The 144179-nt window shown below is 44.2% G+C and overlaps 1 protein-coding gene and 1 long non-coding RNA gene across 14 annotated transcripts; one reads left to right on the forward strand and one right to left on the reverse strand.

Annotated features, from left to right (window-relative positions):
- Positions 1 to 26661: 26661 nt before the first annotated feature.
- SLC22A15 (solute carrier family 22 member 15) lies at positions 26662 to 98053 on the reverse strand. 13 transcript variants are annotated; one of them, XM_084835408.1, is made up of 13 exons: positions 96071 to 98053; positions 77620 to 77832; positions 76314 to 76446; positions 74851 to 74949; positions 72359 to 72488; positions 68482 to 68697; positions 66182 to 66322; positions 64813 to 64898; positions 61314 to 61434; positions 45723 to 45795; positions 42157 to 42258; positions 38662 to 38850; positions 26662 to 37270 (listed from the first exon to the last, which is right to left on the reverse strand). In XM_084835408.1, the coding sequence occupies exons 1-13, from the start codon at positions 96155 to 96157 to the stop codon at positions 37187 to 37189; spliced, it is 1674 nt and encodes a 557-aa protein (XP_084691534.1). In that variant the 5' UTR covers positions 96158 to 98053; the 3' UTR covers positions 26662 to 37186. The 13 variants fall into 13 exon arrangements, 7 of the variants coding, with proteins under 7 accessions (XP_084691534.1, XP_084691537.1, XP_084691538.1 ...); XR_014787930.1 differs by lacking the exon at positions 42157 to 42258 and adding an exon at positions 45362 to 45462 and having other exon boundaries at positions 26663 to 37270; positions 74851 to 75015; XM_084835407.1 differs by having other exon boundaries at positions 26663 to 37270; positions 74851 to 75015.
- Positions 95897 to 99924, forward strand: LOC146353006 (uncharacterized). The gene is made up of 3 exons (XR_014787931.1): positions 95897 to 96823; positions 99119 to 99235; positions 99557 to 99924. It is a non-coding gene; the product is annotated as an uncharacterized LOC146353006 (long non-coding RNA).
- The last annotated feature ends 44255 nt before the right edge of the window (positions 99925 to 144179 follow it).

Consider the following 144179-nt stretch of genomic DNA (forward strand, 5'->3'; position numbering starts at 1 on the left):
CAGGGATAAAGCTGTATGGATTATGAATCTCCAGTGAAACATTTCCACATGCACGTGCCCACATGATCCCACTAAGAGATCCAGTCATGAGCTTTGAAATTTTTACTTTGGAAATGGCACCTCATGAACACACAAGAAATTCAGCTGTGTCTCCTCAGGGCCACTTTCATCTTTCTTTTTTCATATGTTCCAAAACCAACTGCTGGTATTAAAAAGAGGTGCCAACTGAGCTCTGGTACTAATTAAGCCTCATTACTAGATAATGCAGCAAAAATTGATGCCGCTTGCACTCCCTGTAGTTGAGGAAAAGGGACGTGATGTATATTTTTGGTGAATAAACAGTTTAAAGGGGTGGCAAAGACTGTTATTAGGCTTTAATCCCTGCTATACGGAATGTTAATGTAGGAGATTGGAAGCTGAAGGAGTGAATGGGGTAGTGGGAAATATTTGAGGGAGCAGCTACCCCTCATTACCCTCTGAGGTCAGCTCTGCAAGAATTATCTTTGGGGGGAAGGTGACAAGGTAATTCATACAAGGAGCAGCAAGGGTAGTGGGCGCTTCCCCCTCCCACAATATTTCCCACTATTCACTCCCTCAGCATTCAGTCACCTATATTATATTCCATATAGGAGGGGTTAAAGCTTTGCCCTCTTACATTGCTCCCCCAAACTTGTTTTTCTTCCTGACATCACCTCATGCCTCCAGAGAAGGCAAAACCATTTTTAAGGGAGGGTGGGCTTGCTCCTCTGCCAATAAAACGTTTCCCCCCTTCAATTTGGGATTAATTTTAGAGCCTGGCTTTGGAGGACCAGCGGTCTCTGTCACAGGCAGAGCATTGCTTCTAGCAGGGAGAGAAGGAGGTCTCAGGGAAAAGAGGCAGAAATTATGACAGGTGATAAGCCTCCTCCAAATGTTTCCTGCCCAACACGTGCAAAGCCCTGAGGTGAGGAATGACCTCAGGTCCAGGACAGGGCTTGTTGGCACCAAAAAATAAAAGCACCCCTTACCTGATGCACAGGTATTGCTTCTCCCTTCCAAGCTGCAGCGGCGGCCCTGAAAGCCCAGCAAGGCAAAGAGCAAAAGGTAGCGCTGCGTGGCATGAAGAGCGGGGCCCTCCTGGCAGAGCTGTTCGGCAGCAAGAAGGGAGGGAGGGAAGGAAGAAGGGAGAGTGCTGGTGGCACAAGTCGCCTTCTGGTCCCATTCCCTTTTTTTAAATTATTTTTATTTTATTTTTATAAATGAAATAAACAATACCAACAACATAAAATCTTCAGTTTCCAACACTACAGTATTCTGAGGAAGAAAAAGGGAGGATAGCAAAAGAAGGAAAAAAGAAAGAAAAGAAAATTCTATCTAAACTTCAATAAAAGCAAACCAAATATCCAAATATAAATCCAACTGCAGATTATACCTATACAGCACTCTTCCAAACATTGCTGGTATTATTAAATCACTGCACCATAAACGGTGAACCTTATCTTTCAGTGTCATAACCTCAGGCTTATAGCAAAGGAAATGCAGCAAACAATCCATTTCCATTGGCCATATATTACCATTCAATTAATGTATATTAATAAACATTAAAGGCTTAACCAGCAAAGAATAGTAATAATCATAATCCCATAATGTTGATAATAATACTAATAAGAAAAAGAATTTTTTTTAAAATAAAAATAAAAAACAAAAGCAAACCATTTGTATATTTTAAGTAATATCATATCTGAAAATATATTTATGTGTGTACACACACATGTACACACAAAGAGGAATTTTATTCTCCCGGTCCCATTCCTGAGAGGGTGCTGAGTGCTCGGCAGCAGGGAAGGGGAGGAGACGGCTGGAAGAGCCTGGCCCACAGCGGTAGGCTGGGAGTGGGAGGGACCTGGCTGAGACCTGGCTCTAAAAAAAGTCCCAGGTCTTCATCCCGGTGAGACCCACCACCACTGCACCCCTGGTTATATGTCTAATTCCGTTCTTTTTCAGGAATGTCTGAAACTGTTCAGCCACAAATTGTGGTCCATTGTCACTCACTAGTTGTTCAGGAACACCAGTTCTTGTAAATAGTTCCCTCAATACATCTATGGTATGTGTGGCCATTGTTGAAATCACTGGAACACCTCTGGCCACTTGGAACATGCATCCACCACACCTAAAAAGGCTGTGCCCAGAAATGGACTTGCAAAGTCTATGTGAATCTTTTGCCAGGGCAAGGCAGGCCATTCTCATGGGTGAAGTATTTATTTATTTATTTGATTTATTAGCTGCCCATCTGGCTGGCTACCTGGCCACTCTAGGCAGCATACAATACTAATAACAACATGAAATAGAATGAATTTACATAATCAACTGAACAAAACAACATAACAAAAAAACACTGCTCTAAAAAAAAACCCTAACCCATCCCAGATGCCCACCTGAACAGCCAGGTTTTTAAAGCCTGGCGGAAGCTCATCAAAGGGCTTGTTTTTATCATCTTTTGGACATGCTGACAACCTGAACAACTCATTGCCAGCTGTTCAATTTGTTGGGTCTATTCCTGGCTACAAAACAAAACTACGAACTAATGCCTTCATCTTTACTACTACTATATGTCCAACATGTAGCTCCTCCAACACTCGAGCTCTCTCACCTTGGACAGAATGATGACTGAATGATTGGACAGCCCCCACATTAGACAACCACTGTCAAGTGTAAGTTCATCACGGCATTGATAGAACTCCATGAACTGCAATTTCTGCTGTGCATTCCAGCCATTTCGGGTTGCCATGTAGACTTGAGACAGTGTTGAGTCTCTCCTAGTTTCTCATTGTAACATCATTGTATAATGGGAAGTCTTCTCTTCAGGTATTAAAGCCTCCAGCCTGCTGGAAGACCAGGGGGAAGGCTGCTGCAGAAAAGGTGTGGTGTCATTGGCTGGGCTTTGAGAGTGTTTGTCTGCCCCACCCTTCTCTTCAGGTATTAAAGCCTCCAGTATGAGCCAAAGGGCGAGAGCCAAAGGGCTCTCAGCCTGAGGCTCTCAGCCGTGGGCAAGAAGCCATGAAATAGGAGTTGCTATCCTGGGAGAAGAGCAGAATTGGAAGAGAGTCTGGAGTAGAAAGTGGCTACCAACACACAGAGCCACAGTTGTGCAGAGAACAAGAGGAATACTCATTTTAGTACTACTGATATATGACTCTCTGACAAGAGTCCCAGAAGTGAAAGGACTCAGCTGCCAGGTTCAGTTTGAAGATATAACCAAGTATTGTTGGTTATTGTTGAAATGTGGTTAGGCTTTTATTTATTATTTCAAAATTATTTTAAAATATATTTTAGGGTCTAGTTTTCTGTCAGGTTTATGGATTTGTGTGCTTTTAATAACTGACAGAATCAAATAACAGTGTTTGGTGTCATTGGTGCTATTGCTTGGTAGCACAGAATAGCGGAGTTAGCTAATAGACATGGTCACTACTAGGAGTAAAACCCACTAAGGATGTAACAAACAGTTCAATGAGGTCTTATGTTTCCACTTTTGGTGGGAGAAAGGTGAATACAGACAGGACCAAACGGAGGAACGGGAAGGAAAGAAATGATATTGGCATAGGAGGCAATAATCAAGGAGACCAATTAAAGGAAAATGTATTAGATGTGCCCATACATCTAAAATGTATTAGATGGAAGCAATTAAGGAATCAACATCTGTTGCCTTAAGTATAAACAATGAAATAGTGCGGGAAGTTAATTTGTGTTTTGAGGACAGAAAAGATGGGAGGCATTCTGAACCAATGAGTACCCACCAGATGAAGTAATACTCAGAATTCTGTATCAGTACTCGCCCTGAACAAAGGACTAAGAAGGTTTAATAGACGCATATGGCAGAATCCCCCTGCTTGATAAATTAGCAATAATTGGTGGACTCAATTCCCTTCAGGCTAGATTAAGTAAACTCTGTGAGACAGAGTATTCAAACACTGAGAGCCTTGATCCGTATTATGACAAACCAGATCTTGGAAATATGAAAGGGATATACTTAAATAAAGACAATTGATATGAGTCCATTAATAAATAAATCTAAAATGGGCGATATTCGGAACTACTTTAAAAAGAAAATGGAAAGAAACATAAGTTCTATGATCAATGGTAATCATCCCATATCCCAAATGAGCAGAAAGAAAGGCAATGTATTTTGACTAGTGGATAAACCAGTTAGACTTCTCTCATGGAACGTAGCAGAGTGGCTAAATAAGGTTCAGGATAGAGATTTCCTCACTTATTTACAGTCATATGAGTTTTTTTTGCAAGAAATGTGGGTCAAAGATGGAAGTACAGTTAATTTACAGGGATTTACTTCTTATTCTTTACCAGGACTTAAAGCTGTAAATTTGGGAGATCTAGTGGAGGACTGGTTTAAGACTGGGAAAGGAGTACGGCAGGGTTGTATACTCTCACCCTACCTATTCAACCTGTACACAGAACACATCATGCGATGTGCTGGGCTTGATGAAGCCAAGGCTGGAGTTAAAATCACTGGAAGAAACATTAACAATCTCAGATATGCAGATGATACCACTTTGATGGCTGAAAGCGAGGAGGAGCTGAGGAACCTCATGACGAAGGTGAAAGAAGAAAGTGCAAAAGCTGGGTTGCAGTTAAACCTCAAAAAAACCAAGATGATGGCAACCAGCTTGATTGATAACTGGCAAATAGAGGGAGAAAACGTGGAGGCAGTGACAGACTTTGTCTTTCTAGGCGCAAAGATTACTGCAGACGCTGACTGCAGCCAGGAAATCAGAAGACGTTTACTTCTTGGGAGGACAGCAATGACAAATCTTGATAAAATAGTGAAGAGCAGAGACATCACACTGACAACAAAGGTCCGCATAGTTAAAGCAATGGTATTCCCTGTAGTGACCTATGGCTGCAAGAGCTGGACCATAAGGAAGGCTGAGCGAAGGAAGATAGATGCTTTTGAACTGTGGTGCTGGAGGAAAATTCTGAGAGTGCCTTGGACTGCCAGAAGATCAAACCAGTCCATACTCCAGGAAATCAAGCCAAACTGCTCACTTGAAGGAATGATATTAAACGCAAAACTGAAGTACTTTGGCCACATAATGAGAAGACAGGATACCCTGGAGAAGATGCTGATGCTAGGGAAAGTGGAAGGCAAAAGGAAGAGGGGCCAACCAAGGGCAAGGTAGATGGATGATATTCTGGAGGTGACGGACTCGACCTTGGGAGAACTGGGGGTGGCAACAGCCAACAGGAAGCTCCGGCATGGGCTGGTCCATGAAGTCACGAAGAGTCGGAAGCGACTGACCGAATAAACAACAACAAAAGTGGAGGACTGGCAGTGTTAGTTTCAACATCTCTTAACACTATCATTAATCAATGCCCATTTTTAAGCACCCCCAGTTTTTTAGTACTGGCCATTTTCAACACCTTCTTGAGAACTGTTTACTGTATCTGTGCATATATCCCTCCAGTTAAGTCTCGTGTAGAAGACTTTCTTACTGGGAAAGGCTCGACCAAATATTGGAGGAAATAGATTCCTTATCCCCCAACCCTTGGGTCATCTTACGTGGTGACCTTAATGTGCGCTTTGGTTCTGCCGCTCCAGATAATACAGTTTTTTTCTGGATTAAGTCTGGAGGATGAACCAGAAATTTGCCAGAGAGCAGCAATGGACACTACTTCTAATCGTGCAGGGAAGTATGTGAACTCATAATAAAGCACAATCTTTTGTTATGCAACAGACATGGATTAGGGGACCAGGAAGGCTACTTTACATTTATTTCTCCTAGCGGGTACACTAGTACTACTGATGTCTAACAATGTTCCAATAAATTGAGACATGTTTAAAATAATTCCAAGAGCTGACAGTGACCACTTCCCTCTCAAACTGTCATTAGCACAACTTGTCCCTCCCACTTCTCCTAAATCATTAGATGAAATAGAGTACCTGATACTCAGTAATAGGAGGCTAAAATGGAATGGATAGGTCCAGGAAAAAATTACTAAGATTTTGGACTCCCCTGATTTTGCCACACTAAGGGAGAAAATCTTATTACAAACAAGGAACATTACTGGTGCTTATGAGAGTTTAATCATACAAATACGAGCTTTAATGACTACAACTAGTATGATTAAAAGGAGGAGGTTTAAGAGTCAGACATGGTTTGATGAGGACTGTCGTTTGAGCAAGAAAAGACTAGCCAGGGAACTCAGGAAATTGAAGTTAAGGAGAGATGAGAAAAGCCTTGCCCCTCAAATACATATAGCTCAACTCCGGTATGACTATAAAACTCTCCTTAAAGAAAAGAAACAAAGATATTATGAGTCACAGTGGAAAGAATTGTCCCTGTTACAATTATTGATCAAAAACTTTCACTATTAATGTAGGTGGATAGAACTCAAGTGGGACTAAGACAGCTTCTTGCAAAGTTAGGCTCATACTGTAAGGTAAATGCTCTGTCCATAAATTATACTAAGACACAGGTTGTTGTGTTTGGGAAGCATCCTAAAAAGCATGTGTGGCATTTGGATGAATATATTATAAAACAAGTGAAAACACCCGTGGGTGCAGCCCATATCGCAAAAACAGGGATCCGAGGCACAGATTCCCTTGATTTCATATGCTTTTTACAGAGCAAATCCCCCAAACCACCATGCAATCACAGAGCACATCTGCCTCCAAGGACTGAACTAGAAAAATCATGGATTTGCCACTCGTGGGTGCAGCCACAGTGAAAAAACAGGGATCTTTGGCAGGTATCATCATGATTTCATATGATTTTTGTAGAGCAAATCCCCCAAACCACCATCAGATCACAGAGCACATTTGCCTCCATGGACTGGACCAGAAAATTCATGCACTCGTGGGCACAGCCATGGCAAAAAACAGGGATCCAAGGCAGGGATCCCCATGTTTTTTTACAAGAAACATACCCCCAAACACCATCATATCACAGAGCACATCTGCCCCCATAGACTGAACCAGAAAAATCATGGATTCGCCATTCATGGACGCAGCGACAGCACAAAAACAGGGATCCAAGGCAGAGATTCTCTTGACTTTATACATATGACTTTTACAGCACAAATCCCCCAAACCACTATCATATCACACAGCACATCTGCCTTCACGGACTGGACCAGAAAAATCACAGATCTGCCACTCATGGGGGCAGCCACGGTGCCAAAACAAGGGTCTGAGGCAGGGATCCCCAGGAATCCTCATGATTTTTACAAGGAACATACCCCCAAACCACCATCCAATCACAGAGCACATCTGCCGCCATGGACTGAACCAGAAAAATCATGGCACCACCACTAATGGGTGCAGCCATGGTGCAAAAACCGGGATCTGAGGCAGGGATCCTCTTGATTTCATATGATTTTTATAAAGCAAATCCTCCAAACCACCATCCAATCACACAGCACATCTTCCTCTGTAGACTGAACCAGAAAAAAAGGCCCCACCTTTTCTATCGTATAAGCCATATTGGACTTGGTGAGACTTACTTCTGGCAACATTCATAGAATCAGACTACAGTAAAAGCAGTATGATGGCAGCCCTTTTCTTTTTTAGGGTCAATGGTAATGAGTATGGGTTTGTAGTTTAACATGTAAAAGTTGAAAGATTGTATTGATTATGGGAACAAAAATGTTCTGAAATCATTTATTCCATGTTGTTATAACAGACACATTTCAATTAATGATTTGATTAACATTAATATATAACTGCAGCCAACTAACTCATTCGGCAAACCAATTATTTTCTGGCTATGAAATGGGCTCAGATATCCTGTGGGATAATCAGACTTTAACTGTGCATTCTTGTTAATGTTTTCTCTGAAGTAAACGACACTGCATTCTATGAATGGCTTTGATCCCAGGGAAGTGTGTATAGGATTGTGCTGTGTCGTTGATTTCAACATAAGAGATATTGCTTTATTCTCCAATTGAAACTGACCTGACAGTTGCCATTCTGCACCAAAGGAGTTTCAAACAGACCAACAGGAAACTGTAGCAGCCATATCGGGGGTCAGACTAAGTAGCCTCATGCAGTCTCATGCTTCATGTTCTTGCTGAGCTCTTTCTCCCTTGAATATATTATTGTAAGCTGACGAGACACAGGAATTCCTTATCTTGTCAAAGGTCATACAATTGTATATCTTGTTCTCTGCTGTTCTCTTCTGTTCTCTCCTTATCATGGCTACCCTATAACCCAGTTCTTGTATTATAAACAATGGTGCTAGGAAAAGAAGTGTTGAGGACTGCAACCCCACACGGGAGGGGAAGGAGGAGCCGTTTCCTATGTGTCACAATATCTATAAAAACAATGTGCTAATGTAAATCGGGGTTTCTGGCTCTTTGGAAATGATTCCAGCCTTAAGCCTGCGTGTTAAATAAAGAATCTCTTTTTCCTTCACTCCGTGGTCTCTCTGACTCTGAGTTCTGCAACATAAATGGTGCCGTGACTCGGATGTGGCAGGCTCTGAGCCAGACAGGTGGCATTTGCCTGCTCTTAATCGCCGCACCGGGAAGACGAGCTCGGCGCATGCCTCCCTTTCTTGGCGCCACCGACCTTTTTGTCGGGTAAATGGGAGAAAGCCTGCGCTGGGACCGCCTGAACGGCAGCGAGTGGCAAGAGAACCTTGAGAAGCGGAGGAAGGAACTTGAGCCCTGCCTGTATCGCAGCTGCAATTGAGTTGAAACCCACATTGGAAGCCTTCAGGAGAAAGGCAAGTATATGGAGTAAAAGAGGGCCCCGCCTTTAGGGAGAAAGGCCACTGGGCAGAAAAAAAGAGGGCCCCGCCTTATAAAGAAGGTCAGTGTACGTATATGAAAAGAACCTACTCCTTGCGGGTAGAAGGGGGGCCTGATCACACCCCCGAGTGGGCGCCAGTACCCAGCACGCCAGTACTCAGTAGGAAACTGAGGAAGCTGGGGAAGCCACTTTCCGCTCTGGTGAAAAGTGGGAAAAGTGGGTGGCAGGGACATATGAATGAAGTGATGAAATTGATGATTGTGTGAGTGGCTACTGCGGTTTCTGACGCATACCGTTGACCGTCCGGGTGCCCAGGCCAGTAGCAAAGTGCGTGGTATGTAAAATCCTCTTGTGTCGGCCAGTGAGACCCCTTACTCACTGACCAATCCCCATTCCCTAATTGTGTCTGTCTTCAATTTAAGAGGGAGGCTATGGGTGGTGGGGGAAGCAAACCTTGCACCCCCTTGGGATGTATGCTAGCAAATTTTAAGAAAGGTTTTAGTAGAGATTATGGGGACCCCCCCATGAATCCTCAACGGTTGCAGACTTTGTATGAAATAAAGTGGCCGTCTTTTGGTGTAGGATACTACTAAAGGCTCTTTGGAGCCCAGCAAAATCAGCCATGTATATGCCATTGTGGTTGGGAGACCTGGGCACCCCGACCAATTTCCCTACATAAACTCATGGGATTCCATAGTCCGCGCTTCTCCTCCATGGCTAAAGAAATGCCTAGAATCCCAGGCAAAAGTTTTGGTGCTCAGAAAAGAAAAATTGGCCAAGAAATTACAACCAGTGTTAGAAGCCCCGTGTGAAGATCTGGCAGAGCTAACGGCGTTTCCACCTGCTTATGCCCTGCTTCCACCACGGGCCCATGTTACTGTAAGACCGCCCCGTCGAGATCCAGATCCTGTGGCTCCTGAGCCCCTGCCATCCCCCCTGCAGAGGCATTGCCCATCGCTTTGACTTAGAACTGTCGCCATCAGTTTCAAGCCCCACCGGCAGTAATTCGCCGATTTCAGCTACGGTCCTCAACTCCCAGATATTGTCTGCCGAGACTTTCATCTCTACGGGATCGGGAGGTTCCCCTCTTACAGCTCAATCAGCATTAATAAAAGAAACTGAAGAATTGAAGTGTGGGGCAGAAGATTTAATAAAATCGGAGGTGACCCTTAAAAAGATGTGTTCTCACAAAAAAGGGGAGGCGAGCTCGTCTACTGCTCAAGACTTGCACCCCCTTGAGATGTATGTCAAACAAAGAAGGAAAAGGGTTTTTTTTTTTTAAAAGATTCAGAATAGAGAGAAAACAGTAAAAAGCTCAAGGTCAAGCTGAGAGAAAAAAAAGAACAAGATCTGAGGCTGTTAATTAGAAAAATGTTGCAGGACAGTCTGGCTTTTAACAAAACGTGGGAGCGTGAAAGTGTAAGGCCAAAGAAGTAGCTGTTAGCCTAGCGTGCCGAGAGGGGGGGGGGCAGGAAAATTGCCCACAACGTTCTGAGTTGTGCAACATCATCACCTCGCCTAATTGAGATAAAGTCCCTAAGAAATGGAAACTGAAAATGAAGACCCAGAAGATGAAGGCAAAATAGAAAATAAAGGTGAAGAATCAGCCCCCAGAGCACAGGCTAGACCCCTCTTCGAGTGAAAAGTGTGCCATAAGACTGTCCCAAAGCAAAATGAAGCGGAAAGACCACGTTGAAGATCTCTGTCAAGGTAACCGTGTTTAGCTTTGAACTGTGTTAGAATTGCATAGAGCCTGTAGCTACTGGCCATCGGCTATATGATTTCTGAAGAGCGTAACCATTAAGCTTTTGCCGTGGGATTCCCTGCAATGAAGAAATCTCACTGATTTAAGTGTCCAATGTTGGACTGCCTAAGTGTGTGCGCTAAAGTGACCAAGAAACCAGACAGCATGTTCCTGGCCAAGCCAAAATCACGCTACTACCATGCTCCTGGAAGCTGCAATAAACTGTGTAAGCTGGGAGACCCAACCTGATTGAGAAGAAGATATTGGAGCAACTGTCTTAAAAAACAATGAGATCTGTGTAGCTGGCTGGCTGACGCTGTCAGTGATGTTACAACTTTAAATTAAGACTGTTTTCCTGTTTGAGACCCCAGCGAAGAAAGCTGACCTGAGTTATTTGTTGCCCATGCCAAAGCAAAGATTTAGCTGCCCTGTACCTCATCGTGTCCTGTTTTAAGCTTGGGATTTACAAATACAAACAAACTGAGAAGCTTGCTTTTGAAGTCCTGCAAATCACCCCACCGCCTCCCCAAAGAAGATTAATGGCTGCCTGAAAAAAATGCAAGTATGAAGCGATGCCCATCAACCCCCAGCGTCCTGAGTTTTGGCACTTTGCTTTCGTGTACCAGGTTAGAAGAGAGAAAAAAGAGTAACTTTTTAAAATGTTTGTGAGAACCTGACAGAAGTAGAATAAAATTTACAGAGGAGTTGCCCAGGTTAAAGCGTCACGGCTAGAGAGCTGAGCTGTGCCGCTCTGTTTAGACAGAGGCCTTGCTAAAAAGTTATGGCCCTTGTCTGTCAGAAGGGGTGTAGGGCCACACTTCCCCTTTTTAAACTGATGCAAAAGTGGAGAGCCTTTGCTGGAAACATCTCATCTTCTCTGTTTGCCTCCATCATCATCTGGGCTTTTTAGAGACACTCTGCACATGGACTAAAATTTTAAATTGTCGAAGACTAGCCATGGACAGTGCTGTGAAGCTTTTGATAAACTTGAACTTTCATCGCTGTGGACCGTGTGTCTGTGTTTGTAGTCAGCTCAGTGTACAACAAGCTAAGTTTGATCTATGACTTTTAGATTTCCTTCTGCTAGAACTCATGCAGCATAGAGTTGCCGATGCAAAAATGGTGACATAGAACTCTTTGCCTGTGTGGGTATGCCCGTCCCTTGATTTTAATGGGCCCTGAGCATGCCAGAAGAGCAGTATAATTGCTGGATCTGCTCCATCATGCCTTACTGTGCTAGAAGTGCTTTCCATTCATTGTGTTAAATTGCAGGAAAAAGTTTGTTGTGTATATTTTATGATTTCTTAAATATCATAAAATATATGTGATATTTGCAGATTAGTGTTAGTTGCAACTCCAAATGATACTGAGTGTGTGGTTCCCAATGGATGACAAGGAGAAAAGACAAAGGCAAGTCGAGAAAGACAGAAGCAAGTAGAAAAGAGGGAATAGAGAAAGTAGCAGACAGAGAAGGGGAAAAAAAAGAAGAAAGAAAAGGCAAGAGGCAAAGAAAAAAAACATTTGTAGAGAAGAAGCGTGGCCATAGTTGCCCCCAGGGTAAATTAAAAGCAGCTGATTGTGCCTGGAGCTTATTACCTGGGATAAAGTAGCCACAATAATGTAATAGTTCTTTAAGATGAAAAAAATGTAACTAGAAAGAGAAGAACAGCCTATCCCAAATGTGTGTCATTGGGACTAGTGTAGGGCAGAAAGGTTTAAGTAAGTGGGTTTAACATGAAAAAGACAAATAAAGAGACAAGGCTGGTGCATGGAGCAGAAAGTTTTATGTAAAAAGTTATAGTAACTTATCAAAATATTTGATTTTAACCATTTGTGCATGAAGAAGCCATAAGCTATGCCATGCAGGGCCACCCACGACGGACAGGTCATGGTGGAGAGTTCTGACAAAATGTGGTACACTGGAGAAGGAAATGGCAACCCACTCCAGTATTCTTGCCAAGAAAACCCCATGGATCGTATCACAAGGCTAAAAGATATGATGCCGGAAGATGAGCCCCTCAGGTCGGAAGGTGTCCAATATACTACTGGGGAAGAGCAGAGGGAATTTCCAAGTAGCGCCAGAAAGAGTGAAGCGGCTGGGTCTGGTGGTGAAAAGAAAGTCCGATGCTGTAAAGAACAATATTGTTTAGGAACCTGGAATGTCAGATCAATTAATCAAGGTAAGCTGGAGGTGGTCAGACATGAGATGGCAAGATTGAACATGGACTTCTTGGGAATCAGCGAACTAAAATGGACAAGCATGGGCGAATTTAATTCAGGTGACCATTATATCTACTACTGTGGGCAAGAATCCCTTAGAAGAAATGGAGTAGCATTCATAGTCAACAAAAGGGTGGGAAAAGCAGTACTGGGGTACAATCTCAAAAATGATAGAATGATCTCAGTACAAATCCAAGGCAAACCATTCAACATCACAGTAATTCAAGTCTATGCCCCAACCACTGAGGCCGAAGAAGCTGAGGTTGATCGGTTCTATGAAGACCTACAACACCTTGTAGAACTAACACGAAAAAAAGATGTCCTCTTCATCATAGGGGATTGGAATGCTAAAGTAGGAAGTGAAGAAATCACCGGGATAACAGGCAAGCATGGCCTTGGTGTACAAAATGAAGCAGGACAAAGGCTAATAGAGTTTTGCCAAGAGAACACGCTGATCATAGCAAACACTCTTTTCCAACAGCACAAGAGGTGACTCTACACATGGACATCACCAGATGATCAGTATCGAAATCAGATTGAGTATGTCCTTTGCAGCCAAAGATGGAGAAGCTCTATACAGTCAGTAAAAACAAGACCTGGAGCTGACTGTGGCTCAGATCATGAGCTTCTTATTGCAAAATTTCGGCTTAAAGTGAAGAATGTAGGGAAAACCACTAAACCATTCAGGTATGACCTAAATCATATCCCTTATGAATACACAGTGGAGGTGAGGAATAGATTTCAGGGATTAGACCTGATAGACAGAGTGCCTGAGGAACTATGGATGGAGGTCCGTAACATTGTTCAGGAGGCAGCAACTCAATCCATCCCAAAGAAAAAGAAATGCAAGAAAGCCAAGTGGCTGTCTGATGAGGCTTTACAAGTAGCTCACGAAAGAAGGGCAGCGAAAAGCAAGGGAGAAAGGGGAAGATATACCCAACTGAATGCAGATTTCCAGAGAATAGCTAGGTGAGACAAGAAGGCCTTCTTAAATGAACAATGCAAAGAAATCGAAGAAAACAACAGAATGGGAAAGACTAGAGTTCTCTTCAAGAACATCGGAGATCTCAAGGGAACGTTTTGTGCAAAGACGGGCATGATAAAGGACAAAGAAGGCAGGGACCTAACAGAAGCAGATGAGATTAAGAAGAGGTGGCAAGAATACACAGAAGAACTATACAGGAAAGATCTTAATGTCCCTGATAACCATGATAGTGCGATCACTGAACTTGAGCCGGACATCCTAGAGAGTGAAGTCAAGTGGGCCTTAGGAAGCATTACTAACAACAAAGCTAGCAGAGATGACAGTATTCCAGCTGAGCTATTTAAGATCCTAAAAGATGATGCTGTTAAAGTGCTGCACTCAATATGCCAACAAATTTGGAACACTCAACAATGGCCACAAGACTGGAAAAGGTCAGTTTACATTCCAATTCCAAAGAAGGGCAATGCCAAAGAGAAGGGGAAGAAATGGAAGCCGTGACAGATTTTATTTTCTTGGGCTCCAAGATCACGACAGACAGTGATTGTGGCCATGAAAGTAAAAGACGCTTGCTCCTTGGGAGGAAAGCTATAGCAAACATAGACAGCATAGTAAGAAGCAGAGACATCACCTTGCCGACAAAGGTTCGTATAATCAAAGCTATGGTTTTCCCAGTAGCAACGTATGGCTGTGAGAGCTGGACTATAAGGAAGGCCGAACGCCGAAGAATCGATGCTTTCGAACTGTGGTGCTGGAGAAGACTCTTACGAGTCCCCTGGACTGCAAGGAGGTCAAATCAGTCAATCCTAAAGGAAATCAACCCTGAGTGCTCATTGGAAGGACAGATACTGAAGCTGAAGCTCAAATATTTTGGCCACCTAATGTGAAGAGAAAAGTAACTGGAAAAGACCCTGATGCTGGGAAAGATTGGAGGCAAAAGGAGAAGGGGATGGCAGAGGATGAGATGGCTAGATAGCATCACCGATGCAATGAATATGGACTTGAGCACGCTCCGGGAGAGAGTGCAGGACAGGAAGGCCTGGCGTGCTATGGTCCATGGTGTCACGAAGAGTCGGACACGACTGAACGACTGAACAACAACAACAAAGGATCCTCTCTAAAGCTCTGTTAATGAGGCTTGTTTATTGCATAATAAAAGACTCATGAGGAAGCACCCAGTGTTTTTAAGTTGCCACAATATTTTGGTTTTGATACAGATCTAGTCCTATTGAGAGTAGACCTATTGTAGTCAATGGGTAGTATCCAATGTCAGTCCTATATAGAATAGATCCTATATAGGCTAGATCCATTGAAATTCAGGGGACTGAAGTCCCAATAATTTCAATTGGTCTGGTCTACACAGGACTAACATTGGATACTAATCAATGTGAATTAAGTTAGTAATAATGACTAATTTATGTCCCATTAATCTACTTTATGTACTACTAAAGGTGCTTCCACATAGTGCTTTTATTCTGCAATCTCCCTCCGTCAAATACATAATATAAGCCGGGTTGGGGGGAGGGGTCCAGATGGCAACATCTTCCTCCCATGTTATCCCACCATTTCTTCTGTCTTTTTTCTTACCACAACAACAATCGGAGAGGGAGGAAAAGATGTAACAGATGCAGAACGTTTTGGTAGTGCTAGGAGCCCTCCACCTGGAAGCACCCGTAGTCAGAATCCAACCCAGACGGATCACTGTATTGGTCTGTTGCAGCAAAAGCAACATAAAAGTTGGATTGAACTTCAGTTTATTTGTCCTCCTTATGTCCATTATCATGGCCAGGCACTGATTCAGCACATCCACTTCCCCACCTGGATCAGATGAGAAAGAGAGATAGAGCTATGTGTCATTTGCATACTGATGACACTGCACTCTAAATCTCCTAATGACCTCACTTAGCGGTTCCAATGTAGATGTTAAGTAGCATTTGGGACAAGATGGATCCTTGTTGCGCCCCAAAGCATGCTAAGGAGTTTAGCAGACACCCCCCAGCACCACCTTCTGTAAATGGGCATCCAAGTATGAATGGCATTATTGCAAAGCTTTACCACCCACATGCAACTCAAACCACCTCTCCTGAAGGATGTCATGGTTGATGATATTGCAAGCCACTGCGAGGTCCAGGAGAATCAACTGGGTTGCACCCCCCTTGTCTCTCTCCCAGCAAAGCTCATCCCATAGGGTGACCACTGCATTTTCTGTGCCAAAACAAGGCCTAAACACTGATTGAAGGTGGATCTAGAAAATCAATTTCATCCAAGGGATGGGATTTGATCTGCCACCACCCTCTCAAAATGAGCCAGTCATCCCCCCCCTTCTGGATATAATAATCCACAAAGAGTGCTTGGGCTAACTTAAACAAGCACCATGTCATAAGGTGCTTGTTTAAGTTAGGTGCTTGGGTCATTAGGTGCTTGGGTCATAAAAACTGAAAATCCTCTGACAATAGACAGTGCCCTGGATACCTTCAGGGACTGAACTTCCTAAACGGTGGTGTCTAAGGGCAGAAACCAATGCTGCCGATCCGTTAATGGAGCTGGCTACTGATTCTGGTTTGCATATAGCCAGTCCCACCAATTCCGTTGCCCAAGCAGCCCTTACCACTGCAGACCAGCAATTTAGCGCTTCCGGGGGTAAGTCCCCAAACAAGCAGAAATGCTCATTTCTGGAAGGGTGCCAGTCATTGGGTCTGATCCACTGATCTACCCTCTTCCAGAAATGAGTGTTTCCTCTCATTTTGGGTTGACCCCAGAAGTAGTGGCCACTTGTGGAACAATATTGGTGGGGCTGGCCTCACACACAAGGGCTGCGTTGGATTCTGCCCCAGTCATGTAGAAATTTGAAAATGCAGTATGCCAACAATTGATTTTTTTTCTTCTCGCTTTCATATTGTGGTTGAACTAGAAGCCATCCAGTTATCTTGATGGACAGCTCCCAGACTACTCTCAGGAGCCAATTTTCTGGAGCAAATTGCTTCTGTATTTTTTAAGTTGCATTGGTTCCTGGTATATTTCCATGCCAAATTCAAAACGCTGGTCTTGATCTTTGACGCATTACCATCCCCAACCAATATTATGTGAAGGACCATGTGTCTCCATGTGATCAAACCCGCCTGTTTAAAATCTGGAGGGAGGATTCCACTTCACATTCTGCCACTGACTGAGTTTAGTTTCACTGGTAGAACGGACAGGACCATCTCTGTGTTGGCAACAAAGCTTTGAAAATGTTTCCTCTCATTCCACCTTCTGAGAAATGGTAAAGAGCATCCTTCTTCACCAGGCTTTTAATGATAACTGAAACTAAGGTTTTATCTTCCTGAATCTATATATTTGCTCTCTTTACAGACATTGGTGCTATTTTGTATATTATTATACAATAATTGGTTCTGTTTTGTATATTATTGTATTTTATAATTGTTGATGCTGTATTACTAATTTATGTTGTGTTCCTGACCAGCCACTTAGCAGGAAAAGAGCAGAGAAATAAAATAACATACTTTTAGTTAGGGATGTTGGCAAAATTTGCAATGGACTCAAATGAGTTCAGATTTCTATTTATCTGACCTGCGGATTCTGCTGCGAACTGGCTTCTTCTGCACAGATTCTGTGGACTTCCAAACCATTCTTTTACTGTTAGGGATGTCAGAGAATTTTGCCACGAATCTCGGGGAGGCCAAATGCCAGCACATTCGGCCCCCTGAAATCGGTGGTGAAACGGTCTGCCCCCCCGCCCCCCCCCCGGGACGGGACTTACCTTGGGCGGATCTTCCTAGCGGCGGCGGCGGCCGGTCTTCTGACCGGCTGCCGCCACCATTTCCAGTTAAACAAAAACACATGATAGGCTACGTAAAGATTTACGTAGCCTATCACGGCTAGATTTTTAAAAAACACCGTGATAGGCTACGTAAATGTTTACATAGCCTATCACGGCTGATTTAAAAGAAAAAAAAACCACGCGTATGCAAATGGCAGCACCCATGGGCGCCGCCATTTGCGTTCCTTATTTTACACGTCTTAGTCTACGTAAACATTTCTGTAGACTAAGATGGCGAAAATAAGGGGAACGTAAACAGCGTAGCGTCTACGCTGTTTGCGTTCCCCTTATTTTCGCCGTCTTAGTCTACGTAAATGTTTACGTAGACTAAGACGTGCCAAAATAAGGAACGCAAATGGCGGCGCCCATGGGCGTCGCCATTTGCATATGCACGTTTGTTTGTTTTTCTTTTAAATCAGTTTTTCTTTTAAATAAACATTTACGTAGCCTATCACAGCTGACTGCAGGGACGCAAACGGCGGCGGCTATGGCCGCCGCCGTTTGCGTCCCTGCTAGCCAGCGGCCGGATGTCCAGCCGCTGGCGGAGCTGGCCGGCGGCTCCGCAGAATCCCTGTGGAGCGGAGCCGGCCGGCCGGCCAGAATTTCGGGGGGAGGGATGGAGCGCCTCCCCGCCACCTCGAATCAATTTCGTTAAAAGGTAAGTGACTTTCGTACATCCCTATTTACTTTGGGGGGAGATTTGCATCACTGCTCATTTGTGCTAATGCGTACTTGCAATAATGTGTTAATGCACACTAGTGCTCATGAGCATTAGTGAGAATGTGCATTTGCATAAGTGGAAGATAATTCTCGTAGAAAGTAATCCACTTCTGTCAATTCAGTGGCCAACGGAATTAAAGACACTTGACAAACACAGACAGTATTCTCCTTAGACTATGGTTGACAATGGATGGGAATTTTCTAGACAGAAAAAACATGTTCTCTCTTAAAAAATGGATGTCAGGAAGTTTCTTAGCCTTAGGCATATCTTCCGTCAAGTCCCCTGTTAACAATTGCATATTGCTGTTTTATTCTTTTAATTCGGGGGGGGGGGGGCTTCTAGCCTTTTCTCCCGGCTCGTTCACTTGAGGTGCACTGTAGTAGATATTTTGCTTTATCTAGGTTTTAATTTGGGTCAGACAACTGACCATCTGTCATTCAATTGTGGTCAGATATTCCTCAAAAATAAGAATGCCTCTGTGCTGGAGACAGTTCACTTCTTTTTCGTTTCATTACAGCATCAGTTGTTAGTAAAAGCAGGAAGGCCGCTTGCCTCCTAGTCCTGCAGCAGTCAGGGCCAAGCCAGGTCACACACCAAAGCTTCTCCTGTTGGCCACCTGCTAGAACTGCAGACATCTCCAAACAGAAACACGAGCAGTCAGCAGCAGCAAAGACCCACTGGTTACTAGCAAGTCCCATGACACCATCCTCCTAGTAGCCAGGGAGTTCCCACCATGTGATCCAGAACTTAATAGCTACCACAATTTTGCCTTATGTCTTTTTTTTTTATTATAAACTGAAGGCTGAACCTGGTGGTGTTGCAGGATAACTGCTAAAGAACTGTTCAGATTTACAGAAAACTTACCCAACACTAACAGTTAAAATAATGTATTGCAATTTTCAATGAGTTAATATTGTTTAACAAAAAGTTAACTTTTTGTAACTGGCATAACAATCAAAACTGTTAAAGTATCTGTTTTGTTCTGTTTGATCATTATTGACAGATATTTGATTGGACAGCTTTTTATTTATCAAATGCCCAATCTTAGGCTTAAACTGTCAAACAAACTGATCGGTTTAGGAGGTAGTCAACCGACTCCTCTTTGCTAAAGGACATTCAGCAACTAGGTAGGGCCTGCACAGTTTACAAGTCCCATCAACCTAAACACAGCCCATCAGCTATCTATTATGGCCTGATATTCAACAAACCCCCCACCCCTCCGTTTTTACAGTCCCAGGCAGGCAGTAAAAACAGGATGCTTATCAAGTTCCTCCTAGTGGGCTACCGTACATGGCTGGCAGGGTGTGTTAAACTTGTTGAATCACAAGTTGTGCAGGTCTGAAATAGGCCTTAACTTTTGCTGGTTCAAATATTCAGGAATATTTGCTGGTTCAAATATTCCTGAATACTTTACAGGAAAAAGCTCCTGCTTAAAAGTATAAAGCATAACCCCCAAAATAACATATATCAGGGGCGTTGCTAGGTTCTTAAAAGATCTGGGGCACAGGCCCATAACACAGTTTTGCATACACACACACACACGAATCTAAGCGCGCGTTTAATATGTGTGTGTGTGCGTGTGTGGTGTGTGTATAGATTACATACATACATATGAAGTGTGCACTGACCCCCCCACCCCACTTCAACTCAGACCCCCATTCAGCATTTTGGAAAACATCCCACTTCTGCTCTGGCCAATTTGTAGTCGGACCATTTCAGCTCAGCACCAAACCTGAGTCAAGGTTTGGAAAAACAAGTCTTTAAAAAAAAAAAAGCTTCCTTTTGACTACCATGGGAAATTAGAAAAAAAGCTGTTAACGTTTTTCTCTTGGTCAGAATTGGATGATCATTTCAGGCATAGTAGCCCCCTAGAAGGGGGTTACACCTGCCCACTGTCAGAAAAATAGGTGCAGGGTTTATATTTTGATTTTCTTTTAAAGGGAATAGCATTTTTATTCCTTGGAAGAATTGGATAAAATTTTCAGGATTCATTGCCCCATCAGAGGATATCATGTCTGCCAAATTTCAGAATGATAGCCACAAGGGTTTTTGTGCAAGGGTGGCCTTGACATTGTGAGGTCTCCAAAAGTGGACATACTTATCTTCCTATTTTCCTTGAGGACCATTGTTCTGAAAATTACAGACAGCCTGCAGTTGTCCCTAAGTAAGAAACCAGCAAAGTTTCAGAAGGACAGGTGCAGCAGTTCATGTGGAAGGGGAGTTCTCCAATTTGGGGGCGGAAGTGATTTGCTTTCCCTTCCATTCACCCCTACCCCAATAGTTTTTGGGTAAATTTGTATGGAAATGCAAAGGTCATTAGAGATGTCTCCTAGGCAAGAAACCTGCAAAGTTTCTGAATGATATTGTTGCTGTTCAGTCGTTCAGTCGTGTCCGACACTTTGTGACCCCATGGACCATAGCACGCCAGGCCTTCCTGTCCTGCGCTCTCTCCCAGAGTGTGCTCAAGTTCATATTCATTGCATCGGTGATGCTATCTAGCCATCTCATCCTCTGCCATCCCCTTCTCCTTTTGCCTTCAATCTTTCCCAGCATCACAGTCTTTTCCAGTGACTTTTCTCTTCGCATTAGGTGGCCAAAATATTTGAGCTTCGGCATCAGTATCTGTCCTTCCAATAAGCACTCGGACTTGATTTCCTTTAGGATTGACTGATTTGACCTCCTTGCAGTCCAGGGGACTCGTAAGAGTCTTCTCCAGCACCACAGTTCGAAAGCATCAATTCTTCAGCGCTCAGCCTTCCTTATAGTCCAGCTCTCACAGCCATACATTGCTACTGGGAAAACCATAGCTTTGATTATACGAACCTTTGTCAGCAAGGTAATGTCTCTGCTTCTTACTATGCTGTCTAGGTTTGCCATAGCTTTCCTCCCAAGGAGCAAGCGTCTTTTAATTTCATGGCTACAGTCACCGTCTGCGGTGATCTTGGAGCCCAAGAAAATAAAATCTGTCACTGCTTCCATTTCTTTCCCTTCTATATGCCAGGAAGTGATGGGGCCAGATGCCATGATCTTAGTTTTTTAATGTTGAGTTTCAAACCAGCTTTTGCACTCTCCACTTTCACCCTCAACAAGAGGCTCTTTAGAGCCGCTTCGCTTTCTGCCATTATGGTGGTATCGTCTGCGTATCTGAGGTTGTTGATAATTCTCCCGGAAATCTTAATTCCGACCTGTGATTCAGTCAACCTGGCGTTTCTCATGATGTATTCTGCATATAAATTAAATAAGCAGGGCGACAATATACAGCCTTGTCGTACTCCTTTCCCAATTCTGAACCAATCGGTTGTTCCATGTCTGGTTCTTACTGTTGCTTCTTGACCCTCATACAGGTTTCTCAGGAGACAGGTAAGGTGGTCTGGTACCCCCATCTCTTTAAGAATTTGCCACAGTTTGTTGTGATCCACACAATCAAAGGCTTTAGCATAGTCAATGAAGCAGAAATAGACATTTTTCTGGAATTCTCTTGCTTTCTCCATGATCCAGCGAATGTTGGTGATTTGATCTCTAGTTCCTCTGCCTCTTCGAAACCCAGCTTGTACTTCCGGTAGTTCTCGGTTCGCATACTGCTGAAGCCTAGCTTGTAGGATTTTGAGCATCACCTTGCTGGCACGTGAAATGAGCGCAATTGTACGGTAGTTTGAACACTCATTGGCATTGCCCTTCTTTGGAATTGGAATGTAAACTGACCTTTTCCAGTCTTGTGGCCATTGTTGAGTGTTCCAAATTTGTTGGCAGTGCAGCACTGTAACAGCATCACCTTTTAGGATCTTAAATAGCTCAGCTGGAATACTATAATCTCCGCTAGCTTTGTTGTTAGTAATGCTTCCTAACACCCACTTGACTTCACTCTCTAGGATGTCCGGCTCAAGTTCAGTGACCGCACTATCATGGCTATCAGGGACATTAAGATCTTTCCTGTATAGTTCTTCTGTGTATTCTTGCCACCTCTTCTTAATCTCATCTGCTTCTGTTAGGTCCCTGCCTTCTTTGTCCTTTATCATGCCCGTCTTTGCACAAAACGTTCCCTTGAGATCTCCGATGTTCTTGAAGAGATCTCTAGTCTTTCCCATTCTATTGTTTTCTTCGATTTCTTTGCATTGTTCATTTAAGAAGGCCTTCTTGTCTCTCCTTGCTATTCTCTGGAAATCTGCATTCAGTTGGGTATATCTTCCCCTTTCTCCCTTGCTTTTCGCTTCCCTTCTTTCCTCAGCTACTTGTAAAGCCTCATCAGACAGCCACTTGGCTTTCTTGCATTTCTATTTCTTTGGGATTTATTGAGTTGCTGCCTCCTGAACAATGTTACGGACCTCCGTCCATCGTTCCTCAGGCACTCTGTCTATCAGGTCTAATCCCTTAAATCTATTCCCCACCTCCACTGTATATTCATAAGGGATATGATTTAGGTCATACCTGAATGGTTTAGTGGTTTTCCCTACTTCCTTCAATTCTACGCTCAGTTCAGTTCTACGTTCAGTTCAGTTCTATGTTCTGAAGGATATACATACATGCAAATTTAGAATTACTAGTATTTATTTACATTTCACCAAGGTTAGCAGGAGGTAGGAAGGTGCTACTGCACTCATGTCCTGCTTGTGGGTTTCCTATGGGCATCTGGTTGGCCACTGTGTGAACAGAATGCTGGACTAGATGGACCTTGGTCTGATGAAGCACAGCTCTTCCTATGTGCATAAATATAGAGTGCCTCTGAGCATGTGCAGAATGTTTTTCTTTCACCACTGAGCACTTAGATTCTCCCCCTACCAGTTCTATCCCACTCCATGCAACCATCCCTCCTCAGCCTACCATCCTCCAGCAACTCTTCATGAAAACAGATGTCTTGTTTTGTGCAACTCCTCTCTACCTCCTCCTTGTTATGCACAAGCTCTCATTGTAGCATCCTCTCCATAACTTCATTTGTGCCAAAACTTCACCAGGATTCTAGTTTTCAAAACTAGGGCTAAGTTATGGAGAAACTCTGAGCATGTACTAAGCACCTTTCTCATTAAACATAATGGGGCTTCTGAGTGGTCATGCATAGGATTGCATAAATTAGCAATATTTATCTCCCCTCCACTTAAAAAACAACCGCCAAACTCCTATTTTTTTAATTAAAGCTTTCTGTTCAGAGGAACACAGGAAGCTGCCTTGTACTGAGTCAGACCCGGGGCCCATCTAGCGCAGAATTGTTGACCCTGACTGGCAGCAATGGCTCTCCAGTGTTTCAGGCAGGATTCTATTATAGCCCTACCTGGAGATGCTGGGGATTGAACCTGGGACCTTCTGCCACTGAGCTACAGCCCTTCCTATTGCTGGATAATGGCAACTGACAAACAAAACAGCCCCAGATTTGTTTCTCTGTGACCATGTGAACCCACTCTTCTCAAAGACTTGAGTGAGGAGGAGAAAAGCTTGTCTGTTCATATAAAGTCAAATACAGTTCAGAACTTCTCTTGCCAGCCAAAGAGAATTCTCTTTAAGAATCCCTAAGATATGCTCTGGGTGGAATAAAGAAGAGAAAGTAAGAAAGAACAGGATAGGGGAGGGAAGGGAAGAAGAAAAGAATGGTGATTGGAAACATGCACGGGGGTGGGTGGGTTGGGGAATTCCCTAAGCCAAGTGGCTCCTTTCAGAGAGGTTCAGAGGAATTCCTTCAGAGGAATTTAGGAGGCTGTGCAGGGTTTGCAAGGATTGCACGTACTTAAATGAACTTTAAGAGGTGAGGTGGCTGAGGGCTTTTTCTAGCTTTTTTAAAACTGTGTTTGTTGTTTATTCGGTCAGTTGCCTCCGACTCTTCGTGACCTCATGGACCAGCCCACACCAGAGCTTCCTGTCGGCCGTTGCCACCCCCATCTCCCCCAAGTCGAGTCCGTCACCTCCAGAATATCATCCATCCATCTTGCCCTTGGTCGGCCCTTCCTCCTTTTGCCCTCCAATTTCCCTAGCATCAGCATCTTCTCCAGGGTATCCTGTCTTCTCATTATATGGCCAAAGTACTTAATTTTTCCCTTTAATATCATTCCCTCAAGTGAGCAGTCTGGCTTGATTTCCTGGAGTATGGACTGGTTTGATCTTCTAGCAGTCCAAGGCACTCTCAGAATTTTCCTCCAGCACCACAGTTCAAAAGCATCTATCTTCCTTCGCTCAGCCTTCCTTATGGTCCAGCTCTCGCAGCCATAGGTTACTACGGGGAATACCATTGCTTTAACTATGCAGACCTTTGTTGTCAGTGTGATGTCTCTGCTCTTCACTATTTTATCAAGATTTGTCATTGCTGTCCTCCCAAGAAGTAAACGTCTTCTGATTTCCTGGCTGCAGTCAGCGTCTGCAGTAATCTTTGCACCTAGAAAGACAAAGTCTGTCACTGCCTCCACGTTTTCTCCCTCTATTTGCCAGTTATCAATCAAGCTGGTTGCCATCATCTTGGTTTTTTTGAGGTTTAACTGCAACCCAGCTTTTGCACTTTCTTCTTTCACCTTTGTCATGAGGTTCCTCAGCTCCTCCTCGCTTTCAGCCATCAAAGTGGTATCATCTGCATATCTGAGATTGTTAATGTTTCTTCCAGTGATTTTAACTCCAGCCTTGGCTTCATCAAGCCCAGCACGTCGCATGATGTGTTCTGCGTATAGGTTGAATAGGTAGGGTGAGAGTATACAACCCTGCCGTACTCCTTTTCCAATCTTAAACCAGTCCGTTGTTCCGTGGTCTGTTCTTACCGTTGCTACTTGGTCATTATACAGATTCCTCAGGAGGCAGACAAGATGACTTGGTATCCCTATACCACCAAGAACTCGCCACAATTTGTTATGATCCACACAGTCAAAGGCTTTAGAATAGTCAATAAAACAGAAATAGAAGTTTTTCTGAAACTCCCTGGCTTTCTCCATTATCCAGCGGATATTGGCAATTTGGTCTCTAGTTCCTCTGCCTTTTCTAAACCCAGCTTGTACATCTGGCAATTCTCGTTCCATGAATTGCTGGAGTCTAGCTTGCAAGATCTTGAGCATTACCTTACTGGCATGTGAAATAAGTGCCACTGTTGGATAGTTTGAACATTCTTTGGTGCTTCCCTTTTTTGGTATGGGGATATAGGTTGATTTTTTCCAATCTGTTGGCCATTCTTGTGTTTTCCAAATTTGCTGGCATATGGCATGCATCACCTTGACAGCATCATCTTGCAAGATTTTAAACAGTTCAGCTGGGATACCATCATCTCCTGCTGCCTTGTTATTAGCAATGCTTCTTAAGGCCCATTCAACCTCACTCTTCAGGATGTCTGGACTAGCTCACTGACCACACCGTCAAATCTATCCGCGATATTATTATCCTTCCTATACAGATCTTCTGTATATTCTTACCACCTTTTCTTGATCTCTTCTGCTTCTGTTACATCCTTGCAATCTTTGTTTTTGATCATACCCATTTTTGCCTGGAATTTACCTCCGATGTTTCTAATTTTCTGGAAGAGGCCTCTTGTCCTTCCTATTCTATTATCTTCTTCCGCTTCCGTGCATTGCTTGTTTAAAAATAATTCCTTATCTCTTCTGGCTAACCTCTGGAATTTTGCATTTAATTGGGCATATCTCCCCCTATCACTGTTGCCTTTTGCTTTCCTTCTTTCTTGGGCTGCTTCCAGTGTCTCAGCAGACAGCCATCTTACCTTCTTGGGTTTTTTTTTGGGGGGGGACATTTTTTGTTGCCGCCTCCTGAACAATGTTGCGAACTTCTGTCCATAGTTCTTCCTGGACCCTATCTACTAAATCTAGTCCCTTAAATCTATTCTTCACCTCCACTGCATATTCATTAGGAATATTAGTGAGCTGATCTAACTGATCTGTGGGTCTTCCCTATTCTCTTTAGTCTGATTCTAAATTGTGCAATAAGAAGTTCATGATCTGAACTACAATCAGCTCCAGGTCTTGTTTTTACCAACTGCATAGAAGTCCGCCACCTTTGGCTACAAAGGATGTAGTCAATCTGATTTTGGTGTCGACCGTCTGGTGAAGTCCATATATAAAGTCGTCTCTTAGGTTGTTGGAAGAGAGTGTTTGTTATGCACAATGAGTTGTCTTGGCAAAATTCTATCAGCCTATGTCCTGCTTCATTTTGTTCTCCCAGACCATGCTTGCCTGTAATTCCAGGTGTCGTTTGACTACCCACCTTAGCATTCCAGTCTCCTGTAATGAAAATAACATATTTTTTGGCGTACTATCCAGTAGGTGCTGCAGATCCTCATAGAACTGATCTACTTCTGCTTCTTCACCATCTATGGTTGGGGCGTATATTTGGATCACTGTGATGTTAAATGGCTTACCCTGAATTCGAATTGAGATCATTCTGTCATTTTTTGAATTGTATCCAAGCACTGCTTTAGCCACTTTATTATTAATTATGAAGGCTACTCCATTTCTTCTGTGGTCCTCTTGTCCACAGTAGTAGATCTGGTGGTCATTTGATGCGAAGTGGCCCATTCCAGTCCATTTCAGTTCACTGACACCCAAAATGTCTACATTTAATCTTGACATCTCCCCAGTAACCACATCCAATTTGCCCTGGCTCATAGATCTTACATTCCAGGTTCCTATGGTGTGTTGATCTTTAGAACAAATCGTCGTCGTTCACCACCAGCACCATCGGCTGCTAGCCATCCTTTCGGCTTTGAGCTAGCTGCATCATCACATCTGGGGCTAGTTGAACTTATCCTCTGTTCCTCCCCAGTAGCATTTTGACCATCTTCTGACCTGGGAGTCCCATCTTCCGATGGTATACCGACATATCTCTGGTTGTACTGATCCATTTAGTTTTCACGGCAAGAATACTGGGGTGCGTTGCCGTTTCCTTCCCCAGGGATTGTATTTAGACTGACCTCTCTGCCATGACCTTCCGATCTTGGGTGTCCCTTCACGGTTTAGCTCATGATGTCATTGAGGTGCTTAAGCTCCAGCACCATGACAAGGTAACGATCTCCTTTTTAAAAGCCCCAGCAGTTTCTCAATCATGACGCCACATAGTCCTAACCCTCCCTTTGGGATTATTTGAGTCCTACAGCTATTTAGGAGAAATTAAAGTGGAGAGGGAGAAAGATGTTTGTGGAGGCTGATTGGATCCTTTGCTGTATTGAAGCTACTAAACTTCTGCAGAAGCGAAAGGTTGCACTTCGGGGCTGTAAAATCAGATGCTGTGTGAAATACCAGTATTTCACATGGAGCTCTTTCTTCCCTTCCTTCTCCCTCTTCCAAATTTCATTGCAGGCAAGCTCCCAACAGTGGGCATGTAAGAGCAGAAAAGTAGGGGGGAGAGGTTTTTTGCACCTCAAAAAAATCCTACACCAGAGATTAGGGATAGTAACCTCCTGATGATCACCTTCTAAACACCTTCTGATTAGGATCTCTAATCCCCTGGGTGATTTGACAGTTTTTACTTTTTGTTTTAGACCTTGAGAAAAGGAAACTTTATGCATGGCTAGCGCAAAAGCCACTGGACCTGTCTGAAATTTGGTAGGTTCAGTCAGCTCTATAGCGCCTGCTAGGTTCCCAAATTCCATGAATTTATGTAGAAGCACAAAAAAATTACATATCTTTACTTTGACTGATTTTCTTGGAAAAAGCAAATTTTACCTGTGGCTAGTACAAAAGCCACTACACCTGTCTGAACTTTGGCAGGCTCAGTCATCTCTATAAGGGCTGCCAGGCCCCCAAATTCCATGCATTTATGTGGAAGGACAATTTATATATATATATAAAGCTCTTTGCTTTGACACATTTTCTTGAAAAAAGCACTTTACCTGTGACTAGCACAAAAGTCACTGGGCATAACTGCCTGAAATTTGGCAGGTTCCATCAGCTCCATGGGGGCTGCCAGATTTCCAAATTCCGTACACTAATGTGGAAGAACAAAGAAATTATAGCTCTTTGCTTTGACACATTTTCTTGAAAAAAGCAAATTTTACCTGTGGCTAGCACAAAAGTCACTAGGCCTACCTGTCTGAAATTTGGCAGGCTCAGTGAGCCCTAGGGGGGCTTCCAGGTCCCCAAATTCCATGCAGGTATATGGGAGCACAAACAAATTATAGCTCTTTGCTTTGACAGATTTTCTTGAAAATAGCAAATTTTACCTGTGTCTAGCACAAAAGCCACTGGACCTAACTGCCTGAAATTTGGCTTATTCAATCAGCTCCATGGAGGCTACCAAGCCTCTAAATTGCATGTATTTATCCTACAAACTAAAAAGGTTATGGCCATTTTTGTTTTCCAATGCAAGTCAATGGGAAAATGTTTTTAAAAATGGCATTAGGACAGCTCCAAAGATCTGGGGCCTGTGCTCAGATGGGCCCTCTCCTAACAATGCCCCTGACATATATAATATACCTATTGTCTCAACAGGACTTTCATTAATGCTGACAAATAATAATTGAGAGCATATATAGCAATTGCACTAATGGTGGAATTACACATTTAACCAGCAAACATGTATTTCCCAAATATGAATAGGTATGCGTGCTAACCATTCCCACCCCACAAAATTGCCCCTTGTAAATGCCCCTTCACCAGCCATTTCTCTTCACTGCCAGGGAGCTGTTGGTTAGCTCTTAGAGAATTGAGCAAGCATCAGTTCTCTACTGCAAATGCCCCACCCACGGGAACTCCACGTTCACTCTGAAATTAGTAGTTCTGTCATAAGTGTGTGGCAGCCACTCTTACAGGACTGCATTTAAAATGCAGCTGGTTTGCCCCTCTACCACAGGAGTAATCCGCTGAGGGCTTCATGTTGGCAGTGTGCAGGGCCAAAGCCAGCAGTGCACAGTGCCAGAACAAAAAGTGGGTGGGTCACCCCATCTCTCTTTCTGCACCCCCTTTCCTGTCTCTCACTGTTCCTTCCCATGCATGCAGACAGCTTTTTAAAATTAGGCTGAAGGTCATATGAAGTTAGGCCTAGGTTGCCCACCCCTGCTCTACCACAATATGGGATGTAACACAGGTGCCTGAAGCCAGCCCTTACACTCTATTATTGAACTCATTTACTCTAGTTTTAAATTGAAATAATCATACGATCCTGCCCAGCAATGTTGCGGTTCTTGGAAAAATTATCTGCAAAACTGCCATTTTGCCGTCTTACATTGGCTCTTTACTTGGCATATAACGTGGGGATCAGAGCCTTGCTTGTGTCCTGCTCTCCTGTGTCAAGCCCACCACAGCAGCTGCCCTGGAGATACAAGTACAGATGCATCTCAAGATATTCTCATATGGCTTTCAACAGCCATGGTTACGTCCTTCAGATAAACTGAATTTCTCCTTTTAATCAGAGTGGAACACCCTCCAGTTCTTACACCCTCATGGCAGAGGTGAGATTTGAACCAGGGACTTCCTATATGTAACTCAGATATCAATTCCCAGCTTGATAAAACAAATTGACCACTGTTCACACCAGTTTTTTAATTTAGTTTTGCTTTATACATTTGCTGTAGTAACATTGCCCTTCTACAGCTTCTCAGCTAAAGGCATACAACACTCTGAAGAAAAGCACTTTCCACCCCTTCCATGTTACAGTAAAATTAAATAGTGTAACACTACTATGCAAATATCCTTATTCAGATTCTGCAGACAGAACATTACAAACGGTCCCACGTAGCAATTTCACGTTACTCTCAAATAGTGGAAAGTATAGAATATTCCACCTTGCAACAGAGATGTCAGTAAGAGGTGGGGGAGAGAGGCAAAAGGTATATTATGAACTTTCTTGTGTCCCTATGAATTTCTGGGGGCATTTCACATAAAATAGCTGTATGACAGCAGGGATGTCTCCACCAGCGATTCACTCTGAGCTGGCTGTGTGTTGAGGTCGTTAGGGATACATGACATTGTGGCCATCCAGCAGCTACCCTGGAGGGAGGTTATCATGGAAAAACCGTATTTCCTGAGACTGCCTATAGTCTGATTCTTTTCCTCAAGTCGAGTTCTCCCTGGTATAGCTGCTGTGTGTCCCAGCCCCCGCATCTAGCTCGGGTATGCTAGCCTTGCCCAGGGGTGTGCCTTTCACCATGACCTCAGTCAAGGGGTGTTTCCTGTGTTCCCCATCCCTGCACAAACCAATTACTCAGAAGTAACTCCCATTGTGTTCAATGAGGCTTGTCCCCTGATTACCCACACCAGAATTTACAGAGATCCCCCTCAATTGAAATGGCACAGTTTAAAGCACATTCCCTAAATGTTCTGAAGCGCGATTTTGAGGCTCTGATTCTCTGTTATTCAGTTTGCCTTAGGAAGTAACTTCTTCACAGCTTCATTATAGATATCCTGTGCAGTATCAGTTTGGTTAGAAAGGGGGCTGGTTTCCCATCCCTGTGTTCTCCCCTGCCCCTTTCCCAGCACAAGCATATGTGTGTCTACTCAGAAGTAACACCCATTGTGTTCAATGAGGCTTGGGGCTCATTGGGAGGCATGTCTTACAAATGCGCACAAAGGGAAGTAACTACTTTGCACCTTCCTTAAGGAGCTGGGGTGGGGGAGCCTCTCTTATTGGTTGAGCAGCCCCTGCCACTCAGATGACATTCATTCCAACCCCGCCTCTCCAGAGCTCTGCGGGACCAAAAGCAGCTTCTACAAAAATGCGAGTGAGCCATTTCTCCCTTCTCCTTCCATTATCTTGGAGACAGGGCCATACATACATACATACGTATGTATGTATCTCGGAGGGGAAATGGTGGAATCTTGAGTTATACATGTTCTGCATTAAAGTGTACTGATGCGTTATGCTTTTGTATTAAGCAGTACATCTTTGCTGTACAAAATACATTAAAAATAACTGGACACAATGAAGCGAAGACATCTGACAGGGCTGTAACATCTACATTACAGGTAATAATTTCCTTGTCACAGAACCCTAGGAACTTTGATTCTGAAAGGGAGGCTTGGCATATCCTAACAGAATGTTCAGCACCTTGAAATGACAGTTCTATGGATTGCTTGAGGAAAGTCAGGATAATGAACTAATGTAGCATACTAATTTGGTATTTTACAGTAGGTATTAACATACTTGTTTGCATACTGGAAAGAATGCCAATAAGCAGACCAATGAAGAGACTGGGAAGCAAAGTAGGAACTGATGCTGCAAGAGTTTCTGGTAGAAGCTGTGTCTACTTGATGAATTAAAATAGCCATATGAAAACACTTATGATTATATTTTAGGGTGTTATTAATTGTGCACAGTTATCTTCATCATTTCCCTAAAGTATTTAAAAACTGGTGCACACCAACCAATTCCTAGCTCTACTTTCAAAAGCAGTTTTAGTCCTTCATTCCCCCACCACCCGCCTAGCTAATTCAGGATCTTGCTAGCAGCAATTTACAACATATCTGGGGAAAGATATTGATTTACACGGACAGTTCTAGCTTCCCCAGCCCTCTGGGATGATGCCACTTCAAACAGAACTGCTTTCAAGCTTGTCATTCCTTGCAGGGATGGGAATAAATATCTCCTCTCAAAGAAATCACTCCTTGTTATGGCAGCAGGCAGATGGATAGATAGCATAAAACCGGGTAGGCAATGTTGCAGATGACCTTGTTTTTATTGAGAGGTTTTGGATATGGGAAGATAGGAAAAGGCACAGAGCAAATCCAACACACATTACACGAAGTGTGCAAATCAAAGGCAGTTTACAGCTCTTAAATTGGCAATATCTTACCCAATGCAGGCAAATGCCTGAAATGCTCAGGCTGCAAACCTAAGCACATTTATTTGGAAGCTAGGTCCTACACAAGTAAAATGATCCTAAACATGTTTACTTAGATGTGTAAGATGATCAACATACAGTGTTCAGTAAAGTTCCCAGTAGGGTCAGTGTTTCCCCTAGGTAGATTTCTGTTTTGATTCTACTGTATAATGTTCTTCTCTAGAAGTGAAGCCAGAAGATGCGTATAAGTCTTTTCATGTTGGAGAGATACTATTTTTCACAGAGCAGAAGCTGGTTTGAAAGCAAGATTGCTGCTACCTTCACACCACTTCCACCTCTAGGAAACAAATTTTTCAGGGTATGTCAAAAAATGGTCTAACAGAAGTGAATAGTGGAACACAGAGTGTCTACAGCCCACAGGAAACAAAGCCTCTCTCAAACCACTTTCAGTTGCCTACTAGTGTCAACAATTATACACTTAGATCCAAACTAACAACAGATTTAATCAGGCCAATGTAGGGATGAGGGAGAGGAACAGAACAAAGCATATCTGACCCAACAGCACAATCATCTCTGGCACAAACACCTTAAAACCAGCATGTAAATCCAGCACATAGAAAGAAGTGAAAGCTTCCCATTATAGAACAGGATGGTGCTCATGAGTACATTTGATAGCAAGAGGCCCTTTCACATGTGTGTTAGAAGTGTATATTCCCATGTATGTTCCCTGAATCCTGCATTAATAAATTGACAAAAGCACTCTCAGCTTAAGGTGTCTGCAGAGAAGAACTGGTTTCTTTTTTTTTAATTTGAGGATCGTGAAATGGCTCTGAGCCAATTCAATGCAAGCCATGGGACATCATCACTTGCTGATCTCTATTCATTTGATATTATTTGGAGGAGGGAATCCTGCACTCAGAAATACTGGACTTCTGTGATTCAAAATGCCAAACTGGAAGATTATATAGTTATACATACAGAGACAGAGAAGAATTTCAAGTTTTATGTCCAACTTTGCCACAAGCTAAGGAAGAATAGATGGGCTAATGAAAAGCGGCATTGAAAGGAAATAGTTCTGCAAAGGCAAGATGGCAGAACTGATGAATAAGTGATGTAGTTTCATCCCTAGAAAAATGAATTCCCATTCAGGAAAAAAAGGAAGGAAGGGGATGGTGAGAGAGAGAAGGAAGGGTGGCAGAGAGAAAGGGTTGGCCCTGCTCAGTTTTGGTTCTTGCTGTGCACAGCACTGGCTTCAGCCCCACCAACTGCTGACATGTGGTCAACAGACTATCCCCTATGGAATGCAGCCCTTAACAGAAAGACAAGGTTCCCCACTTCTGCTGTATGGCTTTTAAGCACACTCTGAGTGTTTTAAGAACACTCAGCAAACCTTTAGAATTTTATCCGCAAGAATGAAAGGTATACATTTAAGAACAATAAAGCCTGGGATACTCAAGGTTCTGCACAAGCTGCTGGATTTAGAGGCCATATTCTGCAACCTGGACACATAAATGCCTGCACTCCCTTTATATTACACAAATGTGAGGAGGCTGAGGGAAGGAAGACCCAGAGAGAGACTGACTGGATGCAGTGGAAGGTGCAGTCAGGAGGACGTAAGGACTATAGTGGCTAGGTGTGCACCCTCATTCTTTCAGCTCCCTATTCAAAGCCCTTAATTTTGTGCCCTTGGAATACTCTGATTAGGAACTCTCTTTAAGAGCTTCTGAGGGTGGTTTCAAACTTATACCATGACGGCCATTTAAGCTCAGCTAAAGTACAGTAACAGCCAGTAATCTGTACCTGTGACCACTTAGCTAGGCAAACACTATCACACACCAGCAAAAGATTTTAAATCTGTGAAGTGGGGAACATAGTAATGATCCCCCAATCGTGGGGCCAAAACCAAAATCAAATTTATATATATGTTCATTTGAAGCAGCCAGAAGTTCCTAAATGAACTTGCCGTTTAGCTTGTACCAGACATACACAACTAAATACACATTTATCAGATTAAAGCACACATTCCAGGCATTGGTTCTAACCCATTTAATCTTCACCTGCAACTTGCAATTCAAAGGCCAGCTATCTGGCTCCAGATTTCACTACTATTTAAGCTGTATGTACATTAATTTTTCATTATTTATGAAAAATGGTACATCATCTTCTAAATCTTTGCACTCATCTCTTTGGCTATGTACTGTCTCTAACGTAACAAGTAATTTCAGAGACAATAAAGTGATTATGAGAAAAATCAATTATCCCATTTCTCCTAAAGGTGCCCTGATGAGGACACCTTCATAAGCACAATACTAGATAGTGGGACAGCTGTCATCAGAACTTCTTTACAACAAACACCATTTGGTGGGTCTCTATATCAGTTTTGTGTGCCCATCCCAACCAATGCAATTTTCATATATATAAAAATGCACACACTGGCAACACTTTACCTATATTAGAGCTTATGAAATCCTAAACACTGTTCAACACCTTAATTACAGTTTCATTCTTGAAGCAACAGAAACTATTACAATCAAGAGTAAAATCAAAGTTCATTTTCTTACATTACATCTGACGAGTTGGAATAGTTATCTAAAAATTGTTAGATTAGGAAAAGGCACAGGTAAATAGGCTTAGGGCATAGTCTATCCTGGAGTAGAGGCAAGGAGATGAAAGAGAAGGAGCTCCTAAGAAGTCCTTTTACTTCATTACTCTGAAATGATGGCTTTCACAAAGAGGAAGTGCTCTTCCCCAGAAAGGCAGTTGAGCACATACCTGTATTCTGCAGAAATTTGCTCCTACTAGAAATATCTTAGTTTTCTGGGCTTCTCCCTTAGTGCAACCAAAATCTATACACAGAGGCTTGCCTCTCCCCTTTTACTGAGACATTTCATCCTGGTCTTCCAGGCAGGGCATTCCACTTTTAATATGCCAACTCACAACTGATCCCACCCACATTTAGTGTATCTGCTGTCAGAAACAGTGATGTCTATGAAGCAATTATTTAAACAAGTATTCTGTAGCAACACAGACAGTTTCTTCAAGTAATAAATGAAGCAAGGAGGGCTACTCCAGTAATCATGATTTACCAATTTTAAAAGGTTTTATGCATTTTAACATGTTTTAGGGTCCCAAGGGCTTCTTCCAGTTTATTCTACCAGGTGTGGGAAGTTCACAAGATTACTTGTGTGAGAACCCCAAGCAGAAAACCCCATTAGCATCTGGACTAGTATTTTTCCTTCACTTTAGTTTCAAAGAAATAGCCTTACAGCACAATCCTATACATGTTTACTCAGATATGTCCCACTGATTTCAGTGGGATTCTCTTCCTAGTATATTTGCAAACCAGGCAAATTTTCTGCCCATGAAATTCGTGTAACCTCAGCCCACCCCTCATAACTGCATGTCTTAGCAAGAGTAAATACTGGGGTTTTTTCCGCATCAGTCAGGAAAATGTCATTTTCCTGTAACCAAAATGGGAGCTGGGGGAAACATGTATGGATCCCCTGCAACAACTTAAGTTAATAGATGAAACAACCTATCATCTGGAAAGTCCCTGTCTAGGAACACCTTCAGACACAAAACATAGTAGAAAAAAAAGTCCTCAGTCTAGATTAAAAAAAAAAAAAAAAAGGTTCTGGGAAGATTGGTATATAGACTCTAGCAATAAAGCTCCACTTTAACCCAGACATTATTTAGCCTTGTAGAAACTTGGCAGTACACATAGCATCCATGGATCCTACTTCTGTTTTAGCTTTAATAGTCTTGTACAAGTCATGGACCAGCTATTGGCAGTCAGAAGAGACTTCCTAGACCATGTCTACCAACCACCTGCCTCAAGGTAGGATACGAGGCACATCAATAAGCCAGATGATATTTCCCAGCAGGATAGCTAGCTGTTACACAGATTTTGTATCCATTAAATGTAGAGCTTAATTTAAAAACAGAAGTTATAACAGAAGACTTCAATAATTTGACAGGCAACAACTACACCCAGGTGTGTATGGTATATAACTAGATGTAATCTTGACCCTGGTAAAAGAACCCGTTAAACATCACCACCTTGAGAACAGTAGGAGGCCTATTAATTGACAGACTGTGCATCACCACTGTTCCATGCACTGCCATCACAGATGTGCTTGTGGAGCTGAAAAAGTTTTCAGGAGCTCCCATCTCTGGTCTCAACTCCCTTCTCTCTCCAACTTATAATACAAAGTGAGTGTGTTGGAGTGTGCACATTTAAGTAGCATACAGGGGACTGTACCACACGGATTACTGTGCTACTAAAAATCCTCCATTCTAAAGGGGAAGAAGACATACCTGATGCTACTTGCAGCCATACAGTTTTGGAAAAACAAAACATTTTGTGTAAACATGAGACTGACAGTCCTTCAACAGCAAAGTAGCAAGTGAACACAGGTAGCTTGAACCCAACTTAACAACATTTGTTATACTTCCATGCAAATTAACCAGTAAGACACTACTGCATCTACCTTTTTTGTAAGGCAAAGGTAACCCAAAGCAGAACAGGTTATCCCATCTTGATGAAGCTACTACCCAAGGTATGTGTGATAATATGACACAGAAAATACAGAGTAGTACTATCCAACAGTGGGAACAGAGTAGGTTAATAGAAATCATGGCTCTTGTTTTAAGGTAGTACTTCTGGTAAGAATTAAAATGAATTTTTAAAAATGGACTTATGAATCCACTACTCTTATGATTCAGCTGTCTTTTAAGTCAATCGGTCTGTCTTATGGGTCTCTACTCTCTGCAGTGTTACTGCATCCTATAGAATCATGCTTTCTCCACTGGTTCTGCACAACCCCAAGATTAAAATTCCACACAACGCAGAACCAGCAGGAACTGCATTCACAGCACAAATGTCACACCTTGCAGTATTTCACAACATTTGTTCCTATCAAATTGTTAATAATGCCTATCCACAAGCTCCGCCAGGATAAAATAAAATCTAAGTTGAACCAATAGGCCACTCCAAATTTACCAATAAAAACCACATTTGAAGGAAAAACTGTGGCTTGCAAGTTCCTTATTTTCCCCAGAATCAGGAACAGTCTTCATCTGCCAGAGCAGTCACAAATGCCATCCCACTGCAACAGTTCTGAATCATGTCCTACTTTTCTAAAAAAGCAGGCATATTAGTGTGTTTCTACAGTCCATTGGTTGTTCCTGGCTTTAAAAAAAAAATTGAACAGTTTAAAGTTGACTGGATAATTCAAAGAGGACGTTATATTTAACTGAAGTGTTTCATCCATCATTTGATCATTTGAGTCTCTTCATCAGCATCATAGAATTCTTCATCATCACTTCCACTCTCAGCTGAACTATCTTGGTCAGACTAAAAGAAAAATGAGATTCTGATGAGAGAGATATCCCTCAGCAAGTTTTGGATACAATTTTTACAATAATTTATCTCAGCATTACAGAACTTTTCACCAAGTAGAAGACAAAGGTGGCCTTTGGCAGGCATCTTCCAGCCTTAGCCCTCCACCAGCAATATGGCAATAATAACAAGATCTAGATTACAAGGCTGTAGTAAGGATTCCTGAAATAATGTATGTGGACTGCTTTTAAAATTCTGTAAAGAGCTGCAAAAATGTCACTACTATTATGAGAAATAAAACAATCTGGCCAAGCTACAGTAAGCTTACATTTGTGATGTGATTGTATTTGGGACATACATTTGCAGCATGTTTGGAGTTAACCCTCCTGACACGACCCTGTAAGTTCAAGGATAAGAAGCCACTGCCCTTTACAGTTCATAAAACAGAGCAGGCAAGTGTCTGGATTTCACATTAGTCAATTCCTGCCCCCATTCCCACCCGCAGCCTCTTTTCTGCCCTCTTCGTAATCACTATATACACTTCAGCCTAGGAAGGTAGGCACTCAACCTATTCAGTGCCAGTGGCTTCCCTCTCCCTACCAACATCTCTATGGCTATTATCTCCAATGAGGTGGCAGCTAACCCTGCTGCCGCTCACCATCAGTGACATGGGAAACTGGGCTCACTCTCCTTGTTCCTGGTTGGTGGGAAGGCAGAAGGGGAGGGGCAGTGTATGCAATGTCTGCTATTGGAAGGGGGCCTGTCCAGAATCAGACTGGGAGGCTTCACTGAGACACAAAAGAGCAGCCAGCCTGATGCAACAGTGTTTCTACGTGACGGTGGCTGCCTTTAGCAGATTGCATCTTCTGTTGCTGAGGGTCCCCTGGTATTTTCCCTCAACCCAAGATTATTTTTCGGGGGGGGGGGCACAAAAGTGAAGGGAGCATGTTTCTAAAGAAAAAAGGAAGCATGCCCCCGTGTAAAGCTGAAAGCCTGAGAGAAACCCTGCCAATCTGCTCGGGAGGTAGTCATGTTGATCTAGGAGCCAATAACTCCTACTGCACTGAAATTTCATCAGACAGGCTTGATGAATAGCCTATGAATCCTATCTATCAATAGGATTGATGGGAGGGAGTTGCTGGATGTCAAGGAGGTTTTCCTGCCACTGACTGGGAAAGCTGAGGTGTGTGTGTTAAGGTCAGACTACCTAAAGATTTAGGAGATAACTTTGCCTAGGCATCATTTTGACAAACACTTCCTCAGAGTACTTGCAAAACCATGACAAGATCTTTAAATCTCCTTGGGGGCCATCATCAGATGCTGGCACCATACAACCCTACTGGAGACAGGACTTCCTATTCAACTCATAGGTGTTATCACAAGAGGGGGTTAGAAAATGCACATACCTGTGAGCCTTCTAATGTCTGCAGTGCCATGGCTTCATCCCCCAACCTCCGATACGAGCAAACCTGCAGGTCAGATATTGTCTCCAGCAATGGGCTGTTCAAGGTTTCTGGCAATAATAGACTCAGAATGCCAGATAACAAACTTGCCACTCCAAACACAATATATGGTAAATACCATTGCAAAGATTTCTGTAAAAATTAAGAACAGATGTAGCAAACAAATCTTCAACCTTGGTTGCAATGTTTTTGCACATGCAACTCTTTTCCAGATGTTCTACACTGACAAAACACATATTGGCTCAGTTACAGACTGGGGATGTCATGAAACCGCCACACAAAATAGTATAAAAATATATGTGATGCTTGCACTGATCCACTCAAGCTGTATCTTCAACATGTGAATTGTTCTAAACTTACGCATGAGCAGATAAAAAATATGAGTACTGCAAGCACACATTTGCAAAAACAGAATTAAGTTGCCAGGAAAGAGGGACAATATGGAAGGGAGAGGAGAGGAGATTGGGAAAGGCTAGGCTGAGACATCTATCTTTTGTCCGAGCCAAGATGGGGAAGAACAGAGCAGCTCACAGAGCTACAAATGCTATGACTGCATTATGGCATCCCTTCTGACTTTCATCTTCCCAAGCAGCATCACAAAACTAGCATTTGCTATGGGGCAGAGGATGAGATGGCTAGATAGCATCACGGATGCAATGAATATGAACTTGAGCACGCTCCGGGAGAGAGCGCAGGACAGGAAGGCCTGGCGTGCTATGGTCCATGGGGTCACGAAGAGTCGGACACGACTGAACGACTGAACAACATGGACTAACATTCTCCTCAGAACTAGTAAAGAAGTCTGGTTTGAGTTGCTCCACTCTCAAGGTGTGCTACCTTTTGGGTAAGTGTGCTACAAGTCCAGTCTGAAGTCTGAGACAGTGCCACTCTAGTACATGTGGAACCCCACAGTATAACATGGATTATGCTATCACAAGATTAGATCTAATGGGCTTCAAGAAGTACTCTGAAGAGACGGTCATGTTTATACTGAGGTCCCACATGGCTGCCCACTTAAGCAATCTTAAATGCACTTCTGGGTGACTCAGAGCGACGGCATCCCAGCTCCACACAGCGTGTGCACCAACAATCACTTGCTCAGATCCTCACTAATTTCAGCTGACACAACTCCAGGTTCTGATGGTACACCAGACAATGAAACCCCTGTCAGGATCCTCTGGGAGGTACATGGTTCTTCCATCAGACTGAAGTCCAAAGGAAGCTCATCATGATCACTTCTGCCCTACTGCTTACAGTAGGAGTGCTCCAACCACAAGGACAGATTGCAGGCCTGGGGCCATGCATCTGTTCCTTCTACTTCTTACAGAACATGCTCAATGAATCACTGAATCTTGTAGCTACATTTGGAAAAAACAGGTGTGTCTTCACAGGTCTGCACCTGCAAGTGATTCAATGAAACAACTTATCACAGAGAGCCCTCTTTGCTGGGTCCAGTTCTTTGTTAGCTTAGTCAGTCTGCTGCTGTATTTAGCAGGCCCTGGACATGTTCTGTCAACACAGACAGCAGGTGTACCTCTGCTCACTCAGCTGAGCTGCCTCCAAATCTCAAGACTTGTTCCCTGTGCAGTCTGATCACACACAGAAAGCCCCTTCCTGGCTTCAGGATTTGTGCAGGCTGCTGCTGGATGTGCAGCTTCAGCAAACCGCCATTGTAGCAGCACTTGCAATAAGTGTGAAATATGCAGAAAAGGGAACAGTTGACCCAAGTAGTTTTGGTGCCTGAATCAAACAATCCAAATGGTACCCCCCCCCCCAGTTGTTGTTTTTTAAAACCATCCCAAATCTACTTCCTGCTGTTGTTGCATCATTCCAGCTCATGGAAAGGCCAACAATGGAAAAGGGCAACAACAATCTACAGGACACACAGCTCCCACAACACCAGCTTCCTTTCTACTTCCCAGCCCTGGTGCATGCTCTCCCACCCCCTGAAGCAGAACACACACGCTGCTATCGACCCACCCTACCCCGCTGCATTGTGCCCGCTGCACCTCCCACCCCAGCCTCTTTATTGCTGCATGAGTCAGAGGGCCAGCAGGTTTCTGTAAAGCCACAGCAGCCAGAGGAAGCAGCCAGTGGGGCTCTTCAGAGAGCCAGCCAGGCCAAAATGTCTTGCTCCGAGGTGGTCCTTCCTGAGAGCCAGGTATGGGAGGCGATCTCCTGGGACAACCGTCCCATGATTCCTGGCTCTTAGGAAAGACCCCCTCAGAGCCAGTAAGAATTTCAGCCTGTCTGTCTGAAGAGCCAGCCAAGGAAGAGCTGGCCACTTCCTCGGCCAATGTGGCTCTCCAGAGAGCCTGCCTGCCTTCTGGCTAGTGCTGCGAGCCACCTGTTCTCTGTTTGCCTCTCCAGAAAGCCTGCCTGCCCTCTGGCTCATGCTGAGAAGATTCTCATCATGACCCAGAGGCAGGTGGTTGAGAGCAGCTGCCCGTCCTCTGTTTCACTTATTTTTTGAAAAAGAGGGCAGGCAGCTGCTCCAGAGAGCCCTGCCAGCAGCTCTCTCACTTTGCCACAGTGGGAGAGTGGGACCAGTGGGGCTCTTCAGAGCAACTGCAAGCATCACATAGTGAATGGCTGCTCCAGACAGCCCCGCAAGCCTCACTGCAACAAATGCTACAGTGGGAGAGCAGCAGACAAGGAGCAACCACCGGAGGAGGCAGTGTTCTCTTCTGGCAGAGGTGGGGGGAAGCAGTGCAGTCCACCGCTCCTCCCGCTCTACCTCCTGAGGCGGGGTAGAGATGTAAAATCACCAGAAATTTTGAAGCCATGGGGGAAAAAAATTCTGGGGTTTTGTTGTTGTTGTTGTGTTTTTTCGGGGGGCAGAAATTCTGGGAAAAATAGAAAAATAATCAGTATTTATTTTTTTAGTGCGCTTTACAGCTCTAAAGGCACTTTGTTTCCTTAGGACAGTCTTCCCCAACCTGGTGCCCTCTAGATATTTTGGAATTCAGCTCCTATCAGCCTTAGGCAGCATGGCCAATGGTCAGGCATGCTGGGCAATGTAGTCCAAAACAACTGGAAGGCACCAGGTTGGGAACGGCCAACTTAGGAACATAGAGACTTTATGATCCTAAAGTTGTATTATGTATAACTTGGTTTGCTCATAAAATTATCATTATATTTTAAAAGCTTTTAAAAATAAACTCAGTAAATCTGTAACTATTGTCTGAATAAACTATACTTCTAAATGTAATGCACTAAACATGATAATTTTATGAGTAAACCAAGTTATTCATAACAAATTTTAGGTTCCTATTTTATCTCTGCTCCAGCAAAGGAGATCGTTACCTTGTCATGGTGCTGGAGCTTGAACACCTCAATGACGCCATGAGCTAAACTGTGAAGGGAACCCAAGATGGGAAGGTCATGGCAGAGAGGTCAGACTAAATACGATCCCTGGGGAAGGAAACGGCAACCCACCTCAGTATTCTTGCCGTGAAAACTAAATGGATCAGTACAACCAGAGATATGTTGGTATACCATCAGAAGATGGGACTCCCAGGTCAGAAGATGGTCAAAATGCTACTGGGGAGGAACAGAGGATAAGTTCAACTAGCTCCAGATGTGATGACGCAGCTAGCTCAAAACTGAAAGGACAGCTAGTGGCCAATGGTGCTGGTGGTGAATGACGAATCCGATGTTCTAAAGATCAACACACCATAGGAACCTGGAATGTAAGATCTATGAGCCAGGGCAAATTGGATGTGGTTATTGGGGAGATGTCAAGATTAAATATAGACATTTTGGGTGTCGGTGAACTGAAATGGACTGGAATGGGCCACTTCACATCAGATGACCACCAGATCTATTACTGTGGACAAGAGAACCACAGAAGAAATGGAGTAGCCTTCATAATTAATAATAAAGCGGCTAAAGCAGTGCTTGGATACAATCCAAAAAACGATAGAATGGTCTTAAATAAAGCCAGACTGCTCACTTGAGGGAATGATATTAAAGGCAACACTGAAATACTTTGGCCACATAATGGACAGGATACCCTGGAGAAGATGCTGATGCTAGGGAAAGTGGAAGGCAAAAGGAAGAGGGGCTGACCAAGGGCAATATGGATGGATGATATTCTGGAGGTGACGGACTCGACCCTGGGGGAGCTGGGGGTGGCAACAGCTGACAGGAAGCTCTGGCGTGGGCTGGTCCATGAAGTCATGAAGAATCGGAAGCGACTGAATGAATAAACAACAACAATTTTATCTCTGACCAGAGGAAACTTCAGCAAGTCGTCCCTGAAACATCTGAATCTTCCTAGAAGCCTGAAGAAGCAGGAAGAACTGGAGGCAGAGGAAGACTGGTGTAAAGCATCTGTTACTGTTTGTAAGGAAGTTTAGGGAAATTCCTGCTTGTGGGGTGGAGCTTAGGGAAATCTGAACGAAAATCTATTGAGATTTTATTTAGCTGGGAAAGTCTCAGTTTAGAAATAGTAAAAAACCATATTTAATTTAAGGAGGTTTAAGCAATCTCAACCTATTATTTGAAGAATGAAATTTTATTCAGTTTTGTAAATAATTTCTTTTAACAAACATCTTTTTTGTTCATTTTGGAAGGCTGTCTCTAGCGGTGGCATCAATCCCATGCCTACGCCATGGGAACCAGGCTACTGAGTTTCTTTTAGGTAGAGGGGGTTTATTCTAGTGGTACCAATTAAAAGGTTTTATAGGTGAGGCAGCATTCCCTAGTGGTTAAGTCAAATTGAAAACTTTATTAAAAACTGTGGAGGTTTGTTCTATATATCCAGGCCTCAAAGTTAATTTTTTAAAAAGAAATATAGGTGGGATAACCCACATGCTGTTCCGTCACATCTGGTGGCAGTGGTGAGATAACCTACAGTGTTTTTTCACATGTAGGGTTTAGCTTAGAACTACATTAATTGACTGCTACAGCATCTAACCAGAACAAGCCCAGAAACATAGGACTCAGTAGAACAAAACCCAAACCATCAAGAATGCACATTTTCTTCCATATTATGATATGGTGACTCTACCCACATGTTGGGAAACTGAGCATGGCTTGGAGCATCCCTAAATGTCTATCAGTAAAAGATACATTAGGTCAATAATTTTAATAACGAATGGAAGAAATAACTATGCTGGGAATCTTACAGAGAGAATTAAAAATTTTTTTTCCTCATTTCTTCATTATTTCCAGACATTCTCAGCATTCATTATTTCCAGACATTCATTATTTCCAGACATTCTTTATTTGTATAAAAGACTTTTTAATCAGTAGTTTTTAGAAATCATCTGGCGGGGAGTAAAGACTGGGTAACAATATATAAACACCTTGTCTTAAATTATAAAAGAAAGCAGTTCATAATCCAAACCTGTTCAATTTTTCCATTTTTTTGAAAAAAGACAAAAACGGACCTTGGAAAAAAATGAGGGAAATTTTCCCCCTAATTTTTCCATTTTTTTCCTGGGCCTTCACAGTGGGGGATTCACCCCACCTCATGGGAGGGCTGGCTCTGCCACTTCATGTTCCTTTCAGGGATGATCCACCTTTGCTCTGTAACCATCCTGTGAATATACAGCAGGAACTCTGGGGCAGCTATTCAACAGAGGCATTGGACTGCCTGATGTACCTATCTGCCTGATTGTTGAAGGGTAAAAAGGAAGGGATGCAATTGGTGAAGGAAGCCTCTATGACTGGTGCCAACCTGCCAAGAGATCCTGCTTGCTAGGAGGCAGGAGCTAAACTGAGCAGACATTTCACTTCCATCTGGCTGGTCCTGCCTCCTACGGGCAGAAGTATGCAATGAACACTGTCTTCTGCTGTGAGCACAGTTGCAATTTCTCTCCCCCATGTTCCTTCCCCGTCTCCCTCCTAGGTGCCATGCAACATTTAAACTCACTCAGCTGAGATAAAATGCTCACCAAGGATTTACTCATGATGAATGCAGACAGTAAGATCAGATCCTAGTAGGAGGGGCTAATTGCTCAAAGCAGCTGATGCTGTTTGTTGGACATGCATATTCTGTGGGCATGTAATAAACCATGGCCTGGACTGTGTGTGGCAGGTAAAAAGATGGCCCTGCCTTTTGGGTAGAGCAGCTTTGCAGATATCATGGGAGTACAGCTACCATAATCCCTGAACACAGGCCGCACTGGCTGAGGCTGATGGGAATTGTAGTCCAAAACATCTGAAGGAGACCGGGTAGGGGAAGACAAGGGTAAAGGGTTGACCACAATGACCTTTTGGTCTCTTCCAACTGCATAATTCTACAGAAGTGAGCAGGAAGGTGTCCAAGGAAGGCAGTAGAAGAGCCCAAGCAGTAGCCATATTATGGAACGTCCACAGCTCAGTCAGATAACACAAGCTTTGCGTATAGAAGACTCCAGGTTCGATCCCCAGCATCTCCAGTTAGAAAGTTCTTAGGTGGAAGAGCCAGGAAAGACCTTTGAGGAGAGCTGCTGCCAGGCAGAGAATACTTGGCTACATGAACCAGTGGCCTGAATCATTACAAGGCAGCTTCATATGTACATTTATTTTAAGCGATCATACCAGCCCCAGATGGTCAGTCCACTGAATGACCAATTTATCTGCATGCTTAGGCAGCTCATATGTTCTCTCTCCTTATGCTCTCTCACACACACCTATTCTCAAACATACTCACTGTAGCCTTATCATGGGCTGGAGGAGCCTAGGCCTCTTCCAAGCTGCATCAGCTGGCAAAAGTCCAATGTATGCATACCACCTCTTCTACCTGAAGCATGCCTATATTGGACAAAGTCAGGTATACAGAGTCTGCTGTGGCAAACTTCAGAGCAAGCTCTCACACCTGGCCAATCCCACCCACAACCCACACTCTTTACTCCATTAAGAAAAATAACTGTATCTAAGAAAAGTGCTAAAAAAGACATTAGCAGCACTTTTTCTTTTATAAAGTAACAGTATTATGCTAATCCATGACACAATGTACAGTATTCACTTTATCTTGAAGTATTGTGGGGTAGAAAAGAAAAATTGAGACAAACCAGAGATGGAACAAAAGGAGCCATGATCCCGCCAACTCGGGAGAACATAGAGCAGGTTCCCATTCCAACATTCCTGTGAAAAAATAAAACACAGCAGTTGAATTTTATCTGAAGAAATTTTCCTTAACTCATTTGGGCTTAGAGCTTCCAGGTTCTATGTATACCTAAATACAGGAAAGTTTATGCACACCTCATTTTAATTGCCTTCCATCATGAAGGGATGTTCTAAAAAAAATCCCATTTCAGCTGTGATTGTGTTCTTGTCTGTTGGAACAGGTTGAAATAGCGGAAATGCAGGTTGCTTACTTGCAACTGTAGTTCTTCTTTGTGGTCATCTGTGCATTCACGCATATGGGCTCTGCGCCTGCGCTGAGCCTCATTTGGGAAAACTTCTAAAGCTGAGGAATGTTTTGGCAGGAATCCCCCTACGCACACACTGCGCATGTCCCAGCAGGTTCCTGCCTATTCCCTCAGTTTCTTGAGACCACCTAGTGTGGCCTCGAATCTGAGGGAAAAAATCACACCTTGGTACCAACATTAAATTCGGCACTGACAGCAAAGTGGGGATGGTGGGTAGGCTGTGTGAATTCACAGATGACCACGAAGACGAACTACAGTTACAGGTAGAAACCTGCATTTCTTCTTCATGGTTTCTGTGCATCACACATATGGGCGATTAATAAGCTCACTTACCAGTGGTGGGTAGGTGACTCACGACAAGACTGATAATGGCATGGCTTGCCCAAAAGCACAGTCAGAGTGTGCCTTGACCTCCAGTTTGTAACGTTTTACAAATGTTGAAGTTTTTGACCACGTCACTGCTTTACACAAGCCCAACAATGGCACACCTCTGCCAAAGGCAGCAGATGTGGCAACTCCTCTCATGGAATGCACCCAGATAGATGCCACAAGCCTGACAGGTCAAAGGCTAAGCCAATAGTTTGCACAATCCAGGAGGCCAGCCTTTGGGAAGAAACAGGGAGACCCTTTTTAGGACCACCGTAGCAAATGAAAAGTTGTTGTGTCTTACAGAAAGATCCCCTTCATGGATCACTGCCTTGTTGTGGCGAAGGGGCTTGCGTAACTCAGTGAAGCCATAAGCTATGCCGTGCAGGGCCACCCAAGACGGACAGGTCATGGCAGAGAGTTCTGACAAAATGTGGTCCACTGGAGAAGGAAATGGCAACCCACTCCAGTATTCTTGCCAAGAAAACCCCATGGAACATATCACAAGGCTAAAAGAGATGACGCCGGAAGATGAGCCCCTCAGGTCGGAAGGTATCCAATATACTACTGGGGAAGAGCAGAGGGTATTTCCAAGTAGCGCCAGAAAGAGTGAAGCGGCTGGGCCAAAGCCGAAAGGACACTCAGCTGTGGATGTGTCTGGTGGTGAAAAGAAAATCCGATGCTGTAAAGAACAATATTGTTTAGGAACCTGGAATGTCAGATCAATGAATCAAGGTAAGCTGGAGGTGGTCAAACATGAGATGGCGAGACTGAACATCGACATCTTGGGAATCAGCGAAATAAAATGGACAGGCATGGGGGAATTTAACTCAGGGGACCATCGTATCTACTACTTTGGGCAAGAATCCCTTAGAAGAAATGGAGTAGCACTCATAGTCAACAAAAGGGTGGGAAAAGCAGTACTGGGGTACAATCTTAAAAACGATAGAATGATCTCAGTACGAATCCAAGGCAAACCATTCAACATCACAGTAATTCAAGTCCCCAACCACTGCCGAAGAAGCTGAGGTTGATCGGTTCTATGAAGACCTACAACACCTTGTAGAACTAACACCAAAAAAAGATGTCCTCTTCATCATAGGGGATTGGAATGCTAAAGTAGGAAGTGAAGAAATCACCGGGATAACAGGCAAGCATGGCCTTGGTGTACAAAATGAAGCAGGACAAAGGCTAATAGAGTTTTGCCAAGAGAACACGCTGGTCATAGCAAACACTCTTTTCCAACAGCACAAGAGGTGACTCTACACATGGACATCACCAGATGATCAGTATCGAAATCAGATTGATTATGTCCTTTGCAGCCAAAGATGGAGAAGCTCTATACAGTCAGTAAAAACAAGACCTGGAGCTGACTGTGGCTCAGATCATGAGCTTCTTATTGCAAAATTTCGGCTTAAAGTGAAGAATGTAGGGAAAACCACTAAACCATTCAGGTATGACCTAAATCATATCCCTTATGAATATACAATGGAGGTGAGGAATAGATTTCAGGGATTAGACCTGATAGACATAGTGCCTGAGGAACTATGGATGGAGGTCCGTAACATTGTTCAGGAGGCAGCAACTCAATCCATCCCAAAGAAAAAGAAATGCAAGAAAGCCAAGTGGCTGTCTGATGAGGCTTTACAAGTAGCTCATGAAAGAAGGGCAGCGAAAAGCAAGGGAGAAAGGGGAAGATATATCCAACTGAATGCAGAGTTCCAGAGAATAGCAAGGAGAGACAAGAAGGCCTTCTTAAATGAACAATGCAAAGAAATTGAAGAAAACAACAGAATGGGAAAGACTAGAGATCTCTTCAAGAACATCGGAGATCTCAAGGGAACGTTTTGTGCAAAGACGGGCATGATAAAGGACAAAGAAGGCAGGGACCTAACAGAAGCAGATGAGATTAAGAAGAGGGGGAAAGAATACACAGAAGAACTCTATAGGAAAGATCTTAATGTCCCTGATAGCCATGATAGTGCGGTCACTGAACTTGAGCCGGACATCCTCAAGAGTGAAGTCAAGTGGGCCCTAGGAAGCATTACTAACAACAAAGCTAGCGGAGATGACAGTATTCCAGCTGAGCTATTTAAAATCCTAAAAGATAATGCTGTTAAAGTGCTGCATTCAATATGCCAACAAATTTGGAACACTCAACAATGGCCGCAAGACTGGAAAAGGTCAGTTTACATTCCAATTCCAAAGAAGGGCAACGCCAAAGAGTGTTCAAACTACCGTACAATTGCGCTCATTTCACATGCCAGCAAGGTGATGCTCAAATTCCTACAAGGATCATACTGCTTCAGCAGTATGCGAACCGAGAACTACCGGAAGTACAAGCTGGGTTTCAAAGAGGCAGAGGAACTAGAGATCAAATCGCCAACATTTGCTGGATCATGGAGAAAGCAAGAGAATTCCAGAAAAACGTCTATTTCTGCTTCATTGACTACGCTAAAGCCTTTGATTGTGTGGATCACAACAAACTCTGGCAAATTCTGAAAGTGATGGGAGTACCAGACCACCTTACCTGTCTCCTGAGAAACCTGTACGAGGGTCAAGAAGCAACAGTAAGAACCAGACGTGGAACAACCGAGTGGTTCAAAATTGGGAAAGGAGTACGACAAGGCTGCATATTGTCACCCTGCTTATTTAACTTATATGCAGAGTACATCATGAGAAACGCCGGGTTGGATGAATCACAGGTCAGAATTAAGATTGCCGGGAGAATTATCAACAACCTCAGATATGCAGACGATACCACCCTAATGGCAGAAAGCGAAGAGGATCTCAAGAGCCTCTTGTTGAGGGTGAAAGAGGAGAGTGCAAAAGCTGGTTTGAAACTCAACATTAAAAAACTAAGATCATGGCATCTGGCCCCATCACTTCCTGGCATATAGAAGGGGAAGAAATGGAAGCAGTGACAGATTTTACTTTCTTGGGCTCCAAGATCACCGCAGACGGTGACTGTAGCCATGAAATTAAAAGACGCTTGCTCCTTGGGAGGAAAGCTATGGCAAACCTAGACAGCATAGTAAGAAGCAGAGACATCACCTTGCCGACAAAGGTCCGTCTAATCAAAGCTATGGTTTTCCCAGTAGTAATGTATGGCTGTGAGAGCTGGACTATAAGGAAGGCTGAGTGCCGAAGAATTGATGCTTTCGAACTGTGGTGCTGGAGAAGACTCTTACGAGTCAGTCTGTTTCCCGCCTCCCAGCTGAGCAGAGCAGAGCAGAGCAAGCTGCTCCAGCTGGTCCAGGGACTACAGAAGCAGGCAAGCTCCCAGAGAGCGAGTGAACAGAGCGAGCGGACAGGGGGAGCAAACAGGAGTTGGCCAGGGGAGTTCGGCAGGGGAGGTCAAGGGGAGGCCCCTAACATTTTTTTAAAAATTATTTTTATTTTTTATTTTAACTAACTTTTTTCCATTTATTTGTCTTGTAACACACACTTCCACACCAGTGGGACTCTGCTTTTAATCTCTACTGAGTAGAGGAGCAGGCACAGGCTAGTCTAGAACAATCACAAAGCTAGACACAAAAAGGGAAAAGAGGCTATGGAAGGACAAGACTCTCCAGTGGTGGTGACCTGCAAGGTGTGTGCAATGTTTGTTTTCTTGCCTGAGAACAACATGGCCTACACCTGCAACAAGTGCCAGTTGATCACGCTGCTGGAGGAAAAAGTAAGTGGACTGGAGCGGCGACTGTCGACCCTCAGAGGAATAAGAGAACACGAAGAGTTCTTGGACAGAATGGCGGAACTACAGCAGCAAAGGGCAGACCAGAAGCTTGAAGAGCGACAGCAAGATGAGGCAGTGGGAAATGCTGAGGTGAAGAAAAATGGAATAGAGGATACTCCTTGGAAAAGGGTGACAGTTAGGAGAAGAAGAACTAGACGCCACTCTGCACCAGTGGAAGCAGTGGAGCTGTGGAACCGATTCCAGGTACTTGCGGATGAGACTGGAGGCCAGCTTGCAGAGGAAGAATCACAGGGGAACCTGCATGAGAGTGAACAAGATGCTGAAGGTCAGTCAAACAGAGGCGATGAAACCCAGGCCTACAACAAGAAGAAGAGAAGAGTGGTAGTAGTGGGAGACTCCTTGCTGCGTGGGATCGAGACCCAAGTATGTCGCAAAGACCCATGGACTCGCCAGGTATGTTGTCTCCCGGGAGGACAGATAGACGTGACTGAAAGGTTGCCTGCACTCATAAAGCCCACTGACAGGTATCCCTTTCTTCTCATCCATGTGGGAACAAATGATACCGCCAAGCGGAGCTACGAAGAGATCACGTCAGACTTTGAAGCTTTGGGAAGGAAACTCAAGAACTTTGGGGCCCAGATAGTTTTCTCATCCATCCTTCCAGTAGTTAGAAGAGGGATAGAAAGGGAACGAAAAATACTCCAGGTGAATGACTGGCTACGAAGGTGGTGCCGACGACAGAGATTTGGATTCTGAGACCACAGGCTATACTTCCTGGAAGATGGGCTGTTGGCTAGGGATGGGTTGCACCTCACAAAGGATGGGAAGAATGTGTTTGGCCACAGCATGAAGAACTTCATCAGGAGGGCTTTAAACTGAATCCTACGGGGAAGAGAGATGTAATGTTGGGGGTAACAATGGACGTAGGCGCATGCACTGCAATGGAGAGAACAGCTCTGATAGCGCCCAATAATAGTTTTCAGACACATGTAGGAAGAAAGCCAGACTATGAAGCACATGGTCTTCGATGTCTATATACTAATGCCCAGAGTATGGGAAACAAACAGAACGAACTTGAACTCTTAATTCAAGAGGGAAATTATGACCTGATAGGTATAACTGAGACTTGGTGGGATGACTCTCATGACTGGAATACAGCAATTGAAGGAGATAACTTGTTCAAAAAGAACAGGAGGAACAGAAAGGGAGGTGGGGTTGCACTGTATGTGAAAAATACATATCTCTGCACAGAAATACAGGAGGAGGAGCTTGGTAGCCCCATCAAGAGCATCTGGGTTGAAATAAATGGAGCAAAGAATAAACGGAACCTGGTGGTCGGAGACTACTAACGGCCACCCAATCAAGGAGAAGACAAGGATGAAACTTTTGAAAAGCAAATAGCCAATGTTTTAAGGAAGCATGATGTAGTAGTAATGGGGGACTTCAATTTCCCCGATATTTGTTGGGAGACAAATTCTGCAAAACATGGCCCCTCCAGGAAATTCCTGACTTGTGTGGTGGATAACTTCCTCCTACAGAAAGTAGAGGAAGGAACTAGAGGATCGGCTATCCTTGACTTGATCCTAACCAACAGAGATGACTTAGTGGATAAAGTAGCAGTTACAGGAACTCTGGGGGAAAGCGACCATGTTGTACTTGAGTTCTTGGTTCTAAGGGAAGCAAAAGCCGAGTGTAGTCAAACGCGTACCCTGGATTTTAGGAAAGCTGATTTTCATAAACTCAGAACAATGATCAGTAAGGTCCCATGGCAAGCGATGCTAGCGAGAAAAGGAGTCCAAGATGGGTGGGAGCTTTTAAAAAAGGAAATTCTCAAGGCACAATCACAAGCAATTCCAACAAGAAGAAAAGGTGGAAGACAACAGAAGAAGCCAATGTGGCTTCACAAAAAGCTTAGGGATGACCTGAAAACAAAAAAGGACACATATAGGAAGTGGAAAGAAGGCCAAGTAACAAAGGAAGAGTACAGGCAGATAGCACAGAATTGCAGGGATGGTGCCAGGAAGGCTAAAGCTGAGAATGAGCTGAGGTTAGCAAGGGATGTTAAAAACAACAAAAAGGCTTTCTTCAGCTACGTGCATAGTAAAAGGCAGAGGAAAGAAATGGTGGTTCAGCTATTAAATAAGGATGGCAAAACGATAACAGATGACAAAGAAAAGGCAGAGGTGCTCAATTCCTACTTTGGCTCAGTCTTCTCCCAAAAGAGGGTCTATGACCCCCCTGGCAAAGGCGAAGTACAGGCTGAAGGGGCAGGATTGCAGCTTGAGATCGACAGGCATATGGTCAAGGAACACCTCATTACTTTGAATGAGTTCAAATCTCCAGGGCCAGATGAACTGCATCCTAGAGTCATAAAAGAACTGGCAGAAGAACTCTCAGAACTGCTGTCTATTCTCTTTGAGAAATCATGGAGGACAGGGGAAGTGCCAGATGACTGGAGGAGGGCTAACGTTGTCCCTATCTTCAAAAAGGGTAAAAAGGAGGAACCTGGGAACTACAGACCAGTCAGTCTGACATCAATCCCTGGGAAAATTCTGGAGCAGATCATAAAGCAATCCATCTGGAAGCACCTTGACAACAATGCAGTGATTACTCGAAGCCAACATGGATTTGTCAAAAACAAGTCCTGCCAGACAAATCTGATCTCATTTTTTGATCAAGTAACCTCCCTTGTAGACTGTGGGAATGCTGTAGACATCATATACCTCGACTTCAGCAAAGCTTTCGACAAAGTGCCCCATTATATCCTGATGAGAAAACTAGCTCAAAGTGGGCTAGATGAAACAACGGTCCGGTGGATCCACAGTTGGCTACAGAATCGGACTCAAAGAGTGCTTATCAATGGGACCTTCTCAAACTGGGGAGAGGTCACGAGTGGGGTACCGCAGGGCTCGGTCCTGGGCCCAGTGCTCTTCAATATTTTTATTAATGACTTGGAGGAGGAGTTGCAGGGAATGCTGATCAAATTTGCAGATGACACAAAATTGGGCGGGATAGCTAATACTTTGGAAGACAGAAACAAAATTCAAAGTGATCTGGATAGACTGGAGCGCTGGGCAGAAAACAACAGAATGACATTTAATAGGGACAAATGCCAAGTTCTGCACCTAGGAAAAAGAAACCAAATGCACAGTTACAAGATGGGGGATACGTGGCTCAACCACACTACAAGCGAGAAAGATCTTGGAATTGTTGTCGATCACAAGCTGAATATGAGCCAACAATGTGATGTGGCTGCAAAAAAGCCAAATGCTCTTTTGGGCTGCATTAATAGAAGCATCACTTCCAAATCCTGGGAAGTACTAGTTCCCATCTACTCAGCACTGGTTAGGCCTCATCTGGAGTACTGTGTCCAGTTCTGGGCACCACACTTTAAGAAGGATGCAGACAAACTGGAGAGGGTTCAGAGGAGGGCAACAAAGATGATCAGGGGACTGGAAACAAAGCCCTGTGAAGAGAGACTGAAAGAACTGGGCATGTTTAGCCTTGAGAAGAGAAGACTGAGGGGAGATATGATAGCACTCTTCAAGTACTTGAAAGGTTGTCACTGAGAAGAAGGCCAGGATCTCTTCTTGATCATCCCAGAGTGCAGGACACGGAATAATGGGCTCAAGTTACAGGAAGCCAGATTCCGGCTGAACATCAGGAAAAACTTCCTGAATGTTAGAGCAATAGGACAATGGAACCAATTACCTGGGGAGGTGGTGGGCTCTCCCACACTGGAGGCCTTCAAGACGAGGCTGGACAGCCATTTGTCAGGGATGCTCTTACTTGGATTCCTGAACTGAGCAGGGGGTTGGACTCGATGGCCTTGTAGGCCCCTTCCAACCCTACTATTCTATGAATCTATGAATCTATTCTATGAATCTATGAGTCCCCTGGACTGCAAGGAGGTCAAATCAGTCAATCCTAAAGGAAATCGACCCTGAGTGCTCATTGGAAGGACAGATACTGAAGCTGAAGCTCAAATATTTTGGCCACCTAATGCGAAGAGAAAACTCTCTGGAAAAGACCCTGATGCTGGGAAAGATTGAAGGCAAAAGGAGAAGGGGACGACAGAGGATGAGATGGCTAGATAGCATCACCAATGCAATGAATATGAACTTGAGCACACTCCGGGAGAGAGCGCAGGACAGGAAGGCCTGGCGTGCTATGGTCCATGGGGTCACGAAGAGTTGGACACGACTGAACGACTGAACAACAACAACAACAGAAAGATGCCAACCTCAACTTATAAAAAGCTAGTGCCCTCTTTACATCAAGGGCATGGAACTTCCTTTCCAGGTCAGAAGATGGATCTGGGAAAAATGTCAGCAGTGAAGTGGATTGGTTGACATAGAAATCAGAGACCACCTTTGGTAAGAAATCAATGTCTAGTCTCAGGTCAACCTTGTCCTTATGAAAGATCATGTAGGGATGATCCACACACAAGGCACAAATTTCGCTAACCCATCTAGAGAATGAGATGGCAGCCAAAAAGGCCACTTTCTACAATAACAGCTGAAGATTCGTAGTGGCCAGAGGTTCAAAGGGCTTGGAAAGAAGGGCGTGCAAAGCAACAGATAGACTCCAACTGAGGTGCTAGAGTTCTTACTGGAAGTGCCAAGTTCTTCAGACCCCGCAGAAACTGATCAGGAGTGTGAGTGAAGAGAAAAAAACTTGAAAGTTTTAAACAAGTCATGCAAAAATGAAAGAACTTTTTCAATAGATCCCTGAAGAGGATCAAAACCAGGGAGAGTTGCAAACTTTGAAAATGACGACCACTTAGCAGCATAGGACCAACACACAGCCAGCTTCCTAGCCGCATCCAAAGCTGCCTGAGCTTCTTTCTGATGAGAATAAAAAAACAGTACTTACTGTCAAATCCTCCAGGCTGTTAGTTTCAGCGTGTTAAGATCAAGGTGCTGGATCTCACCACAGTCCCAAGGGATTAGATCTGAAGACTGTGGAAGATGCAGGAACTGCCTTTTGGACAGACGCGGCAGGGTTTCGGCCACCAAGGAGCGATAAAAATGCAGTCCGTCCCATCACGTGCCAATTTTTGGAGCATCCTCGAAAGAAGGGGAAATGGGGGGGAATAGGTAAAACAGTTCCCCATGCCAGTGTAGTTGAAAAGCATCACCCAATGATGACTGACCAATCCCCAGTCTTGTGCAGAATCTCTTGCATATCGCATTCAATAGGGTCATGAACAAGTCCGTCGTGGGCCAACCCCATTTCAGAAAGAGACGATGTAGGATGGAGGTAGACATCTGCCATTCATGGGATGACTTGTATGACTGACTCAGAGTGTCTGCCAAAACACTGTCTTCTCCGGCAATGTGAAGAGCACTCAAAAGAATGAACTGTTGGATCGCCCACTAGAACAATGTTCTCCTTTGGAGGACATGTTTAACTTTGCTGAACAAGTCAGCAGAATGGCCCATGAGTGCATGGGCCGTGTCCTGCACTCTGGGATGATCGAGAAAAGTCCAAGAGCAGTGAAAGAATACATTCTTCTCCCCAAAAGATCCAATCTTCTACCCTCCTTGTCAATGGGCAAAGCATGAACCTTTTGTGACCAACCCTGTGCCAACTCCACGATGATGGAATTTGGTCATGGTTGTAGATATAAAAATGCTGCGTCCTTTTCCTGTATGCGGTAGAGCGATTCGAACTGCTTAGACATCGGTGCCATCGAAGACAGGGCCTTCCATGATTACTGCACCGTTTGGAGGAGGGTTGGGAGGAAGGGAACCGCTACTGGTTTCGACGATTCGGTATGAACTGCATCAAAAATCGGGTCCTGAATTTGCTGGTCCAGTTGCTGTACTTTGATACCCAACGAATGGGCCATTCTGCTGACTTGTTCAGCAAAGTTAAACATGTCCTCCAAAGGAGAAGCTCCTTCCTGCAGTCCCGCTACATCATCCAGAGAGGGAACAGAAAGTGGAACGGAGGAGTATGAAGAAGAATTGGGCTAGTAATCATCAGCTGAATCATGATGCAAAGGTGGTCAAGGAGCCAGGACCAGAAGAAGGACCGGTTGCCCCACCAAGGAAGGAGGCAACTGCATCGGCTTGGCTGCTAGTGACTGGCTCCATAACAAGGATGAAGATTGAAGCGGCACAGGTGGAGGGGGAACAAACTCATTGGTTGCAGGAGGATGAGCGATAGATGCCGACAGCTGTGGATGGTACTGAGGTGAGGCCGCGCCTGAGTATCTTGTACAATCATAGTAATACTCTCGATCCTGAGAACAAGGCCAGTCCTCACAAACATAGTGCCATGGTGATGGGTAAGACCACTCTGAACCTCTATCCCAAGGAGACCTAGACCTCTCTGTATGCTGGTATTCTTGACAACGATCACCATACAGAGACCTGAACGACTCAGGGGGAAGGGAGCAGTGCTCGCAATCCTGAGGAGAAGGCAATGGTGCCGAGGAGTCTCATTTGCTACTGCAGATGGCAAATGACAATCTCTCAATGGGAAGAGTTCCCAAGAAACCGGTCACAGAGGGGACAACTCTAAGATCTCACCTTCCGATGCCATAGAAATTGGCTCGATCAGAGGAATGGCCAGTACCGACAAAAGGACAGGAATAGGTGAGGGAGTGTTGGGACCTTATCACCAACCTTCTTTTCTTTTGTTTCTTAAGGCTATCAGATCCCAACTTTGGAACCTAAGCCTTTTTTGAAATTTTTCTCGTGGCTGAGAGTGCTAAAGAGTGCCCCAGGGTCGAAGGGTCATGCTGCTCAGCGGAACCTGAGGGACAAGGAGGAGATGGCTTTGATAAAGGCACAACAGCTGCTCCCTTTTCCTTTACATGAGAGTTGGAATAATTCTTCAGATCTGTGACCAACAAAGCCCTCCTCCGCAGCTCTGCTTTGAGCCTGTCTGAGCTATTCTTTTGTACATGTTTCGTGAAGGACTGGCACAAAGAACACACATCGGGTAGATGGCTCTCAACCAAACAAAAAAGGCAAAGGGAGTAAGGATCGGGGGGGGCAACTAACTCCCACGTTTGGCACAATTGCAGAATGGGGTCTTTGTGGCCACATGAGGTCCACAGCCGCGGTAAAACAACCAAGGACAAACAACAGTCAGTGAATTATTTTTTTAGACAAAGACAACGACAAAAAGGGGGGGGGGAGAGAAAACCCAGAGAAAAGAATGAAAAGACCTCCGCACCAGTGTAAAACAATGAAAAAAAAGTTCTGCACACACAGCGGAAGCTCGCGAAGAGGGTACTGCTAGGTGGTTGATAAAGAACTGAGGGAATAGGCAGGAACCTGCTGGGACATGCGCAGTGGGGTCAGGGGGAGGGTTCCCGCCAAAACATTCCTCAGCTTTAGAAGTCTTCCTGAACAAGGCTCAGTGGAGGCGCAGAGCCCATATGTGCGATGCACAAAGACAACGAAGAAGAACATGTTTTCTTGGAAAGTTTCTTTTAATAATGATATTAATGTCCATTTTATAACTGTTACTTATTTCGCTGCCTGGAAGGACAGTTGGATTTTATGCTTGTTATTTGTTGGCAGGCGTAAATAAGAAATAGAACTGGCCAAATATTTTGCTGCGGCTATTAAGGCAAGATCACAATTATTATCATTATTAATTAACAGAGCAATCCCTGGACAGCGTCTTGGGGAGAGAGGATTTTTCAGTTTCCCAGCTCCGAACTTGTAGACAGCGCTATGAGCTCGTAGCCAGGAAACCGTGCTCCCCCCCGCCTCATAGCCAGGGCAGAGAGAACCACAGTGGCTGCCCCTCCGAGCTTGTCCATGCTCGTAACACACTCGTAAGGCAAAAAGGGGGTGTTCCCAGGGGAGGGGAGGAAACAGTGGAAGCTGTTTTAGACAGCTTTCAATGCGGTCTCTAGCACCGTTCCTGTCCCCTTCCTGAAGCTGCACTTAGATGGGTGTCTAAGGCAAAGTGCAGGGCAGCCAGAACACGGAGGGAACTCTCTCCTACTTGCTTCAGCCGCCCTGCATTGGATAGGTGGTCGCCTCTGACTTCAGAGGAAGTTGGAGGCGACTATCTATCTCAACAGGTTGCGCCCTAAATGTATGTGTCGCTTCCCACTGCAAAAAGCAGCCTTGAAGCAACTTACAAATATTCATGGCTGATAGAAACTGATAGAAACAGTTTATTCAATAAATAGAAACATTTATTGGGAGATAAATGGTATGGTCACTGTTTATAATGTAAGATTGATTTTAATTTTATGTTTAAAAACTATGTTTAGTTTTTAAGTAATTTTTTTAGGATTAATTATATTATATATTCTGTTTCATTTATCCTATCTGTCTTAATCTATCCCGGTTTTATTGTTTCGCTCTGATAACTCATTATGTATTAATATGTGGAAAGGTCTATGGACTAAAGAAACACATTTGGTTGCTTCCTTCTAAGTCCAGAAGGGTGTCTGGGGACTGCTGAAAATATTTATCTAGCAGAAGTACCAATACCTAGCAATGAAGAATGTTTTTATCTGCATAGGGTTACCTTTATCCTCACAATTATCCTTTTAGGTAAGTTATGCTGAGACTGGCCCAAGATCATCCAGTGAGCTTCAAACCCAGGTCTCCCCAAATCCAACACACTATCCATTATACCACACTGGTTGTCTCTAAGGTAGCAAGAGGTTTGATATTTTTGGTTGATGGATACATAACAAAAGTTGTTTATTATGTTCTTACCAATATTTCTATTGTAGCTGGATTTGGACTGAGTATGAAATAACTAACTGATGTGGCATTTCTGCATGGACTGTGAGAAGACTGTATAAATACAGGAAAATAAAATTCAAGTGAATTTAAAATAGGGCTGTGCACGGGCCCTCCACTTCACTTTGGAAGCCACTTTGGACCCTCCTAATCAGCGCTGCTTCAACTCAGGCTGATTCAGACCCCCTCCACTTTGACTTAGTTTCGGACCTGAAGTGAGATTCAGATATCCAGACCATTCGGTTTGGGCATTTTCCCATTGACTTGCGTGCGAAAACACAAATGGCCATAACCTTTTCAGATTCCATGATAAATACATAAAACTCGGGGGCCTCTCTGCTGACATGGAGGTGATCCCACCTGCCAAATATCAGACAGTTTGTCCCAGGAGTCTTTGTGCTATGTGCAGATGAACTTTTGAGGTTTTCCACAAAAACTATCAAAGCAAAAAGCTATACCTCTCAGTGCCACGCCGCCCCCTGCCTGCTCGGCTGTCTATGTCCGTGTTTCCATGACAACAGAAGGAGACGCTAATGGAGGAGTACTGGATTTTAATTTAAAAGGAATCAGCTTTGCTGCAAAGTGGTGCGGGGAACCACAAGCAGGTTCTCGGCACCAATAAAAATCGCTTCACAGACTTCCTGGTGGGGGTTGGAGTGAATGTCATCTGACCGGCAGGGGCTGCTCCGCCAATAAGAGAGTCTCCCCCTGTTTCTCCTTTCCCTGAAAGCCCAGGTACACCTGCATTTTGGGAGCAAGCCTCATTGACCACAATGGCAGTTACTTCCGAGTAGACAGACATATGCTTGTGCTGGGAAAGAGAGCAGTAAACACAAAGGGGACTGGGTAAAATGAGGATCCAAAAAATAAAAAAGGGATCCTCCTGATTTCATATGATTTTTAAAGGGGAGACCCACAAAACAACCATCCAATCACAAAGCACATCTACCTCCACGGACTGAAGCAGAAAAATCATGGATCTGCCACTCGTGGATGCAGCCACGGTGGAAAAAATTGGATTTGAGGCAGAGATCCTTAGGGATCCTCATGATTTTTACAAGAAAGACACCCCCAAACACTGTCATATCACAGAGCACATCTATGCCCATGGATTGAGTCAAGAGACGCAATTCAATATGGATCCTCCGAATTTTTACATTGGGTCCCCCCCGCCCAACCCCCTCAGAGAACTCATTTTTGTCCAAGTATGCAGACTGAGAATCCCAGATCTGCTGCTTCACCTCAAATCATGTGAAAAATCATATGAAATCAAGAGGATCCCTGCCTCAGATCCCTGTTTTTGCTCCATGGCTGTGCCCACGAGTGGCGGATCCGTGATTTTTCTGCTTCAGGCTATGGAGGAAGATGTGCTCTGTGATTGGATGGTGGTTTGGGGAGTCTCCCCTTTAAAAATCATATGAAATCATGAGGATCCCTTTTTGAGTTCATGGATCCTTGTTTTACTTTCTTCCAACACAAAGACGGAAACCAGCCCGCATTTTAACCCTCAGGATCTCTATAATGAAGGGGCGCTGTGCCTTGTCAATTGAAGGGGTAAATCGCTGGTGGAAACACCCCCGAGGACTGCTAGCCATCTCTTGTTCACGAGGAGGAGACAGCTAGCGAGCAGCAGGGATGTGCGCCTCACCTCCTCCGATTCGCAGTGCTTTTGCGTATAAGTCTATGTGCACATAGACTTCCAATCGCCATGTTTTTTAAGAACATGGCGATTGCGGCAGAGGCGGAGGAACCAGCGAGTGGAGGAGGGGCTGGGGGGGCTTTCTCACTACTCATATCCCATCAGAATGATCTCTGTCTCTGAAACGCAGCTGTTTTTCTCATTATTCAGTCTTCCCCCCTCCTCTACCACTGTCTCTGATTGGAGCTTTCTGAGTTACGTTCAGCCCTGATTTGGCAACTAGAGTTTCTATTCACCAAAGCTCCCTCCCCCCCCCAACCCTTTGCTGAACTTTCTGAAGTTGATGGTTTTGGCGCCAGGCTGTCTGGGTTGCTCAGAACGAATCACAGAGTCAGACAAAGGGCTTTGTATACAAGCTGCTTCGCTCTGTGGTGCTTCGCTGCTATTCTGCTCCACCTTGTACCACACGTAGGCACCTCTGAAACAGCCCGCTTCGACTCATTATTTGGGCTTCGGACCAAAGCAGTGCACAGCCCTAATTTAAAATATTGCACATTTCTTATGAGAACTGCATTCTTTGGCTAAGCAGGGATTTTCATGTTTAAATGTTGTACTTCAGGAGGAGCAGAAGTCAAATTCCCATCTGCAAGCTATTCAAGAAGAGTAAATCCATGGAGATTTACTGTAACCCACCCCCAAAATGAGGCCTCTGAATTTTTGGACTCCACCCAAGAAGAAGGTGGGACAGGTGGTCACATATAGACAACAGAAGCCACCGCAACAGAATGAATTTGTCTTACCTGATCACTGTAGGATAAAGTTCTGATGTGTAGATATAAACAATGTTAAATGCTGAACTAATAGTCAGCTTCCCCAGTAAAGACAATGAACGGCTGTTCAAAATTGCAAATACGCCTGTAGCTGTTGAAAGAAATGCAATCCTTGTAAAGCCTCTGCAACAAACAAGGGCAACCTTTTGGCTTCATTCTGAAGCTTGCTTCCCCATTTCTTCTGAGAAAGAACACTGATTCCAGCATCCAGTTACTCTCAGACTGCACAGCTGAAGGGAGGTACACTCTGGTCTCTGCCCTTGGCCAGAGGAACAAGGGCTGCTGGATAGAGTTTAATTTTGTTTTTTGCATTCAGGATATGGTATAAGCTGCCACGGACATAATTTGATTGATCATTTATTTATTTTAAAGATGTTCTACACCGTCTTTCAATCAATCATATAGCCTCCTGAAGAGTTCACCTTTATAGCACAATAAGTGATCGCTTCAATAGACTGAAAGACACATGCTGTTGGTTGGTAGTCTTGAAGAAATGGCAAGAAGTACACATTTACTTATGTGCTCACACAAGAAGAATGGTTTAATTTTGTTTTCAATTTTTAATAGTCCAAAATTTCATATACACTATGTCTTAAAATATATGTTGTGTATGATGTATAATGGTCCTGGGAATTTCTCAGGAACAGGATCAATCCGAAATAAAATGTTCTAGATAAGGGGAAAGTTTACATTTCACTAGTTTCCACTTGCCAATTTATGGCCTAGATCTCACAGAGGTGGTCAACCTGCACATGGGATGTCAGAGAAACCCGCTGCGGATTCAAATGTAGCTAGATTCTTTGGAATCTGGCCTCAGGCATCCGCAGCGGATCGGGACCACTTACCTCCGCTCCAGGAGGACTGGAGGCGGAATGGCACTCGGCTGCTTCTTGCCAGCCAGAGCCATTCACCTCCTCCCTGTCCCTGCCGATTGCCATGTCTTTTCTTTAATAAATAAATAAATGGCGATCGGCAGCATGTACCCATAGACTTATACGCAAAATAGAGCCGTGAATCTTGCGTATAAGCCTATGGACACATAGACTTAGACGCAAGATTCATGACTCTATTTGCGTCTAAGTCTGTGGGCACATCCTGCCAATTGCCTTTTTTTTTTTTTTTTAAAGAAAAAACATGGCAATCACCAGGGATAGGAAGGAGGCGAATGGCTCTGGCTGGCAGGAGGGAAGGTAAGGAGACCCAAGCCGCTCTGGAACTGCTCCAGAGGATTCCGGGGGGGGGGGAGGAATAGATTGCCTCCCCCCACCCATGGATTCCCCACCGGAACAGACGGTGGGGAATCCGTACACCCCTAACTACTTCAGACATCAGGTGGAGGCTCACATGACTGAATGCTCCTACACACAAATTCCTGAGAATTGGCATGTGAGGGAAAAGGGTTCAAGTCCAGCCTACTCCCAAATGTGTTTTCTTTGTGAGGGAGCACTTCACGTAAGCCTCCACTTGCAGACTGAAGTGGTATAATGACACATTTGATCTGGTTTGCAATCCTAGCAGCAAACTATGGTTTGAACAAACACAGTAGCAAAACTATGTTTTACTAGTTATGAAAAGTGGACCTTCTAATCTCCCCACTCACAGACGGAAGCTTTATGGTTTGAAGCAGCATCAGCTTGCAGACAGAGGCTGCAAATGAGAGGGTTAGGCAAAAACACCAGCCAGAGAGTGGAATGTTTGCATTTTCCTCAAGCTTCCAGGGAAAGTGAGCAGGCTGGGCAGCATATACAGAGCAGCAAGGGTGCTCTTGCCTCCAGCCACAATTTCTGACACATTCTCAGATGTTTCTACTATTTAAAAAGTTGCATATGGGTATGACGAAATGCACAGGAAAAGAACACAGACAAAATGGCGAGGCAGCATTTATAGAATCGTAGAATAGCAGGGTTGCAAGGGGCCTACAAGGCCATCGAGTCCAACCCCCTGTTCAATGCAGGAATCCAAGTCAGAGCATCCCTGACAGATAGCTGTCCAGCCTCGTCTTGAATGCCTCCAGTGTGGGGGAGCCCACCACCTCCCTAGGGAATTGGTTCCATTGTCCTATTGCTCTAACAGTCAGGAAGTTTTTCCTTATGTTCAGCCAGAATCTGGCTTCCTGTAACTTGAGCCCATTATTCCGTGTCCTGCACTCTGGGATGATCAAGAAGAGATCTTGGCCTTCCTCTCTGTGACAACCTTTCAAGTACTTGAAGAGCGCTATCATATCTCCCCTCAGTCTTCTCTTCTCAAGGCTAAACATGCCCAGTTCTTCCAGTCTCTCTTCATAGGACTTTGTTTCCAGTCCTCTGATCATCTTTGTTGCCCTCCTCTGATACATTCAGAGGAGGGCAATTCAAATATGAATTGATATTTCAATTCAATTCAAATACATTCAAATATGTATACCCCACCTCCTGTCGAAAGGGATATATTTCCAACAGGGCTGCACCACATGATTATTCTGAATGTGTAGATAAGCTTTGGGAGTCCATTCAAAACTCTTAGCCTTTGTTATAATTTCCTGGGGGAAAATTAGATGCCATTTATTGGCTATTACTAGCATGGCCTCACAAATTTTTGTTGGCCTTGGTACTAGCCCAAACTTGTATTCACTACTGATCCCGATCCTCCTGCCAGGGGAAGTTTTGATTGTGATTTGATCTGTATGTGAAAGTGTGTGCATGCATGCGCATATGTGCTCACACACATATATGCAGCCACCATAGCAGACACGATGCAGTCCTCAGGGCCAAAAAGGTCGTGCACCTCTACTGTAGACATTTACACTGGACAAGTTCTCATTTCATGGTGTTAAATCCTGGGGTAATTAATGTGTGAACCAGGTCATTATCTACAAATGCAGAACCATTTTTTAAGTGCTTGGTTTAACTGATGCCCTAACACCAGCCTCTGAATTCAAGGAATGTTGCTAGGCATATTCTACAAAACGGAAGAAAAAGGAAAGTTTAGCCAAAATACAAACTGACAATTTTCAGTTCCTATCTGCAACTTGAATGTACCACACACTTTTTGTTATCTAGTCCTGGAGCTTAATATAGAAGACAATTAAGGACAACCAAGTCCCAAAGACATCCATGCATATTAAACAAAATTAACTGCTCACTGGACTGCAGTCCAAAAAGAAAAATTGGTGCAATGCTTCTACTGAATGACAGGTTTAAAATTGCAGATCTATGCCCCAAAGATGAAAGCTTCTGCTATGAATTCAAAGGATGTAACTATGGAGGGCTCTTAGAGAGGCAAAACTTGGGAATTAGTTTTTAACTGCATTTCAAAGTCATAAGAAAGATCTTGTAGAGATATTTCCCACACTTCTGGTCAATTGCCAGAGACAATCTTATATATATATGCGGTTAAAGACTGCTCCTCTTATATTGTTTTCATAAAGCCTTCGTTAGAAAAAGTTAGCTTGTCGCAGATTTCTCCACGATTAAAAGAAAAAGAATTTTACCTTTCTTTTCTGGAAGAAACATGACAATAAGAGAGGTCAGTCCTCCCAGGGACAAAAACGCAGCAAGTGTCCGTTTACGGCCAAACCTGATGAACAGAAAGAAAGAGAACGATGAAAATACAACACAGGGAGAAAACGAAAAGGTGTTCTTTGCATCTAGGGCTTCATTGTAGCAAGCCTATTACTCTTTAGTCGCATGCCATCTTCCTCCTGCTTTTTGAACAGAAGGAGAGACCAAACTGTTAAAATGCCAAAAACATCTGTGACACACAGCAACCTTTTACTAATCCAGATTTCTAGGCTGATAATATCTGAAAGTGGGAGTATTGGTAAATTTGGCAATACGCTGAGGTTAGAGCTAGCTTGCAGCCTCAGTATGTTGATGTATTTTATTATCCATCTTGGAAAGAAACAAAGCCAAGGGAGGTCCAAACTCCACTGGTGACTATAAGTTAACATTGTTTATCAACAACAAAACTTCAAAAGGAGACTTCAGGTCTTAGTCAGCACAAGTCATTACACATGTTAAATTAGCAGAGCAAAGTTAGAAAGATTGTGTTACCACCAGTTACTACACTATGATTATAAACTTAATAGATCTCTTATATTTCATTGTTTTGGGGCCTGTTTACAATTATTTATCTACACCAGCATATGTCTGCAATGTCATGAGATACATCTCATCCTGCATTGAGCAGGGGGTTGGACTGGATGGCCTTGTAGGCCCCTTCCAACCCTACTATTCTATGATTCTACATCATGTTTCAACACAACATAGTGTCACATCATATGTGGTGCCACGATACACCACATCATACCATGCCATATGATACACAATGAAATGCCATATCATCATGAGGTGCATCACACAATATCATGTCCTGTGAGTTACTTGATGTCAAGCAATACAACACATCACGATGTAATGTAATATCATGACATGTCACATTATATGTATAACACATAAACCATCGTTTAGCCTTTAAATTTCCATAGGACTCTTTGTTGTATTTGCTGCAATGGACTAACACAATGACCCCTCTGGAGTTTGACAAACAAAAAAGTTGGTCATTTTGTAATAAATTGCATTCCCATGTGTACTGATTTAATCTGTGTGCCCAAAATGGAGTGTTTTAATACCCTAATTGTAGAAGAATATCTTATTTACCATTTCATGAAGATCAAAATCATTAATATAATACTTTAATATCATTAAAATAAGAAATATAAAAATGAAATACATAACACTGTCTACTCCAAAAGAAAAGAGTTGGAGTCAATAGCATCTACGGCAGTTACAGTAAACCAGTAATCTTGTGAGAAAAGTTACCCAGGTATGAATCAAGTCTCCCTAGTTTTTAACACTCACCATTTCTGGCTAATCAAGTAGATACAGAGAGGGTATGCAGGTATCTCTATTAGTCCAGAAAGAGCAAGGTTGGCATAGATGCTGCCACCGAGGTCACCCACATTGAGAGTAAGACCATAATAAACCAAGCTGCATACAAACCTGTAGGGGGCAAAAAGAGATGGAAAATGCCAAGGTGGCTTTTCTAATTTCCTGCCTATAGAAAGCAGACAACAGTGTTACATTTTATGCATGCCAAAGGACATAACTCATTGACCACAGCTTCTCCACCACTATATTAGCATAATCAATGCATGATTTGAAGGTGATGCAAACAGGGCATTTAAATTCTGGCATCTGGTATTTCAACCATTCCCTCAAACTATTTCCAAGCAGAGTCCTTTTTGGGTATCAGATGCACTGACTCAGCACACCAGTGACATAGGGACCATTGGATGATCCCTGCTAGTCGAACTGGCAGACTGAAGACTAGCAGATCAACACATGAAAGTGCACAAAATACCCCCTTAATGGCACCTGTTTCCTTTCACATTCGCCAAAGAAACCTTATGTTTCTTGAGGAGAAGGTGCTCTTCAGACAAGCACCTAATCCAACCTTCCCATCGAGATCAGTGAGCCTCAGAGTCTTATTTGTTCCATTGAAGTTTAATGGATGATAAAACAAAAAACTGTTCTGCTTTGATCTAGATCCCATAAACTACATCTGTACATTTTTGGTCAGTGGTGACTTTTCAACCCAAAGATTCTGAAAACGTTTAACACATTAGAAAAATCATCTAAACAATAAGCTCTAAGGTTTAAGTTAGGCTGTTAAGTGAAATGGAAAATGTGCCCAGACTTTTATTCTGCCATCCAGGACTACGTGATCTCTGTGTTAATAACAGCCATAGACCCAGATCTTCAAGATCTGCAGCAGTTTTTTGCTACTGTTACAGAAGCATTGAAAAGGTGAAGCCTACTTTTTGAAGAGTTTGTGGTTATAACTGCCACATATTCTGCCCCAAAAATTTGTTAGAACAGAAAAATGGCTTATTATTGCAGTGCCCAATGGTAAGCTAAATGAGAACCTGATGGTATGCTAAAGTTTGGTTATTGCATTATAGATCTGCATAAAGGCTTGGCCCAACAAACAAATCTGCCCACATGCAAACATCTAAAAAACACAGATTTTGTACATTACAAATATTTTCTACCATTTAATGTACAACGTATCTATTTATCATTTGGACATCTTGTGGATCTATCCCAGTCATTTTAAACCAAGGCCACATTGGGTGTCTGCCAGAGTGCCAACGGCTGCACATGTTTCCCTTGCTCTCTCTCTCTCTCTCTTAGGAGACTGGACATAAGGGAATTGCAAGGGAAATCCCAGGGTTGTTCAAGCAAAGGCAAAGAAGGGAAACTCTAGGCAGGGTCCCAGTGGCTCCATGGGCTGCACACAAAGCAGCTGAGGGCTGCATGCTCCACATGGATTGTGCACCCCTGTAAACAAATCATTGTTTAACCAAATCATTGACCCAAATCATTGCAAAAGTTATAACCTCAACTTTCTCAACTGGCAGAATGAAAAATTGATTTGGTGAGTTTAGAAGTGTCCTAATAAACACAAGAAAACACAGGAAATCTTGAAAATAACTTATAGATCCAAGTCTGTGGGGTTCTTGGCTACACAGAGAAAACACCATCCCCAGACAACGGAACAAACCCTGAACAATTATGTACGCATCTAGTATATTAATATTACATCAAGACTGGCCTCTATAAGTTAATATAAGAAAAAAGTTCGGCTTTCCTGTTGCTGTTATCTTGAACACAAGTTCAAGCATACTGTGGAAGAAGCAACCTAAACCTAAGGGCACCTCAAACGTTACAACTGCTGCAGGAAATACCAGTGTTATACTGGCGTTATTTCTACATCGGTCGTACTGTGTGGCAATGTTCTCAGGTTTTCCAGCTGTGTGTTTACAAATGTATTACTTCCACACTTTAGTGTTGTTGTGGAAAACACTGGTGTAACAAAAGCACTTCCCAAATAAATTGTAATGTTTAGCATTGACTTATTTTAAACACAGATTAAAAGGATGAGAATTACCAAGCCTTTTTAATGAAGTGCCTTCAAGCTGAGAAGAAACAGCATAACCTAAGTGATCAAAACCAAGCTTACTTTATAAGGTGTCCCTAATGATAAATGAAAAACAAACAAAAAATCCTCAACACACAACATGCCGAATTCATTGTATTTCAGTAACAATACAGTAGCAGCACTTCCAAAATCAAGATTCAAAAATTAGTGAAAGTACCAGATGAACATCATGATCAGAGTACGCCCCAAAAGGATTTTGTATCGGAACAGGTCCAGGATGCTTCCAGCCTCCTTATGAGTCCGTTCAGCTGGGAGCTTAAGCGAAAAAGTGCACTTTGGGTTGTGGTTCCTCTTTGCAATGAGATAGAGGGAATCTTCAGCTTCACTCAGCCGACCTTGTGAGTACAACCAACGTGGTGATTCAGGAATGAAGCTAGAAGAAAAGGACAGTTCATTAGGGCCATTTTGCTACTTAACACTGGTCTTACTGGTAAAGTATAAGACAAGGTAAAATGTTTTATATTACAAATAGACTTCAATCTTTGCTGCTTCACACAGGATAAAACAAAAATATTTGTGTATGTACATGGCACACAAACACTCTGAACTGCATGCAATCATTTCACAAAATGTTAGAAAATTTTTGAGTATGTAAACACAAACTTAAAACAAAACTTGAAAAAGTAGTGTGAAAGCAAGAATAGAGTAGCAATGGACATTGACACAGTTTACTGACGTATAATTAAAGCATGCATACAGTATAATGAACATAGCATGTGCTAAATCGGTTGGTGAACTTGTATTTCTACAATATACTCAGAAGTTGTTTATCACAAATATCAAAATTTTTAATCAGGTGGTAGGTTACCTCTCTTCCTTTTGTCTCTAGTTCCTTTATTTCATAACCTTTTCCAAATACTCTAAAATACCTAAAGTATTTGTAAATTTACAAACTATCATTTGTAAATTTAAAATGAAGTTACAGCCTCTGTCATTCCAACATGAGTCTGGACTGTACAGCAGTATTTATTTATTTGATTTGTACCGTGCCTTTCTACCAAAAAAAGCACTCGAGGCAGATTACAGGCAAAATGAACATTGATTAAAACAATGAAACAATACATTAAAATACAATAAAAACATAACCATTGCAGAAAAAGAAATTAAAAACAGCACTTTAAAAATTAAAAGTGGTCTTGCCAGCAGAAAGACAGCAAAGAGGAAGCAAACCTAGCCTCCCTTGGGAGGGAATTCCACAGCCTGGGAGCAGCCACTGAAAAGGCCCTCTCTCGGGTTACCATCAAATGTGCCTCTGAAGGTGGCACTCTCGAAAGAAGGGCCTCTCCAGAAAATCTTAAGAACTGGGCAGGCTCATACAGAAGAATGTGGTCTTTCAGGTAGCCTGGTCCCAAAACGTATAGGGCTTTATGGGTCATAACCAGAACTTTGAATTCTGCCCAGAAACAGACCAGTACCATGATAAGGGCTTCTATATTATTTACATTTGCCAATCCAGTTGTTATTTGTTTTAGGAGTCTGTTCGGTGCCTCTGGTCTTCTATCCGTAGGGCAGAATCCAACACAAGCAGGAGTCCACTCGCATGGTGGGACTTTCTCCCTTTCTCCTCCCTGCAAAAATCTGCTACAGAAGATCCCCCACCCCTCTGAAGCCGATTTTGAGGAATTGCAGGGGGCTGTGGGGGAGGGGAAATCACCCCTCCTGGTTCCACAGGAAAAACCATCATTGGATTCAGTTCCATAGTGGTATTATAGAACAGCATGACCAACTTCTTCTGTTCACGATAGGCCTAACACCTATTACATTCAGCCAAATGATGGACAATAAAAAATATGCTGCATACAAAACCTGGGACTTGCACTAGTAAGGTTCTCTCACTCAGCTGCCCTTCTGCCAGCGGGCAAAGACCCCTTTATTCAAGCAGGCTTTGGAATATAAGTGGGTCTGTTGGGTTGAATGCTGTTTTTATTATGTTATTGCTGTGTTTTTATTTTATTTATTTATTTATTGCATTTATACCCCGCCTTTTTTCCTTCTTGCAAGGAACCCAAGGCGGCTTATTGTGTTCTAATGCATTGTTTTATTATTGTTTTAATGACATTTTATTTATGATCGTAAGCCACCTTCTGTACCATTTTTCTTGGTAGAAAGTCAGGGTACAAATCAATCAATCAAGTACAGAAACAGTACACCAATGCCGCAGCACCCCTCCTGCTATCAGCACACAACTGAAGGGTTAATTTGCTTCAGTGTTCTTTCTCAACACAGCCTGGCTTCTCGGGATAAAACCACCACAGCCCATCACCAAATCTCTTGTCTTCCATTTTTCCACTGTTGCTTGGAGCTCTTCCAAGTTTTAATTTGTACAAGTTAAACACTTCATTCAAGGAACTGGGAAAATATACTGCACCTTTTTCTACTACACCCATTGTTAAAGGATTTCTAAACATTGTTCAACAGCTGGAGGATTTGGAATGCAATTTTCTTTCGTCAATCTTTGCCCTCCATAATGTTTCCATTCCAATTTCAGGGCTTTTAAATCCTAAGCCCGGAGCAAGAAGAGGGTGAACCCTCCCTTCTCACCCCAAATCTACACTGTAAGTTATGTCAACTAACCCACTAATTTTAATACAGGGGTGTCAACCCTCTTGCAGCCCAAGGGCTGAATTCAATTTCAGATAAGCTCTTGGAGGCTGCACTCCAGTGGTGGGCGTGGCCCAGGGCAAAGAGGGCAGAGCTAAAGATACCAGCATATTTTAGCTTAAACCTCTTACTGCCAGTTAACTATGCCTTAGAAGAGACATTCTAACCTTTTAGAAGTGGGGGAGGGGGGAGACACAAATTAAAGCCAGCAAACCATCAGGCCATCGGTTGTCAGGGGAAAGGGGGTGTGGCCAACTGGTGAATCTTAGAGGGCTGGACTGGAACCCCAGGTGGGCCAGATATGACTTGTGAACCTGAGGTTTGACACCTCTGTTTTAATACACAGGACCAATACAGGTTACATTTTATCCTTTGTTACTGTAATGGTGAAGAAAGATGTAACATTTTAAGTGTGATGGAGGCAGTTTGTTAAGGGTCTCTGGTGCTCTCTTACACACACACACACACACGCACGCACTCCCCGTCCCCCGGGTTGACCTGTGGAAAAACAGTTCTACAGCTTTTCAGAGTAGTTCAGCCTCAATGGGGGAAAGCCAGCTGTAACAGACACCTATTAGCTCACACACATTTCCCCACCACAATCTAAGTCAGTTTTGCAAACATTTGCAATTTTTCTCTTGTTTGGTAAGATGAAGAATGTTCACACAAATATATGCATATGTATCATTTTTTAAAGAACACAAGCAGGCAAGTCACTTGATGCACAAGGGAAGGGACAAGATTGAAACTTGATCCAGTAAGCCAGCTGGCTACAAGCCTACTTCTAAACAGTGGTTTAAGATGACTCATTAGAGGAAAGAATATTGTCAGAGCATCTGTAGCTTACATCTTATGAAAACAGGAGGCAGGGAGCAACTAACCTGGATGTTCAGAGCTTGGCTGAACAAAAGCAAGCAAGGACAAGGCAGGAAAAAACACAATGCACAAGTGTTAGAAATGGTGGAAAATTAGCAAAGCAGCAGCACTTCCAGGAGAGTTTATGGAAGAGTAGTGGATAAAACTAACAAGTCAAAATGATGCTGTGACACAAGGTCAAGGTCACCCCTAGACTGTGTCAAAAGGAGCAGAGCCTGCACAATTCTGGAAATTATACTCATTTTCTACTCAGTACTCATAAAACCACAACTTGAATCTTGTGTTCAGTCCTGGGGAGTACCCTTCAAGAATGACGCTGGAAAGGATTCAAAGGAGGCCTATTAAGATGAAAGAGTGTAGACGATAAATCCTACGAGAACATGCTAAAGCTACATCCAAGCCTAGAAAAACTAGGTACGGGGGGTGGGGAGAGAGAAATCAAACAGTTTTTAAATAGGGGGTTCAAAAAAGAGGGATAATTACCCCTATTAAGCGACAACTGATTCCAACACCTTTTCATGAATACAAGCAGAACAATTTTAAGGTGTGTAACTTACACAGAGAGGAGAAAGACTACTGTTCCCTCCAGGTTAACCACAACTGTTAGCATTCTCCAGGAGCGAATGAGATATCCTAACAAAGCATATTGGGCAATTCCCACAGCAAAGAACAGGCCACCAATTGATCCTAACATAAGGCAGATAGAGAAAAATGTGTTACTGACCATGTAATGATGTTTGCTAACACAGGCACTTTTAACAAAATTATCAAGCAGAGAAGGCTATCTAAACAAAGATGTAGAAACAAAGAACTTTATGATGGAAGCAGGTAGGTTTAATTAAACAGGGAAAGACAAGATAAACTAGACTACCACCTGGCCTTTTCTGCATTATGTTTAACTGCCAATATCATAAATGATTATGGGAAGCTGCTTATATTTAAAGACTAAATAACCATTTGTCATAAAATATTCGTAAGGCAGAAACCACTAGGTGCAAATATGATTTTATGTTGAACTGATTCAACATGTTTTGATCATAGACGTTTTTCCTTTGGAGAGAAACTAAGAATTAGGAGAGGAAACCTAACAAGAACATACTAAACCCACTAGTATAACAGATCCTATTCTTATAAAAAAAATTACTAGACATATAAAATTACTAGATACATAGCCATGTCTTAGACAAAAATGTACACTAAAGGACTTGGAAAAAAGTACATCCTAGCAGAAACCTTAAAGCTGATAATTTCTAACAGTTTCATCCATTATTGTTCATCTTTTACTCTGAACAGATATTGACCTTCCAAGTCCAGAACCATTTTTAAAAATTTGCACAAGATTAAATGTATGGTATTTCTAGACCTCAGTGCACTTACCATTGCCTCCAACAGCCAACTCGGGAGGAGTGTGCCAATCACTATGGACAGCAAAGCACCCCACCCATGCACACCAGGGAGACCTCTGAACGCTTGGGTGAATCCCAAGGTATGCAGAAGTACAAAGAAAAATTGGGAAAAAACCCGAGGCAAATTCCCTAGAGAAAGGCTCCACAGCCCCACACGCGTGCAGTAAATGCCTGATTCTCCAAGGTACATTGTGCTAAAAATCCAGTAGGGCAAGGATCCACAGGGCATGTTTCCAAAGGCCGCTCTAGGCTCCTGGTTTGTGTGCCAGGGGAAGGAGACATAAGGAGGAATGAGGGGAAGGAAGGAAAGAAGAGAGGCAAGATGTAGGGGGGCTGAAGTAGCTTAAAATTTAAAGAAGGAACTGGAGGAGGGACAATGAAAGCAAAAACTAGAATGAGGGTAGGCGCAAAAAAGCAAATGAGCAAGGGGGCACAAGTAGATGCAACTGGGAGCAGGATGTAGGAGAAGGTGGAGGCTGAAACAAGAGCAAGAGACAAGAAGCGAACACGCAAATCAGTGAGGATGGGGTAGGAACAGAGACGGAGAGGGGAAATGGGAGGACAACTGACAGAGCAGAGGAAGAAGAAAAGGGGAGTGGCGCAAAGTGGGAGACATAGCAGGAAGGGAAGTAATAGGACATGTCGTGGAAGACAAGTGAGAGACAGTAGTCTAGGGCTATGTGGGACAGTAAAGTCATTAATCCACACAACATTTTGCTGAAGGTCCCACAGTAACCGGTTTCACTACTGTTTAAATGACAGATACAAACAGAACATGATGCAACAGTCAAGTCTCAAAGTTACAAAAGGCAGAAAGATTGTTGTACAATTAAATTTGAAAAAGAAGTCTGCAGACAGCATTCATGGGAAAGTGCTTCTAGTCATTGAGGCTACTTGAAAGTCTCAGTGAACTAATTGCAAGTCCAAGTAACAAAGGAAAGTTGAACCTCTCAACAACTAGTTAAGGCCTTCACTCGAAATAAAAAAATTGCCCCACTATTACTATATTTAGTTTTTGGCACTCCAAAATAGCATAGTTGGCACATTTCCCATCAACAGAATCATTTATTACATTTTTAAACTGCCCAATAAGTGAAGTTCTAATATACATGTCTTAGATAGCCGCTTTGCTTGACATCAGCAGAGCTAGACTGGTAGTTTGAAACAGTACAATACATGGTAGATTAGGTACACTGTCCCTATCCTGCAGACTGAAGTATGTGATATTTTAAATGTGTAAGAATAAGAATGCTCAGCTGCTTGCATCAGGACCTGCAGAGCTTCATGACTGAATAGGCATGCAATGAATACAAGCATAGAACTATTTCACACATTATAGTCAGGAGATACACCACATGCATCCTTTAATATGCAGGCTCATATTTGTTGGTCTGTGTATGAACTGTGGGAAGCCAGAGCCAATCACAGCTCCCTGCAGCATGTGTGCATGTGGTAAAAAAAGGGTGGACTTGCTTCTGAAACATTATGGGACTAACTTCATAGGTACATGCTGTATTCAGGGCCATATCTACTAATTTCATAATCTGTAAAGCAGCCCTGAAGTATCTACTTTATCCAAGTTTGTATGTGCTAGTATAGTTTAAGCCACCTTAATATAAAAATGCAGTAATTAAAAGCTATACCTGCCAGGGCCCAATAAGCAGTGCCCACACATTCATTCAGCAGGACAAAAGCCACCAATGACATTCCACCATTCATTACTCCCACCAAGAAGCGAGATACTGCGAAGAATTCATATGAAGGGGAAAATCCATTAGCAAGAGCAAACATGATGTCAAGGGCAAAACCTGGAAGGCAAACAGAAAGTTTTCCTTTAGAACAGGAGTTGGCAACTTGTGGCCCTCCAGATGATTTGGCCTACAAGTCCCATCATCTCTCACCACTGCTATGCTGGCTAGGGCTGATAGGAGTTGTAGGCCAAAACATCTGGAGTTACCCACCCCTACTTTAGAACTATTCCCAAGAGGGAATAGTTTTGTTTGTTTTTACAAAATAAGCCAGTTGCTGACACAGTAAAACCTTTTAATGCGTAACAGCCATGTGCTGCTTGGTGGTCATTTCCAGTGGTATTATTTATACTGGATCTGCCACAGCTTTAAGAAACAACAGCCACTGCCACCAAAACACCTGAGATGAGGACTGTTGCCATCTTGCCCGCATAGCCTTTTCTGGGGAGAGAAAGAGGAAGCATACAGGAACCATGCTTAGATCTGCAGCCCAGAGGAGGATAGCTCATGCCTCCTATAACTGTCATCTGTTGCCATGTTTCCCTGGGGGTCAGAAATAAGAGCTAGTAGTCATGTTTGCATGAGCCTTCAGCAAGATTTGTGTTATTACTTGAGTGACTTATTCTGAGCTGCCTTGGATACCTGCATGGGTGAGAAAGAAAGCTACAAATGTTTCAAACAATAAGAAATAAATATACAAAATACTTGAACAACAGGTATCTAGATGTTTTATTTGCTTCAGACAAGTAGGTTAGAGCTATAGTGTTGTAAGAACAGGACCATCTAGACAAGGCATGGCCTACCAAACTCAGCACAACTCAGTCTCTCTACACAATACAGATCAGAATATATCACAAAAGAAACTGCAGCAAGATCCTGCATAGCAAATGTTTTGGATGACCATGACAAGTCAAGGAACACATGCTAATAGAAGAGTGAACCCCCCAGCACATAACAGCATCCAATCACTAGTCAATTTGACACAAAGGACAAAATTCCCCCAATCCCAAAAGTGGCAGTTAGTCCCCAATTAAAAGCCACCCATAGATTTTTTTCTCACATGAAATCTCATTAGAAAACTCTATTATCAATCCCCATCCCCTCTCTATCTGCAACAGCCTCCAACGCCCCAGAGAAAGGTAGCAGACCCCATAAAATGTGGAGAAGAAGACTGAAGTATTTGAAGTACAAACAATGGGCTACTTCAGTACAAGGCTCCCCTTTAAAACATCAGGCAGCAGTCAGAAGACCGCCTGCTGCACGGGGCTTTCTTCGGCCTTTTTCTTGTACAATCTAAAGATGAGCCCAAGCTGAGGAAGCCTGAGGTTTTCGTTCCATCTTTTTCTAACATTGCTTACCTACAAGGTATACTTTTTTCCGTCCAAAACGATCCGAGAGCTGTCCGAAAGTTATCACTCCAACAAATACACCACTGAAGAAAAATGAACTGGCAGCACTGATCTTGTATGATGTGTTGCCAATTAAAAACCACTAGGGGGAGAAAAAGCAGTGTTAGGCAGAATCCAACAAAAGACTAAGAGCTTCTTCTGAAAATACAGAATTATCTTCTTAACAGGATAAAAACTAAATATTATTCAGAAGCAACCTTCTTGCTCATACTTCAGTGCACTCTAGTATATTATGCACCCAAGGACTAATACCAGACGGAGGATTCGATTTTCCTGATGCAAAACTGAAAGTATTGCATCTCAGTTTACTGATTTCTCTCTGTAGACACACTTGCATCTCTATTTCCCATGCACCACATGCAGGCAGAGAACCCAGACAGGGCCATTAGAACAACAAACACCTTTCAAGCATTGACTGTCACATATTGCAGGTCAATAACTGGCACAATAACTCAAGAGATCATATTCTGCAAGGTCATTGTCACATGATTATGAAAAACAGCATAAAATTATACCACTGTTATTTGAGCAAATTAAACAAATGTGGCAAGTGTGGCAAGTACAGTCGCTTTGGTCACTGCTAAAACCCACAGATACATCTATGCCTGAGTGCCATTTTTGGTGGAAAGGCAAGGTCAAATCAATCAATAAATGCTTCATAATTTAGCCTCAGTTCTTATCTTCTCAGAAACAATGGTATGTTTCAGACCTAAGCTTCTTATTGGAATAAATAGTACATAATTACACAAAATGATATGGGCCACATCCTTTGAAGTAAGGCATGAATGAATGCAGTTCACATCCTAATATGCTGTATGGCACAGCTTGATAGGAAGGAGGCTGTGCCACATTCATGTTATTACTGAAACATAATAGCATTTACAAAATGTGTGCATGTGCTTAAAATGGGGCTGGAATAAAGGAAGTAGCCAGTTTATTACTTCATTATTCCAGCCCCACTTTAGAGAGTGTTAGGCAGACTTAGTCTTGGCTAGATACACAACCAATTCAAGCTGCACCCAGTTCCCCCCACCCCTATGATTCTGCTTAATATCCAGTCTGAAGAAGAGATCTGTAGAACTCAAAAGCTTGCTCACTATTTTGTCGCATTTTAGCTGGTCCCAATAAAGGTATTATTTTACTGTAAATTTTAGATTTTTTAAGGGCCAGCACAGCTACCTACAACTTTTGTAACACTACTTTAGAAGGTTAAGAGTATCAAGGCTTTCCATAAAACATCCTATTGTTTCATTACCTCAGAGGCTATTGATGTAAAGTTGCTGCTAAAGTGTACATGTTTATGAACTTCACTCCCATTGGCTGTCAGGAGCCACTTTCCGAAAGCTCTTTCTTTATTTGTTGACTCATTATTATGGCTCTGATTAGCTGAGATCCCTTCGAGATCCCAATAATAAGGTGGTGTTGCCCCCACCAGGGCAATGAGGATTGCTTCACTGGCTACGTAGAGCTGAAACAATAAGAAGCAGAATGAAGATCAAGCTCAGAACAACCAACAACATTCGGGCACTCAAACAACCGATTTCTATGATCACACCTAAACAGCAGCTCAAAAGTTCTTTGCCTTTCAGATTAGATTTTCAGTATTTCTGGTTTATCAAATCAAATTTTTCATACACTTCAGCTTCAGGAACATTACTCCCATATTGTCAATTCACAGTGGCCTGGTTCAGACAATATCGCAGCTTGTAAATATATGAACAAGCATGTTGCCTGTGCATGAGCTCCTTTATGGTTTGAGCAATCAAACCAAGAAGCTTTTAATTAAGCATAGTTTCCCAGTTCGGATGAAAAGGGAAACTATAGTTAATTACAGAATACCTAGGTTTGCTCACACTGCAAATGGAGGAGTAAAAGGGTTGTGTGCATGGCCAAAAGGCTGAAATATGATTGATAAGATTATCAACAATAATACCAAGACAACACTAACAAGAAAATTGGCACATTCCTTTTAAAGCAATGTGTTTTCCTCTTCTCCACCTTACTTCAACTGACCTGTCCATGCACAGTAGCATCTACCAATGCTCTTCTCCAGGTGCCTCACCATCAATGGTGAGGCAAGTGGCAGCTAGAGAGAAGGCATTTTTGGTTGTGGTGCACTGCCTCTGGAACTGTCACCGTACAAAGTCGCCTGGGTGCATGCTTTGCTATCTTTGAGGCATCAGGTGTCCTGCTCCATTGTGAATTCTGTCATCCCTACTAGGCTCAAGTAAGTGGACACAGGGTTGAGTGGCAGGTGAAGTAGTTTGGAGTAGCACAGGTTCAGAATCCTGGACAGAACTATTGGTATTAACTCAGGGACTGTGTTCTCAAATTCAGCACCATTGACAGCGATATTGCAGCTAGGTAAAAAAAAAAAAAAAACCTTACCCCAGCACAGGCTTAGAACAACTGACAGCATTTTACAGTCAGGGCAGGAGAGTCCTTCTGGCAGCTCCTCCTCCTCAAGTGCTGGATCTGGTTTTAAAGGGCCAGTGCCCTTTCCTGTAGTCGCTGGCTTCGTCTAGGTGGCGAGGGTCTGGGGTGTGAGGAGCTGGTTGGGGCATCCTTCCCAGGGCCTCTCTGCTCACTGGGGGAGTCTGAGGTCCACTTCTCCAAGTCAGAAGCCAGCAGCGCCTCCTGGGGATCGATTGGATGGGGTACAGTTTCCAAAGTGGAACACCCTGCTTGTGAAGGTCCAGGAACTGGTTCCGATTCCTCCTCGGAGTTGCTTCCACTGGAACCCTCAGTTTTCAGAGGGCTCTCCGTCCTGGGCCATGACACCAGGAAAATACTTTTTTTATTTGCCCAGGCCTTGTTAATTATTTTAATTTTTTTTAATGCATCTGCTATTTTAACTACTGTTTGAATTTTTAATATTGTTTATTGTATTTCATTGTTTTATTTGTTGTAAACCACTGTTGAATCAATGATGAAAAGCAGTATAACAATCATGGAAATAAATATCCCAACCTAATTTTATATCCTTATAATTTTATTTTTCCCCTTTCTCAGTAAAGAACACACTTGGATCATCATGCCCATTCTTACATTCATCACCTTCCCAAAATGGTTAGTGCCATTCCTGATATTTAACTACATTAATAATTTCAAAACTGCAAGCTGCAAGAAACAGATGAATAATTAATAAAGGCCCCTAGTGAGCCCAAAATAGCCAACTGCACTGAAACTGCCCATTGTCTCTTCATGATTCATTACTCTGGCCTGGCCTCCTAAAATGCCTCCTGTGGTAATCATCCTGCATCTCTGCATCAGGCATGATTGGAACACTCAGCATCAGGCATGACTTGCCCTCAGAGCAAGCTGTGCATTGTATTTCTGCACTAGTTGCTATTGTGGGCTTGCTTCCTTCCAATCAGAAGGCATGCCCAGACCAAGGCCTCATGCAGAAATACAGGAGAAGGGTGTGGCGTTCATGCCTCTTACCAGTGAGAGCACCTCTTCAATAAGGTCTTTCCCACAGCAGGAAACACCTCTCTCCCACACCCCAGTATCGCTGCCACCAACACCTTTAGGCTCAGGTCCAACCCTTTACTCTGTCCTCAAGCTGTGAGCACACTGGCTTTATTATAACCCATATTATTCCCTTTATTACTTTACCCTTTTGTAGCCAAGAGCAGAAGGTGTAGGATTTTATAAAACAAAGAAGTCTTTATTAATTACAACATTAAGATGTTAAACAGTAAAGAAGTAACTTTTAAAGCTTCTATCTATGTATATCTTCTCTCACACACATACATTCTAGTCACTCTCACTCAGCACACTCTCCTCAATTTATCTCTTCACAATCAATCTCTTCACAGACCTTCTCTCTGTTCCTCTGCTGTTCTAAACATTGTCTCATCAAATCCCTATCCCATTCTAAACCGTATTTTTACAAACCCTATATGACCTACACAAGCACAGCTCCCTGCTTATATATCATACACTTCACCACGCCCTCACTCACTCAGCCAATCATCTCACATATGCAAATACACCATTCCTCCTGTCACTCATCCCACTCTCACCCTAGATATATTCACCATAGAGTATAGAGTCATAACAGAAATACACATCTATAACCACACACCTGTAATATATGTACATGTAATGTCACAAAGGGCTCCTCTCAAAGTGAGGAATTCTTTCATACACTCTAAAAGCAGATCTGTATAGGTGAAAGAGTTACGTGTACCTCCAATTTTAATTGGGGTGGTGGTCTGCACCTCAGCAGAAACACTGCACTACATAAGAGCCAAACATGTTTTCTGGCCAGTTTTAGCGAAATACACTAGAATTCACTTTTACTCAATAGTTACAACACACACTTGAACACTATGAATATCAAATCCCTGTGGTTCATAGCAGGTTGTAGGAACTTACATCTGAGAGTGGAACTGGAAGAAACACAAAGGCCATCAGGTATGACCCTGCTGCAGGATCACACACAGCCACCCACCCTCCTAATCTTGCAAAACAAAGGAAGAAGATGAAATAGCCCATCTCATGCATAATGCTAAACCATAGTTTAGCGCAATGGGAACAAGTCTTAGACTCGTATACTGTTCTCCCTTGTCTGTTTTCACATCCACATTTAAATTAACTAGAGTTCCTTGTTACATCCAGATGTATTGTAGATTTAGGGCAAAATCTCAGTATATGACAGGACTAGTAATAACCCTTTACGCTAGCTGAGCTCAGAAAGGAAAAGAAGTTCATGGTGCTCTTGAATATGGAGCTACGGTGTCCTTTCGGTATTCCTAATACCATTAACTGCTAGAGCCTGTGAGCAGACAGTAGGGAGTCCTGTGTTTCTATTAAATTTTCCTGAATCATATATCTTAGCTCTGATGGTACAGTATGTATGTTTATGAATGTTAGACCATGCCACCTGGGACAGTAATACCTCTGTTTGTTTTCAAGACCCTCTCTAATCCCACAATCTACACTTAAGAGGCCTAGTTCTCACTAAAGTGGCAAACCTATGTCTGAGCTGTGCTACTTCAGATTAGGGTCCACATGATGCAGTGTTCTTCCACACACAAAACAGCTCCCTCATAGAAAATAAGCATGTCAACGAGAAGAGTTCTAACCTAGAATTCTCCTTCACATGCCAGTTAGTTCCTTACATGCAAGATAATTTATGAGCATGCAAGAATATTCCATCACATAAATCCCCACCTGCAGTCTAAAGTGATACAAGCCAAACATAGATTTACCATTTCAGTGAGAACTAGGCCTTCTCAGTCACCAGTATAAAGTCAGCTTGCTGATATTCAAGATCAATTAGTAGAATGGTTTCCAGAGGTCCAGAATGTTCAGCTGGCCTTAGTAACCAAGGCAAAATTGCAATTATCAGAATGATGGCGCTCAGGGACAATGTTGTCCTCCCTTTCCTATTTTGAACATAAAAATGTATTAGGGGCTTAGCAGTGTGGTCCTGCATGGCTGAGTTGCTCCAAATGACTAAGTAGCTGAGGATGCCACCACCAACCTTGCCAGATTCAGAAGTAACATAGTTGGTGTGGCTAATTGCTTTGGCTGTTGGGTGAAGTTCTTTGGGTGCATTGGCTAAACAGCAGGGCTAATCTTTCTAGCTTCAAAGATGGGAAACCCAAGTTGGACACCTGGGATACAGCAGCTAAGGAAGACACCACCAGCCCTGCTAACTATAGAGAGGAAAGGAGGCATCCAAACAAAGAAGTGTTTTAGTAATAGCTGACTTCAATTATCCTGGCACAGACTGATGATGATTTATTGAATTTCTTAGGTGGCTTTCTCTCTAAAAAGAACCAAGGCAGCTTACAAAAAAATATTAAAACATACACATCATAAAATAGCTAAAAACAATTTCCATTAAAATACTAAAACATAATACAATTAAATCATCAGTACAGAATAAAAAGCTCATACATAGTATGCCTTCAAATGCCTGGGAGCAGAGGAAAGTCTTGACCTGGCACCAAAAACATGACAATGTTGCTGCCAGGTAGGCTCACTGGGAAGAACATTCCACAGTTGGGGCACCACCACAGAAAAGGCCCTCTCCCCTGTTGCCATCGTCTAAACTCCCTTTCAAGGAGGCGCTCTGAGAAGGGCAACAGATGTTGATCACACTGTATGGGTAAGAGACGCTCCATCAGGTCTTGTGGTCCTGACACATATAAGGCTTTATAGATCAAAACCAGGACCCTGAATTGGGCTTAGAAACATATAGGCAACCAGTGCAAGTGGCCCAGAATCAGTGTTATATGCTCAGACCTCCTGGTCCCTGTTATCAGTCTGGCCATCTCATTTTGCACTAACTGCAGTTTCTGGACAGTTTTCAAAGACAGCCCCATGTACAGCATGTTGTGCTCTGGCAACCTGGAAGTTACCAGAGCACAGGGTACTGAAGTCAGGTTATGTCTGTCCAGATAGCGGCATAGCTGAGCTACCTGCTGAAGCTCATAGAAGGCACTCCAGGACACTGAGGCCACCTGAGACTCAAGTCTCAATGGCCCATTTACACCTGAAACCTTGCCTATATCAGCCATTCATGGCGCTATTTTACGTAAGATCAAATGTGTGCATTTTTGCGATCACCATTCCCCCCCCCCCCCCGCAAAAGTATGGTCGCAGATCTCACCAGACGGGCCCGGGGTGAGTGCAGGAAGCTAGGCGAGTGGGGGGGGGGGCGCGCTCGGGTCCAGGGGCACATGAGTGGGGACAGAGGCTTGGCAGGCGCCCAGAGAAGGGGGGGCATCCATCCCTACTGTCAGTGTTCTCAGAGCAAACTAGGCAGCAGTTAAGTTACTCCTGTCCAGCTGCTAGCTTTGTCCTTGACAGGGAAGGATGCTGGCTGTCTCTCTGTGAGAACCTAACCGGGGGGGGGGGGGCAGGGGGTTCAGAGGTGTCACATGGATTGAAGTGTCACCCTTGAAGAGCAGAATAAAAACACCCTGTTTGGGCAGAGGCCTCGTCGGTGGGCTAAAATCCCTTGTCAGGTAGTTATTCAGGAGGAGGGCTATCACAGCCACAGCTTCTTTTTTAAGCAGATGCCAAGGCTGTTGAGCCTTTGCTAAGAATATTCTTACCTTTACTACCCCAAATCCTCTATGTTTAGACTTACTACTGTCTGAGACTCTTGAGGCATTCTTCATTTGGACTCTCCATCCAATTTGGGCTCTTGTCTCTTTGAACTTTGTATTGTTAAGGACTGGCCATGAAAAGTACTGCTATACTTTTCACAGACCTTGAATTCTTGTTTGCTATGGATTTAGACCCATGTACCGTGGAGATACTTAAGTAAAAGCTATGATTGTCGAAATCTCTCTGTGTATAAGATTACTCTGGACTTACTCTTGAACGTGCCTTGATGCTTCGATTTGAAAAGCCTTGACTCATGTAGCATGGAAATTCCAACAAACATTTCAAAGTTAGACTAAACCTCTGCAAGCATAGATTTGTTTAAGTCTTTTTCTAGAACACTTGTCCTTGATGTCTAAAATCATTTACACCAAGAATCATTCAAGCCCCTTGCTCTGTATTTGGAAACCATGGTCTTGGATTGCCTGAGATGAATTACGCGAGGAATCTTCTGAGCCCCTTGCCCTGTATTCTGAGTCATGAAGATTGCAACGAGAAAACCAAGTTGTCTAGATCTGACATGATTATAAGTATTAGCTTTGGATTGTTTTAAAATTCCCTTTAGAGCCTATAGCTAATTGTCACCAGCTACAGTCAGGGCCAAAAATATTGGAACAAGGATAACTGTTTTGGCAGTTGGCCTCTGTACACCACCATATTGAAGATGAAAGGAAACACACCCAGATGGGAGCGAAGTCAGGACTTTCAGCTGTAATTCAAGGGGTTTAACAAAAGTAGGGCACTAACCATTCAGGAAGTACAGCCAGTGGCATACACACACACCCATTGTTGGTGGCTTATAAGTAATGGAATAAACCAACATCATTTCAAACTTAAGGATCGCCTTTAATACCTGGATGACAATCCTTTGCAGTCAATGACTGCCTGAAGTCTGGAACCCATGGACATGACCAAATGCTGTGTTTCCTCCCTTGAGATGTTTTGCCAGGCCTTCACTGCAGCTGCCTTCAGCTGCTGCTTGTTTGTGGGTCTTTCTGCTTTCAGTCTTGTCTTCAGTAAGGGAAAAGCATGCTCTATTGGGTTGCGATGAGGTGACTGTCTTGGCCATTGAAGAACATCCCACTTCTCTGCCTTGAGAAACTCTTGGGTAGCTTTTGCTGTATGTTTTGGGCAGCATTTGGCTGAATCTGAACAGAAAGAATAGCCATATACACTTCAGAATTCATCCTGCTGCTTTTATCAGCAGTCAGGTCATCAATCAACACCAGTGACCTGTTTCCATTGGCAGCCATACATGCCCATGCCATAACACTGCCTCCACCATGTTTGACAATGTTGTATGCTTTAGGTCATGAGCTGTTCCTTTCCTTCTCCATACTTTTCTCTTCCCATCATTCTGGTACAAGTTAATCTTGGTTTCATCAGCCCAAAGAACCTTATTCTAGAACTGGGCAGGCTTTTTTAGGTGTTTGCTGGCAAAGGCTAATCTGGCCTGTCTGTTCTTGAGCATTACCAGTGGTTTGCACCTTGTTGTGAGGCCTCTGTATTTACATTCATAAAGCCGTCTCTTGACCGTAGATGTTGACAATGACATGCCTACCTCCGCAAGAGCGTTCTTGATCTGGCTAGATGTTGTGAAAGGGTTCCTCTTCACCATGAGCAGAATTCTGCGGTCATCCACTTTAGTTGTCTTCCGTGGTCTTCTAGGCCTTTTGCTGTTGCTGAGCTTGCCTGTTCATTCCTTCTTTTTCAGGATGTTCCAAACTGTTGTATTGGCCACTCCCACTGTTTTTGCTCTCTCTGTCGGGTTTATTTTGTTTCCTCAGCCTAATGATGGCCTCCTTCACTCGCATGGACACCTCTTTGGACCTCATGTTGGGAGTTCCAGTGAAGAGCTACCAAATGCAAATGTAACACTCAGAACCACCTCCAGGCCTTTTCTCTGCTTGATTGGTCATGGGGTACCCAGGAAACAGGCCACACTTGGCCATGCAGCTGCTTATCAGCCATTCGTTCCATTACTTATGAGCCACCAACGATGGGTGTGTGTGTATGCCACTGGCTGTCCTTCCTGAATGGTGAGTTCCCCACTTTTGTCAAACCCCTTGAATTACAGCTGAAAGTCCTGACTTCGCTCCCATCTGGGTGTGTTCCTTTCACCTTCAATGTGGTGGTGTACAGAGGCCAACTGCCAAAACAGTTATCCTTGTTCCAATATTTCTGGCCCTGACCGTATATGATTTCTGAAGAATGTAACCATTAAGCTTTTATTGTGAGATTTGCTACAATAAGAAAGTCCCACTGATTTGAATTGTCCTGTGTCAGAATGCCAGAGTGTGTCCTTGAAAGATCAAGCCCATGACACCTGGGTTCACATAGTAGCGGGATGGGTGAGGAAGAAAAGTACCAACCCAGTTCCCTGATAAGGGCTGGGGGTAAACAAGTAAGAACTTATAAAATAAGAACTAGAATTTATTTAACAGAGAAGGGGAGGGGGAAATGACGCAAACCGAACATTCAAATTAATGAATGGCGGCCTTCTGGCGGCCTTTCCCCTCTGCAAGGGTGGGGGACCTATTAAAATGGTCCGCCCCCGGAGATTAATGGATTCCGATGGATTCCAGAGGGCTCGGGGGGATTTTCCTGCTGGTATGGCTGGTGCTCCTGTCGAAGTCCAGGTCGCTCTGTGGAATGCAGAGATGACTCGGGCGGTTGACACGATCGCACCCAAGCGATCGCACCGGCCAGCTCCTTGGTATACACCTGAGCTGAGGGCAATGAAGCAAGAGGGGAGACGGCTAGAACGCAGGTGGAGGAAAACTCGTGCTGAGTCTGACCGAACACAGGTAAGAGCCCACTATCGAGCCTACTCTGTGGCGGTGAGGGTGGCAAAGAGGCAGTTCTTTTCCACCAGCATTGCATCTTCTCAGTGTCGTCCGGCGGAGCTTTTCCGAGTGGTTCGCAGCCTGTTACATTCTGGGCCAGGGAGAGAGACGGTGGAACCCTCGGTGGCACGCTGTGACGAGTTTGCGCGGCACTTTGAGGATAAATTCGCTCAGATTCGTCATGAATTGGACACCACCATTAATGCAGTTCCATTGGTAGAGGCGTTTAGAGCACCGTCTGGTCCAGTTTTATTGGATGAGTTTCAGTTACTGAGGCCTGAGGATGCGGACAAGGTGCTTGGCCAAGTCCGATCGACCACTTGTGTGCTTGACCCTTGCCCTTCATGGCTTATTAAATCAAACAAGGAGGAGTTGTCCGGCTGGGTCCAGGAGGTTGTAAATTCCTCCTTGAGAGAGGGAGTGGTGCCTGCTGCTTTAAAAGAGGCAGTAATTAGACCACTCCTGAAAAAGCCTAACCTGGACCTAGAGGATGTTAACAATTATAGGCCAGTGGCCAACATCCCCTTCCTGGGCAAGGTGCTTGAGGGGGTGGTTATTGGACAGCTCCAGGCACTCTTGAATGAAACGGATTATCTAGATCCATTTCAATCGGGCTTCAGGCCTGGTTTTGGAACGGAAACTGCCTTGGTCGCCCTGTGGGATGACCTCTGCCGGGAGAGGGACAGGGGGAGTGCGACCCTGTTGATTCTCCTGGACCTCTCAGCGGCTTTCGATACCATCGACCATGGTATCCTTCTGGATAGGTTGTCTGGGTTGGGAGTTGGAGGCACTGCACTACAGTGGTTCCGCTCCTACTTGGAGGGCCGATTCCAGAAGGTGGTGCTGGGGGATTATTGCTCTGTGCCATGGCAATTGTGCCATGGGGTTCCACAGGGCTCTATTCTATCCCCCATGCTGTTTAACATCTACATGAAACCGCTGGGGGAGGTTATCCGGAGGTGTGGGCTGAGGTGCCATCAATATGCGGATGACACCCAGCTCTACCTCTCTTTCTCATCAAAACCAGGTGAGGCAGTGGCTGTTCTGAACCAGTGCCTGGGCACGGTAATGGACTGGATGAGGGTTAATAAACTGAAACTCAATCCAGACAAGACGGAGGTACTGTTAGTGGGGGTTCGTCTGCCCGGCTAGGTGATATTCAACCTGTTCTGGAGGGGGTTGCACTCCCCCTAAAGGATCAGGTTCGTAGTTTGGGGGTGCTCTTGGATCCAGAACTGTCACTTGAGGCACAGGTGAACTCAGTGGCACGGAGCACTTTTTATCAGCTTAGGCTGGTATACCAACTACGCCCTTATCTGGACAGAGATAGCCTAGCTACAGTTATCCATGCTCTGATAACTTCTCGTCTGGATTACTGCAATGCGTTATACGTGGGGCTGCCTTTGAAAACGGTCCGGAAACTTCAGCTGGTCCAAAATAGGGCAGCAAGATTGTTAACAGGGACTGGCCTGCGAGCTCATATTACGCCAGTACTTTTCCAGCTGCACTGGCTGCCAGTCCATTTCCGGGCCCGATTCAAAGTGCTGGTGTTAACATTCAAAGCCCTTAACGGCTTGGGGCCAGGTTACCTGAAGGATCGCCTCCTCCCATATGTGCCTGCCCGGACCTTAAGATCATCATCAGCGGCCCTTCTCCGTGAGCCCCTGCCAAAGGAAGTGAGGTGGGTGGCTACTAGGAGGAGGGCTTTTTCTGTTGTGGCACCCCGGCTCTGGAATGAGCTCCCTAGTGAGGTTCGCCTGGCGCCTACATTGTATTCCTTTCGGCGCCAGGTGAAGACCTTTTTATTTTCCCAGGCATTTTAGCTTTTTAAATTTTTATCTTTGCTGTTTTAAATCTGTATTTTAAACTCCTGTACTGCTGCTAGGTTTTATTGTGGTTGTATTGTTATATTGTGGTTTTAATGTTCTATATATTTTAAATTGTTTTATTGTGTGTCGTTTGGTTTTAGTTTTTGTGAACCGCCCAGAGAGCTTCGGCTATTGGGCGGTATAGAAATGAAATAAAATTAATAAATTAATAAATTAATAATTTAAAGTTAAGTCTCTAAATCAATAAAATGGAAGGAAGGGAGTCCAGTAATTATACAGTTGACAAAGGTAGGTGATTTCTCAAAATCTGTCTCAAGTTGTGCAGTCCAGGACCTGGGGTAGCTGTACTAGGCTTCAGTTACTAGCAGTTGAAGGTGGGGCCTCTGCTGACTAGTAATTGCCTGAAAGGCAAAATGCTGCTGCTCTCTTTCCTGTGTTTTTTCCCCTCAGCCTCCTCAGGGCCCCTCTTTTCTGTCTCTCTCTCTTTACAGTTTCTTCCTTTAAAAATCTGTCTCTTTCTCTCTCTTCCCTTCTCTGAATCTCTCCTCATAGTCCCCTCAGAATATCACTACAGTGGCTCATCAGGATCAAAAAGGGTTGAGTTGCTTGCATTCTAACAGTGGGCTATACCGTACAGGGTTACATCTGGACTGAGCCTCAGTTTATTAGCCCTCATCCAGTCCATTTTAGTAGCCAAGCACCAATGTAGCACGTCTACCACCTCACCTGAAGAAGATGAAAAGGAGAAATAGAGCTGTGTCTCATCAGCATACTGATAATGCACTCCAAAGCCCCTGCGGAACCCCATGCTGGAGAATCCATGAAGATGAGCAATATCCCCCTTAGCGCTACCTTCTGGAGCCAACTATCCACAATGGTATCCATCCCAGAGTTCTTAAAGAACTCAAATGTGAAATTGCTGAACTTCTAACAAAAATATGTAACATGTCCCTAAGGTCAGCCTCGGTACCAGAGGACAGGAGAGTAGCAAATGTAAAACAAATTCTTAAAAGTGGATCCACAGGAGATCTGGGTAATTACAGACCTGTTTGCTTAATCTCTGTTCCAAGTAAAATGGTGGAAAGCATTATTAAAGATAAAAACACTAAGCATATAGAAGGACAAGTCCAGCTAAAAAAGAATCAACCTGGCTTCCACAAAGTCTCACTAAACTTTTAGAGGTCTCTGAGAGTGTCAGTAAACATTTGGACAGGGGTAATCTGCTAGACAATCTGGTAGAAATCGGAGGCGGCTGACTATCCAATGCAGGGTGGCCAGAGCATGGAGGGGATCCTCTCCTCTGTGCTCTGGCCACCCTGCATTTGTGGCTAGACAGCCAATTTTGGATGTCAGAGCAGGAGGTGGGGAGGCCAGACGGTGCACTGGAAGCACTGTAACGATGCTTCCGTGGTCTCCTCCCCTCCCTGCTCCTGGGAGCACCCCCTTTTCACCCACTCCATGCTGCAGTTACGAGCGCAGATACAAGGAAGAACAATGCTGCCTATGAGGCGGCAGTGAGCACAGTTTCTGGGAATCGAACCCTGGCTACGAGCTCGGTTCCCAGAAACAGAAAAATCCTATGGCCATCTAGACACTGTCTAGCGGCCATAGGATTGCTCTCCCTGGCTTCTAAAAGGCTTTTGACAAAATCCCTCATTAAAGACCCTTGAGCAGGCTTAGAAGTCATGGAATAAGAGAAGAGGTCCTCTTATGGATTGGTAAAAGAACAGAAGGCAGAGAGTATGAATAAATAGTAAGTTTTGCAATGGAGGGACGATAAACATCAGGAGAACAGCTCTAATAGCGCCCAATAATGGTCTTCAGAGACATGTAGGAAGAAAGCCAGACTATAAAGCACATGGTCTTCAATGTCTATACACTAATGCCCAGAGTATGGGAAACAAACAGAACGAACTTGAACTCTTAATATGGGAGGGAAATTATGACTTGATAGGTGTAGCTGAGACTTGGTGGGATGACTCTCATGACTGGAATACAGCAATTGAAGGATATAACTTGTTCAAAAAGAACAGGAGGAACAGAACTATATGTTAAAAATACTTATCTCTGCACAGAAATACAGGAGGATGAGCTTGGAAGCCCCATCAAGAGCATCTGGGTTAAAATAAATGCAGCAAAGAATAAAAGGAACCTGGTGGTCAGAGTCTACTACTGGCCACCCAATCAAGGAGAAGACGAGGATGAAACTTTTGAAAAACAAATAGCCCATGTTTCACGGAAGCATGTTGTAGTAGTAATAGGGGACTTCAGTTTCCCCGATATTTTTTGGGAGACAAATTCTGCAAAACATGGCCCCTCCAAGAGATTCTTGACTTGTGTGGCGGATAACTTCCTCCTGCAGAAAGTAGAGGAAGGAACTAGATGATCGGCTACCCTTGACTTGATCCTAACCAACAGAGATGACTTAGTGGATAAAGTAGCAGCTACAGGAACTCTGGGGGAAAGTGACCAAGAACTTGAGTTCTTGGTTCTAAAGGAAGCAAAAGCCAAGTGCAGCCAAACCCGTACCCTGGATTTTAGGAAAGCCGATTTTAATAAACTCAGAACAATTATAAGTACGGTCCCATGGCAAGCCACTCTAACGAGAAAAGCGGGAGCTTTTAAAAAAAGGAAAATCTAAAGGCACAATTACAAACAATTCCAACAAGAAAAAAAGGGTGGAAGACAACAGAAGAAGCCAATGTGGCTTCACAAAAAGCTAAGACATGACCTGAAAACAAAAAAGCACACATATAGGAAGTGGAAGGAAGGACAAGCTACAAAGGAAGAGTACTGGCAGAATTGCAGGGATGGCTTCAGGAAGGCTAAAGCTGAGAATGAGTTGAGGTTAGCGAGGGATGCTAGAAGCAACAAAAAGGCTTTCTTCAGATACATGCATAGTAAAAGACAGAGGAAAGAAGTGGTGGTTCCGCTATTAAATAAGGATGGCAAAATGATCACAGATGACAATGAAAAGGCAGAAGTGCTCAATTCCTACTTGGGCTCAATCTTCTCCCCAAAGAGGGTGTATGGTCCCCCTGGCAAAGTGAAGGGGCAGGATTGCGGCTTGAGATTGATAGGCATATGGTCAAGGAATGCCTAATTACTTTGAATGAATTCAAATCTCCAGGGCCAGATGAACTGCATCCTAGAGTAATAAAGGAACTGGCAGAAGAACTCTCAGAACCACTGTCTATTCTCTTTGAGAAATCATGGAGGACGGGTGAAGTTCCAGATGACTGGAGGAGGGCTAATGTTGTCCCTATGTTCAACAAGGGTAAAAAGGAGGAACCTGGGAACTACAGACCAGTCAGTCTGACATCAATCCCTGGGGAGAGGTAACGAGCAGGGTACCGCAGGGCTCAGTCTGGGGACCAGTGCTCTTCAACACTGTTATTAATGACTTGGACAAGGAGGTGCAGGGAATGCTGATCAAATTTGCAGATGACACCAAATAGGGTGGGATAGCCCTGGGAAGACAGAAACAAAATTCAAAGTGATCTTGATAGACTGGAGCGCTGGGCAGAAAACAGAATGACATTTTATAGGAATAAATGCCAAGTTCTGCACCTAGGAAAAAGAAACCAAATGCACAGTTACAAGATGGCCAATACTTGGCTCAACAACAGGCGAGTAGTGCGAGGATCTTGGAATTGTTGTAGATCACAAGCTGGATATGAGCCAACAATGTGATGAGGCTGCAAAAAAGGCAAATGCTACTTTGGGGCTCCATTAATAGAAGCATAGCTGCCAAATCCTGGGAAGTACTAGTTCCCCTCTACGCAGCGCTGGTTAGGCCTCATCTGGGGTACTCTGTCCAGTTTTGGGCACCGCACTTTAAGAAGGATGCAGACAAGCTGGAGAGGGTTCAGAGGAGGGCAGCAAAGGTGATCAGGGGACTGGAAACAAAGCCCTATGAGGAGAGACTGAAAGAACTGGGCATGTTTAGCCTGGGGAAGAGAAGATTGAGGGGAGATATGATAGTGCTTTTCAAGTACTTGAAAGGTTGTCACAGAGAGGAAGGCCAGCATCTCTTCTCGATCATCCCAGAGTGCGGGACACAGAATCATGGGCTCAAGTTACAGGAAGCCAGATTCCGGCTGAACATCAGGAAAAAATTCCTGTCTGTTAGAGCAATACGACGATGGAATCAATTACCTAGGGAGGTACTGGGCTTTCCCACACTGGAGGCATTCAAGATGAGGCTGGACAGCCATCTTTCAGGGATGATCTGACCTGGATTCCTGCATTGAGCAGGGGGTTGGACTCAATGGTCTTATAGGCCCCTTCCAACCCTACTATTCTATGATTCTATACATTCTAGCTGAGCTTTTATTATTGTGCTTTTTAAGTTGTTCATACATGATCTCGAATTAGGAGTAACAAGTGAGGTGGCCAAGTTTGCTGACGACACCAAATTATTTAGGGTATGCATGTTAGGGCAAAACCCTACAACTTAATGTATACACTGATTGGATCGAAGCTGAAGGTGACTGACCAAGAAGGAGTTCTTGGGGTTGTGGAAGTTGTCAACGTTGCTATGAGAAAGGTAAATTCCACGCAGGCCAAAATTTGAAAAGGAACTGAAAATAAAACTGCCAGGATCATACTGCCTTTATACAAATCTATGGTGTGACTACACTTGAAATGCTATGTACAGTTCTGGTCACTGGAACTCAGAAAGGATATTGTAGAGTTGGAAAAGGTGCAGAAACGGCAACCAAAATGATAAAGAGACTGGAGAAACGCCCCTATGAGGGAAGATCACAACATCTGGGACTGTTTAGCTTAGATAAAAAGTGAGTATTGAAAGAAATGACAGGGATGCAGAAAATTATGCATGGTGTGGAGAAAGTAGATAGAAAGTTATTTTTCTCCCTCTCCCATAATACTAGATCCCAGGGTCATCCCATGAAGCAGAATGGGGAGAGATTCAGGACAGACAGAAGAAGCACTTCTTCACACATCGCATAGTTAAAGTAGGGAATTCACTGCCACATGATGTAGTGGTAGTTGCCAACTTGAACGGCTTTAAAAGGGGATTAGACAAATTCATGGCTATCGATGGCTATGTATTTCCTCCAGTATGTCTCTGTATACCAGTTGCTGGGGTACACAAGCAGAAGAGTGCTATTGCACTCATATCCTGCTTCTGGGCTTTCCACAGGCAGCTGGTTGGGCACTATGTGAACAGAATGCTGGACTAGATGGACCCTTGGTCTGATCTAGCATGGTTTTTATGTTCTTAGAGAACTTGGCCAGGCATCATTTAAAATGGACAGTCCTCCTTTTTAACTTTCTGTCCACTCTAACATCTGGTGTCTTAAGCGCCTGTTAAAAATCCAGTTTCCTGGCTGGTGTATGCTGCACATCTATGAAGTTTTGGGTAGGAGGGTGTGCTCTCTCCCTCTCTATTAAGCTGCTGTGGCCACAGCTAGCTGTGGCATGTATTTCTTACCAGTGAAGGCAGTTGACTGGTGGCTCCTTCACACTGAGTTTTTTAGTGCAATTGTCATTCTTCAGTCATGTTTTTTCCCCCACACGTTTTACACGACATCATTGTCCTGCAGCTTTAATTAAAAAAACAGGAGTTTTTGGTTTGTTTTTTAAGTGGAGGGGAGATAAATATTGCTAATTTATGCAATCCTATGTATGCCTACTGAGAAGTCCCATTATGTTTAATGAGGCTTACCCTCAAGAAAGTGTGCATAGGATTCCAGCACAAGTTACTTTTGCGGGGAGGTTTGCACCTTGATGTTCTGCAGGTTTACTCAGAAATAAGTCCTGAGTTGTGAGCATGGTACTGCAGGTGCCTACCCAATTCCATCTAATGAACTGACTACCCTTTCAGCTCAGTCCTGTGCATGTTTAGTCATTTGTGGCTTTGGGTTTTTTTTGCATTTACTCTAGCTTCATTGGTGAGGGATATGCACTCAGTACATGCTCAGAGTTTCTCCATAACTTAGCCCTAGTTTTGAAAACAGGCTCATTGGCTGAATCCTGGTGAAGTCTTGGCACAAATGAAGTTATGGGGAGAAAGGTACAATGGGAGCTTGTGCATAACAAGGAGGAAGTAGAGGAGAGTTGCACAAAACAAGACATATGTTTTTATGAAGAGTTGCTGGAAGGTGGTAGGATTAGGAGGGATGGTTACATGCAGGGGAATAGAATTGGTAGGGGGAGAATCTAAGTGCCCAGTGGTGAAAGAAAAACATTCTGCACATGCTCAGAGGCACTCTATATTTAAGAACATAAGAAGAGCCATGCTGCATCAGACCAAGGTCCATCTAGTCCAGCATTCTGTTCACACGGTGGCCAACCAGATGCCCACGGGAAAACTCACAAGCAGGACATGACTGCTGTATCACCTTCTCACCCATGTTCCCCTGTTGCTAACTTTGGTGAAATGTAAATAAATTCTAGTAATTCTATATTTGCATGCATGTATAGCCTTCAGAAACTTTGCAGGTTTCTTGCCTGGGGGACACCTCTAATGACCTGTGCATTTTCATACAAATTGACCCAAAAGCTATTGGGGAAGGGGTGAAGGGAAGGGAAAGCAAATCACTCCCTCCCCCAAATTGGAGAACTCCACTTCCACATGAACTGCTGCACCTGTCCTTCTGAAACGTTGCTGGTTTCTTACTTAGGGACACCTCTAGGCTGTCAGTAATTTTCAGCAAAATGGTCCACAATGAACATAGGGAGATAAGTATGTCCTCTTTTGGAGGCCTCAAAATGTTAAGGCCACCCTTGCACAAAAGCCCGTGTGGCTATCATTCTGAAATTTGACAGACATGACCTTCTCTGATAGAGCAATGAACCCTGAAAATTTTATCCAAGGAATTAAAATGTTATTGGCAGTTCCCTTTAAAAGAAAATCATAATATAAACCCTGCACTTATTTTTTGACACTGGGCAGGTGTAATCCCCTTCTAAGGGGCTACCTGAAATTATCATCCAGTTCTGACCAAGAGAACTTTTTTTTCTAATTTCCCATAGTAATCAACAAGAAGCATAAAGATTCATTTTTCCAAACATTGACTCAGGTTTGGTGCTGAGCTGAAGTGGTCTGGCTACAAATTGGCCAGAGCAGAAGTGGGATGTTTTCCAAAATGCTGAATCAGTGTCTGAGTTGAAGTGGTGGTGGTGGTGGTGGGGGGGGGGTTAGTGCACATTTCTTATGTATGTATGTAATCTATACACACACTGCACGCATGCACACACACAAATCAGATGTGCACTTAAACTCATGTATGTGCACATATATGTGTGTGTGTTATGGGCCTGTGCCCCGGATCTTTAAGAACCTAGCAATGCCCCTGGCCCCAAAGTATCCCGCTATCTGCAGTTGGAAGAACATCTGGTAAAGCTAACCAGGAACAAGAGGAAGTTGAATTTGGTGTGAATTTAATATAACGAACCACAAGGGAGAAGAATATCAACAGTTAACACCTTGGCAGAAGACTGCACACGTAGGCCACTGGGTGACACTCTCCCACCGCTATGATGAGCTGTATTTTATTTCTATTTAAATTCTCTAACTATATCTAAGTTCGCACCTATGTTAGCCTATGCAAATTTCTGCCCTCTTTCATCCTCCTTTTGGGTGAGGCGAGTCCTCCTTTTTGCAGTGCATAAGTGGCCATTCTGCTTTTAAGCCGGAAAGGCAGGCGGGGCTTCCCACCACTAGAGACAGTTCAGGAAGAAAAATACTTTCCCTGAAGCTGAGATGTCATGTGCTACCCAAGCGCGTGCTGCCCTCGGAGACAACTATCTCCCGGGCAGGTGGGTGGGTGCGCACTGCGCAGCTGGGCTTCCTCGCCGGCTTGCCACCAAAGGCCCCGTGTCCCAACCCAGAGAAAAATGCCAGCCCCTGTCCCTCCCAGCGGCCCTTCCTCACCTGGAGCAGAGCGGCGAGCAAGACGCAGAGCCAGACCTGGAAGAGTCCCATCTGGCCCACCAGAGGGAAGGCCTCTTCCACCTCCATGACCGGGCTCGGGGCCGTAGCAGCGCCGGCAGCCCTCCTCCCTTTCCTTCTCCCGGGAAGAGCATCCCCCTCACCGGGACTCCGCTAACCAGAGCGAAGCGAAGCGGCGTCGCCAGACCGGAGAAGAGCCCGCAACTCAGAGAGCACAAACGCGCATGCCCGAAAGGGGACGTCTAGGATTCGGGTTCGGCCTTGTCTGGAAACGGAACTTCCGGGTTACTTTCGACGCCATTTCCCCGCTCTCTCCTGGACGTCCAAGGGGCAGGCGCCCATTGGAAACGGGAGAAATCCGAGGTCTGCTCGCGCCAGTGGTGAGGCGCCACGTTTGCCCACCGCGCCCTCCTTGGGTGGTGTCAAACGCAGAAGGTTCCCCCTCCTAAATCGGGTCTTACTCGTGTAAAAAATAAGAATCCGTTTGCAAGCTCGTCTTCCTTTCAAGCTATGTAAAGTGAAACTACTATTTCAGCGGTGGAGAAACACATAGCCAGTAACTTGTAGACAAATAGATACATACACCGAGTTCAGATTTCGGGTTCACGTTGGGAACTTTTTTTTGGCCTCCCTCCGGCAAGAAGTGATAGCTGACAGTAGAAAACAATGGGGAAATCCCACGATTTTAGCGTAGCTGTGATTGGACAGCTGTGTTCCCCCAACTGCACACAGAAGGTAACATTAGCAGGAGTTCATGCACTTTCTATCTCAGATTTTATTTCATGTGAAAAATTACACTTTTTTTTTTAGTTTTTAAACTCACTTTTATTTTCTGGAGGCTTGATGAAAGAATTGGGCTATTCATAGAATGAATGAAAAAAATAAACATTTTTATTCCTATACACGCTATATGACAGACACTCTAGGCAAAGCATAATATTTGATACTTCTATGTAAAATACAATTAGATCTATTTCAATTGCATTTGTAAAGGCAAGACAAAAGGGAAGATAAGTAGAAATTTTTTAAAGAAGTTATTTCGGGTATAATCCTACGTGTGTTTAGACAGAAATATGGCCTACATTGCCCAGCATTCCTCAGCCAGCCATGCTGGGAGTTGTAGGACTTTTTTCTGTCTAAACATGAATAGGATTGTGCCCTTAGTCATCAATTAAAAGTGACTAGAGAGGAGCAAAGTACCTGGAAGAAGGGCACCTTCAACAGAGGTACCTGTCAAAAGTTAAATCACCTGCCAACTTAAATTTAATGTGGAAAGTTATTTAATTATATAAAATGTTATTGGACACCCAAAGAAGCATACAACTATACAATAAACACAACAATTAGCATGACTAAAGGATGAGCAACACAAAAATGCAGCTAGAAATATGAATAGTTGCAGAGCCAGACAAAAATCAGCAAATCAGGAGGGAAATGAACCAACATTAAAATTCCTTCTAAACAACAGTCTTTACAACTTGAAATGTTAACAAGGAAGAGGCAAGGGGAAGGAGTTCCAGATTCGGTGCCGCTGTGGAAAGAATCCTTTAACCTCGCCCCTGATGTGTTATGTGTACCCCAGATTGGCTTGTGTTTCGTATGAACTCCATGTTGTTGGCATCATAGTCTGTAAGAAGCAAATTAGAGCCTGTAAGCAGTTTTCCTGAGAATTGGGAGGATGAATTCCTCCCCAGACTGCAGGCTGATAACATTGTATTTTGTCCGGGGTCAGTAGCTGGCAAGCATCCACCCCGGTCCAAGGAAAGAACATTCAGTCCCTTTTCAGATAACAGACTGTGTGAGACTGCCTCCAAGTAATGCGGCTACTAGAGCTTGGCTAGAGTTCTTCCCTATATGCGACATATTTCGCTGTATAAATGCCCGCCCCACTGAACACTCGGGGCTCTCTGCCCCTTTGCTGACAGAGTACCTTGCTGGCCATGCAATAAAGTGCTTTTAGATCCAAGAGTCTTACCCGTGTCTACTGTGATCCATTGTCCGGCTAGACAACGAACATGTGAGTGTGTTCCACTCATACAACACCACAACATATTCTGAGAGGTCCACATCCCATGTGCCCACCAGCCTTACTTCAGATCTGCCCAGAATATCTCAGTGTGGAAGCACATGATCTTTTAAATGCTCTCCCATCCCATCCAGCATCATATGAGGGACTGTAGAAGTATTCTGCATATGTATGCCATCTACATATTGCTAACACTGAGCAATAGAAATCATGGTTTGAGTGGTGCACATTAGGAAACACTGATAAGAAAAAAATCATCCTAACTGTAAAGTATCAATTTAGCTTGGGGCAGAACTTATTTTTCCTCTCCCGCAATAGAGTAGAATATTTTTCAGTAGAATTTAGGAGACTTTCAAAGCTGTACATAGACCTGAACCTTGATCAAACCAACTCACCGAGCCTCAACAGCTGCCTTCAAGGAGTTTCAGTCCCAGGAACAGATCTTAAGAACACAAGAAGAGCTATGCTGATTCAGACCAAAGGTCCATCTAGTCCAGCATTCTGTTCACACAGTGGCCAACCAGCTGTCAACTGGGAACCCACAAGCAGAGCATGGGCGCAACAGCACCCTCCCACCCATGTTCCCCAGCAACTGGTATACATCGGCTCACTGCCTCTGGTTCTGGAGGTAGCACATAGCCATCAGGACTAGTAGCCATTGATAGACTTTTCCTCCAGGAATTTGTCCAACCCCCTTTTAAAGCCATCCAAATTGGTGGCCATCACTACATCCTTTTATCTGTCCTGAATCTCCCACCAATCAGTTTCATAGGATGACCCCAGGTTCTAGTATTTTGAGAGAGAGAGAAAAATGTCTTCCTCTCCACATTCTCAACACCATGCATGATTTTGTAGACCTCTATCATGTCTCCCCTTACCCTCCTTTTTTCCAAGCTAAACAAACCCAGCTGTTGTAACCTCTCATAGGGGAGAAGCTCCAGCCCTTTGATCATTTTAGTTGCCCCTTTCTGCATTTTTTCTAACTCTACAATATCTTTTTTTAGGTGTGGTGACCAGTGAAGTCTGAATCAGCCCCCCGTCAGTAGCCACGGATGTAGACAAAACACACTCGAGTGGTGGGCTAGGAACAGACTTGAGATATAACAGGCTTAGATCGCGAGGTAAGTTGGCTGAGGTCAGCCTCATGGTCAGCATCCCTTGCAGGAGGAAGTAGGAAGAAGAATAGAGAGTAGGGGGAGGAGACAAGGAAAGAGGCAGTACGATCTCCTAGAGACCCTTCCCACCTGACTCAGGTACATATTATCCCTTTAAGTCCAGGTTAAGTGACTCATGGCCCGAGTCCCTCCAACAACCAGAACTGGACACAGTATTCTATGTGTGGCTGTGCCATAGATTTGTATAGGGGCAGTATGATATTGGCAGTTTTATTCTCAATTCCTTTTCTAATTATGCCTAACATGGAGTTTGCTTTTTTTTTGCAGTCATGCTAATCTAGAACCGGGTTACCATTACACCACTATGCTCTTCAGGGGAGGCTTTGTTGTTTGTGCCAAATCCTGTAAAAGTGCCCTTGTGGTGGCAGTGGTACTTCTCTGTGGTGGTGCCCCCCTTCTGGAATTACCTGTCTCTTCTGTCATATGACAGGCACCGACGATCATGTGCTTTTGACGATTATTAAAAACGTGTGTACCTTGGCTTTTCCCAACCATTAATTTGTCTAAATGTTGTTGTACTTTTATAATGATGTATTGTTTTATAATTTGTTGTAAACTGCTTTGGGATTTAAAAAATTGGAAGGGTATATACATATTTTAAAACAATAAATCTATGCATATGATGGTCAAGTAATGTTGCTGTCTGCTGTTAGTGACAGCAAACATATTTGTCTTATTTTAACAACATTTGACTTGATGTTGCTCATAAAGCAAACACAAAAACTGGGGTGCACAACCTGTGTGATGTTTTTAAAATTACAGACCATTGATATTAGCTACCTATGGCCCTGTTTGCACATAAGGACAACCCATCAGTTAAAAAACAAATGGGTTGGTATGCATGACCAGGAATGAGTGGGCATGCTGCCTGCAATGTGCCCAACTCTTCTGCTTTTACTCCACAACCCACCACTGGTTCCTTTGCAAACCTGATCGCTGGGTTGTTTAGGGGCTACAACAACAAACCATGGGTTAATCACTGGGTTGTTTAGCCCCTAAATAACCCAACAGTCCAGGTTCTCACATCATGCTTCACAACCTATGAAGGAGCTCTTTGGGGGCTGTGCGGTAAAAGCAGAAGAGGCAGGTGCATTGCAGGCAGAGTGCCCACTCATCCCCCCTTGTGCATGACAACCTATCAGTTTTTTAACAGATAGGTTATTCTTATGTGTGAACCAGGTTTTTTGTTGTTGTTCAGTCGTGTCCGACTCTTCGTGACCCCATGGACCATAGCATGCCAGGCCTTCCTGTCCTCCGCTCTCTCCCGGAGTGTGCTCAAGTTCATATTCATTGCATCAGTGATGCTATCTAGCCATCTCATCCTCTGCCATCCCCTTCTCCTTTTGCCTTCAGTCTTTCCCAGCATCAGGGTCTTTTCCAGAGAGTTTTCTCTTCGCATTAGGTGGCCAAAATATTTGAGCTTCAGCTTCAGTATCTGTCCTTCCAATGAGCACTCAGGGTTGATTTCCTTTAGGATGGACTGATTTGTCCTCCTTGCAATCCAGGGGACTCGTAAGAGTCTTCTCCAGCACCACAGTTCGAAAGCATCAATTCTTTGGCGCTCAGCCTTCCTTATAGTCCAGCTCTCACAGCCATACATTACTAATGGGAAAACCATAGCTTTGATTAGACGGACCTTTGTTGGCAAGGTGATGTCTCTGTTTCTTACTATGCTGTCTAGGTTTGCCATAGCTTTCCTCCCAAGGAGCAAGCGTCTTTTAATTTCATGGCTACACTCACCGTCTGCGGTGATCTTGGAGCCCAAGAAAGTAAAATCTGTCACTGCTTCCATTTCGTCCCCTTCTATATATGCCAGGAAGAGATGGGGCCAGATGCCATGATCTTCGTTTTTTTAATGTTGAGTTTCAAACCAGCTTTTGCACTCTCCTCTTTCACCTTCAACAAGAGGCTCTTTAGATCCTCTTCGCTTTCTGGTGTGAACCAGGTTAATCTAATGTAAATTATTTCTAGGCTGCCAATACTTGACCTGTGCTGAGGGAGTGGAAACTAGATCTGTAACATTGCAGGGGATTTGCAACTATAAGTAAGGAACAATACAGCAATACTAATGGCTGCATTTTACCTTGGTAACAATGTAAAAGCAGTATTGACCTTTGTATGTTAAGACTACTTGATTTCTATCATCTGATTTATGGCTAACCCATACATTAAATGTGGCTGCTTCCTTCAAACACTTGGAGGCCTTTGTGGTGTCCAAAAACAATATGAAAGCAAAATACATTGTACTGGGAATATTTTTAGTTTTTTTAGTTCTGAGGTTCCAAATTAATACAACAAAGTTAATATGGGTCTGTTTTATGTGTTATGGGATATGAATCTTGCTCTCTCTTTTTTTTTTAAGAAGTGAATGTGGGTATATTTTTTGCAAGAGAAAGGGGAAAATTATACCTTCTGATGCACCCTGATAGACGTAAAAAACATTTTGGTGTCACAGTCTTCAGTTAGTTTTTCTCAGTTACCAATTATAACTGTAACTGTTTTACCAAGCAAAATAAGTTTAATTGAAGAAATAGTGATAACTATTTCAAGAAATCTCAAATTCAGTTCTCAGAATTATTTATGCAGTGTGAATTTTGTAGTATGCATCATGTATACTGTTTTGTTGTTGTTCAGTCGTTCAGTCGTGTCCGACTCTTCATGACTTCCTGGACCATAGCACGCCAGGCCTTCCTGTCCTCCGCCCTCTCCTGCAGTATGCTCAAGTTCATATTCATTGCATTGGTGATGCTATCTAGCCATCTCATCCTTTGCCGTCCCCTTCTCCTTTTGCCTTCAATTACAAATGCTCATTTTACTTGTATGCAAGGACAGTACTTCCAGACTGGGGCCTATCTGAGACATTGCATAAAGATGTGAGGGTGTCCTTGATCACCTTCAGTTTACTATCCTATCCTGGGGAGAAAGATACGAACATTTAGGTAACCAGATAGCAGAGTATAGTTTTAGATTTAGTGTAACATACATACAGCTGATCCTATGCATGCTTGTTGTTGTTCAGTCGTTCAGTCATGTCCGACTCTTCGTGATCCCATGGACCATAGCACGCCAGGCCTTCCTGTCCTGCGCTCTCTCCCGGAGCATGCTCAAGTCCATATTCATTGCATCAGTGATGCTATCTAGCCATCTCATCCTCTGCCGTCCCCTTCTCCTTTTGCCTTCAGTCTTTCCCAGCATCAGGGTCTTTTCCAGAGAGTTTTCTCTTCACATTAGTCGGCCAAAATATTTGAGCTTCAGCTTCAGTATCTGTCCTTCCAATGAGCACTCAGGGTTGATTTCCTTTAGGATGGACTGATTTGTCCTCCTTGCAGTCCGGGGGACTCGTAAGAGTCTTCTCCAGCACCACAGTTCGAAAGCATCGATTCTTCGGCACTCAGCCTTCCTTATAGTCCAGCTCTCACAGCCATACGTTACTACTGGGAAAACCATAGCTTTGATTATGTGGACCTTTGTCAGCAAGGTGATTTCTCTGCTTCTTACCATGCTGTCTAGGTTTGCCATAGCTTTCCTCCCAAGGAGCAAGCGTCTTTTAATTTCATGGCTACAGTCACTGTCTGCGGTGATCTTGGAGCCCAAGAAAATAAAATCTGTCAATGCTTCCATTTCTTCCCCTTCCATATGCCAGGAAGTGATGGGGCCAGATGCCATGATCTTAGTTTTTTTAATGTTGAGTTTCAAACCAGCTTTTGCACTCTCCTCTTTCACCCTCAGCAAGAGGCTCTTTAGATCCTCTTCGCTTTCTGCCATTAGGGTGGTATCATCTGCGTATCTGAGGTTGTTGATAATTCTCCCGGCAATGTTAATTCCAACCTGTGATTCATCCAACCCGGCGTTTCTCATGATGAACTCTGCATATAAGTTAAATAAGCAGGGCGACAATATGCAGCCTTGTCGTACTCCTTTCCCAATTTTGAACCAATCGGTTGTTCTTACTGTTGCTTCTTGACCCTCGTACAGGTTTCTCAGGAGACAGGTAAGGTGGTCTGGTACCCCCATCTGTTTAAGAATTTGCCAGAGTTTGTTGTGATCCACACAATCAAAGGCTTTAGCATAGTCAATGAAGCAGAAATAGACATTTTTCTGGAATTCTCTTGCTTTCTCCATGATCCAGCGAAAGTTGGCCATTTGAACTCTAGTTCCTCGGCCTCTTCGAAACCCCGCTTGTACTTCCGGTAATTCTCGGTTAGCATACTGCTGAAGCCTAGCTTGTAGGATTTTGAGCATCACCTTGCTGGCATGTGAAATGAGCGCAATTGTGCGGTAGTTTGAACACTCTTTGGCGTTGCCCTTCTTTGGAATTGGAATGTAAACTGATCTTTTCCAGTCTTGTGGCCACTGTTGAGCGTTCCAAATTTGTTGGCATATTGAGTGCAGCACTTTAACAGCATCATCTTTTAGGATTTTAAATAGCTCAGCTGGAATACTGTCATCTCCGCTAGCTTTGTTGTTAGTAACGCTTCCTAAGGCCCACTTGACTTCACTCTCTAGGATGTCCGGCTCAAGTTCAGTGGCCGCACTATCATGGCTATCAGGGACATTAAGATCTTTCCTGTATAGTTCTTCTGTGTATTCTTGCCACCTCTTCTTAATCTCATCTGCTTCTGTTAGGTCCCTGCCTTCTTTGTCCTTTATCATGCCCGTCTTTGCACAAAACGTTCCCTTGAGATCTCCGATGTTCTTGAAGCGATGTCTAGTCTTTCCCATTCTGTTGTTTTCCTCGATTTCTTTGCATTGTTCATTTAAGAAGGCCTTCTTGTCTCTCCTTGCTATTCTCTGGGACTCTGCATTCAGTTGGATATATCTTCCCCTTTCTCCCTTGCTTTTCGCTTCCCTTCTTTCCTCAGCTACTTGTAAAGCCTCATCAGACAGCCACTTGGCTTTCTTGCATTTCTTTTTCTTTGGGATGGATTGAGTTGCTGCCTCCTGAACAATGTTACGGACCTCCGTCCATCGTTCCTCAGGCGCTCTGTCTATCAGGTCTAATCTCTTAAATCTATTCCTCACCTCCACTGTCTATTCATAAGGGCACTGTATATTCATTTAGGTCATACCTGATTGGTTTAGTGGTTTTCCCTACGTTCTTCAATTTAAGCCGAAATTTTGCAAGAAGAAGCTCATGATCTGAGCCACAGTCAACTCCAGGTCTTGTTTTTACTGACTGTATAGAGCTTCTCCATCTTTGGCTGCAAAGGACATAATCAATCTGATTTCGATATTGACCATCTGGTGATGTCCATGTGTAGAGTCACCTCTTGTGCTGTTGGAAAAGAGTGTTTGCTATGACCAGCGTATTCTCTTGGCAAAACTCTATTAGCCTTTGTCCTGCTTCATTTTGTACACCAAGGCCATGCTTGCCTGTTATCCCGGTGATTTCTTCACTTCCTACTTTAGCATTCCAATCCCCTATGATGAAGAGGACATCTTTTTTTGGTGTTAGTTCTACAAGGTGTTGTAGGTCTTCATAGAACCGATCAACCTCAGCTTCTTCGGCCTCAGTGGTTGGGGCATAGACTTGAATTATTGTGATGTTGAATGGTTTGCCTTGGATTCGTACTGAGATCATTCTATCATTTTTAAGATTGTACCCCAGTACTGCTTTTCCCACCCTTTTGTTGACTATGAGTGCTACTCCATTTCTTCTAAGGTATTCTTGCCCACAGTAGTAGATATAATGGTCACCTGAATTAAATTTGCCCATGCCTGTCCATGTTAGTTCGCTGATTCCCAAGATGTCGATGTTCAGTCTTGCCATCACCTGTTTGACCACCTCCAGCTTACCTTGATTCATTGATCTTACATTCTAGGTTCCTAAACAATATTGTTCTTTACAGCATCAGACTTTCTTTTCACCACCAGACACATCCACAGCTGAGTGTCCTTTTGGCTTTGGCCCAGCCGCTTCACTCTTTCTGGCGCTACTTGGAAATTCCCTCTGCTCTTTCCCAGTAGTATATTGGACACCTTCCGACCTGAAGGGCTCATCTTGCGGCGTCATATCTTTTAGCCTTGTGATATGTTCCATGGGGTTTTCTTGGCAAGAATACTGGAGTGGGTTGCCATTTCCTTCTCCAGTGGACCACATTTTGTCAGAACTCTCTGCCATGACCTGTCCGTCTTGGGTGGCCCTGCACGGCATAGCTTATGGCTTCACTGAGTTACACAAGCCCCTTCACCACAACAAGGCAGTGATCCATGAAGGGGTATGCATGCTGCTTGGAAGTAAAACCCCACTGAAATTGACTGGCTTCGAAATGAATGTGCCTAGGACTGCATTCCTAGTCTCTCTTCTGGTAGCAGCTCTCCATTGTCTCATGCTGAAGTCCTTCACAGCCCTTCTAAGGGCCAAATTAGACAGCACATAAATGATACCATTAGCTTTTGCATGATTTAAAGCAATAATAAGTATTAGCTGTGGTGGAGGAGGACACTGGATCACAACTGTGTCATGGAGGGAGGGGGGCTTTAACCCTTTGCCCCTGCCATTTAACCCAGGAAAAAAGCTTCCATTGAAGTGTTTAATGTCATGTCCCATTTGGGCCTAAGGGTTTTTTTTGTTTGTTTCCCTAGAAACAGTGGGACAATCTGACTTCCGGGAATGTTCCCTTCCTGACAGCAGAGAGGTCCTGAAATGAATGTCAGTCAGGAGGCAGACTTTCCCCAGACTAGCCCAGTCTCAGACAGGGCTTTTCAGATGTTCCAGTATAGGGTTTCCCAATTAATCATCCTTCCCCAACCTGCCAAAGATGATCAAAGGTCTCTTTCCCTCTGGATGATCTTAGTAAGGTGGGGTTTGGGGGGTGAGGGGAACTGTTTTGAGTGGGAGAGAACCAACCAACAGTTGTACTGTTGTTTTGTGGTTTTAAGCTTTCATATTTTATATTGTTTTATGCTGCGCTTTTAGGTTTTAGTTTTGTGAACCACCCAGAGACTTTTGGCTATTGGGTAGTATAGAAAACAAACAAACAAACCTACTTATTTCCATCCTGTTTGCTGACCTATGCTCCAGTTTAGAAGCATGGTCAGATCTTTATTTGGGTTGACTTAAAAAAAAACACTTAGCTTTTATATAGAACTTTGAATATTCTAAGGTGCTTAACATATATTTTCTTGATGTAATCTTTACAACAACCCTGCAATGTAGGTCATCATTATCCCCATATTGCATATCAGGTGTGGCGGCCAAGATGAGGTAGCTTACATAAGGCCACCTAGTAAATTTGTGGTAGAAGCCAAATTTGGGCCAGGGACTTTGTGACTTGTAGCTGAGTTTCTTAACCATTATACTACATCAGTTCTCTTAGGCTGGAATCCCATACCCTTTTACTTAAGGGTATGACCCATTGAACTCAATGGAATTTACTTCTCAATAGACATGTATAAGGATTATGCTGTTGGTCTTTAATCCTATACAGATTTACTTGAGATTAAATCCTATTGGACTCAGTGGAGGTATTTCTGAGTAAGACTATCAGTTTTCAATTGGGATGTGGTAGACTGAAGAAAAATCCAATCAAAATGTAGTCTACCCAAAAATGTTTGTGCCATCTTTGCTCTCTACTTGCCGTTATTAGTCAAAAAGCAGTTCTAGCAATCTTAGCAATTACTGTACTATTTTTCAAAGTCAATTCTGCTGCTTTCATGTTTTCTTCAACTTAATTTAATTTTAGTGTGAAAATTACAGTTTTTCCCCAACTTTGTTTTTCCACGTTTGGCTGCAGAGTAGGCATTTATTTAAACACTCTGGAATGAAGATGTTACAGGAGGTTGAACATCACACCTGCTATGTTCTTTTGGTCAATGTCCTATATTTGTAGAAATCAGAAAGTGGTGGCTTGCTGGTAACATGGATTGTGGTATCCAACATGATCTGGACTTGATGCAGCTAGGCTATTATTATTACAGCTGAAAGTATGTTGAATTCTGTACATTTCCCATCAAGTCAGTTACAGGAAGCAATTGTGACATTGTCCAGGATTTAATCCTGCAAATTTGGAACAGTTTCCATTATGAGGTGATTATCAATCAGTACAAAGAATTCACCTCATATCCAGATGATCCATTTTTATCATATCTTGCTTCTTTGGTTACCAGGATTGAAACTGGTTAGTATTATTGAAAAGGTCTGTGTAATTTGGTGCAACTGACATCATGGAAGTGATCATTGGAATTATGCTGAGAATTATCAAAATAATTGCTTGATTTCATTTTAATCTGTGTTACACCACCAAGGTTCCCTAACAACTGAAGCTCGTTTTCATAAACTGAGGTACTTTTTCAAACCCCACCCATCAGACAGATGCTTGATTCTTCTGGCTAATACGTTACCCCTGACCGTAAGAACATAAATGACACCAGAGGTGCCTAGTAAATCCTCTTTGATTCTTGTGTTCTTAATTCACCCACTCTTCAGGTTCGCCTTCAAGCATGGAGTGTTTTCTCTGATCAAACATATCCTGTATACCAGCTACCAGGTATGAGTTTAGGACCATCCACTGATTTAATATGGGGCACAGAGCAGCCATCAGTTGAGTTTCATGAGCGAAGTGAACCTACATGCTTCAATAATATTAACATGCCCCACTCCTGACTCTGTCATAAATTTGCTGTAGGATATAAATTCAGTGCCTGACATTCTAAAAGGATTTGGCATTTCTAACTGGTTCATTGGGCACAGCACCTGAGGCTCAGTGAAAGCAGGAGTTTCAGAGAGTGCATCCCCAGTGCCTTTAAAAATTGCATTTATTAGACTGAATTGTGTTGATGAGGCAAAAGATGCTTTAGGAGAGATGAGGGAAGCAGAGGTGTGAAGAGATGTGGCTGAGTTCCCTTGAGCCTGATAACTAACACATTCGGCTTGGCCTTCAGTGATTGTAGGGGCAAGATGGCAAAAATAATTCTTAGAGTGGCAAAGGAGTAACGATTAAGGCTCACAGTGCTACATTTCATGTACAGTGGCAGCACAGAAGGGGGAGAACATTCCCCATGGCTATAGCTGTGGTGTGACCATACACCAAACATGGCCTTACAGGAAGAACGCGCCCTGTCTCTGCAGCCCCACTAGTAGTTTTCTGAGGGAGTATCTTATATATCTGTAAGAGGGAGTATCTGTGTACACAAGCACAGAGCAGAGCGAATGCCCTGAGATCCTGCCCTGCCTATTCTCTGGGGTACCGAGGCCACACTGGACCAAAAACCAAGGCACTGGAATTAATCAAGACTAGGATACAGGATTGGACACAACCGAATGAGCCCCTGGGAGTAGAGGTATGATGCAGGAAAGGTTGGAGCTGGCAGCAGTACTGCAACAGTGATAAATGGTTTTTCCCCATGGATTCCAGGTTGATAGGCCTTCTCACAAAGGCATCCCACAAGTAGAGGGAGGGGGAAAAGCCATGCATTCATTTGCTGGCCAAGGATTGCTAGAATTCAGTAAGTACGGGGGGGGGGGGTAAGTAAGAATGTGATAAAGAATGGCTACAAGGCCTTCCAATTTTCTGTCCATGATGGTGTGGTTGCTCTCCCCTTCGGCACCAATCCTCACGCTGTTTGCACCAGCTGGTCCTAGCACCTGCCCCCCTGAATCCTCACTCATCTGGAAGGGACATCAGAGGAGCACAGCAGCACATTACACAACCCAACTGGACCAGCCCCTTCATATGTCATTCTGACATCCAAGTACCTGTGTTAATATGCAGGCATGTAACACGGTATCAGAGGCAGAATTCTGAAAAAGGAAGGGGAAAAATCCCCAGCCCTATTCAGCTGTTTGGAGATGAAAGCATTAATGTGGCAGAAAAGAGAACCCTGTGAAAGCCATTGCATGAGTACGGAGAGTATTTGGGGAAGGGGAACTAGGAAATCTGAAGCGCCTTTTTTGGCTAGATTATCATATATGACCATCACCTGAATAGTAGAACTGCTCAAAATAAACACTCCGCTCATTGCTTCTGACTTGCAGTTGCTAACTCTTCAGTGAGTTTTGCTGATATTCCATTTCCAGTTACCCACAAAGTCAAACAACAGTTACAGATATATCTCTGGGGAGGGTAAGGGGGAGACAGGAAGAGGAGTTTAGTAAAAAGAAAATGCTTAAGCTACCTAATTATAATGTGGCCTTTAAAGCCCCTTTCCAAAGTACCTTTTGCTGTTTGGTTTTTTTTATGGCATTAGGGGAGGAGAAGGGCATGCCTCCTAAAGTCAGTTACACATGCACACTGTGTCCAAGGCATTCATTAGATAGGTAAAACACATGCATAGGACCAAAAATGAAAATCAAAAGGATAGCTGTAAAATGATGGGTACATGAAGAGCAATTATTTTTGCTTTAAAAAATAACCAGAGCTTTAACATTTACTTAATGTTTTATTTAGTAATATTATTAAAAAACTTTCTGGTTTAAATGATACCTGAATATAGTTCAAACATACACATTAAGGACTATGCTCAATCTCTTAAAACTGAATCCATAACCCACTATCTATATATTAATGACTGCTTTTCTGTGTAAAAGAGTGATCCAGGCTTTCTTCACATGGAGCTTTTATCCCGTGATTGAGATTGCTCCTTCACGGACGTTTGCGGGCTCTTTACATGACGCCGTTATCCTCCAAGGCATCTCCTGCACTAAATATCCTTTGTTCTGTTTTTAAATAGATCGCAGATAATGAGCTATCAAATTACCCCGTTGTGTTCCGCTTCAGTTCCCTCTGTGAAAAGAGTAAAAGCAGCAAGAAAAGGAGCGAGATCAATGAAAGATAATGGAAGACTCAGCTATGGGGAGAAGCGGGGGGAAAGGGGAGGGGGGAAAGGAAGCACGTGAAAAAGGGAGTTGTTGTGATCCTGCATTTAAAATGGAAGCAGAAAGCCCCATTTTAAATGCAGAATTTTAGGTTGCTATAGAGATGCCCCCAGGGCCCATCTACATGAACCTTTTACTCTGGGGCAGCTGTGAGTCGAGGTCCTTCAGGACAGACAACGCAGTCGGCCACTTCTCAGCCATCTGTGGTTTTCTCCCGGAAAATGCAGATTTCCAAGGAGGCGTTTTGCTGTGATGTTTGTTTGCTGTGGGTTTCCCCATGGTTGCAAGCCGTCTGTCCCTTCCCCAAACCAACTTTGCATTTTTCAGTAGGTATGTTGTAGGCGTGCGTAGTGCTGCGTCACTCTTTGAGGCCGCTTTACTCCCCCTGTCCCTTCACAGCTGCGCAGTTACAGAGGCACAGGGGGCCGTTTTTATTTATTTAATCACACTTTCTCACATTTTTGCAGCCCTGTATCTTTGCAATGGTTGCTTTTGGACTCAGTGCCTGAGGGCTGGGGGAGTCTTAGGGGAGGACCAACTTCGCTCCAGCCACCATTTTGGAGCAATGGGTAGGCACATTACTGCTCACGCTTGTGAGTATGAGAGTCTCAGGCTGGGGAACTGACAAACAGATGGCGTGGAAATGAAGGAGCACAGAACACCCACTTTTTACCTAAGACACAAACACCCACTGAAGTGTCGCATCCCCACGCTCACAGGACGATACAGCTGCGCATTAAAGTATAATGGCAAAAAAAAAGGCACAGTGGGGTCTGTCAGGGAAGCCCGCAGTAAATTGCCAGTGTATACCAGCAGAAGCTAATTCGAAGCTGAACTGCTGTGCAGTTGTGACAGAGTGCAAGGTGAAAGCAGTGCCATGTCGATGGGGCCCCAGGGGCCAAAGTATGTGACTTTTGAGAGGAGGGGAGTCCTGCCTGTGAGGCAGAGGCTGGGCTACTGATTTGGACTGCTGCTTGACTTCTGACCTTGCTTATCTGTGTTTGGACCGTTTACCAGGTAACTCTCCCTCTTGCCTGGTAAAGCTGTGCCTTTGACAATTACCGGTTTATTGGGTTGCCCCTTAATTTAGCCTAATACTGAGCCTGATCCAGCCATAGCAGGACAGAAGTCCCCATTGAACTCAGAGGGACTTGCGTCAAGTAGATATGTTTAGAACTGTGCCGCAGGACTGTCAACCAAACATCGCTGACATTGACTCTCTCTGTTATGGTGGAACACTGTTCTGTCCAGTAACTACCAGCCGTCGCTTCTAGAAAGTTCTGGGCACTGAGTCATCAAGTAATCCTGTTCACCGCCCATAGAGCTAAATATGAATCCTTAATTTCACAGCTCCTCCCCAAGCAGACCATGCAAAAGGTGTGTCGGCTGCATGGCCAGAGCTTTTGGATTATGCTCCCAGGTAGCATAATGGTTCTTATTTAGTTGCAGAAAGATATATTTTACGTGTAATAGCAATTAGTACGCGTACTTGTTCACAAGCTATATGAATTAGAAAGCTGGGAATAATTTAAACAAAATTGTTTAGATAAGCCCCTTTTCTTGGTTACTTGAAATATGATTTCGATCACCTTCCCTTGCTGTTGCTTCACCATCCTGTAGCTGCCTTTCTTCTCCTCCCACCCCACCCAAGACTCCAGTGCAGCAGGCCAAATACCAGCAGTAACTTTCCAGAACAGATTTTGGAGTGCTGTGAGGGGGGCTACAAAGGGAAAGGAGGTCCTTCGAATGCTCAATGCATCTGTGGTGGTCCACATACAGATCTTTGGAACCTACCTTATACCAGGGCCCCAAAAAGTACAATATATTCAGACATGGAGCCCAAGCTCAAACAGTTTGAAAAGCACTGATGTAGGAGCAAGTCCAGATCCTTGTATGGATTTGGTTATGGAGTAGACTTACTGAGGCTCTTCGCAGCAGTGAAATTCCTCCCATGATCCAGTGGGTTCCAGCCTCCTTAGACTAAGAGCTCCAACATTGTTTACTGGGGCATTACATCTTTCTTAATAATGTGCTTCATGCAGATAGAATGCGGTATACCTACTCTCACACAAGGCCCCTGTACCTTTCATACTTACATGTCAAGAAAAGGTTTGCCAGGTTCTGCTTCTCCCATCACAGCACAACACCAATATGAGCTAACATATGCTTTTCTCTGCCAAACACAACTTTTAAAATCACAGAAACACTTTTCAAAGCCAGCCACTAAAAGCAGAAAGCTTTTTTTAAGGATATGCCTCAACAGGAATTTCAGTTGTCAGAATCCAGACAGGTGTATCCACATTTAGGCTTGTGCAGAGAACTGGGAAGCTCCAGCAAGCTAGAGTCTGAAGTGCAGCAGCCAGAAAGTACTGCTTGACAAGGCAAGGACAGAGATTGGACTTGCTTTGCATGAAGATTCCTTCTGGTCAGTAGGCAGCAGCTCCCCCTTTGGCAGAAGGCAGGGCCAGAAGAAAAATCTTGATGTCCCTTCAGAGGAAAAGACACATGCATGTTCTCAACCAGTGCCTGGATTCAGTTGTAGGTACATGAAGGATAATAAACTGAAGCTGAATTCTGATAAGACAGAGACTCTATGGGTGGGCAGTTCCCAGGTCCAGGAATTGGGCTGTTTGTTCTGGATGAGGTTGCATTCCCTTTGACGGCGCAGGTATGTAATTTGGGGTTGCTCCTGAACCCATTTTTGTCATTGGAGGCTCAGTGGCCAGAAGCACCCATTATCAGTTTTCTGGACAGGGACAGCTGAGCCATGGTGAAAGCACTGGTAATCTTACAATGAAACGGGACATTTATTATTTATTCATTTATTTTTTTCATTACTAGGCAGGGTATATGTGTATAAAAAAATGCCTTCCTATCCATTAAAAACTATAATATTGCTGCTTTGATTATGCATTTGAAGACCTAGTTCAACCCAGACAAAGCGACTGAGATAGAACAACATATGATCTCCACAGAGTTGAAAAATACCCTATGGTTCTGTAGCAACTTTCATAAAAATATGTTAAGAATGAACCTATCCAAGTTTAACAACTTGTTGAAACTTTAGGGAGAATTAAGTCAGGGTTTATCTCCATTATAAGCTGTTAGGTGTAACAAAGAGATGACAGATGAAATGCAATTGTGTAATTAATCGTTAGGGTATAATCATGGGCTAATTGACATTAACACACTTAGGAGTGATGAAACATTTAAATAATATGAACCAATATGGAATGAAATACTGAGGTTCCACACTTTATTTTGCAAATGTTTACAGCTTAGAAGTCTAGCCTTCAGGTTACTAAGGAAACTTGCCTCTCCTCAGGGGAAAAAAACCTTTTTGAAATCTTGATGACACAAAATCAGGAAAATCTATTGAGTATGTTGTATAAAGCTCTCTTAGAACTATATCTTACCATTAACAATTATCAAAAGAGATGGGAAAGAGAACAAACTTCTTAGATTCCGGTAAGTATATGGATATGGATTTGGAATAATATTTCACAGCAGACTATCATCACAAATCTTAAAGGAATTTTTAAAAAGTTTTATTCTACTGGTATTTAATGCCTGCAAGGCTTGACCGTATTTATCATAACACTGATAATGGGGGCTGGAGAAAAAAATTGTGTAATGCAGATATCACCTTTATTTTTTGAATCTGCTCTTTGATTAAGCACTATTGGTAAAAGCTAGTAGAGGAAACTGACATCATAGCAGGGTACTAACACTGGATCTGTAATAAGCTGCTAAAAATAATGCCTCTCAGAGATATTTTAGTCTCTCTCTGTTTTTCAAGAGCTAAATACCTTCCCAGCGAGGCACTAAAGATACACCCCTCCGTCTTTCCTTTATTCTTATATCTTGCCTGTTGGTCCTTCGGCTCATTAACCACAGTTGACAGGCAGCTCTCACCTCCTCTGGATGTGCTGTAATTAGTTTCAGGTGGTACAGCGAGGCTGACCAAGCTTTCATCCCTACCTGGCTTCTCACAGGATCCAATAGTTATTCTCTTTGGGTATGTAACGGAAGTTGTTATGTCTGCTGACATAGAGATGATAGTGCATTTATTGACAACCGCTAGAATGTTAATGCCTGCAAATTAAAAAAAACCAAAGCAACCACAATTGATGACTGGATTTATATATTATGTGGAATAATATATATGGTTAACTAATGTTGTAAGGGTTAGGGAGGAAACACTGCCAAATAACAGATGTATAGAAAAGTGGTCCTTACTTATAATGTATTGCTGTAATAACAGTCGGGAGAATGTGCAACTTTTTGTGTTGCTAAGATCCTTGTGATATTTCTTGGCTTGGTTTATAAATTTGTTTATATTGTAAAATTATTGATAATATTTTGATCCAGTTATGTGTTTGTACAGTTTTGTCATCACTGTAAATAAAATAACTGCAAAAAGAAAAGACATGCAGGGAAGGCATGGGAAAGCAGACAGTGTTGATCAAACTGTGGGTTGGGACCCACCAGTGGGTACCAGTGCACTCTCAGGTGGGTCCCATTGCTGCAGCCTAGCCATTACCTCTTTCTTTGGCTGCCCTTTGCCAGGGCTGCACCACAGCTTTTCATAAGACGTGCACAGGGCATAGGCACTTGTGGGAGCGGGAGCTGGTTAGAGAGCAAGGCCAGAGCATTAAAGGTTAGAAAGTATGGGAAGAAGGGAATTGAAAACTTACTTGTTAATTCTATTTCATATTTGTATTTTATAATTTTATTTTTTAAACTGCCTTGAGGAGGCTTTGCCCCCAAAGGCAGTATAAAACTATGTTAAATAAATAAGTAACGTAAAAGGACAGAAAGGGTGGAGTACAGGAAAAGGAGTTCTAATACTTTATCTTTTCTGTGAAATTCTTCTGTATCTATTCTTAACAGAGAAATGCTTAAAGAGTTACTATTGCCCTAACTTGTAATAACACCCCCATTCTGTAGCATTGCTCGTCTTACCTTAAGGTGGTGTTTTTAGTACGTTGCCCCTGTATCCCTCCGTTGCCTTTGTATCTCTCCATGAGAGCAGTGCGTGAACCTCTGCATGTACACCACTATGACATATCTTTACGGACTGCATTGTTCGCAAATGTTGTACTCTGGCAATGGAGCCACTTTCTGGGCCAGACATGCTACATGATTCCATACCCTGCAAATGCAACAGAACACCATTGTGTCGCCTGGCCCATAGTGTCCTTTGAAGAAGGCTTGGGGACATGTAGACCATCTACTTTCCTCTTCATCTGTCAGCTGTAACAGATATGTGGACAATGGTGCCTCCACAGCTGAAAATTAGCTTCAGTAATTTTGCATGCATTTGGGTGTAGTACTGAACTTTTTTCCTTGGCTTTCTTTTCTTGCAGGCACACTTCTGATGCATGCCCACCTGTATACCAATCCAAGTCCTGGCAGTCTTACTGACAACGTTGCTACATTCCTCCCCAGATATGACTGTGTATGCATTTAAAACTGTGTGTATTCCACAGTCACAGGAATTCATTTGTTGTTGTACATCCTCACACAAGAACACCTTCTGGTCTTCTCAGTCCGTCCTCGATGGCACGTGTGCTACCCAGTAACAAGCAGCCGCAATGCACAGGAGGATGTGTCCATGCTGCTTTGACCTTTCTCTGCTTTTCATTGAATCAGCCATAGTTTCCTCCTCCATAGTTTGAAAATTATAATACCAAGTAGCCAATGTTGACCAGAACCAGCTATATCAGTGTTAACGGTATCAGCAGAAGGTCTTTGTTAAGAGCAAGATTTGTATCAAGGAAATTGTAGAGTACATCTGCATTGCCCAAGGCAACACTTCTGTATATGTATGTTGGGCAGAGCAGGATTTTATTCCTTAACTGGTACTCACAAATGAAATTTGAAATTGCTTCATCAATAGCTTCATCTAACAGCCATTTTCTAGGATGTAATGATTCCTTTAGTACAGCTGGTAGCTTTCTCTTGTATTTTTGGTCTTCCTTGATTGCTGTGGTGTTCCATGGCTTCCCATGTGCTCTGTCTTGGTGTTGTTTCATGGCCCTGTTTTTTGGTGTGGACTGTTTTGGTAACACAGCCCCCTGTGTTGCCTCTCTAAAATCTGCTCCAGTAATTTCTGAAATATCGAGGACTGAGCCCGTGATCTTGGGGTTTCTTAAAAGAGGATGTTCAAGGTCTGGCATACAGACAATGGAATCGAGCACTGGGTTTATGCTGTAGTCAAAGTCACCAGATCTCATTTTCTTCCTTCCAGCTTTACTTATATAATCATAGAATCATAGAATAGTAGGGTTGGAAGGGGCCTACAAGGCCATCGAGTCCAACCCCCTGCTCAATGCAGGAATCCAAGTTAAAGCATCCCTGACAGATGGCTGTCCAGCCTTGTCTTGAATGCCTCCAGTGTGGGAGAGCCCACCATCTCCCTAGGTCATTGGTTCCATTGTCATATTGCTCTAACAGTCAGGAAGTTTTTCCTGATGTTCAGCCGGAATCTGGCTTCCTGTCACTTGAGCCCATTATTCTGTGCCCTGCACTCTGGGATGATCGAGAAGAGATCCCGGCCTTCCTCTCTGTGACAACCTTTCAAGTACTTGAAGAGCGCTATAATATCTCCCCTCAGTCTTCTCTTCTCCAGGCTAAATATGCCCAGTTCTTTCAGTCTCTCTTCATAGGGCTTTGTTTCCAGTCCCCTGATCATCTTTGTTGCCCTCCTCTGAACCCTCTCCAGCTTGTCTGCATCCTTCTTAAAGTGCGGTGCCCAGAACTGGACACAATACTTCAGATGAGGCCTAACCAGTGCTGAGTAGAGGGGAACTAGTACTTCCCGGGATTTGGAAGTGATGCTTCTACTAATGTAGCCCAAAATAGCATTTGCCTTTTTTTCAGCCCCATCATATTGTTGGCTCATATTCAGCTTGTGATCGACAACAATTCCAAGATCCTTCTCGCTTGTAGTGTTGTTGAGCCACGTATCCCCCATCTTGTAACTGTGCATTTGGTTTCTTTTTCCTAGGTGCAGAACTTGGCATTTATCCCTATTAAATGTCATTCTGTTGTTTTCTGCCCAGCGCTCCAGTCTGGGCAGAAAAGCCTTCAATGCCATTACTATCCCTGACAAATGCCCCCTCCCCCTGAGGGGAGCATCTCAAATCCCTGAGATGCTTGAGCACCTGGGGCGAGCCAAGATTTTCACCAAATTGGACCTGCATGGCACCTATAATCTGATTCGCATCCAGGAGATGGATGAGTGGAAGACCTGTTTCGGAATGCAGTATGGGTCGTACAAATACTAAGTCATGTCTTTTGGCCTGGCCTCCGCTCCATCTACTTTTCCGCGTTTTATGAATGCCAGCTTGGATGGCATTGGATGGCCTTGTAGGCCCCTTCCAACCCTACTATTCTATGACACTTTTCTATGATCTTCCGGGACTATTTGGACACTTTTCTCATAATTTATCTGGATTATTTGCTTATATTTTCTTTGGACCCCCACTCCCATCAACTTCATGTGGAGGCTGCCCTACAGCACCTCGGGGACACCGTCTCTTTGTCAAGCTGGAGAATGTGTGTTTGATTTGACATCCTTAGACTATCTTGGTTACTTTATTTCAGTGGATGGCATCAAGATGGATCCTGCAAAAGTCCAAGCCATCCTCTCCTGGCAGGCTCCATCCACAAAGAAGGACTTACAGTACAACGTTTCCTGGGCTTTGCCAATTTCTACAGAAAGTTCCTGCCCGGCTATGCAAGACTGACAACTCTTCTCACAGACCTCCTTAAATGCAGGAAATCTCCATTCCACTGGACTGCCTCTGCCCAACAGTCTTTTGAAGAGCTGAAAAGGCTTTTTAGCTCTGAGCCAATCCTTTTACATCCCAACAAACGGACGCCTCTTACCACTCCAGGAAATTAAACGTATCCGAGCGGAATTATACCATCTGGGAGAAGGAGCTGTTAGCTATTAAGTCTGCCTTAGAGACATGGTGTCATCTTCTGGAAGGGGCACAGCACCCAGTCGAAGTAAGAACTGACCATCATAACTTGGAACATCTCCAGACAGCCCACGCCATAAACCAGCAGCAGATTAGGTGGTCTTTATTTTCCCCCTGATTTAACCTAAAGATCCGCCACGTGAGAGCCACCGACAATCAACAGGTGGACTTACTCTCTCGTAAGTCAGACCTACAGCCAGAGGGTGAGGAGAGCCCCTCCCCCACTCTGATTCTTCCCCCCCAAAGTCTGGTGGTTGCTGTGGAACCTTGCTCTTGGATAGAGCTCCTTTGCACCAATCAAGCTCAGGATCCTTTTGTCCGTGAGAAGGTGGCGGAATTAGGACTGGCCACTGGTGCCCCCAAGTCGACCCCCTTCTCCTTGCAAGGCGGACTGCTTTACCACTCACGCCAGGTTTATGTGCCTTACAAACCCCTCCATGAAAGAGTCCTCCATCAGTGCTACGACTCCCCCACTGCTGGGCATTTTGGCTTCTCCAAGACCCTACATGGAGTTACGCGGGATTTTTGGTGGCCCCGAGTGTGTCAGGGCGTCAAGACCTATGTTGCCTCCTGCACTACCTGTCAGCATGCGAAAGACCCCGCGGGCAAACCCGCAGGCTTACTCAACACTCAGGCCCTTGGAAGCTGCTCTCCCTCGACTTCATCACCGACTTGCCTTGCTCACAAGGTAAGACCACCATTCTGGTGGTAGTGGACTTGTATTCTAAAATGGCTCACTTCATCCTGTGCTCAGGCTGCTCACAGCCAGGGAGATGGCCGAACTCTTTTTGTCACATGTTTTCCGACTCCATGGCTGGCCGGAGGGACTTATCTTGGACTGGGGGGCCCAATTCACGGCTCATTTCTGGCAGGAGTTGCTTGGTCTGCTCAATGTAATGATCAAGCTTTCCTCTGCTTACCACCCCCAGACGGATGGTCAGAACGAACGCACCAGTGCCGCTGTTATACTTACACTGTTATGTAAACTACCAACAAGACAACTGGTTTTCTCTGCTGCCCCTGGCAGAATTTGCTTACAACAATGCGTGTCATGCCTCAACCTGCCAAACTCCTTTCTTTGCCAAGTACCATCCCAAGGCTTTCCCCTCCTCGCTCAGCCCTGCCTCGGTGCCCGCGGCCCATGAGTTTTTGGAGGAATTGCTCTCTGTGCACCACCTTTTATGGGACTCCATCGAACAGGTGAAAGCAGCAAATAAAGAAACCGTGGACCAACGTCGCCAGCCTGACCCACCCATGCAGGTTGGAGACTGGGTCTGGCTATCCACCCGATGCCTCCCCCTTGCCTCCCTGCTAAGAAGCTCACAGCCCAAAGTACAGGCCCCTTCCAAATTATGGCCCAGATTAACCCTGTCACTTTTCGCCTGGCTCTTCCCCCCTCCATGAAGGTGCATCCTGTTTTTTATCGCTCCTTTCTTTCCCCACTGGTCTCTGATGATCCCCGTTGCTCCGCCTGCCCCCCCCCACCTCCAGTGCTGGTGGCGAGGGAGGAGGAGTTTGAAGTCGCTGACATCCTGGACTCCCACCCTTCCCGAGGGCACCTGCATTCTTGGTGGACAGGAAGGGTATCGCCCGGATGAATGCTCCTGGGAACCAGCTGAGCATGTGCATGCCCCTTTGCTGCTGAGGTAGCAGCAAAGTATTGTCCACCAACAATACCCCCACAAGCCCAGGGGCCCGGGGTGGAGCAAGAGGGGGAGCCTCATGGGAGCGGGGATGATGTCAGGGTTGCCTCTGAGCATATAGAGTGTCAGAGCACTTCAGATTCTGAGGAAGAGCTGCAACACATGGGAGATGAACTTTCCCATGCTTCAGAGGCACAGCTGGATGGAGAGCCCACACACACACATCCCTGTAAGCAATAGCAAACGGGGAGGTGAGGGAAGGACAACCTGAACTCTTAGACGCAAGGCACAGACGCAGGCACAAGTGGGAAATCGCAGGGGCTGAGCTTAGGCGCTCTGCCCGATTGGCTCGGCATCAACAGCTGTGCCTAGAAGTGTCAAGGGAGAGGAGGAGAGCTTCCCCTCCCACCCCTTAAGTTAAGAGTTTGCTGCCTTTTTACCAAATGGAGACCAACTTTTGTAGCTCTCCTTTGAACTCCTTGAAGGCTTTTCCTTTGTAGTCTGTGAGTCTCTAGCAATATGCATCTGTATGCCTCATTAGGGTAGTGGAATTAAAGCCTTGGAAATGCAGCCTCTTGTCTGAGTGTTGATTTAGCTATTGGAGTTCTCAGCAGGGCAAAAAGGGAATCCTGACATTCAGGATCCTCCTGTGGTGAGTGAGAAGCCTATGTTTTCCTATGGACATTCAGGATCCTCCTATGGTCAGTGAGAGGCCTGTGTTTCCCTATGGGCATTCAGGATCCTGCTCTGGCCAGTGAGAATCCTGTGTTTCCCTATGGGCATTCAGGATCCTCCTATAGTCAGCTAGAAGCCCAGGTTTCCCTATGGGCATTCAGGATCCTCCTATGGTCAGTTAGAAGCCCAGGTTTCTCTATGGGCATTCAGGATCCTGCTATGGTCAGTGAGAATCCTGTGTTTCCCTATGGGCATTCAGGATCCTGCTATGGTCAGCGAGAATCCTGTGTTTCCCTTTGGGCATTCAGGATCCTCCTATGGTCAGCCCAGAAGCCCAGGTTTCCCTATGGGCATTCAGGATCCTCCTATGGTCAGTGAGAATCCTGTGTTTCCCTATGGGCATTCAGGATCCTGCTGTGGTCAGTGAGAATCCTGTGTTTCCCTATGGGCATTCAGGATCCTGCTGTGGTCAGTGAGAATCCTGTGTTTCCCTACAGGCATTCAGAATCCTCCTGTGGTTAGTGAGAAGCCTGTGTTTCCCAATGGGCATTCAGGATCCTCCTATGGTCAGTGAGAAGCCTGTGTTTCCCTATGGGCATTCAGGATCCTGCTATGGTCAGTGAGAATCCTGTGTTTCCCTACAGGCATTCAGAATCCTCCTGTGGTTAGTGAGAAGCCTGTGTTTCCCTATGGGCATTCAGGATCCTCCTATGGTCAGTGAGAAGCCTGTGTTTCCCTATGGGCATTCAGGATCCTGCTATGGTCAGTGAGAATCCTGTGTTTCCCTACAGGCATTCAGAATCCTCCTGTGGTTAGTGAGAAGCCTGTGTTTCCCAATGGGCATTCAGGATCCTCCTATGGTCAGCTAGAAACCCAGGTTTCCCTATGGGCATTCAGGATCCTGCTATGGTCAGTGAGAATCCAGTGTTTCCCTATGGGTATTCAGGATCCTGCTGTGGTCAGCGAGAATCCTGTGTTTCTCTATGGGCATTCAGGATCCTGCTATGGTCAGCGAGAATCCTGTGTTTCCCTATGGGCATTCAGGATCCTGCTATGGTCAGCGAGAAGCCTATGTTTCCCTATGGGCATTCAGGATCCTGCTATGGTCAGCGAGAATCCTGTGTTTCCCTATGGGCATTCAGGATCCTGCTATGGTCAGCGAGAAGCCTATGTTTCCCTATGGGCATTCCGGAACCTCCTGTGGTCAGCGAGAAGCCTGTGTTTCCCTATGGGCATTCAGGATCCTGCTATGGTCAGCGAGAATCCTGTGTTTCCCTATGGGCATTCCGGAACCTCCTGTGGTCAGCGAGAAGCCTGTGTTTACCTATGGGCATTCAGGATCCTGCTGTGGTCAGTGAGAATCCAGTGTTTCCCTATGGGTATTCAGGATCCTGCTGTGGTCAGTGAGAATCTTGTGTTTCCCTATGGGCATTCAGGATCCTCCTGTGGTCAGTTAGAAGCCTATGTTTCCTTATGGGCATTCAGGATCCTCCTATGTTCAGCTAGAAACCCAGGTTTCCCTATGGGCATTCAGGATCCTCCTATGTTCAGCTAGAAACCCAGGTTTCCCTATGGGCATTCAGGATCCTCCTATGTTCAGCTAGAAACCCAGGTTTCCCTATGGGCATTCAGGATCCTCCTGTGGTCAGTGAGAAGCCTATGTTTCCCTATGGGCATTCAGGATCCCCCTGAGTTGAGTGAGAATCCCGTGTTTCCCTATGGGCATTCAGGATCCTGGTATGGTCAGTGAGAATCCCGTGTTTCCCTATGGGCATTCAGGATCCTCCTGTGGTCAGTGAGAAGCCTGTGTTTCCCTATGGGCATTCAGGATCCCCCTGTGGTCAGTGAGAAGCCTGTGTTTCCCTATGGGCATTCAGGATCCCCCTGTGGTCAGCGAGAAGCCTGTGTTTCCCTATGGGCATTCAGGATCCTGCTGTGGTCAGTGAGAATCCAGTGTTTCCCTATGGGCATTCAGGATCCTCCTATGGTCAGTGAGAAGCCTGTGTTTCCCTATGGGCATTCAGGATCCTCCTATGGTCAGTGAGAAGCCTGTGTTTCCCTATGGGCATTCAGGATCCTGCTATGGTCAGTGAGAATCCTGTGTTTCCCTACAGGCATTCAGAATCCTCCTGTGGTTAGTGAGAAGCCTGTGTTTCCCAATGGGCATTCAGGATCCTCCTATGGTCAGCTAGAAACCCAGGTTTCCCTATGGGCATTCAGGATCCTGCTATGGTCAGTGAGAATCCAGTGTTTCCCTATGGGTATTCAGGATCCTGCTGTGGTCAGCGAGAATCCTGTGTTTCTCTATGGGCATTCAGGATCCTGCTATGGTCAGCGAGAATCCTGTGTTTCCCTATGGGCATTCAGGATCCTGCTATGGTCAGCGAGAAGCCTATGTTTCCCTATGGGCATTCAGGATCCTGCTATGGTCAGCGAGAATCCTGTGTTTCCCTATGGGCATTCAGGATCCTGCTATGGTCAGCGAGAAGCCTATGTTTCCCTATGGGCATTCCGGAACCTCCTGTGGTCAGCGAGAAGCCTGTGTTTCCCTATGGGCATTCAGGATCCTGCTATGGTCAGCGAGAATCCTGTGTTTCCTTATGGGCATTCCGGAACCTCCTGTGGTCAGCGAGAAGCCTGTGTTTACCTATGGGCATTCAGGATCCTGCTGTGGTCAGTGAGAATCCAGTGTTTCCCTATGGGCATTCAGGATCCTCCTGTGGTCAGTTAGAAGCCTATGTTTCCTTATGGGCATTCAGGATCCTCCTATGTTCAGCTAGAAACCCAGGTTTCCCTATGGGCATTCAGGATCCTCCTATGTTCAGCTAGAAACCCAGGTTTCCCTATGGGCATTCAGGATCCTCCTATGTTCAGCTAGAAACCCAGGTTTCCCTATGGGCATTCAGGATCCTCCTGTGGTCAGTGAGAAGCCTGTGTTTCCCTATGGGCATTCAGGATCCCCCTGTGGTCAGTGAGAAGCCTGTGTTTCCCTATGGGCATTCAGGATCCCCCTGTGGTCAGCGAGAAGCCTGTGTTTCCCTATGGGCATTCAGGATCCTGCTGTGGTCAGTGAGAATCCAGTGTTTCCCTATGGGCATTCAGGATCCTCCTATGGTCAGTGAGAAGCCTGTGTTTCCCTATGGGCATTCAGGATCCTCCTATGGTCAGTGAGAAGCCTGTGTTTCCCTATGGGCATTCAGGATCCTCCTATGGTCAGTGAGAATCCTGTGTTTCCCTATGGGCATTCAGGATCCTGCTGTGGTCAGTGAGAAGCCTGTGTTTCCCTATGGGCATTCAGGATCCTCCTATGGTCAGTGAGAAGCCTGTGTTTCCCTATGGGCATTCAGGATCCTCCTATGGTCAGCGAGAAGCCTGTGTTTCCCTATGGGCATTCAGGATCCTCCTGTGGTCAGTGAGAAGCCTGTGTTTCCCTATGGGCATTCAGGATCCTCCTGTGGTCAGCGAGAATCCCGTGTTTCCCTATGGGCATTCAGGATCCTCCTGTGGTCAGCGAGAATCCCGTGTTTCCCTATGGGCACTCAGGATCCTCCTGTGGTCAGTGAGAAACTGTAGAATCTGGCCCACCGGAATCCATGGCAGATTGGCCTCCTGCCCCTGCCCCCCTCGCGGAATCCCGGGATGGCACTCACCTGGGGCGGCTCCGGCAGCGCAACGGCGGATTTGGTGGTGGCGGCAGGTGCGGTGGTGGCGGTGGCAGGTGTGGCACAGTGGGGGCGGCGGCGGGGCGACGGCGGGTGCTGCTGTGGGGCTGCGGGTGCTGCGGCAGGGTGGTGGGTGCTGCGGTGGGGTGGCAGCAGCAGGTGCGACGGGGCGGCGGGGCGGCGGCAGGTGCTGTGGCAGGGTGGTGGGGTGCGGTGGCAGCGGAGGCGGCTGGTCTTGTGGCCGGCTGCGGCCGGGCGCAGCTTACACAAATGGCGGCGGCTATGGCGGCCGCCATTTGCGTTCACTAGTTTTCGCCATTCTAGCCTACGTAAATATTTATGTAGGCTAGAATGAAGAAAAATAGCGAACGCAAATTGCGGCCGCCGTAGCCACCGCCATTTGCGTATGCCTTTCTTTTTTACTTTGCCGTGATAGGCTACGTAAATGTTTATGTAGCCTATCACGGTTAAGTACAGGGACGCAAACGGCGGCTGAATGTACGGCTGCGGGCGGAGCCGGCCGGCGGATCTGCGGAATCCCCGCCGAGTGGAGCCGGCTGGGCAGGATTCCAGGGGGAGGGACGGAGCGCCTCCCCCCCCGTCGAGGATTCTGGAGGGAGGGACGGAGCACCTCCCTCCCCACCACGAAGCAGATCCGCGAAACGGTAAGTGACTTTCCTACATCCCTAGTTTCCCTATGGGCACTCAGGATCCTCCTATGGTCAGTGAGAAGCCTGTGTTTCCCTTAGGGATGGCGGAGAACTCCACCATGGATTCCAGTGAGGCCGGATTCTGTAGAATCCTGCCCCTGCCCCCCTCGCGGAATCCCAGGATGGCACTCACCTGGGGCGGCTCCGGTGGCGCAGCGGCGGATTCGTGGGCAGAGGCAGGTGCGGCGGGGGCAGCGGTGGTGGGTGCTGCGGCAGGGCAGCAGCGGGGTGGCGGCGGCTGCTGCAGCAGGGCAGCGGGTGCTGTGGTGGGGCAGCAGCAGCAGGTGCAGCGGGGTGGCGGGGCGGCGGCAGGTGCTGCAGCAGGGTGGTGGGTGCGGCGGGAGCAGAGGCGGCTGGTCTCCTGGCCGGCCGCGGCCGGGCGCAGCTTACACAAATGGCAGCAGCTACGGCGACCACCATTTGTGTTCACGATTTTTCGCCGTTCTAGCCTACATAAATATTTACGTAGGTTGGAATGGCGAAAAATAGCGAATGCAAATGGTGGCCGCCGTAGCCGCCACCATTTGCGGACGCCTTTCTTTTTTACTTTTTTTTCTTTCTTTTTTACTTTGCCGTTATAGGCTATGTAAATATTTACGTAACCTATCACAGTTAAGTACAGGGACGCAAATGGCGGCGGCTATGGCCGCCGCCATTTGCATCCCTGCTGCCCAGCGGCTGGATGTCCGGCTGCGGGCGGAGCCGGCTGGTGGATCTGCAGAATCCCTGCGGAGTGGAGCCGGCCGGGCAGGATTCCGGGGGGAGGGATGGAGCGCCTCCCCCCCCCTCGAGGATTCTGGGGGGAGGGACGGAGCACCTCCCTCCCCACCGTGAAGCAGATCTGCGAAACGGTAAGTGACTTTCATACATCCCTAGTTTCCCTATGGGCACTCAGGATCCTCCTGTAGTCAGAAGCCTATGTTTCCCTATGGGCAGGTAGAATCCCATGTTTCTCTATGGGCTTTTATGGTTTCCGTATGGGCAAGTAGTATCCTTTTTTTTTAGTATGTCCCCAATTAAACTATTGTAATGCACTCTATGTGGGGCTTCCCAGAAGCTGCGTCTGGCGCAGAAGGCAGCATCTAGGGTGCTCACTGGGACACCCAGCTGTACTCACATAAAACCTATGTAAATAATTGCACTGGCTGCCTATTAGCTACCAACCCATGTTCAAGGTTATGTTGTTGACATCAAAGGCCTAAACGACTTGGTACCAGGATATATTAAATATACCCTTTAAGGTCTTCAGAGGAGGACTTGTGGTCATTCCACGAAGAACAGAATGTCATTACGTGATATCTTGAAGGCGGGCCTTCTCAGTGGTGGTCCCCACCCTCTGGAAAACCCTCTCCCATGCAGTCTGGGAGGCAGTAAATGTGGTATGTTTCAAACGCCTCCTGAAAACACACTTGTTCACCCAAGTGTGGCTTGTAATTAATTCAGTTAGGGATATGCAGCTCCATCTTACTGTTCTTTGCATTGTTTTGTATTGTACTGCAGTTTAAATTGTTTTTAATAGTGTATTTAACTGTGATTTTTAATGTTTATATGTGAACCACTTTTTATTATATTATATTTTATTATATTAAGCAGTATATAAATATTCCTAATAACAAATGAGTAAATAAATAATAAGGTTCCCAGGGGAACCAATCTGAACCAGTTGCACTTACTAGAAAGGCAAGACAGAGTTAAGTACAATCGAGCAGGGTAGCAATACCACCAGACCAGGCTGGCTCTATCAGGGCCCTTGACAGATCTATACTAGCTAGAGCTCACTCAGAAAAAGCTGTTGTTTCAGCAACATGCAGAAGTCTTCTAAGGCTTTATAAAGGCTGGCTGATCTGAGCTTGCTGCTAACCCCAGGGGTGCCTTCTGAGTCTGAAAAAATCTGGTAACATCATGTCCTCTGGCCTGGAAGGAACCCAGGGTGATATCTGATGGCTTGGTGGACGATGCCTCCTCCACCTCGGAGTCCTCCTCTGAGCCACAGGGGGAATTAAGGCCAGGGAACATGACCGCTTCCCCCAAAGTAGTCAAATTTAAAGTGCCTATGAAAGCAGAGGACATGGCCCAGGTGGATGCCCTACATATGCCTCCCAAAAGGGTGTGGGTGCTCTTACTGAAAGGACTGTGAGCCCCTCTGGAGGGGACTCCCCTCTGGACTTTGGGGAATGTATTCAATAACCCACCTACTAATAGTGGTTTTAGTAAACCTGCCCCCTTCAGAGCTAGGCTGTAAAGAAATGAACAAACTGACAATACAGAGGATTGCTTATTATTTCCTGATAAAAATCCAGAGGCCATGGCACACATCCAGTGGAAAGGATTGGGGCAGAAGGATGGGAAGGACTGGAGCAGAAATTCAGAAGTACTATCTTGTGACTCCAGTAGAATATCTGTTGTTGTTCAGTCGTTCAGTCGTGTCCGACTCTTCGTGACCCAATGGACCATAGCACGCCAGGCCTTCCTGTCCTCCGCTCTCTCCCGGAGTGTGCTCAAGTTCATATTCATTGCACCAGTAGAATAGTAGCACACAGAAACCACAGTCTCTCTCTCTCTCTCTCACTCACTCTCTTTCTCTCTCTCTCTCTCTCACACACACACACACACACACACACACACTCATAAAAGGAGTTTGGGGGGAAATGGAATACTGATGGAGAAATAGTGCCAGGACAACAGGTAGGGGAGTGTACTGTGTGCTGTGCAAGTGATCCCGGTGTTATTGTTCCAGGATAAATTGCTAATATAGATTGCCACAGTTTCCATGTGTAGCCAGTCTGGGACAGGAAGTCTGACTGAGCTGGCATGGGCAATGGATAAAAGATCTTGAGTAGAGATGGTGAGCAGCTTTGTGCTCAACCCCAAAATGAATGTGCAAAAACCTTTGGGGAGGAGGGATTACGTGTTTGAAAGAATGCTAAAAGGGTCCAATATTCTCCACTCTCTGCTGCCTCATCTCTATCCTCAAGGTGGAAAACATCTTGGGGCCCAAGGTGGAAAACATCTCGGGGCCCAAGGTGGGATGGAAGGCTGTAGAGGTGGCTCCCTCGAAGAAAAGAGAGGCCCACTGGGTCTCTGGGCCAGCTCTTGATACTTTGTAAAGATGATGCTGGCATAGTAATACTGGCAGTGACTTTCTGAAGCAGGCAGGCACAGCTTGCCCAGTTCTGCTCACAAGAACTCAAACCACCCTGTTCAATTTCTCACACTAGTCCTAACCTTGACTAGTTAGTTTGACTAACCCATCAGGCCTGAATAAAATTAATTCCTGGTTAACCCTGCCGGTTAATCATAGCATCTCTGATGCTTAAACACACACAGTCCCAGGTAGTTGCCAAGCTAGATCTCAGCCTGGGACTATACGGTTCTTCGTTCACATTCCAGACTCTCCGATATTAACAAATATTGTACAAAATGTCGCTTCATGAAATGAGCTGCCCTGTGTTTGTAGGAATATTCCTGATTTCTGTGTAAAGGGTTTTATTACAAATCAGTCACTTTTTTCAAAATATGAACAAGCTGGCATTGCTTGGTGAAAACAGATGCATGGGGCTGGGAAAAGAGGAGCTAAATCCCTAATTCACCAGGCAAGCTGTGACCTGGGAATTTGGACATCTAAAAGCAGGACAGACGGCGAGTTAGATCCAGAAGTGCAGCAGCCATCGAACGCTGTGGAATGAGCGCCGAGATGCTTCAGGCCTCTTATGTCAGGCTCGAGCCCGGAGTAGACCAGCTGGTGGGCCGAGTGAAGAACAGCACGCTGCGCCAGGCAGGTGTCAGTTACAGAGATTGGCTGCGAACTGCTGCTGGAGTCCAGCACCACCTGAGCTCTTAACGAGAGGAGAGGAGCCGGGCCAGGAGAAATGGCTGCGAAAGTGGAGAAGAGTTGCGGATAGGGAGGGGCAGGGTGGAGGGAACGTTCATGAGCTGAATGGATCCTTGCCCTGGAAAGGAGGGGAGGTGGCGAGAAGCTCTCTGATTCCTGCAGTTGCCCTGGAATGAGGGCTCTCAGAACCAGGGATATCACTGACTCACCTTGACCCCAGACTGCTAATCATGGGACAGAAAAGAGTCCAAATCAGGACAACTCAGTCAGACTGAGCGATGAGACGGAGTGCCAGCCACATGATGGCAATGGATTGAACACAACAGCAGGTCCTGCTGCCTATTCCTGGGGATACTTGTACACCAGACAAGCCAAACCAGTGGGTGACAAAGACCTAGTGTCTGGGTTGCATAACTTCAGATTGCAGGTTGGGGATGTCTGAATAGTCCTCCGTACCAAAACACCCTCCCACACACACCCTCCATATAGAATATGAGTATGTCAAGGAGAAGAGTTTTTCAATTAAGCTTCTCTCTGACAAACTTGTTTTCTATGCGCAGAGGATAAGAAAGGATGTATTCAGTCATGTGAGCTTCCAAGCCACACTCAGAAGTGGTACATCCCAGACACAGGTTGGCTACCTCATTGTCTCTTTTTGTTGTATGTGATTACTATAAGCCTTAGAGATGCATACAGGTTTAAAAGGTGGGAGACCATTTATGCATGATGTCAGACAGGCAGGTACATGACACAAGGACTTTTCAGTAGTGGTGCCACAGCCTCTCGATGGAGATTTGCCACACTTCCTCTCTTCCCATTTTTTGGTGGTTGGTAAAGACTTTTATTATTTAAACACTTTAAAAGGCTAGCTTTTAAGCACTGACCTGCTGTTTTATGATGTCTGCACTTAAAGTTTAGTACTGCTGACTTGTTTTCATTATTACTGTATCTTGTTTTTAACTAAATGCATATTTTTAATGTATTCTTTCCAGGGGAACAGCATGTTAGTTTGTTGCAGCAATAACAACGTCTTTACTGTAATGACTGTATATGCATTGAAGCTTTAACATAATTATCACAGTATGTGCCTTTTGCATTTTGTTTCCCTCTAACCTCATTGCTAAGAATTCCCCACTCCAACATCCATGTGTATATGCACCTGCTAACTTAGGATAACACTTTGTGCATCTCTTGAAATGGATTGTAGTCTATAAAAGCTTATGCCATAATACATTTTTTAGTCTTTGTGATGCCACAATACTCTTTGTTGATTTTATGTGTGTGTGCATGTGTGTGTGTGTGTGTGTGTGTGTGTGTATATATATCACTTTGGTCACTATTTTAATAGAAAAGTGAGGTATAAATATTAAATGAAATGAATGAACCCTTGAACTTCTCAGGATTTTCTAAAATTCAGAGTCTGTGCCTGTACTGCTGCAGTGCTGCCAGTCTCTGATTTGCCTCCTTCACACAATTAATGATTCACCTAATGAGACACTGTAGCACAGCGTTCCCCAACCTGGTGCCCTCCAGATATGTTGGACTACAGCTCCCAGAATCCCCCTGCCAGCCATACACATCTGGAGGCTGCCAGCTTGGAGAAGGCTGCCATAGCAGATCATTTCTCTTTAAGCAGCAGAAATGTGTTATATTTATTTATGTATGAAATTATGTATGAGTTGCCTTTTAGCCCAAAAAAGGGCCTGCAGATGACCTACATTTTTTTAAAATGTTAACTTAAAAACTTTAAAATAACATCATAAATAGATTAAGAACAAGAAACAATCTGTAAAAGCAACAACAAAGAGTGGAATTAGTTACATTTAAAACCATGCTCACACCATTCCTGTAGCCACAGAGACGGTGCTCACTGTGTATCTGCCCTGCTAATTTTGCAGAGCACATACAGGCAAGACATAGGGTGCAGGGCTGATGATGCATGATTCAAACAGTGCAGATAGCTTGCTGCTGCTTAATTCCAGGTTTGCCTTCCTTTACAGATTTGATGTTCTTCTCCTCTAAAGCTACTCTTGAGAGCCTTTGAACCGAATTTCTTAGTAGCCTTCTGCCATCTAGGAAGCCCTTTTTAGTGTTGAGATTTCACTCTTTAAGATACACAGGTCTGTCTGTTCTTCAGGATGCTAGTCATTATTTCTCTAATTGGGGATTTCTGTGACCATCACTGTCCATCGAGCACCACTGGGATATTTTGTAGGTTGCTGTTTCATTATTGTAATTTATTTAGTTACACGTGTAACTCCTGGGTTAGCATCCAGGGCCAGGTTCCATGTCCAATTTGGGGCGGGATAGCTAATACTTTGGAAGACAGAAACAAAATTCAAAGTGATCTTGATAGATTGGAGCACTTGGCTGAAAACAACAGAATGACATTTAATAGGGATAAATGCCAAGTTCTGCACCTAGGAAAAAGAAACCAAATGCACACTTACAAGATGGGCGATACTTGGCTCAATAATACTACAAGCGAGAAGGATCTTGGAATTGTTGTCGATCACAAGCTGAATATGAGCCAACAATGTGATGGGGCTGCAAAAAAGGCAAATGCTATTTTGGGCTGCATTAATAGAAGTATAGCTTTCAAATCACGGGAGGTACTAGTTCCCCTCTACTCAGCACTGGTTAGGCCTCATCTGGAGTATTGTGTCCAGTTCTGGGCACCACACTTTAAGAAGGATGCAGACAAATTGGAGAGGGTTCAGAGGAGGGCAACAAAGATGATTAGGGGACTGGAAACAAAGCCCTATGAGGAGAGATTGAAAGAACTGGGCACGTTTAGCCTGGAGAAGAGAAGACTGAGGGGAGATATGATAGTGCTCTTCAAGTACTTGAAAGGTTGTCACAGAAAGGAAGGCCAGGATCTCTTCTTGATCATCCCAGAATGCAGCACACGGAACAATGGGCTCAAGTGACAGGAAGCCAGATTCCGGCTGAACATCAGGAAAAACGTCCTGACTGTCAGAGCAATACAACAATAGAACGAATTACCTAGGGAGGTAGTGGGCTGTCCCACACTGGAGGCATTCAAGATGAGGGTGGACAGCCACTTGTCAGGGATGCTTTGACTTGGGTCCCTGCATTGAGCAGGGGGTTGGACTCGATGGTCTTGTAGGCCCCTTCTAACCCTACAATTCTATGATTCTGTGATTCAGCAACCTGAAACCTTCAGCTTTGTGTGATCTACTGAGCCCTCACATTCTAGCACTTAGGATTCCTAGGAGAGAATATGTTCTTGGAGCATGAAATGCCCTCTGCAGGAGCAATAACAGCAGCAACAAGCTGGATTCCAGGAAATCTGCAGAGAAGCAGCCCTGGTGTTAATTAGCAGGGTACAGGGACTGATTAATATGTAAATGAGGAGCTTACCCATATTAATCATTCACTTTATTTAGAGAGTTTCTAACAAATTTGCAAAGCAAGTTTTAGTAACACTAAAAATCAGCTAAGTGCATATTAGATTCTAGTAGCTAGAGAATGTTTGCTTCTTAATAGAAGAGAAGGGAATGGATTCTGAGGTAAAGCAAAAGTAATTTTTCAACAGAAACCAACACTGACGGAAACCAATTTTGTTTTTTTGGCGAGAGGTGCAAAACCTAATAGAGTGAGCCTCTTCCAAGCTCAAATTAAAAGTGATTCAGCAAGGTAGACAACAGAAAGCTGCTAGATTGAGAGTCTTAAGTATACTTTGATATATGTAAAGATATTTCAGGCGTCATGACAATTCAAAAAGAACATTTGACACATACATTCCTGCCCTCATCTATCTGTCTGTCTACTTACCAGTGTAAAACCTTATAATGAGTTTGATATAACAAGTATGCGTTTGAGACCTTTCTCCTGACTGGCTGTGAACACTTGGTTTCCATCACAAAACACAGGTTAGTGGCAGTTGGTTTAGAACATGGATTGGCCATACTGACTGAGGATGATGGGAGTTGTAGTCCAACACATCTGGAGGACACCGGAGAGGTGTTTCCACCAGCGATTGACTCCAACCTGGCTGTGTGTGGAGGTTGTTAGGGAAACATGACGTCGTGGCCATCCAGCAGCAGCCCCAGAGTTTATTGCAGAAAAGTTGGTTCTTCTGAGACTGGTTATAGTCTGACTTTTCCTCTTTACTTCAGCTCGGTTACAGTCCTGTTGGGCTGTGTTCCATCACCTGCACTTGAGTTGGTATCATAGTCCTGCTCATGGGGACGTGTAGCCCTGTCCATGGGTTACATTTGAAGCTCCACAACTTCGAATCGTCGAAGATCATGCCTGAATTAGAAAAAAAAACATTGCGGAGAAGCCCCAATTCTGTGAGGATAGCGCCTTAATTTAAAAAAACACATCCAGAGCGGGGGATAGGAGGGGGTAAAACTTAATCTCATTTGAAGGGATAGAACAACCCCCTACTCACTGCAGGAAGCCTGATTCCCAGGCAGTCGCCCATCCAACTACTGACCGGGGCCAGCCCCACTTAGCTTCCGAGATCAGACAATTGCACGCAGGAAAACAGCACAGAGCTCGAGTGTGAACTGAGCTCACGCATTTGATGAAGCACTGCAATGGGGAAAATGGGTGAGTGTGAATAATCACGTTTTAATGTGAGAGCGTTTAACCCGACAAGACGCCGAATTCATTGCGATGGCAGGTGCAATGTAGATCGGCCCTGGGAGTGATGCAGCAACCTGCCCCTTCTATAAGGAGCTCCACAGCATCCTCAGAGGGGAAGCTACCATACAGCCCAAGCGTGTCTGCAGGAGCATCACCATTCACTGCACGCCAGCTGCTCCTGCAGGTTGGGGAAGGCTGGTTTAGCAGGCAGCAGTTGATGAGAAGGGAGCTGGAGCAGCACTAGAGGCCTTGTCCATAAATATATGTTATTGTTATGGGGAAAGTATATTTCCTCCTGAATTCCTCACCCAACGATATAATCCCTTTTTAAAAAATGCTCTGCGTAATTGGATTTTGCAAAGGCATTGGGCTTCTGACTAGGGCTCTGCGTTTTCTGAGAGGGGTGATAGCTGGATGGTAGAACATATGCTTTGCATGCAAGAAGCTCCCAGTTCCATCACCAACATCTCCAGTTAAAAGAATCTTGGGTTGCAGAGCTGGGAAAAACTTTCTGCCTGAGATTCTGGGGACCTGCTGCCAGAGATCATAATACTCGGCTAAGGGAACCAATGTTCTGATTCAGTATAAAGCAGCTTCATATGTTCCGGAAACTTGTCCAGACAGATCTGTGATCAAAGCAGGCTCTGCAACTTGTTAGAGCAGGTAACAAAATGCAGTTGTGGGAGGCAACACTAGGTGCATGGGGTACGTACAAATCTCTCTGTCTCTCTGTGTGTATGTGTGTGTGCGCGCGCGTGTGTGTATAAAAGGACAGCCCACCTGAAGTATTGGGGCAGGGGACCAAAAAGAAGTACACAGCATTAGATGTGGAGGCTAGTGTGCATGTTGTTTCAGAAGCGAAGGCCTTTTAAGCTACTGACTTGCCAGGCACTAATAACCCGAAATCCTTGCAGCATTCATGGGGCATTTCTGCATGTTTCATTGCTATGGCCTTCCCTACTTCCAATCAGCCTCTGCTGTGGGTGGGAAATACAGCTGCATCTCTCAGCTGGTATGATGGTATCATTCAATCCCTTCCAATGGACAGACTTGGCACCCACCAAGTCACCCCCCCCCACCATGCACCTGCTGGACCCCAGTGAATCCCTCCATCCCCTTCCTGAATCTCCTCCTCCAGTCTATCTATTACTTTACTGCCTGAAAGTTCTACTTGCCTTCTCCTTCCCCACTATGCTTCCATCCCACCAGCCCCCTTGTGAATCCCCTCTACTCACTTATTGATTCTGCTCCTCCTCCTCCTCCTCCAGTCTGTTTGTCCATTGCTCCGCTGCCCAACAGGTCCGCTTCCTCCCCTTGCCATACTGCAATGGCAGCCAGTTTTTTGGTGGTGCCCATGACTCTTCCTCATAATTCCAGATGCACGCATGAGTCCACAAAGGTTGCCTACCTCTGCTCTCAACATAAAACTTTAGAGTGAAGAAAAGTCTCTCTGATTTTCATTCAGAAAAGAAATGGTTTTGAGAAACACTGTTGTAGACTTTCATGGCAGTGAAAAGCAGAACTATCCCTGAATTGCTCTGATCAAACTTGGATATCCGTTAAATCCACCCATTCAACCTCTGGAGACTACCAGGAATATATGCAAAACTTTGTTTCTTCTAGCAGCAGTAAGAGTGCTTTTTCTAGTATTATTATGAGAGGACCAGTTAGTAGGTTGTAGTGGGAGACATCCTTCTCTGTAATGGTACCCAGAGTTTGGAACTCCTTGCCTTGGAGAGCGGGTTGGCTTCCTCCCTGCTGGCATCTCAACAACAAATTAGGACTACTCTATTCCAATAAGTGTATGGGCTTGTTTGATCTCTGGGTCAATTATTGAAATTATTTTCTTTCTTGCTGGCCTTTATTGTGTTTAAATTCTTATTGTGTACTGATTTTAATTATGTTGGTCATTTAAGCCACCTTGGGCATCTGCTATATGTGACAGAAAAGGCTGAATATATAAAGAAATACATTAAAAAGTAGAAATAATGATACCAATATATATTTGTCTTTTCTCTCCTTTTCACCTACAGATCAGTTGTACACCCTGCTTCTGATCACTCAGAAAGCCAATTTACATGAGCTTGTGGCTAGACATTTTGCTGTCTTCCATTTAGTGAACACACCATTTCAGACACTTGGTGTAGCAAAGTTGTCGCAGCTTCAAAGGAAGTTTTAATGTAAACCTAGGAGCATTTCTTTCCATTGATATAGTATTTCCATTCCTGTTTCTATTTTTACTACGCTTGTCTCTGAATTCCAGTTCTTGGTACTGAGTCTACCATATCAACACCAAATGAATTTGTAAACACATAGGAATTGGGGGTATTCTATTTTTTAAAGCTCTCTATTTCAACTCTCTAAAGCAACAAAAATCAGCACATTTAAAAAATATCAACATTTGTGTAAAAATGGTGAGGGGCAAATTAGGCATTATTGATGCATATTGAATATTTGGGATTTCCCATGTCTTAAAAAAATTTTTTTTTAATGAATCTGGATTGGGACTGTGGTATGGTTTTCCCCCATGCTATTTTCCCACTGAAAATCCTTCCCACAGCTGCTATTTGCTGTAAATGGCACGAAACTGGGATTCAAGAGGCTTCTAGAGTTGCAAAGCTGGAAAATGGAAAGGGTTGAGCAGCACCTGCTCTTCCTCTCTGCTGACAGAGGTTTCTCCCCTCTCAGGTGATTACATGGAGGATATACATTTTATTCAACTGGAATCAAAGCTCTCGCTCAGGGACCCCAAACTTACCACATTTATGCTCAATATGATGACACTGACAGCAGGGCCTGTTTCCTTCCTTAAAGAGATTATTCTTCTCATTCTCCTGACAGTGGCTGTTTTGATGCAGGGATTGATGCTTGGAAGGAGAAGTGAGAGCTGTTGAATTATCAAATGTATTTTAGTTTATTGAGTAACAGATTAACTCTTCAGCCAACTAATTTAAATATGTAAATAATTTAAATTCTAATTTGTCAAGTCCTGCCATCAGATTGGCCAAAAAATTGTATTTTCCCCTTCCCTTGCACATTTCCCCATCCCCCCAACGCAAGCATCACACCTGAACCCATTGCCAGTCTAAGGGTTGCTGAAGTATGTGAAGGTGGAAGAACCACAGTCCTGTATTTTGTTCTACGTATGGCTTTGCCTACTGCCTGCTATTTTAAATAGACTTTGTATCCCATACCAATTTTTCAGTGACACGCTCTTTCTCTCTCTCTCAATATGTATATATAGCCTTCCTATTTTCAGCTTTTTCTAATAACCAAGGTGTACCCAATTTTCAATTTTTATCAGTTAACAGTTTTCATCCCCCAGTCAGCAGTGAGAGACAAGGATACACAGATAGCTAGCTAGATGATAGATAGGCAGGCAGGCAGGCATTTCATTCCTTGGGACATCTAAAGGATAAAACCTGACTTTCATTCTCACTGTTCTGAAAAGCAAATATGCAAATGGGAAAACTCAGAAAGAGAAATCTTTTGTCTTTCAGATTCTGATGCAAGGGCTGGCCACAAGGCTAACCTGGCAATGCTAACCCTCAGTGATTCTTAATACATATTTGCTTATTCATATCTAGAGGGAGGGAGACCAGAAGCGCCTTCAGTTCCTTTGTTAATGTCTTTATGAATGCAATTAGCTCTTCATTCACGCTCCTTTGTTTCTTGATCCCATTATGAGGTGGCTTAGACTAGTTTGCTTCTCCCAGGAGAGGCAAAGACATCATGCAGCATTTTGCCTGCCTCTGTGGCTGAGCACTGACAAACTCAATTTGCAAGAGGCAGAATGAGCTGGCGCAGTGTGTTCTCTGTGGCTGTGACATGGACAAATGGCCTTGTGTTCGCCTACCTTGGGTAAACACACCTGCAACCAAATTGGAAGGCAGACAGAGTATGATGTAAGGCTGCATTTGGGCAAAAATACTATAAATGTACATAATTCATATACTATATCCCCTTTCTTTTCTGGTCTTGCTCTTTTGCTTAGAATGTTGAGGGCTCTCGTATCCACTGAACAAATAAAAACTAAAGAATTTCCCTCTCTGAGACTCTTTTTCTACTATTCCTTTATTGCTGGGGAACATGTGGCCCTCCAGATGTTATTGGACTGCAACTCCCATAATCCCTCACCATTGCCTAAGATTGATGGGAGTTGCAGTTTAACAATATCTGGAGGACAACGCTTTCGCCATCCCTGCTCTAAAAGTAAAGAATCCCATCCTTATAGTTCTTGAAGGCACTGGTAGGTCTCCTAGCCTCTCAATCCCTGGAAACTGGCAATCAGAGAGTGGACAAAATATTAAGTCCCAGAAGTTCTATTGATGTCCATCTTTTGGCAAAGGGAAATCAACTCTTGTGTTAAACTGGTCTGTACATCACGATGGGTCTCCTAGTTTTCTTAAATCTTGGTGGAACTCAGACTGATTATAAGGGAGTCAGGTAGTAAATGATGAATTATGTTTCAGTATGTCTTCTCCTGCCCCTGCCTTAGTGGCTTCTATAGAATCATTCCCAATGTTAGTCCTCCATCTATAGTTATCGGCAAATCAACAATAGCCCCCTTATTACCACAAAAAGAGTATAATAAACAAAACCCTTCCTTCTTGTTGTCACATGCCTGTATGTCCAAGAAGTAGAACCCAGGATAGGTGCCAAGTTGGTTCTCAGTGGTTCCCACTGTATTCTGTGGGACAAAGTGAATGGGCTGCAATCTGGGACACAATTGCAAAACCCGCACTCTTCTCCAGGCACTGTTGCCAGGAGTCTGTGCAATAGTTGGGCTCTCTCTCCAACCTCACTAGTCACAAGTGCTGACATTATCCATATAAGATAAGGGACTAGATTCTTTCTTCATACAGTCATAGACTCATAGAATAGCAGGGTTGGAAGGGGCCTGCAAGGCCATCGAGTCCAACCCCCTGCTCAGTGCAGGAATCCAAGTCAGAGCACCCCCGACAGATGGCTGTCCAGCCTCCGCTTGAATGCCTCCAGTGTGGGAGAGCCCACCACCTCCCTAGGTAACTGGTTCCATTGTCGTATTGCTCTAACAGTCAGGAAGTTTTTCCTGATGTTCAGCCGGAATCTGGCTTCCTGCACTCTGGGATGATCGAGATCCTGGCCTTCCTCTCTGTGACAACCTTTCAAGTACTTGAAGAGTGCTATCATATCTCCCCTCAGTCTTCTCTTCTCAAGGCTAAACATGCCCACTTCTTTCAGTCTCTCGTCATAGGGCTTTGCTTCCAGTCCCTGATCATCTTTGCTGCCCTCCTCTGAACCCTCTCCAGCAGCTTGTCTGCATCCTTCTTAAAGTGTGGTGCCGAGAAATGGACACAGTACTCCAGATGAGGCCTAACCAGTGCTGAGTAGAGGGGAACTAGCACTTCCCTGGATTTGGAAGCTATGCCTCTATTAATGCAGCCCAAAATAGCGTTTGCCTTTTTTGCAGCCACATCATATTGTTGGCTCATATTCAGCTTGTGATTGACAACAATTCCAAGATCCTTCTCGTTTGTAGTGTTGTTGAGCCACATATCCCCCATCTTGTAACTGTGCATTTGGTTTCTTTTTCCTAGGTGCAGAACTTGGCATTTATCCCTATTAAATGTAATTCTGTTGTTTTCTGCCCAGTGCATCTATGGTGCATTCTTCATCTATGCTGATGACAATTCATGGCAAAACCAATTATGACTAATCACTAATTTACCACTGTAGTGCCTACACATCCCATTTAATTATTCTTTGGTCCTCCTGATATGTCCAGCCTGCTTGGTGCTGAAACAAATGTTGTAGATATCCCTTACTTTTCTCAGTGTGTATGGAAATATTATATGAAGCATAGAAACTGCATTTGAAGAGGCTACACTACCCTATTATTTCTACTTGGGTGTCCAGAAAACGTAACTCCAAATCCTCCAGTGTTTTCCTTAGGCTCTAACACTGGCTTATTCTCACAGAGGTGGTAACCCTGTGTCTGGGCTGTACTACGTTCTTCAGACTGCAAGTAGGAACTTACATAATGGAATGCTCCTCCATCAAAAACAAAAACAAAAAGCAAGATGTCAAGGAGAAGGTGTGTTAGGTTTGTTTTTTATGTAGGGAGGAAGTTTTGTTATATAAATGAACAATCAGGCATGTGAGCCCCCACCTGCAGTCTGAAGTAGTATAGCCCAGATATAGTTGGGTTTTTTTTTACCATCTCAGTGAGAATTGTGCCAATGTTTCTGCAGGTATGCTCAGAATTATTGCTGGAACTTCCCGATGATGATTAGGTCAGATTTGACACTAAGTATTGTATGCTGCCTGGAGTGGCCGGGTAGCCGGCCAGATGGGCGGCTAATAAATCTAATAACTAAGTAAATAAGCATCCCAGCAGAATCAATGTTGCAGGTGTACATGGGTAGGGGCCCTTCCAAAAGTAGACCTAACTGAGCATTAATAAAGGTGCATACAAAGTAGCCATAATGATTCATATAATTCATGTGTTAAGTAGTAAGCTAGTGAATTAGAAGGTGCTGAGGGGCTCTGGGGCAGTCCATTACACACCATCTCTCCTTCCCAAATGCCATTACTAGAAAATGGACCGAATCTTTACCTCTCTCTCCATCCTGCTTGGTGTCCCACCATTGTCTAAGATACAATGGAATGATACATGGCACAAGGCCTTCTCAGTGGGGGCACCCATCTTGTGGATCATTTTGACTCAGGCTGTGTTTCCACGACAACGGAAGGGTGAAACAAACAAAGGAATACCAGAGTCTTCATGGAATCTGCAGGGCTCTGCACAGGGCTCCACAAAGGACTGCACCGCACCATTATAAGTTGCTGACAGGAACTTACTTCCGGGTGGAGTGGGGGGATCGGAAGTGAACGTCATCAGACTGGCAGGGACTGCTCAACCAGTAAGAGAGGCTCCCCTCTCCAGGCTCTACCCCTTTTAATCTTGGGAACAAGCCTCATTGACCACAACAGGTGTTACTTCTGAGTACACTTTGCAGACCAAAGCCCCTTCCCGCCCATGTTTCCCCTTTTCCCTCTAAATACCAAGCTACCACATTAACAGGCACCCCTGAATAAATGTGCTATCATGCGATAGCGCAAATGCATGTTAGTGCTATTTTGTGATAGAGTGATAGCGAAATACTGACATAGAGGGTATGCATATTGATGGAAGATCTGTGCAATGGTGTTATAATGAGATAGCGCCTTAGCATGTAAAATGAAAGCTGAAGCTTGCGAAAGGGAACTAAAGGACACAAAGGGATATTAACCATGGATCCTCCCCACGTGTAGTTCTGGAAAAGTGACCTGAGATAAACCTGATTTTCAGGCTGTAGTGGGAGTATTTGCTTGCACACGATAGCATGCTTATACTCACTAGTGATCTTGCGCTTATTTTCAATGTTTTTTTAAAAGTTGGCATCCTGCTCCAAAATGACGTTGAAACGTCTGGCAAACGGGGAGGGAAAGGGTTGGGTCAGTGAGGTCACAGGCAGGTGAGCGACACCCCCCCACATGCCCCCATGGGCAGGACTATGATACTGACACAAGTGCGGGTGATGGAAAACACCCCAACAGGACCGTAACCGAGCCAAAGTAAAGAGGAAAAGTCAGACTATAACCACTCTCAGAAGAACCGTTTTTTCTGTGATAAACTCTGGGACACTTGCTGGATGGCCATGATGTCATGTAAACTATGTGACCTCCACATGCAGCCAGGTTGGAGTAAATCGCTGGTGGAAACACACCCTCAGAGTATATTTGGTTCCCTCCATATCTGCCTCTACATGCCAGGTCTTTCCAACCCTGCAAGTTTATCTTCCAAGACAGCAAGATCTTTAAAGTCCTAAGATGTCAAATCAGATCTAGCTGATTTCTCCATATTTTCTCAAGCCAGAACAGTGACGGAATGATTATTTTGTATTTTGTCTATTTTACTATTTTTATTGTGTATGTTAACTTTGGTAAGGAACTTTGTGTCTGTTTTTGGAGAGGAAAGTGGGCTAGGAAATATTATGTATTGAACAAATTAACAAACACATATAAATATACACAGATATTCATAATATATATATATAGAGAGAGAGATAATAAATAAGCAGGCAAGTGAAATTAATATGCCTAATGTTCTTACAGGTTTCGTCAGTGTTTATTTTTTAGGGTAGGGGTGGGAAGAAAATAGAACTCAAGTTATTTATTTACTTATTTGTTATATTTTTTATCTGCCCAATAACCAAGATTCTCTGGGCAGATTACAAAGAGTTAAAAGACTAAAATGCCATAGAAACAGTATAAAATATAATAGAAATATTTAAATGAATAAAATACAATACAATACAAAACAAAACAAAACAAAACAAAACAACAAATAGCACAGGAATAGATAACACAGATATAAAAATCTAGAACTATGTCTCTAAAATGCCTGGGAAAAAAGAAAGGCGGACCTCTTTGGGAAGGGCATTCCATAAGAGGGGTCCCACAACTGAGAAGGCCCTCTCCCTTGTAGCCACCTGCCTAGCTTCTTTCAGTAGGGACAAGAGGCCTTTGAAGATGACCTAAGGGTCTGAGCAGGTACATACATGGGGAGATGTCCTTTAAATACTCTGCTCCCAAGCCATTTAGGGCTTTAAAGGTCAACACCAAGGCTTTGAATTGGGCTCAGAGATAAACTGGTAGCCAGTGCGGTTGATGAAATTCTGGCATCATACGATCATATCAGCCAGTCCCCAGTTAGTAAGTAGGGCTGTCCACGGACCCCCCAATCCGCTTCGGATGCCTCTTCGTATCATCTGAAGTGGCCCCAATCTGCTTTGGACTGATTGCACCCCCTCCGATCCGACTCGGGTCCCCTCTAGTTCCCCTCTACTCAGCACTGGTTAGGCCTCATCTGGAGTACTGTGTCCAGGGCACCACACTTTAAGAAGGATGCAGACAAACTGGAGAGGGTTCAGAGGAGGGCAACAAAGATGATCAGGGGACTGGAAACAAAGCCCGATGAGGAGAGACTGGAAGAACTGGGCATGTTTAGCCTTGAGAAGAGAAGACTGAGGGGAGATAGGATAGCGCTCTTCAAGTACTTGAACGGTTGTCACAGAGAGGAAGGCCAGGATCTCTTCTCAATCATCCCAGAGTGCAGGACACGGAATAATGGGCTCAAGTGACAGGAAGCCAGATTCCGGCTGAACATCAGGAAAAACTTCCTGACTGTTAGAGCAATAGGACAATGGAACCAATTACCTGGGGAGGTAGTGGGCTCTCCCACACTGGAGGCATTCAAGACGAGGCTGGACAGCTATCTGTCAGGGATGCTCTGACTTGGATGGTCTTGGCTTGTAGGCCCCTTCCAACCCTACTATTCTATGATTCTATGATCCGAATCCAAAGTGAGATTTGGATATCCGGATCGTGTGATTTAGGCGTTTTCCTATTGACTTGCATGGGAAAACAGAAATGGTCATAACCTTTTCAGTTATTAGGATACAGGCATGAAATTTGGGGACCTCTCCACACCCCTGGAGAGGAGGGCAGCTGCAAAGTTTCAGACAGTTTAGCCCAGTAGTTTTTGTGCTAGACAGAGTTAAAATCTGATACTTTCCACAGAAACTCTCCAAGCAAAGAGCTGTAACTTCTCCCTGTTTCTACACACACATTTGACACTAGGGATGGCAGAGAATTCCAACATGGACCCCAATAAGGAAAAATTCAAAAGAATCTGGCCTCCAGAGCCCGTGGCAGATTGCTTACCTTCGCTTCCACCCCAGAGCTGTCTGGAGCTGGATCCTCCCCGCAGCGATTCCGCAGAGCTGCTGGCCGGCTCCGTATCACCAGCGATATGGCCGCCATTGCTGTGCCATATTGCTAGGTTAAGGACTGACTCGGGATGCAAAAGGCATAGTGGATGCCATTTGCATCTGTAAAGCTCTTAGATTAACCTAAATGCAGCCATTTACAGCTGCATTTAGGTTAATCTCAGAGCTTTACCGCCACAAATAGCATCCACTATGCCATTTGTGTCTGGAGTCAGCCCTTAACCTAGCGATACGGCATGGCAATGGTGGCTGGCCATATCGCCAACAATACGGAGCTGGTGGCCAGCTCTGCGGAATCACTGAGGAGCGGAGCCAGCCAAAGAGGATTCCTGGGGGAGGGACAGATTGCCTCCCCCCCCCCCCCGGGCAGACACCTTTGCAGGATGGATGGTGAGTGATTTGCCCACCTCACCCTGTTGTGAGCCGGACAGCGCTGTATCATCTGGTACGGTGGCTGCGCCCCTTCCTTCCCGACCATCTGCTCCCATCGGTAGTACATGCCCTGGTCTCCTCTCGTTTAGACTACTGTAATGCGCTCTACGTGGGGTTATCCTTGAAGACGGTTCGGAAACTGCAGCTGGTACAGAACGCGGCGGCTCGCCTGATTAAAGACAGCCGCCGGCGAGATCACATCACTCCAGTGCTGAAGGAGTTGCACTGGTTACCAGTTGTTTTCCGGGCCAAATTCAAGGTGTTGGTTTTGACCTTTAAAACCCTATATGGTTCCAGCCCAGCCTATCTTAAGGAGCGCCTCCAGCAGCACCAGACAGGCCGCTTAACAAGATCAGCCTCGGATGGCCTTCTCTCTGTCCCATCAGCCAGGACAGCTAGACTGGTGGGGATGAGGGAGAGGGCCTTTTCTGTGGTGGCCCCCACTCTGTGGAACTCCCTCCCTAGGGAACTCCGTCATGCCCCCTCTTTAATGAGCTTCCGTCGTGCATTAAAAATACTGTTGTTCAGGCAGGCATTTGGGGTGGGCTAGGGTATTTTAGATAATGTTTTTTATTGCAGAATTTTATTGTTTTAAACTGTTTTTATTGTATGTTGTACATCGCCCATAGTGGCTGGGTGACCAGCCAGATGGGCGATTAATAAATTTAATAATAAATAAATAATAAATATGGCTGCA

Source organism: Heloderma suspectum, chromosome 2 (genome assembly GCF_057233095.1).
Source record: "Heloderma suspectum isolate Gila_16-S chromosome 2, 16-S_ref, whole genome shotgun sequence".
NCBI classification, from domain to species: domain Eukaryota; kingdom Metazoa; phylum Chordata; class Lepidosauria; order Squamata; family Helodermatidae; genus Heloderma; species Heloderma suspectum.

Bases quoted from the DNA above. Each gene is read 5' to 3' on its own strand.
- SLC22A15 (XM_084835407.1), bottom strand. From the start codon at position 96,157: ATGGAGGTGGAAGAGGCCTTCCCTCTGGTGGGCCAGATGGGACTCTTC. The intron at 45,796-61,313 runs GTAAGACAAATT...ATTTTTTCACAG, and splicing joins CTTTATCCTACAGTGATCAG to GAATGTTGGAATGGGAACCT. The intron at 38,851-42,156 runs GTGGGTTGCCGT...TAATTTTTACAG, and splicing joins TTCACGGCAAGAATACTGAG to AAATCTTTGCAATGGTATTT.